Source organism: Cynocephalus volans, chromosome 3 (assembly GCF_027409185.1).
Source record: "Cynocephalus volans isolate mCynVol1 chromosome 3, mCynVol1.pri, whole genome shotgun sequence".
Lineage (NCBI taxonomy): Eukaryota > Metazoa > Chordata > Mammalia > Dermoptera > Cynocephalidae > Cynocephalus > Cynocephalus volans.
Genome location: NC_084462.1, coordinates 174,575,699 through 174,708,679, shown reverse-complemented (window position 1 = coordinate 174,708,679; position 132,981 = coordinate 174,575,699). Strand labels below are relative to the sequence as shown.

The window sequence follows — 132,981 nt, the reverse complement described above, 5'->3', positions numbered from 1 at the left end:
CAGCCCTGACCCCACCCCATGCAGAGCAGTTTCCCTGTTAGATAGCCTCACCACTCCCTGAACTTTATCTCTACCGCACTTACACCCTCTGTAAGTGACTATTCGTATAACGAATTGTTTGTTGTCTTTCCCTTCCGCTTCCCTGTGACACCTGGGGTGCAAGCAGGGACTGGTGTGTGTTCACCCCTGCCAGCACAATGGCTGGTATGCAGCAGGTTCCAATAAGTGCTGATGAAGGAAGTAGGAAGAAGTGAAGGAAAAAAAGGAACAAAGAGAGGGAGAGGGGAGGGAGAGAGAAAGAGACAGAGAGAGAGGAAGGAAGAAGGGAGGGAGGGAAGGAGGGAAAGTCCTGGGAAAATGGAAACACTTCTTACCTTTGGGCAGCCAGGTAGCCAGGTACCCTGTCCTTCCAAATCCACTACCCTCATTTTAGCGCCTGCATCTTGGCTCATCCTTCCCCGCCCCCACCCGGCCACCCTCCCGCCTTCTTTCTTCTGCTTGCCCAGCCCTTGGTTCTTTCAATGTGCAGCTCAGGGTCCCCTCTGTCCCTCCTCCCAAGCATCTGCATGGCTCAAGCAGTCTTCCTGGCATTTGCGGCCCACATTGTCATGGATATGTGTCCCCCTGTCATCTCAATTGAGCATCCCCCCAGCCCCATGAGAAATCTAGGATGGGTATGTAGATATTTCCATCAAATAAGTGAGAAAATGAGTCTCAGAAAAGCTCTATGTCCATGGTCACTCACCAAGAAGAGGTGGAGCTGGGACTCTGTGCAGATCAGTTTGATTCAATAGTCCCCAAACTGGATTGTCCCCAGTGAGACCATGTGACCCTGACAGAAGGGACTCCATCCTCTTTGTTTTGGTGGGAGTGGATTCTTGGGGATGGGGGAGCTAAAAAATAAAAGGGCCTGGATCTGAGAAGGTGGGGCACTAGCAGTCCCCCGTCATGGGTGCTGGTGCTGGAGGATGCAGGGTTCTGACATTGGGGCAATGGCAGATGGAGGGCAGGGCTGTCCTGGAATGACTGGGCTCTAGGGCAGGCCTGCAGCTTCCCAGGAAACTCTCCCGTGGGCAGTGAGTGGGCCTGTCTCCCATGGAACATCTTGGTTAGAGAAGAGATGAGCCCCATTCTCAAGAGAGGAAGGGACTTCCTAGCAAATTAGGACAGCCCTGGACTCCGGATTGAGGCCAGTGTCCCTGCTGTCACAACCTTTCTTCCTGCCTTCTCAGCCCCATCTCCTTCCCACCTCCACTCCCAGCTTCCAACCTGGGCTTGTGACCAAACCAGGGGACTAAGACTAGTTTGGGCCAGGAGAGGCCCAGGAGGGAGGGGAATGGTAGAGGCGGTCTTGGCTTGGGATCAATCCCACAATAAGCCTTTGTCACACAATCTGTGACTGTCTTTAGAGCTGCGCTTCAGCTCAAAGTGCTTAACGTGTATGGGTGTGTGGGTTAACTTTAACCTGCTCCTTAGGGGTGAGTGTCTGAAGTACCAAGATCAGGAATTGAGCTCCACAGGACAGCAAGCCTCAGATATGGCTTTGCTAAATGGGCACAGAGGCTTTGGCTAATCAGCATAGATGTTGCATGTATCTTTTCATTGGTGAAATGAGCAATATGGAAAAAATGTGCTGGCTACCGTGACCTGCACTGCAGGCCCTTCCTCTCTTCATGAGCCAAGGTCAAGAGTCCTGCTGGCCAGTGGCCTAGGCCTTCAGAGGAGCGCCCAGGCCACAGCTCCACTGGGGCCAGTGTCCACCAGATGAACTGAAGACACTGAGTTCTGGAAACCTTGCAATCTCGCCCTCACTTGCGGTTCTGCCCTTACTAGGAGTGTTTCCTTCAGGAAAGGGTTGCACTTGTCTCGGAGTGACCAGGCCTGAAGGATGGCAAATGGTCCTTGCTGCGTGCCTACTATGTTCCCGGAACAGTTCTCCATGCATGTATGGGTGAGTACATTTAAAACTCACCACACCCCTCCCCATTTCACAAGGGCAGAAGTTGAGGCACCAAGTGGGTAAGTCACTTTCCCAAGTCCTCTCTGTGAGGGAGGACATGGCAGAGCTGGGATTTGAACCCAGATTCTGCAGTCTGATTGCAGAACCTGTGCCCCAAACACCATATAGCCTTCTTCTTGCAGCTGAGGAGCTGGAGGCCTGTGGGAAAATGAGCTCTGGACAGCTGAGTTTGGAAGGAAACCTGCAAATGGTCCTCCCCAGCCTCAAACCCCCATGGCTACACGGCTGAGGACCCACTCCACGTCTAGAACAGGCTCTCCAGCTCACCTCCCAGCACACATGCTTGGCCTTGGCTACGTTGAGCTCCTGGACCACACCCAGCACTGTGCTCACCTGCCCTCCCCTCCCCTTAGCCATCGCCCACTGTGTAAACACTACTTAAGTTTTAAGACTCAGGCCTCACCCCTCTACAAAGAGAGTGAGACTGAACAGACCAGCCTGGGGACCACCCTCATTTTCCTGTGTGACCTTGGACAAGTGACTTAACCTCTCTGAACTCAGTTTTTCTCATCTACAAAGTAGGACAATGAAGCTTACGTCATGGTTTGTCACACTTAGGAAAAACACACATTAAGCACTTGACATAGCTTCTGCCACATGACAGGTGCTCAAAAAATGGTGCTTATTTTCAGGAAGTTTTTCTGTCCTTCCCTAGCAGAATTAGACTCTATACTTATGTACACACATTGGACTCTGTAACATCCATGTGCCTGTAGTGAGAAACCCAACTTACTATCTCACCACGGTTGGTCTTTCGTTGTTAGCACTTCTCCCAAGCTGGCATTATCTTACTTCCCTCTGTTCATTTTCTCTCTCCCTCAATGTCACACTTGCTAAGGTGCAGCTTGGAGACCGGGATCTTATCTGTCTTGTTCATCATTGGATTCCAGTGCATAGAAGGCTGCCTGGCACTTGGTAGGCCCTCAATTAAAGTTGGTTGGGGAAATGAATGAACGAATGAATCCATGCTCATGTTCTGCTTTAGTTTTATTCCTCAATGTGTTCCCAGCTCCCAGCACAGTAACTGGCATAGGTATTCAACTGCGAGTGTAGAACAAATCTTACCAATTCTTTATTTTTGCATTTTTAAAATATGGCAATACAACCACACTCTAAATCAGATCAACATGAGTGGAGCTTTCCACACAATTTACTTTTTTTTTTTTTTTTAAAAAGATGACCTGTAAGCGGATCTTAACCCTTGACTTGGTGTTGTCAGCACCACGCTCAGTGAGTGAGCCATGGGCTGGCCCAGAATTTACTACTGATGGACACCGCACCACGATTCTCTTTCTTCATTACTTGCTTGCTCACAACCGGTTTACGTCTTCCTCCCTGGTAGCATAAGAACCACCCAAACTGCCAACCATGGAATCATGAGCTAATTAACAATCGTTGCTTTACATCAATGTACTTGGTTTGTTTGTAGGCGTGTTTGTTACACAGCCACGGCTAACTGATACAACAGGGAAAGGGTTCCCTAATGAAGGGAGGTCTGAGCTAGATCTGGGCAACCAGTAGGAGTTAACCAGAGAAAGACTTAGAGAAGGTGCAGAACTCCAGGTGGAGGAAAGAGCATGTGCAAAAGCCACTTGGCAGGAGGTGGCAAAACAGAGCTTTTATTTTTTAACACTTTATTGCATATCCAGAAAATGCACACATTGGTGAAGTGTCCCATAGTGAATAAATGTAACCAGACCCATATAGGAAACAAAGCATGACCAGCTCCCCAGGGAAAACTTTTATGCTCCTTCCGATTTACCACCTTCCTCCACAGCTAAGCACTGACTTCTGTCTGCATGGATTGTCTGCTCTGGAACTTTTTATCAACAGAATATGCAGCATGCACTCTGTTGTGTCTGGCTTCTTTCACTCCGTATTAGCTCTTGCATGTTGTTCTTTCCTTTCCCTTGATGAATAGGGTTCATTATTTATCCATTCTCCTCTTGATGGACATTTGGGTTGTTCTGGTTATTAAGAATAACATTGCAATGAATACTCTTGAACATATGTATTGAGCAAAGTATGTATATGTTTATGGTCAGTACGAGGATACCTCAAAAAGGTCATGGAAAGATTTATATTATCTTTTAATTCCATTTTTCCATGAACTTTTTGGAAGACCCTCGTATGGAGTAGCAGTGGAATTGCTGGGTCGTGGGGTTGGCACAGAGAGAAGCTCTTTTAAGAAACTGAAAAGAACAGGTGGTTTGAAAGAGAGGTGGGGGCGCATTATTAGGGGAGGGCTCACACCTTGTAGATCCTGGTGGACATGGCAAGTAGCTGATTTTCATGAGAAGTGTGGTGGGAAGCCAGGGTGTGACATGCTGTGATGACATTTTAGATCCCTCTGGGGGTGTGAGGGTGGAGACCATCATGGGGAAAGGAAGCAGGCGGGCAATGATGGAGGAAGTCTAGAGAGAGATGATGGTGGTCAGCCCCAGGATGCCGTGGAAATGGAGAGGTGAGGATGAGCTTCTGGTTATCTAGTACTGCATTAGAGGCTTAACACAGCAGTGTGTTTTCTCTAATGACATTGGGAGTTGCCTGGGCTCTGCTAGGAAGTACTCATTTGGGGTCTCTCATATGGTTACAGTCATGTGGGGTTGGAGTCATCCGAAAGATCAACTAGACTGAAGATGAGCTCTTGTCCAAGATGGCTTTTTGACTTGCCCACCTGGCTCCTGGGCTGCGATGGCTGGAGCAGCTGGGAACTGGTGGGGCATCTCTCTGTTACTCATCAATACTACTCATCCTCTTCCCACCCCACTCTACCATATCAATAGCTAGCTGGGCTTCCTCACAGCATGGCAGTCTCAGATTGGTTAAGTGGAAGCTGCCTTCATGCAGAGCAAGTGTTCTAAGAGACCAGGACAGAAGCTGCAAGGCTTCTTATGACCCATCCTCCAAGTCCCAGAATATCATACTGGCCACATTTTCTTAGTCAAGCATGTCATGAAATCCAGCCCAGATTCAAGGTAAGGGAAATCAGATTCCACCATTTCATGTAAAGAGCAGCCTTCAAATGCAGAGAGGGAAGGTTGATGGAGGCCGTCTTTGGACACCAAGAGCCAAGGATGGGTTTGGGAGATCCTTATCAGATAAAATTGACAAGACTTGCTGGTTTGTATATGTGCTGCCGAAGCAAGCACATGACTTGCTGGTTTGGATAAAGGCTTTTGGATAAAGGCTTTTGCCGTTTCCCCTTTGGAACTGACATATTAAAATCCATTTGAACAGCATGAAACAGACATACTTTTCCTACACAGCCACACTGAGATTTCCTAAGATATGCTGCCATTTGGGGTGCTCAGGAATCAGAAGTGAAAACGCCCCCCAGCATTTCATGCACACAGGAGACCTCCCTGCAAAAGGCAATGGAGAGAGAGTCTTTTTGCTCCTGACCTAGTCTGGAAAACTTGATTCTGGTGATCTTGTATACCTGAGGCCAACAATCGGCTGAAAGTATTTCCCAGTGAATCTCTAACTTGAACTGTATACTGTATAACCTGGACCAGTTAAAGGTCAAAGCCTGCTGATATAGAGCAGAAAGATCAATTTCTGTGCAATATCTGGGCTTGAGTCCTTTTTTGGCTAAGCCATGACTTGTGTATCCTTGGGGATGTTACTGAATTTTTTGTCTTTAGTTTCCTCATCAGTAAAATCAGGATGATAATAGTATCTCCTTCAAAGGGTTGGGGGAGGATTAAATGATACAATAAATAAAAAGCACTTGACACTCTTGGGAAATAGTGAGTTCTTGCTAAATGTTAGTGACACAGTAAGACAAGAGATGCACAATAAAATCATTGGAATTGAATTGCCTATGCAGAGAATGTCAGCTCCAGGGGCTGTCCAGGGATTTTACTTGCAACATGCTTTGGCTTTTAAACCATCCTTCCCAGGATTATCAGCAACAAAGTTTCCTTTAGATTCCAAAATGTTTTTAAAATGGTATATATAAGTGTACTTCAAAAAGTTCATGGAAAGATTTATATTATTTTTTAGTTCAATTTTTCCATGAACTTTTTGAAGTACCTTTGTGTTTCTGCAATACTATTGCAGACACCTCATTTAGGGTGTTTTCTCTCCCTCCACCGTATCTTTTCTCTCCTCACATCTTTACATTGACAATATCTCACACTTCGTTGGGGGAAAAAATTTATCACTTGCTTCATTGGAAAATGTGCACACCTTAAATAGTGTTCTAATGTCTGCCAAAAAAAATTAGCAGAGATGTCTCCGGGGAAGCAGCCTTTGACTATTCAAACCTGGGAAAAATGAAGGGTTTTATTTGTAGAAATTGGGGCATCCAGTGCTGTCTACTTAGGGAAGCAGGATTTTTTTTTTAACCACCCACTGACACCTCCACATACCAAAAAAAAAAAAAAAAAAAAAAATTAATAAAATCTCAGAGACTACATTAATATTTTACATTATAGGTAATCTCTCAAGTTCAGGGGCAGTTTTTCTTATGAATGTGGCTCATTTTGTGCCATAGAAATGATCTGAATTAGGGGGCTGGCTGGTCAGCTCAGTTTGTTAGAGCATAGTGCTGATAACACCAAGGTCCACGGTTCAATTCCTATACCAGCCAGATGCCAAAAAAAAAAAAAAAAAAAAAAAAAAAAAGATAAAAATAAATAAATGATCTGAATTTTATTGAAAAATCTTACTGAAGCATCTCTTCTCCATATGCATATCTTTGATCTCACACAGTCTAGTGAGGTAGGGACACTGGGCCGCATTTTACAGATGACAGAATGGAAGCCCAGAGAGGTTAAGAATTTGCCCGAGGTCACACAGTTCATGAATAGCCAAAGCAGGCCTGGAACCTCTGCTTCGGACCACTAATCACTGTACCACATGTTCGCCATCCTTTTGCTTGAGTCTGGATTCTTTCTGTGTCTCAGCATCTCTCTCTGCACCCAGCCATTGCATCATGTCCCACAGGATTCCTAGAGGAAGGTGGCACCTGGTAGAGAAAGTTTAGCAGGAAAAAACCAGCAGACAGGCTGACCCTCGGCATTCCTAATGCACAGAGGAGACCCTGACTCTGTTCAGGAGCCCAGAGCTCCATGAGTATTAACAGTTACCGCTTGGTGAAGTTTAAATAGAATTTGTCTATTCATGCATGCAACTAACATTTATTGAGCACCTACTATGTGCCTGGCATGGTACTGGGCTCTGATAATTTACAGATGAATTAGAGAGCCCTGCTTGCAAGGGATTCTCAAGCAGTTTGCAGTAAAGTGGGTACGAGAGATACACGAAAGTACTGAAAGCAGAAGCATATGGATGGGAGCTGCAAATTCCTTAGCCAGGTACCAAGTACTTTTGATTCCACTGTCTGAACAGCTGGAGAATCCAGCTGCTCTGGTGTAGGCCACCACTGTCTTGCATCTGTATCACCAAGACCAGCAGGGCCTCCCGACATCCTGCCTCACACTTCTGATCCCTTTCCCACATGGCAACTAAAGGAACAATCCACCTCCTATTTAATCTTCCAAAGGCTCCTCACTGCCCTTACCACAAAGTCCAAAGCCAGGCCACACTACAGAGAGCTGGGCTCCCTCTTCGCAGGTAGATTCTGGGTCTTGGTCACAGTTGGGTCCTAGTGCAGGGCCAGGCCCCAGGTGGGCATTCGATCAATGTTTGCTGAATAAATAAATGAAGCCTGGGTTCTTATACTACAGTGCAGCCTGATGACATCATAATGTAGACCCCTTCCCAGGAGATGGTCTATTTGGAGAATAATAATCATTAGTCAGTCTAGCTAGGATCCACCATAACTTCTCAACTAGATTTAACTTGAAATTCCTAAAGATTTTTATATGCTGATAGCTCTGATTTTAATGGAACTAAGACATTTAGAAAATATTACATAAACATGACAATACATCAGTACATATGACTAATACCAAATCATGAAGTGTCAGTCTGCTCCGTAACATAAACCCTTGTCCGGTCATATTTGGGAGAGATGTGGGTAGCTATGAGTGCCACAGGACAAAGACTGGTTTTGCTTTGCTCTGTGACCTGACCTTGGGCAGGTTACTTAGCACATCTACACACTATCTAAAAATGATCCCTGCCTCCTTGGCCTCACAAAGTCACCGTGAAGACCAGTTGAACACTGGCTGAAGAAGGGCTGTCCCAGTCCTAAAGGGCTGTGCACACATAAGGGACTACGGCTGTGACCAGAGAAGGAGGCATCCTACTGGCAGAAGCCCCATCACTCTCTCCTGGAAGTGGCTGGGAGGGTACAATGAGGTTATCTTTGTTGTCCCTATTCCCTCCCAAAGTGGGTCTGGGATGCCGAGATGCAAACCTCTACGGGGTTTTCTGCCTGAATTCATCAATCCTCATGAGCAGAGGCAGGCAGATCATTAGGCCAGACGTTTTAGGAGTCCTTACGTGGAGAAGGATGTTGGACTCAGCGATCTCTGAGGTTTAGTCTAGGGATTCTCTGCAATTCTATTACTCCTCCTTTTTAAACAATGGCAAGGATTCTAGCACAATTGGGCAACTTCTATAAAATCAACTTCTGGAAACTCCCAAGAAGCCAAGCCTTCGGGCAAAGTACTTTTCCTTCTCCCCAAAAAATGCAAAAGAAAAAGAGTACTGTTAATTCATGCAAGATGCCAAATATCTAATTCCTTTTGGAAGTCGTGCACCCCTCCCTCCCTGCCAAACTCCAGACCTAGGAGGCCATACTCGCCCGGAGGAAGGGACATATTTTCTCTTGGTATTTGCCTGGTTTCCAACAGCATGGCTTTGCCCATTGCAAATATGCAAACATTTTTTGATCATCTCCCCAAAAGTTTACTCAGACCTAGAACATGGCGGTCAACTATTTGTCATTTCAGTCCCCTGCTTTCTGAGTTCAGGACTACAATGAGAGTCATTCATTCATCCATCTGTTAATACTGAGAGCGATCTCTGTGCCAGGCACTGTGCTAAGTCCTCAGATAGAGAAATAAACAAGACAGCCCTTGTTCTCAAGTACTTCACAGTTTATTGGGGAAAACCACCAAGTAAACATAATTGCAATGCAATGTGAAAACAGATGAGCAGGGTTCATGGGATATTATGAGGTTGTACTGAATATTATGGGAATTATACAAGACAGGCACTCGGCTGAGCCAAGGGGTGTTGGAGGAGGTTCTCTTGTGGTGGATGTGATGAAGCAGCAACTAGCTAGATAAAGGTAAATCGCAGGGAGCAGGGGAGGGGTGTTTCAAAGGGAATACACTGAGCAAAGGCCTGGAGGTGACTGGGTACGGTCAGGTCGAACAACAGCTCAGCATGGCTGGATCACAAAGTGTAAAACCAGGATTGACAGGAGAGGACATGGAATAGTGAACAACCACAGATGACTTGTATGCCCACTGAGGAGCTCAGAGACACTGAAGGGGAGAGGGGTGATACTGACACATTAGTTAACAAATATTCAAGTACCTTTTAGAGGCCAGCCTCATACTCAGTTCTTTAGGTTGAGGGTCCAACATCTGGTATACGGTCAGTGCTCAATCAATGCCAATCACGGCCTCTCTGTGCCAGGGAGCTGTTCCTGCCTGGGCAGTGTTCTCCAAATGATGCAGCCTTCCCTTCCCAGGAACAGACATCTCTGTATCATGAAAAATGGCCTATCCCTGCAGCCGACATGCACACCGCACATTGTTGAACACCAGATCCCAGCCACCGCTCATGGTAGAGAGGAAGGCCGATTCTCTTGGCTCTTTGCTCTGTGAAGAAAATGATATTCGGCCCAACTTCACCCAATAGCAATTACAGAAACTAAATCGAAGTGTAAAAAAGGGAGATAGCTATTAGATGAGGCAAAATTAGGTGACACCTGGCTACTACCACCCTGGCTCTGCAGGACACAGAAGCAGACCCTGCTCCCTGGAGTGTGAAATGACCACAGGATTATGAATCGAGGCAGGGAGAAGGCAGCTCCTGCCTCCAGTCCAGGTGGCTGGAGCTCAGGCACCCACGAGCCGCCGATGGGGCCTCCAATCCTGCCTCCACTGACCCCTGGCCCAAACTACTGTCCCGGTGGGAGCTCCTCTTCTCCTTCCGGCCCAGCTCCAAGGTCAGTCCTTAGAGACTGCTGCTGCTCTCCACCCGAGTTCCTTACCCCAAGCTGATTTTCTCCTTTCTGGAGCTCACGGATCTGAAATTATCACCTCCTTGTTCACCGGCTGTACCCACACTTCCTGGAGATGGATGGGCTGAGGGTAGACTCACTGTCCTGCAGGGCCCTCCCTGCCTCGAGGGCACGGGGCTGCTCATCCGTAGGGCCTCCAGGAGTTACTTATTAATTAGTGAGTAGAGGATCCATTCAGGGTTTCCAGTATTCAGTGATGGAATGATGAACACAGGCTTGGTGTTTGAATGCCCAGTAAAGACTCCAGATTTAAAGCCATTTTCTGTGTGGCCTTAGGTGTCCTGGAAAGAGAGCACTAACCCAGGAGCAGGGGCCTGGCACCCTCTGTGCCTAAGTCACTCCTCAGCCTTGGGCAAATTCCAGGGCCTCACTTTTTTGGTTTCTAAATAGGGCAAAGAACTCTGCCTGAGGTACATATGAGTTATGGGCCCCAACAAGATAAGATCCAGGAATTCTCAAGGATTCAAAGAAACAGTGGGGGGGGGGGGGGGGAGAAAAGCCGGAAAGGCCTGTCCTTGGCATTTTCATTAAAGTCCAAGAGACGGTCACTTGGAGACTCAGTGGCCCTGGACCCCACGAGGTGCCTCAGCTCCTAAGAGTTGGGCTGCCTCTCACTCCTCCCCAGAACCTGGGGCCACATATCCGGACAAGAAAATGTTCCCAATATCTAAACCAAGGAAAGAGGCCCTTCTCCCCATTGGCCCCCACTTTGGAGACTCCCCAACTCCATATCCACACTAGTTCACCCCCCGCCCCCCACTCAGGTCCTCGTTAATCCCTTCCCAAGGGGTCCCCAGGGGTCGGGGATGGGCAGAGCTTGAGCCCCAGTGCCTCGGGGGGAGGGGAACGGGGGCTGCCTCTCTAAAGTGAGCGGGGCGGGGGAGGGGGCTGGACAGGGGACCCTCCGGTGAGGAGGTGGGTAGACGACCAAGACAGGCTGGAGGCTCTGGGGCGGAGACGGGAGGGGGCCGGCCTCCTGGACCAGGTACCGGGACCTGCGGGACCCACCCCCCCCCGCCAGTTGCGTCACCAGGCCCATGGCCCCGAGACATCACAATCTGGGGGCAGGACCCCGCGCCTCATCACCGCCCGTTTGTAACGAAACAACCCAACACACACACACCCCTGGGGAAAATGAAACCGGCCTGAGCCCGGCCGCCCGCCCCGCCCCGCCCCTCCCCTCGCCCCCCGGGGCCCCCGCCCCCGGCCGGGGGAGCGAGCGCCCTCCCGGAGCCCCGCGCCCACCCGGAGTCCCGCGCCCGCCCGCTGCCCGCCCGCTGCCCGCCCGCGGCGGGGGCGGCCCCGACCGCGCCGCCGCCCCGCCCGCGCCCCGCCCGCCGCGCTCCAGCTCCGCGGCGCCCTCGCCGGGTGCGTGCCGCTCGCGCGCCCGCCCGCCGCCCGCCAGGCTCCCCGCGCCCGCCGCCCGCGCCCGGCCCCGGCGCCCCGGCCCGCCCGCCCGCGCTTCATGGCTGCGCACGAATGGGACTGGTTCCAACGCGAGGAGCTCATCGGGCAGATCAGCGACATCCGAGTCCAGAACCTGCAAGGTAACGCAGCCCAGCCTCCCGCCCGAGAGGGGCGCCCGATCGGGCGGGGAGCCCCGGGGCCCCGCTGCGACACTTGGCAACTCCGGCAGCGCCGTCCCCGTGCCCCGTCCGGACCTCTCGTTCCTGCCATTTGACTTGGGGAGGGGGGCTGGGGTTGTGGCGGGCCCCCTGGCCAGATTGACGGTGGCCCCGGGGGTTGGGGCGGGGTGGGAGGGCTCCCGTTTTCGTTAGGGGGACTCGCCACCCCGCTCCAGCCACCGCTGCGAGTTTGGAGAACTTTGTATGTGGGCCCTGGGGGGCGGTGGCCAGGTCAGGGATGGGAGAAGTGCGACTGCGTGTGTGCATGTGTGTGTGTGAGAGAGACAGCAAGAACTTCCTAAGTACCTCTGAGGCCAGGGGGATGGAATGGGGGGGTCAGGGGCGCGGGTCGGTGGGCTCAGGCCGGCCCCTCCCTCAGGGAGCTGGGGGCGCGGGACGCTGGAGGAGCGGAGCGTCTGCCTCCAGGTGGCTGAGACCAGCCCTGTCTGACAAGGGCTAGGGGCGGCTCTGCACAGATTGAGTGTTCTCTTTCAAAAGAGTTTATTCAGTGTGGAAACTTAGAAAGCACAAAAATATTTGAGGGAAAAAATCATCCATATCGCCCCCCACCCCCACCCCAATCCCCCTAAAGAGAGCTGCTCTTTGTGGAAGTGTATTTCCAGCCTCTTTTTTTATGTGAGCTTTCCAGAACTGGACAGAGTTCCCCTTCCGGCCTCTTTCCACCCACATTGACCTGTACAGGTAGTTTCTTTAGTCACTTCCCCTGCAAGGCTTGGGTTTCTAGAGATTCCAAGGTTGGGGGTGGCTGGCAGCGAGCTAGAAGGCCGGGGCAGAGAGAGGATGGGGCTGTGTGCCCGCCCTCCATCAGGTGCAGTAAAGTTTAAACTTTACTGCTAGAGGGCAGGGAGCCCCAGTGTCCAGGGTGCAGGCTGGGGGGGGGTGGGGGTGGCTGAGCAGTCAAGCTTAAACATTACAGCCTGATAGAATGTTTCCTGGGAGCCCACGTGGACCTGCTCCACCCCTAGGTTGTGCAAGGACAGAGCAGGCAGAGGTGACCTGAAAAGGAGGGGGGAACCTACTGGGGTGGGCACTGGCACTCAGTTTGCTCTGGGCTCCTCTAATCAATTCTGGCTGTGATTTTTGTCAAAGGAGGAGGATTGGGCTGGAGATATTGAAAATGATCCCTTTCGATGATAAGCCCAGTGCCTGGATCCTGTTGCCTGAGAAGAACTGACATCCAGTTTGGGGGTGGACATTAGTATGGTTTGCTGAGATGGCATCTGGTTTGGGCTGTCAGGGTGTGTGTGTGTGTTTTAGGCAATCACTCGGTGTTTAATAAGCACATACTAACCAATGCTTGGTGCAACAGTTTCTGCATTCCTCCAGGATCAGCTCCCAGTGTAGAGACTGACTGCTGTGAAGGGACGCTCAACAATATGAGCATTTAGTTACGCCTGGAACAGTGGGAGATGACTTCACAGGATGGGGACAATTAGAGATGGGTTCTGAAGGTTGGGTAGGAGTTCACTGAGTGGACACCTCTCCCTTAGCTGCCAGTGAATTGTCTTCAATTTTAGGCAAATGTCAGCTACAGTTTGAGCATCAGTGGGCCTTGTCATTAAACAAAATAAACTTTTGAATGTATGTATATCTATGTATTATATACGTATGTACATATAATGTGCACTAATTGTTGTGTAAGCTCAATAAATTTTTATGTGTGGGTACATCCGTGTCCCAGATCAAGATCTAGAAGATTTCCAGTACTTTAGAGGATTGCCTGTCGTCCTTCCAAGTCAGAACCCCTACCCCCCATACCACCAGGGTAACTACTGTTCTGATCTTTATTCCTGAAGATTAGTTTTGCCTCTAGAACGTGATATAAAATTGAATCGTACAGTATGTACTCTTTTGATCTGGCGTTTTTTGTATGTGTGATTCATCCATGTTCTTGCCTGTATAAGTAGCTCATTTTCGTTGCAGAGTATGATTCCACTGTATGGATGTACCACCATTTGATTGTCTGTTTATCTGTTGAGGGATCTTTGGGTTATCTGCACTTTGGGGCTATCACGAATGAACAAAGCTGCCCCTGTCTTTTGGGGATATTAGCACTGTGGAGTTGCTGAGTCGAGTTTTGTTGCTTTGCTCAGCATTGCTGAGAAGAGGTTGGGAGGAGTTGGAGGCAGGAATTTGTCTTCTCTCGATTTTTCCCTTGGTTACCCTGTCTCTTGACAGGATGCCTAACAGACGTTTTGGTTGGTACTCAGAAAGTCCCAACCAAAGGTCCAAGTCCAGAAGGCGCCCCACGCCAAGTTTAGAGCATCTGCCAAAACCAGCTGGTGAATGTCGGCTGGCCCTGGACGTGTCTCGGTGATCAGCTCTGGGGTCCACCAGCGGGGGTCTTGTGCATCTGAACTCCACATGGGAGATAGTCAGGAGAGGCAGGAGGAGTCCAGGCGGAGGTGTTGTTTTTTTAAGCTATGTGCTTACTTACAGCACAGGTAGTTGCAGTTGTCGTGGTGATGGGAGGTTGGGTACAGTGGGATTTCATGAATCTGTAATCATAGGGATTGAAAAGGATTCCCAGCCTCCATCTGCAGGCAGCAGCTGCCGTCAGGGTCAGGCAGTCCTGATCCTTTTCAGAAAGCTTTGACTTTCTCGCGGCCCTGGGATGGCATGGTTCTAGGTCAGTAATCAGGGATAGCTCTGAGGTTACAGCCTCTGGGACGCTACATTTCAGAGAAGAATGGTTTAGTAATAGATCTTGTATCTTTCTGTATATCTGTATGTTTAAGTTGACTTGGAGCTATGTTGGCTTCTGCTCACTTGCACATCCAAGGCCTTATCTATCACCTTGAACCATGGGATTCTGGAATCCATGCAGATATGGTTGTGATGTCGACAATCATCCCCTGAGGAATGTTGGAATGATGACTTCCTGACCTGTCTTTGGAGGTCAGCTGGGCAGAAAGCATGCCTCTCCCAGGAGGCCCATCACTGAACTTCCTGTATCTGACATGGGCAGATGAAGTTCTCATCGATTCGTTTACACAGATGGCTCATAAATATGTTTGCAGATGAGAGGCTCTCTGGCACAGCATGGTAGTAACTCTGGGCAAAGGCTGTCTGTACCTCCCTCACTGGGTCCCTTGCTAGGAAATGGGGGTAGTCTAAGCTGGTGGCCTTTTTGGAGAGGAGAAAATGGAATTGCAGGATATTGGCAGTTTCTGCCTGGTGACGGCTGCCTCTACTTTCTTGGAGCCACGTGGGGTGGAATTGAGGTTGGAGGCATTCTGTGAACAGGTCTGCGAACAGTTCTCTGCCTGGCTGTGGCTGCAAGGGCTCTGGTGTCCTCCTGATGACAAGGCTACTTTGGCTGCCCCCTTGGCCTCAGGGTCCAGCTCAGTGCTCCACCAGTTCTGGGGTTACTTTACTGTTGGTTAAAAAGGGGTGTTGGGGCAGGATTTAGAAGAGGCTCCTGTTCATGTAGGAAGACTCTACTACCCAAAGAATCCACAGCCCTTCTCTGTTCAGTGTAGCAAACATGTGCCAAGCGTGAACACCTTGCAGACACTGCGGAAGGAGAAGCTGGTTCTTGTCTCTGCTTTTAAAGAACGTGAAGTTGTCATGGGCACCCAGCCAGTCTGGGGCTCGAATTTTCTGATTCTAGTGGTGTGGAGGTCACGTCCATTTTGGGCTGTCTCCTGTCGTTCTGGTGTGTTTTGGGTTTGGTGCTGTAATTCTTGACCTTGTTGTTCCAGAGTAGCTTGGCTTGGATCTGGCACCCGGAGGTGGAGGTGGATTGAGTCAGGTGGGGCTAGGCAGACGTAGGCTTTTCTTGTTGCTGCCCGGGGGAGCTGCGTGGGGAGAGTCCATCATTGCTATCTGGCCCCTGCTGGCTAATGCTCCCTAAATGGCATTCCTACCCTAAGTCAGAATTTGCCCTAGGTCACATGACTTGTTAGTGGAGCTGGGATTTGAACCCAGGGCAGAATAACCCCAGGCATCCTATCGCACCTGCGCTGAGACCCTTGCAACGAGCACACAGGTAAGAGGCTGTTAACCTCATGGCTGGGAGCTGCAAAGGCCTCTTAGGTGAGGGAGTATAGGATCTGGACTTTGAAAGCTGAGCAGAAACTTGCCTCCATAGATTCTACATTGTGCAATGCAGAACAAGAGGGAAGTTGCTGGAGTAGCCCGAAGGCAGACTCAGAGGCAGGACAGTGCCTGCCTCTGGTTAGGGAAGATCGGCGTGGCCCATGTCACCCATTTCCCCCTTTCATTCCCCCGGCTCATGCTTGCTTGGATTCCGTGGTGACCTCTTTACAACCCTAGGCCTTGCTTCACATCCTCCAATCCACCCACCACCCAGCCACCTGCAATGTCCCTGCTAAAGCCTTCAGCAGGTGAGCAAAGGGCAGCAGAGTGGGACGTGGATATCTCCCTGGTCCACCCCAAAATGAATAGTATCATGGGCCACCAATGCCAGGAGGAGCAAAAGCTTGGTTTGCGCTGGCTACAGGATGAAGTCCTGGCCCCTTAGCCTGGTGTGCAAAGCCACCTGCGGACTGGCTCGGGATGCCACACCAGCCTTCTCTCTCATGACTATCCACCACTCTCTGCCCCTAGAGCCCACTCCTCCCAGTTCTTTATCTCACAATCGCTAGACCTTCCGAGCATGGAGCAGTGAGATCAGAGATGACGCATGGTCAGCATTATCCAGCAGCCAGAGAAGGGAAGGCAGAGAAGAGGCCCCCCTCTTGCCCCTTCCCACTGGCTCTTGGAGGGCACAGCAAGTGCACTGGAGGTTTTTGTCTAAACATCAAAAGAAAGTCAAATGCAGAGGTTTCGTGTCCTCAAGAAACTGCCTATTAGGGCACTGCCCTGGGGCTGTGCACTTCAGTTCTGAGGAATGAATCATTGTGCTTTCTTTTTTTCTGGCTGGGGTCAGGCCACAGGCTTTGAGTTAACTCTATTGCAGGCAAAAGGCTGTGTTCTAGTGCGGGCTCCATCCCTAACTCAGGCTGTGGATTTTCCCTGAGGGGCATTTGTGGGTGGGTGCATTGTACAGTTGGGGAAGCCACAGCTGAGACCAGGAGGTTGAAGGGCTGAGCCTGGGTGCTGTCTTTGTTGCTAACTTGCTGTGGGATCCTGAGAAATTTCTTTCCCTTGATATTCCTCAGTTTCCTCATTTGCAAAATGAGAGATTGGATTATCAGGGTCTCGAATCCACTCTCTGGGAAGGTGGTGTAAGGAGTGGCAGGGCTTGGGCTCACCTAAAGCCACCTGTATTGCAGTCTCTGGCACACATGGGTGGGACTCTGGGCTCCGCAAGCACAGCTGGCCACATTCCTGGATTCTCCCCACTGTCAAGTGCAGGGGATGCATTTCCACCAGTGTCCTGTGTAGGAAAGCCTGCAATTCATAAGCTTGGCTACAAAAGTACACGTTGGTAAATGATATGCATTCTTGGTTTGTCCTTGGCTGATCAAACTGGGTAGAGTTAAAGGTGCTCAGGGAGGTTTAGTGACCAGCCCACAATCAGGGCACACAAGGGGGTCCTGACTTATCCATGCAGGTTTGTACCCAGGAACAAGAGTGTTTAGGGACAAGGTGAAAGGGAAGCCCATCTTGCAAATGGTTTGTCAGTAGAGAGAAGGAAGCCCTTGATCCCGTTGGCAGCAGACCTAAGAAGAGGTTTCACCACAGAATCACGCATTAGCAGGCATGGCTCAGGGTCGGCCTTGACCCCACCAGAGCAGCTCAGAGCTGCCTGCGAGCCGCACAGCCTCATGGGAAAGCGGATCATCTGACCAGATCTACCACTCTTTGCCCAAGGGGCCCAGATTTCATGAACTGCCCTCCCTGACCTGTGGAACACTCTGGCATTTAATTTTTGACTGAAACAGCTAAGGCTCTGGGCAAAGTCCCTCTGCCCGAGAAGGCATAGGTCACGCCTGGCCTGCGTCTGAGGGGCAGAGAGAAAAATAAAGTAATTGTCTTTTTAGTGGTTGAACCATTAAAAGTGAACTCCCTGTTCCCATAGAAACCTTTTTTTAATTTCTCCGTTGCTGTGCCTCTTTTTTTTTTTTTTTTTAACAGCAGTAGATTGTGTCAGTCACCAAAGGAATTAGACACAGCATCAAAAATCACAAGTGTGGCTTTAAAGAATCTTTGACAGTTTTTTCCCTTACTAGTCTCTCTCCTTTTTTTTTTACTATGTTTTCTCTATCAGAGTAGGAATTTGCAAACCATGGTCCACAGGCCAAATCCAGCCCACTGTCTATTGTTGTGAATAAAGTTTTATTGGAACATAGCCATGCCCATTTATGTGTATATTGTCTATGGCTGCTTTTGCACTATGCGGGTAAAGTTGTGTAGTTGAGACAGAGAAGTACGCACAAAACCAAAAATATTCACCACCTGGCCCTGTGCAGAAAAAGAGGAAGGCAGAGGAATAAACTGTTAGTAAAATGTTTTTAGCAGAAAGAACAGGGTGTTTGTGTCTCCCTGTGTGTCTGTCGGTGTGTGTGTGTGTTTAATTTGGGTGCCAGCCTGCTCATTTGTTCCATAAATGTTTTATTAACTCAATTGCTCCGACTTGAAACAGTGGCCCAGGATGGAGGCCACCCAGTGCTCCAGACCCAAGGTGTTGGCTCTGAACTACAGCTGCATGCTTCTTGTACTTACCCTCTCGATACTGTTTCAAGAAGAAAGCCTGGACGAGGCCGTGATATCATCCCAACACCTGTGGGACACAGAATCACCCTCCTTTGCACTAGCAGGCCATGTATCTGGGGGTCTGAGGGGGCTGGGATCAGCAGTGCTTGGCCAGCCAGCCTCCCTGCGGAGGAGGAAAAAACCTGTGCTTATGTTTTGCATCAGCAGGTGTGGGGGGCCTCCCATTCAGAATGTGGCAACCTGGAAGGCTTCCTATAGGATGGCAGGGACTGTGTTCTCCAAGCCCAGACTCAGGGCATGTGACAAGTAGGAGATGCTTATGGTGACAACAGCAGGGAATTCTTGTTGTATGTGTCATGGCCCAGCCTTATTTTCAGAAGGTTGACTGTCTGCCTGGGGTACATTCAGTACCTGCTTTGGAAAAGGACTTACCCGCTTAAATCCTTGTCAAATAATAGTCACTGAGTCCTACCAAAATGCTAGGAGCTAGGGATGCAGGGGGAATGGGATGCTCCAGTATTTCCCAGTACAGAGAGGACGTCATGCGGTTGAGGTGAGGGTGTTGAAACTGAGGATGCTCAAGGAGGTTCTGCAGGAGTATGGGGTGGGGGAGGAGAGGCCCAATCCAGTCTTAAGAGTGGGGGCATTGGAGAGGAGGCCAGGGAAAATCTGCGATCACAATGGCAGGGAGTGTGGACCCGTGGGGAGAGTGCAAGGTCAGGGGGAGGCCCAGCAGCTCTTCAGCAGGACTGCAGCCAGGGTTGGGTGGGGGAGTGCAAGCGGTGGGTCCCAGGGGACTCTCACGCAGTTGACATTCACCTTTTTGTGATCTGCTGCTTCTTGGAGATTATAGTCCAGAGCCCCCAAGGGTGAGGAAAAGCCAAGGAGGATTTGGAGAATTTGCAGAAGCCCCAGAGTCATTTCGGTGTCAACCAGCACAAACTTTAGCTCTTGCAGAAGTCGGGGTCTTCCTGGAAGTACCTTTACGGCTCTGGTGACGTCATGACCCACTCCTGCTTCCCTCCCCTGGGGCCCTCCATGCAGCCAGGAACCTTTGCGATATTTATATCCCTCTCCTCTTTTAAACTATTTTTAATCCTCTATGGTATGACATACTTAAAAGGCAGCGTTCTGAGCCCTTCTAGCTGAGAACTGGGGCGGTGGGTGGGGAGGGGGCTTGGAGGTGACTTGCCAAGTTGGTGGTGAAAGAACTCGAACCCTCAGATGGCATCGTCCACTCATCCCCTCCCCTACCTCCCGTGTCCATCTGTCCTGGTCCTGAGTGTCTGTCTCATCCAAGCCTTTCCACGCATACCTGCTTCTGCACACATCCTCCTTGTTCGTTGCCGGGGCCACTGTTTTCCCTGCTTCCAGCGCCCGCATCCCCATTTCAGTCCCGCAACCTGAAGATCTTTCTATCGAGAGTGTCTGTCCTCTGTGAGACACCTCTTTGCCTCCAGGAAGAAGCCCTGCTGTGTGCTCTGTCCCCCACCTGTCCTGCCCATCTCTGTGCCTTTGTCCACAAGGTCCTTCTTGCAGAGAATGACCATGACCGTGCCCAGGACAGCCTCCCTGAATTCCATCTGTGCCCTCCTGGGCAGAATTCGCAGTCTCTGCCTCTGAGCTTCCTGGGACTTCACAGATGCTCTCTGAGCACCCCCCTGAGTAGGGCCCTGAACTGAGTGCATGTATCTTTGTCCTAACACAGAGGAGGTCTCTGACACAGAGTAGGTCTTTAAAACTGCCGAGTTATTGCAAGCTGAACAATGCCCCCGCCCCCAAAATGTGCTCGTCCTAATCCCCAAAACCTGTGAATATGTTTTCTTACTTGGCGAAAGGGATTTGGCAGATGTGATTAAGTGAAGGATCTTGAGATGGGGAGATTATCCTAGATTATCCAAGAGGGCCCAACTAATCACAAGCCTCTTTATGAGATGGAAGCAAGAGGGGTGGAGAGAGAGAGAGAGAGAGATGTGATGATGGAAGCAGAGTTCAGAGTGGTGCCATTGCTGGAAGGGGACATGAGCCAAGAACATAGGTGGCCTCCAGAAGCTGGAAAAGGGAAGGGAATTGATCCTCCCCTAGAGTGTCCAGAAAGAACACAGCCTTGCCCAACACCTCGATTTTAGCCTGTAAAACTCTTTTCAGGTGTCTGACCTCCAGAACTATAAGATAATAAAATTTGTGTTGTTTTAAGTGACCAAGTATGTGGCAATTTGTCACAGCAGCAATAGGAAACTCATACACAAGTGAATAGCAGATAGCAATCAAGCCTTCTCCTCTTTCCCAGAAGAGACACATCTGGGAGATATTTGCACACCTGGGGGTGTGAACGTCAGGTTGGTGGAGACCCAGGGTGGTGGCAAGGAGTGGGGCTGAGAGTGTAGAGACCTGCCTTCTGGTCACAGGGTTGTCACCACCTGGCTGCAGAACCTGGGGAGGCTACTTGACAAAGATCAGGAGAGTAGGATTTGAGGGGACAGGAGAGGAAGCTGACGTGGAAAAGCAGAGACTCTTTACCCAGGAGCCCAAATGAGGTGGTGGTGTCATGTCATCATGGTCCCATCTACGCTCTGTGGTCCTGGCGCAAAAAGGGTGATGTCCTAGCATTGTCTTCTTAGTTGAGCACATGGTCAACCCCGTAACCTTCACTGCTTTAGCCATTGTTATCCCCATGGTAAGTTTATGAAACCAGTAGTGATCACTGATAATGACACTTTCGTTCTTTTCCTATTTCTGCTTATTTTTATAAAACCAGGGTGGAATGCAATCAAATGTTCCAGTAATATCCCAAATATACTATGAAGATGGCGGTGTAGGTGAAAAACCTCCCCTGTGCTTTAGCAGGGCTTCTTCATTGTCAGACTGACTTCGGGAAGTTCTGACCTGAATTACAGAAGATAATTTAGGGTATTGTTGTGGGCATATGTATAATATACAGTACAGGTTGTATAAAAATCAGTCAAGTCAGGAATTGTTTTTATTTGTTATAGGGCATTGATGTTGTGATTATGGGGAGTTGGGGGGGGGGACGACCACAGTGCAGGACACTGTGCCAATTCTTCCGAATAACACTCATGGTGAGCGTTATTATCTACCCCCAAAACTAAGGCCAAGTAAGATTGTCACCAGTGCCAGGTTACTGAGCGAATTAGTGGTAGAACCAGGAATTAAAACTAAGTCTGGGAAGATGAAGTAAGTTAAGGGCAGGGGTAGTAAGAGGGGGGCTGATAGGACTAGAATTTGGGGGGAGGGAGAGACTTGGCCAGCACTAGATCAAGGACCAGCTGGCACTAGAGAGGGCAATTGACCTGGGACCCAGAAAGAAAACTGGAGTCTGGCTAGAGGATGTTGGGCAAGCAGTCAGCCAGCCCTGGTGTTGAGGTTTACTAAAGCAGACTCAGTGACTCAGCTGGTTCTGTTTATAGTCACTTACGTGCCAGTTTCCTTGAACTATAACAAAATAAAGGCTAAATTCTTGACTGACGATTCCTGACTGGTGATTCCCAGGGACAGATCTGAGAAGAGTGGGGCAGGGATCCCATTTTAAGAAGTTGGAGAAATGAAATTCCCATAACCTTGAATTATGGCAGAAGTGACCGGAGGCAGCCTTGGGAACCATCCTGTCATCCTCCTCCTGGATTTTGTCATGGTGATGGCAGATTATAAAGCATAGTCATCTCCAATCTGTCATTTAATTCTTATGGAACCCTCTGAGGTTGGTGTTATATTCCCAGTTTACAGATACAGACACTGAGGTCCAGGGGAGGTCAACAACTTAGCCCTGTCCTGCTGCGAGGGAGCAGCAGATCTCAGGATTCATTCCGCAGTCTGGTATCACAAAGACTTACCCTGGCCCCCAGACTCGCCAGCACTTGCCGGAGGCTGGTCTGCACGAGGCACTGTTCTCCTTTCACATGCATGAGGGGATGCATGGAACCCTCCCTTGGAGAGCTGGTCTGGCCTTTGAGATTGACTCTGATCTGAAACAAAACAAAATGTGATACCTTCCAAATCAAAGTTGAGGCCTTGGGAGCTGAGATTAGGATGTTGCCAGTATTGAATTCTCAGGAGCACTGTGGGCAAGTGCCATGAAATGGCATGTGATGGCTTACCTGTGGGGGACAAAGGTGCCATAATGCCATGGCACAATGTCAGACTAGCAGAGTGGGTGAGGAAGGGAAAAGCTGCAGCAGGAATCAGACAGCTGTTATAATCATGGATTGAGACTCTCCAGGGAGGTGCTGCTACACTTGGATTTATTAGTGATAGCTTGTTTGCCTGGGTAGACCAGAAGCTCCATTGGGTTGGGCATTGGGGCCTGCTCTGTCCACCATTGTGTACTGGGCTCAGTTCCTATTGGTCGAATGCATGAATGTGGAATCAAAGGGAGTATGTAGACCCTGGGGTCTGGCAGAACTGGGTTTGAGCCTCTTTCTAGTATTGCCTGGCTGTGGGTAAGTTGAGCCCTACCATGCCTTTCTGGTGAAAAGGCAGGATGATCCCAACTTCTCCTGGTTGTTAGAACATCCACTGAGGTCACCTGTCTTCAATGTCTTTTTCCCCTTCCCTTGCCTTTTCTCTAAGATGTGTATGAAAAACAGTGGCTCTCCTATTACCCCTTTCCCTGGAGGCTACCACTTGCAAATTTTTTTAGCTGATGATTTTGGTGTTTTCCTTTATGTTTCCAAATAACATGCATGTATTGCTTTGTCTGGATATTTTGGTTTTGATTTCTTACTGTGAAAGGTAAGGATGTGGGTCTCTTTTTTATGTCTTAACCTCACATCTTTCCTGTCTCCCCACTCCCCTAACTTTCCAATATATTTCTATCATAATTTTGGAAAGATCAGTAATTGGGATTTACACTGTTACTACTAGGTCAGTGCTTTTCAGAGCCTAGTTGTGTCGTAAATTATGTTCGCTTTTCCTTTCCTGCTCTAGTTCTTGTTTTCCTTGGAGTTAAAACATTGTCAGCTGTCGTGGCTATTGTTGGTGTATGTGCTTGTTCATTCATCTCCAAACTCTGTTACTATTCTGGATATCCCCTTAAGTTGTTTGGGTACTTTGGGTAGATTCTCTCAGTTCTCTCTTTTTGAGCAAGTCTGGGTCCTCTGGATATTGCCCTCCACACCTGGGGCGTGGCTGGCTGTCATCTGGGCTATCTGTCACCTTTACCTCTAATTCCCCTCACCTCTCTCCTGGGTTGGATCTCCTGTTTTCTGCCTTTTTCTTATGGCTTTATCCCTTGAATAAGGGAGCACACCTATTTTGAGAAAGAGTGTCTGCTGGTAAGTTTTTGCACATGGGAAAATGAATTTATTCTCCCCTAATTCTTGATTGCTACATTAGCAAGGCTTCAAATTCAAGGTGGGAAATTATTTTGCTCCATTGTCCACTAGCTTCTAGGGTTGCGGTTGAGAAGTGTGAATCTATTCACGATCCTTTGCGTGCAGCCTGTTTTGTTCTCTCTGGAAACTTACAGGATCCTCTTTTTGTCCCCACTGCTCTGTGACTTCAAGGTGACCTGTCTTGGTGCTAGTCTCTTTTCATCCATTATGCTGAGCATTTGGTGAGACCTGTCCATCTGGAGACTGTGTCCTTCAGTTCTGGGAAATTTTCTTGGATTATTCCTGCTTTTTGGTTTTCTCTGACCTTCTAGAACTCCTTTTATTTTAATAGCAGTCCTCTTGGATTGATCCTTTAATTTTCTTATCTTTGCTATTTTCTATCCCTTTTGCTTTTTGCTCTGCTTTCTGGAAGATTTCTTCAATTTTATATTCCATATTTTTATCTATCACATTTTTAATTTGCAAGAGCTCTTTCATATTCTTTAGAGAAGCCTATTTTTGTTCATGACCACAGTATCTTCTCTTCCACACTGAGGATGTTAAGGACAGACAGTGACTGTGGGGGGTGAAGCTTTGCAAGGAGACGGCTTTTTCAGTGGACCAGAGCATGGAGCCACATCGCCTGGTGGGAGCCCCAGCTCTGCCACTTCCTTGCTTTGTGACTTTGGACTAGTTACTTAACCTCTCTATTCTTCAGACACCTCTCATAAAATGGGAAAAACAATGACTAATATCTGCCTCAAGAAATGCAGCGATGGCATGGGTAACTGGGGAAAGGACTGAGAGCACACCCGTCTCCCGCTGGGAGTGGTGGACGTGTGCTTCCTCAGCCTCTCTCCCCAGGGACGTGCCTCTCCTTTGTTGGGTCTGTAGTTTTCCTAGTAGAGTTTCTTTCTTTAGCTGTTTTATCATCCTTGGTTGTCTTCTCATAAATAAGAGTGGGGGTCTATAAAGTGTCCTGCAAGCTCTGAGCACATGGGGGGGTTCCTGACTGGAAGCTTCTCTCATGGGTGCCCTGCTGGGCTTATTTTGTGGGAACCTCATGTGAGTATCTTTAGGTCTTTCCTCCTGGGCTGGTCAGACTCCCCATGGAAGGGTCTTATGTTTTCCTGCCTGGAGGGTCAAGACCAGGCTGCCGAGGGTGAGCAGTGTGTGTCTGGGAGCTCTAAGAAGGAAGAGGGCTTGGGGTGGGGGTGGTCCTCTGCATCCAATATGCATAAAGTCACTTAATCTGCCTGTTTTCAGTACAATGTGCACTGAGACCTTCTGTTTTACCCTCTTTAGAAAATAAACTTACACTTGTGTGCCAGCTGGGAGACATGGGGGAGGGGAGACATGGATCCAGCTGGTTCTTTCATTTAATCCTCTTATTGCAACCCTGTACCCCAAACCGGTTTCCAGAGATACTACCTCTACCTTGGCTTTTGGGTCATCTGAGTTGTAAATTGGCTTGGATTTCGTCTTTCCTCACTGCCACTTAGGATGTAGATTTCCGGAGTTTGCAAAATCACTGGTTGATCCTCTTTCCATCTCCCAGAATTTTGTGGCTGTCTCCCTTTCTGTTCTTCCCATCACTGAGGGTTTATTTCCTAAATACATAATGCATACAACAAGCAAAATCCTTTTCTTCTAGGCTTCAGTGGAATTGGGAGATGGACTGAAATTAGAAGCCATGCTGAGTCTGTCCTCTTTTCTGGAAGTCTCTCCCTTCCCTTTCCAAGTATTTCAGAACAGCCAGGTAGGAAGCTGGCAAGTAGCTGCTGCAGTCACCCTAGCTTTGAAAATTTGAGGTCTGATGATGCCGACAGTCAAAATTTCCATTTTGACTGTCTTCCAGGCTGCTGCTGAATACTGGCTACCAGGAGAAATCGGGGGAATTGCAGAGTGGGTGTTGGTCACAACCACTTTGTTCACCTGTGTCTGGGGTCCCAAGGCCTGGGGGTCAGTGACCCAGAGGAGTACAGCTGCAGAGGCAGAGGTTGTCCTTAATGAACTCACCACCAAGGGCCTCCTGGGGCCTCCCGTCACCTATCAGTGGGCTAAAAGCTCCTTCCAGCTTGGCAGGTGGGGTTTTAACTTGACACCTGGCGCTAACCATTGTGCACTTGTTGCTGCTGTTTGAGAGCTGCAGTCTGTGCAGCATGTGTGTGCATCGGCAACTTGGGAAAGAAAAATCAGACTTGCCGAAGGAACTGGTTGTTTGGTTTCTGCATTGTTGGGGTTAGAGCCCTGCCTGCTTTTATAAAACCTTCCTAAGCCCAAAGCCACAGGCTACCTGGGGGAGAATTGGCTGGTGCCAAGCTTTTAAAGTTAAGCTATTCCTGTTGGCAAGATTAAAGGTTATCCTGCATCCATCAGATACTACCAGGCTGACTTTACTTCATCTTCTAGATTTTTGAGTGGGTCAGATTACTCGGAAGGAGGAGCACGATGGAAACACCCTTTGGAGATTGTGGTAAAGAATGAATCAATCCAAGATCCTCTAGCATAGCTGAAATAATGCCTTTTTATTCTGCAGCCCCTATCGAGTAAACATAGTTGATCAATAAGAACAAAACCAGAGAAAGGACAGCCTGCCTGGCCTCTGGCAGAAAGAGAAGTTGTTTGAAACCAGCCCTGGCCTTGAATTTTAGATCCTTCACTTCGTAGTTGCAGAACTTTGGCCAAATTATGTGTCCTTGTGGTGTGTTGGTTTCTTCTCTCTATAATGTGACTTTAGTAATAATTATACCCTCCCAGAGTTGTTTGTAGGATTTAGTGAAGTCATGAATATTAAAAATGCCCAGTACTAGTAAGGGCTTTTTGAATCAACATTGGTTTCTTTCCTTTATTTAAAGTAAAAGAGGAATTTTTTTTGGTATGGTATTCGGTATTTTGGTAGGGGCTCAGCTAAATGAGGGGAATAAATTGGTCACTTAGTCAATATTTTGGGGTTGTGCTGTGTCATGTCAGATTTGGTGTCTACACTCAGGGATCATGTTGTGGAGACCGTATGGCAGTCATTGACAAGCACTAAGTTTTCTGGTCGGAGGCCTGGAATCCTTCAGAGATGGGAGAGATTATTGGGGTTGAGCAATCCAGAAAGGTTTCGTGTAGCAGGATCTTGTGTTGGGTGGGGACTCAAGTAGATGGAGATTGGCAGGGGTGGCCCACCAGATGAGTGAGAAGGTTGGCATGAGCCAAAATGCAGAGGCAATAATATGCTGGAGTGTTCAGGAATGTGACGGGTCCAGCCTGGGTAGGCAAAGGCCTGGGCATGGAGGAGGAGGGAGGCCTCATTAATAATGACTTGACCTTTTGACTCACTTTCCCCTTGCAGCCATTTGACCCTGGGGATATGGCCTAGGTTGGCTAGGGGCCAGCCTTCCTCAACCACTGTTGGTTTTTGGAGTGCAATGGTCTTCTGTGTGTGGGTTGTTCCACATGTGGCAGGTTTTTACATTGTTGATTGAGTTCACAAAATGCCAATCAAAATTTCCCCCAACATTTCCACCTGGGAGTGGTACCAGCCATTTGAGAACTAGCAGGGTGATATGCATACGGAGGGGGAGGCCGTGCTTCTCCAAAAAGCTATCTCCACTCTTGTGCACAACAAGAGCTGTGATAACTACGTGTGCCCCTCACTCAAAAGAGTCTTTGATATGAAACTGCAGCTTTGAGGCTCTTAGAAAATCAATAGTTGATGTAATAGCTGTTCTGTGAATCATGCCCATTGTAACTGAGGACTCTGCAGTTGTGGAAGGATCCAGCAAAGTGACGCAATAATGCATGACCCTTTCGGATTACTCCATGGAAAATTACTTAATGCGTCAGGTGCAGATAGTGCAACTTTTATTTCTATTTTCCAAAATATCACCTGTTTCCAAGTCAAACCAACCAGAGCCCTTCTGGTTCTTGAGTTAACTTTGTGCAACAGCAGCTTCCTACAAATATTTATTGAGTGTCTGCTTGGTTCCAGGCTCTCTCCCAGGCACCAGGGCTGTAGGCATGAGGGAAGCAGACCTAGTCTGTGCTCTGTGGCTGGGAATCAGTCCCCGTGGGCTCATCAGCAGACTATGGGGAGAGTATCAAACTAGGGGACCTGGTACCGGGTGTTGTGGAAGGCCATTCAGAGAAGATTCAGAGAAGGTGGTGTTTTAGGTTGAAATGAAAAGAATAGATGGGAGTCAGCCAGAGGAAGGAGGAGAGGAAAGTTCACCCAGAGGGGACAACTTGCACAGAGGCCGAGGCAGTCTGGAGCACGGCTCATGGACACGTCTCCATCAACTTGAGCTGACAGAGGATGTAGCATTCAAGGTTGTGTCAGCTCTGCAGCATCTAACTTGCTGACCCCTTGTATCCTGCCTGGGTAGAAATGGTCATGTCTTTGGAGTCGGAGGCAGGGGTTCTGGATTTCTTCCGTTCAGTAAAGCAATAGGCTGGGGCTCTGGGCCATTATCAGAGAGAACAAAAGTTCTGTGATTTGTTTCCAACAGGCTCAACTTCCAAGAGGCTCCTAGCCATTGTTTGTATATGTGGTGGCTCTGATGCCAGCCCATGGAGTTGGGGTGACTTTCATTTTACACATCTGTGTGCTGTGAGGTGCAGCAGGGCACTGTGGTTGTGTCCTCTCCTCTCCCCAGACCCATCTCTCCCATTTCCTTTCCCTTTCCTTGTTCATGTCCAAGTCCAGGCAGATCTGTCCCCTAGATGGGAGGTGCTACTTCCTTCAAGCATCATGCTTCTGGGTTGGGGATAATTAAAATGTTGAAAAAGGTGGTGAGGTTGGTGGCAGTATATTCACCATCTACGTGGTCATATTGGCCCTGTTTACTGAATGCCAACTCTGGGCCAAGAGCCCTATTGGGTGTTTTATTTTTCTCATAACTGTATGAGTAGGGGAAGTATCTCCTTTTTTTAGATGTGGAATTGAGGCTCAGGGAGGTCAAGTACAAGGTACACAGTCACACAGCTGGTTAGTGGCAAGATCAGAATTTGGCCTCGGATCTTTCTCACTCAGATACCTGTGCTCTTTCCACTAAGCCACACCAGTCCCACACTGAGCTTGAGTCTGGCTCTGTGAATGACAACACATGGCTCTGGCCCTTTTCGGTCCCCTTTTCTACCTCTTTTTCAGTGTGCACTGTCTATTATGATAGGCACCAGTCACATGGGGCTCTGGAGGACTCGTGTCCAGTCCAGACTGAGATGTGCCGTGAGTATAAAATATGCATGAAATTTGAAGACTTGCTATGAAAAAAGAATGTGAAATATCTCAGTAATCATTAAAAATATTTTTTACATGTTGAAATGATCACACTTTGGAAGAGTAGGTTAAGTAAAAATGTTATTAAAATGTAACGACTAGAACATGTAACATTACATGTGGCTTGCACGGTATTTTGATTCAGTAGGACTAGGTTAGCCTATCATTTCTAAGGACCTTTTAATGTTTCAATTCTCAGACTACAGTGCTTATGTTATGTGCAGTGTTTCTGAGCCCTGAACCCTCTTCTGAATTATTTGCCTTGTGTTTATCCCTGAGCATCTGGTGGGACTCCAAGCCTTGACTCCTGTCTGAACCCTGACTGCATCAGAGGAAGGAAACTCACCTGTTCTCGTGTTACCTGCCACCCTGGGCAAAAGTATTTTACTTTCTGAGTCTCAAATACCCATCTATAAAATGGGGGTGAAGATTACCCTCCTCAGGGGTTGTTAAGATAAAAGGATGTACATAAAGCCCCACACCTAGCAGGGTCTCTACACACATTCTCTCCCTGTCAGCATTCTGTAGCTGACATTTGTCACCCTCATGGCAGATAGCAGTTGTTCTGGGCCTTGTCTCTGCATCGGTGATGTTCATGTCTTTAGCAAAGTCCCTCGGTGATGATATGCTGCAGAGTCAAGTGAGCCGCCCCTGTGATCCTGCTGGTGCCATGTTAGGGAGGATGGTGCTTCTGTGACCTGCGCCCTGGGGGGCAGGGATGTAGCTGGAGGAGGAGGTGAGTTGGAGGCCCAGATTTGACTTTGTACACCTGGTGCAGGGAAATCAGAGGACTCTGAGCAAATGAGTCAAGTATTTGCCTAGAGGCTGCCCTCGGGTGGCCATAAGTACCACTGCACTGGTCCATCTGTTTGGGCCTTGGGTGCCCAGATCTAAAAACTCCAAGGTTAAAGAGTTAAAATGGTGATTGAGGGTGCTGGAGGCGTGCAGTTCTGGCTGGTGGTGGTGATGGGGGCAGTTGTAGAAGAGGGGGCAAAGGCAGAGGGAGGGACAGAAGGGACGCCGCTTCCCTCAAGGAGTGTTGCATCTTAAAACAGAGCCCTCATGTGCTCTGATGAATCACCCAGACAAGCCATCCACGGATTCGAGGGTGAATCCCCGGCCTCCCCGGGCCTCTTTCCTCGTCTTTACTTGCTGGAAACCAATGCCCGCCTCATTAGTAATGCACGTGGAGCCGTTGGCACGGCCCAGCAGTGTAATCCACAGGAGATTATCCACTTGGTTAATCATCTGTGGCAATTACTGTTTTTGTTTTTATATGGTTGTAAAGTCATATAACCACATTTTTGGGCTACCACCCTAACACAGCTGCCACTGTTACTTCTATGTTGTCCCTTCTGGTCTTTTTTCATGTGAGTACATATCATTCACACTTGTATCTGTTTCCCATTTCAGTTCTGCTTTTTGCTTTCCCAGGTAATGTCTTATCTAGTGCCTTCTTCCATGCTGTTGGGGTCTCCCTGTACCCCGTGCTGGGTGAGGCCCCCCCATGCCCTTGGCATTGCATCTCAGCTCTTGCTCCTCCACTGTCACCCTGCTATGGCTTGTCTGGCTCCCTCAACAGGTGTGAGCCTCTGTGGGCAGGATTTGGTCTTAGCCACCTTGTGGGCCTGGCCCAGAGGTGGTCCAGCCAGTGCCCATGGAGGGACACGCTGCCCTGCTGAGCATCCAGGCTGGAGTCTTCTTAACCATCTCCCCAGTGGGAGATGTGAGCCTGCTCCCCAAATAGAGCTGCCTTAATGAGCATCTCGCTCTCTGTAGCCATCCCAATGTGTTGCAGAGGAGGGGCCAGGAGGGGAGATGGTCGGCAAGGGGCAGGTCTGGGACGCTGGGGATTTAAAGGCAGAAACAGTCCAAGTGGGGGTGCGGTGGTGTAGGGTGAAGATCACACAGCTTAGGGCCCACAGCCAGGGCTCGAATCCTGCCTCTGCCTCTTGGTAGCCAGGTCTCTTCAGACCTTGGAACCCCTGTTTGCTCCTCAGTAAAACTGCACCACTGTGAGGAGCACATGGTGTTCCCATTCCGTGAGCGCCTGCCATCTAGCTGGCAACTCCACCAGTGGAGGTCACTTAAAACAGTTCCTCGAGGGAGGGACTGTTCTATGCTCTGTACAACAGTGGTTCTCAAGCTTGAGGGCAGAAGTTCTCAACTCAGGGCAATTTGGCCCCCTGGGGACATTTGGAAATGTCTGGAGACAATTTTGGTTGTCACAACTGCAAGAACGCTATTTGTATCTTGTGGGTAGAGGCCGGGCATGCTGCTTAACATCCTGCAATGACAGGATAGCTCCCCCAGTTGAGGGTGACCCAGCCCATAATGTCCACAGTGCTGAGTTTGAGAAACCCTGCTTTAGGTGCATTGGAATAGCCTGGAGGGCTTGTTAAACCACAGGCGTCTGGGCCCCACTCCCAGAGTTTCTGACTCAGTAGATCTGGGGTGGGGCCTGAGAATTTCCATGTCTAACAGGTGCCCAGGTGAGGCTTCTGAGAACCGCTGTGCAGTGGAACCTCTACAGGATAAGATTCCACACATATAGGAAGAGGCTGATGAATGAACCAAGGGCACGGTCACCACCCTGACTCCTAACTCATGCTCTTTTGAGTGCTGTGGCCATCCTGGGATAGAGGTGCTTTTGTCAAGTCCCCCAGGTTCAAAGAATGTGACTCCCACCAAGTACCTGGAAGCACCATCTCCCCACGGAGGGCTGAGTCCTGGCTCAGGGCCTGCCCTTAGCCCAGCTGCAGCCTCCTGGTCCAGCAGCTTCCAGGAGATGAGATCGGAGTGTCCCTCCCCCTTTTTCTCTTCTCATTGGGGGTTGTGCTTATCACATTCATGGAGGGAGGGATCCCTGGGCTCTGGCCCCAGGTCCTGGGGATGCTTGGACAAGGGGCCAGGAGGGGATGGGAGGAAGCTGCCCAGAGTTCCCAGCTGTCGGGACCTGGTCTCCCTTCTAGAAATGGCTGGGCAGGACCTCAGGATTTGGGTGGGGATGTGTTGAGCACTGACATCAGTTCCTTGGCCTGCCCAGGGACTCCTGGGACACCCCCTTCCTGGGCCCCCTGTATTGACCTTTGTGTCCCTTTGTGCCTGCATGAGTCAGTGTAGGGAGCCGAGATCTGATGAGCCCATGGAGGGCAAGGAAGACACCAGTGTATGGTATGGCTGAGCCTGGTATTGGGTAACAACACTCATGTGGCTAAGCCTTGAATGTTGGATCCTCTTGTGACTTTGCATGAGGGATGTTGTTACTGGAAAAGGGGGGAAATTGTCCTACCTCCCTCAGAATTGGGGTGTGCATTAACTAATGCCTGCCGTGTGGGTAGCCCAGACCTGCCACACAAACCCTCCAGAATCAGCAACCACTGGTTCTAGTCTGCTGAGTAGCCATGCGACGCAGACCAGTCTCGCGGCCCGTGTCTCACCTGGGAAGGAGGTTTGAAGATGGCTGGCCTGCCTTCCTCCCACAGTGGTGGGGAGAGTCTGTTGAAGCCTGGATAATAAATGCCCCTCCCACCACTCCCCACTGTCTACCTTTGCCACTCACCACTTCCAGGCAGCCAACCTTGATTACCTACCCCCTGCTTCCAGCGTCCAGCACTTAGCTCTCTGCTCCCTGCAATGACGGGACAGCTCCCCCAACTGAGGGTGATCCAGCCCAGAATGTCCACAGTGCAGAGATCGAGAAACCCTGCTTTTGGTGCATCAGAATAGCCTGGAGGGCTTGTTAAACCACAGGTGTCTAGACCCCACCCCAGATAGGATGCTGTCCCCTCAGTGTGTGATTCTTTATGGGCAGGGGTCCTCCAGTGTCTCCAGCACCTGGTGCAGTGCCTGGTGCAGGATGGGTGTTTAGCAGATGTTGGAGTGAATGAATGAAGGCCAGGAGCCCTGGTGGGTGGCCCTTGGGGCTGTATGAGGAACCTGGCTCTCTGGGAACACTCACACACCAACTTTCAGAGCATCTCCCCTTCTGATGTGGATCCAGTGGGGGTTGAACGCCAAGGAGTCCAGATTGTTCTCTGGACTCCGGTTTTCCGCATGTGCTCCCTCCTGACTTGGATGAACCTCCTTGGGTTGGGAGAGGGCCATCCCAGCCCATCAGCTCACCCTCCAGCAGATCTTTCTACCTGAATAACGACAAGAGAGGGAGGAAACAGGCTCTTCTTTGTGTTTTGTGACTAATTGGGGGTATAAAACCTGTTCAGGGGGAACGTGGAAGAGAAGAGAGAGCTGCAGGCAGCCACCTGTCAGGAACTGGGTGCTGTCATGGTGGTCAGGTGGGGTGGGGTGGGGCGATCACCGATGTCATGAGAGCTTGGAGAGTCCAGGATCCTGTGACCTTACAGTAGTCTCCTGCAAGTGCTGGCAAGGCTGTGGGGCAACTGGAACACTCATATACCGCTGGTGGAAACGCAGCAGTACAGCTGTTTTGGAAAAGCTTGTCAGTTTCTTATAAAGTGAAACCTGTACTACCATGCAGCCCAGAAATTCTGAGTTATTTACCGGGAGCAATGGAAACATGTCCACACAGAACTCTATGGGTGTACTAGTCCGTTTCCACTGCTTATAACAAAATACTTGGAACTGGGTAATTTATAAATACAATGAAACTTATTGTTTACATTTTCTGAGGCTGGAAAGTCCAAAGTCCATCTGGTGGTGGCAACAGTGACCCAGGGGTCTCACATCACAACATGGTGGAAGCAGAGAGAGAGAGAAAGACAGACTTTCCTCTTCTTTTAAAGCCCTCAGAACCACGCCCCTGACCATCATTATTAATCCACTCACTACTGCATGTTCCTACAATCCAATCACCTCTTCAAGGCTCCACCTTTCAGTTACTGTAACAGGATTTCCCACCCTCCTAACAGTCACAGTGGGGGCTATGTTTCGAATACATAAATCTTGGGGGACACAATTCAAGTTCCAGTGAGTTTTGGGGGGACATAATTCAATCTACTACAATGGGAGTGTGTATGTGTGTGTGTGTGTGTGTGTGTGTGTGTGTGTGTGTGTGTGTGTGTGTGTGTGTGTGTGTGTGTGTATAAATATACGCAGGTTTACTTACAATAGCCAAAAACCTGACATAGTCCGTACATCCCTCAACTGGTGAATGGAGAAGCAGGTTGTGCAGGTCGTGGCATAGCTATACAGTGGAACACTGCTCAGCAACAGGAGGTGAGAGCTACTAATACACGCAACATGGATGAATCTCAAGGACATTATGCTAAATGAAAGAAGCCAGATTCTAAAGGCTCTACAGACAATATGATTCCATTTATATGACATTCTGGAAAAGGCAAAATTATCAGGACAAAAAATAGATTTGTAGTTTCCCCGGGATGGGGAAAGAGGATTGACTACTGCATTAGTCAGGGTTGTCCAGAGAGACAAAAGCAATAGGATATGAATATAAATATATAAGAGAGGTTTTATCAGGGGAATTGGCTCACGCCATTGTGAAACCTGAGTAGTGCCACGATAGGCCGTCTGCAAACTGGGTGCCGTAGTGTGGCTCAGGCCGACTCAAGAAGCCTCAGAACCAGGGGAGCCGATGGTGTGATTCTCAGTCTGAGGCCCAAGGCCTGAGAGCTGGGGGTGTGCCACTGGGGGTGCAGCCTGGAACCCAAAAGCTGAAGAGTTTCAAGTTCTGATGTCCATGGACAGGAAAGCAGAGTGTATCCCAGCTCCAGCAGATAGAGACAGAGATTCACCCTTTTCTCCATTTTTGTTCTCTCTGGGCCTCCAGTGGATTGGATGCTCCCCACCCATGTTGAGGGAGGATCTTTACTACTGAGTCCACTCAGGCCCACGTGCTAGTTTTTTCCAGAAACACCCTCCTCATAGATGTACCCAAAAGACAGCTTTACCAGGTTTCTAGGTATTCTTTAATCCAGTCAAGTTGACACCTAAAATTAACCATCACTACTATAGTGGGGCACGAAGGAACTTTTTGGGGTGATGGAATATTGTATATCTTGAATGTTACACAACCACTAGTTGTGGTTATGTGACTTTATTTGTTATGACACAGAACAGTACACAATAAAAGGTGAAATTTGCTGCATGGAAATTATACCTCAATGCATCTGACTTTAAAAAGAGAGAGGGAGTGGCTGACCAGTTAGCTCAATTGGTGAGCGTGGTATTATAACACCAAGGTCAAGGGTTTGGATCCCTGTACTGACCATTTGCCAAATAAATAAATAAAATATTAATAAAAAAAAGAGAGAGAGAGACACATTTAAACAGGACTGCACAAACATGGCCTAGTTTTGTGACTAATGATGTAAGCAAGCACTTTCCTAACTGATCTTTGAAATCCCTTTCTCATTAAAACCACAGGAACTCCACTGAGCCTCAGGCATAGATTTACTTTGTAAATGAGACTTCAGAGACTTCTTTCAAGCCTAGTAAAGTGAGATCTGCAGAGAGCTGCAGGCAGGAGTCTTACGGCTACCCTCACTCTGGCCCCAGCAGGCACCGAGCCCGAGTCCTCCCTGGGAGCACTCTAGCTGGTATTCCTTTGCTTTCTCCATCTCTAAGAGAATGTGTTCTCGAATCACTGCTGATGGGAAGATAAGATTCAAGAGCACCGGGCCTGGAGTCAGACAGGCCTGGCGTGACTCAGGATCACCCTAGGTTAGGTTTGGCTGTGAGTTACAGAAAACCCCAAATAACAGTGTTGTAAACAGAAATGCATTTCTGCACAGGCAGTCCAAAGCTGGTGTGGCAGCTGTGCACCACAAATCTGCAGGGCTCCAGTCTCCTTCCAGCTTGTTGCACTGCCAACCCCTGGTATAGCTCTTGACCTCATGGTCCAAGATGGCTGTGAGAGCTTCAGCCATCACATTTGTGTTTCAGGCAGCATAACGGAGGAAGGGACAATGAAGAAGGTGAATGCTAGCTTTCTGTTAATGGAAGTTTCAAGAAACTGCCTCATGGCATTTCCGTGTTATTAATGTCCCAGCTGAGTGGGCACCATAAAGAATATCATAAAGAGAGGACACACTCTGGAATCTCCAAGATCCAATCATCCGACCTTATTTGCTCACCAGTCAACTCTATGCTAGGCCCGCATGACAGAGCTACTAGAGTACTGGTATCACCACTAGCTTTGTTCTGTAGCAGGCACTGAGCTCAGTGCCTTTCTGTGCTCTCCAGTGATGCTGTTGTTATCCCAGTTTCAGAGAGGGGGAGCCAGAAGAGAGGATAAGGGACTTGCCCAAGGTCACATAGCCAGTGAGGGGAGGACTGGGGTTTGAGGCCAGATAGCGAGGGTCAGGGCCTGTGCCCCACCTCAGGGTGCCACAGATGCCCACAGCTTTGTGCAGAGACAGAGCTGTGTGTACATCAGGGCAGGACAGCAGGATGGGGTAGGCAGATGGGGTGTACCCATTGGGGATGGTCTAAGTAAGGTTGTGGCGATTCATTCCATTTTCCATCAGAATTGTTGTCTTCAGAATAATTACTGCATCTGGGAGTGTCGTTAGCAGTGAGTTTACAGGGTGATGTGAATCCCAGCATGTGAATCCCAGCTCTGCCACTAGCCAATTGCCTGGCCTCCCTGAGCTTCCATTTTGTTTTTCCCCCGAATCGTGGACCGGACGCCAAGCCTGGTTGAAAGGACTGGACAGACCCGCTTGTGAAGCACTGGCAGCAGCCGCCACAGGCTGGAGGTCAGTGCAGGGACAAGCCCCATAGACATCAGGACCCGCAGTGCCTTTTTCCCTTGGGTCCAGAGCAAGATCCTTGTGCTGCCTCAGAATGGGGCCACTGTGCCCAGATGGTCAGCGTGCTGCCCTCTCTTTAGCGAGGTCCTTGAGACAGGAGGAGGGCTGAGTACCCCTCATGTCACACTTGATTGCTGTCAGTGCCTTTTCTCTGCCACCCCTGCATCCGCAAAAGGGGAGAGGAGTGTTTGCTACATTCAGGAGCCCCTGGATGGCCCCAGGCTGCTGACAGCTGGCTGTCTGGTACGTTCTTTTCACTACGTATATTTCCTAAGTTTTTTATAAACAGTATGTTGAGTTTTTACTAATAACAATCAAAGTTTTTTTAAAAAACAAGTTTGCAGGTTTGTGCCTCGTGCACGGGCAGCATCCAGACATCCTCCCAGCCCTGCCTCCACTCCTGCGCAACCCAGACTCACCCACCAACTAGTTTTCCTTCTCCACTTCAACCTACCAGATGGAAATGGAATTTATTAAAACTCACGAGTCATTTACATGACAAAAGCAGTATTGACTTGCCATGAATCTGCTTTCAGAGTTCATTGCCTGACCAAAGCTGCCCAGGAGGCCTCAATGTGAGCTGGCCGAGGCTGAGCTGCACGCTCTGTGTGGCCTCAGCAGGTCCCCTTCCCTTCCCTGCCCTGGGCCTGTTTTCTCATCCACAAAATGAGCAGGTTGGACTTTGCTGCCTGTTCTGATCGATGGGTCGTGGCTGCCTAGGTAGGGAGGCCAGGTCTGGGCTCAGTGGGAAGGTGTGCTGGGTTCCATTAGCAATGTCTGCCATGGCCCTGGATGGGGAGTGTTTCCCATGAGTGAAGTATTTATTGTCCAAGGACTAGATTATTTCAGAAGGCTCTTTGACAGTCTGTGTATCTGTGAACCACACTCAGGGCCAGCTACATACTTTGTGGAGTTCAGTGCAAATTGAGCATGTGGGGCACTGGCAGGGAGTGGAGAAGTCAGCCTCCCTCCCAGAGCTGGCTGCACCAGCTCCTCAGACAGCAGTGCCTTGGAGCCCAGGACAGGGCTGGAGCCCCACCTCCTGCTTACTGAGCCACCGCTTTTGTATCCACAGATGCCTGAGCCACCAGCCTCCCATCCCCAGACTTCGTGATGCCACACTCCTTCACCAGTGTCCCTCCGCTGCTAGGCCCCCATACCCCCAAGTCCAGCTGTGCTTGTTCACTCAGCTGGGTCCTCATCCACCAGCCCTCAGTCTGGGCTGGCTCTGCCCTCCACCCAGTGATCCCTGTCCGTGAACCCCTCTCTCCCTGCCAAGAGGGTGACTGTTCTCTTACCGAACCGAACCAGGATTTGCTCGCCCGTGTGCGGTAGAGTTAATACACTGACTCCGGGATCGCAGTGATGGAAAAGTAGGTGTTTTATTGCAAAGCACCAAGCAAGAAGGACCAGCAGCTCTTGCTAAAAACCCAAGCTCCCCAATAGCCTGGTAATGAGGTTTATATAGGATAAAATCATGAGTAAGGGTCTTGGTGCATGATCAGCTCATGGGCAGTGCTGATTGGGTGCCAGTCATGCAGTCAACCAGTTACTCTTAGAATCTTCCATTTGGTCTGGAGGCTGTGTTCTGATGGTCAGCGGGTAGTCATGAGTCTCCTTTAGAGATGGTCTTAGTTTCTGGAAAACAATTCAAAGATGTATGATGGTGATGTTATTTATACTCCCCCATCAAAAAGGGGGAATGCGAAATCTTATGACTATAATTATTGTTACATTATACCTGTAGAAACTTTCCAACTTTTGCATGTAACTACTTAAATTTTTTTTTATTTTAACTACAGTCACTGCAATCACTAGCTAATATATTACATACTAACAAAAGGCCAGGGACTCAGGGACTATGGAAGTTTTAATCTAATTTTTGAAAGGCCTGCACGGCTTCTGTTCTAGGGCTTGAATTTTGGCAGCTCCAAGAGGAGGTTGGATTCAGTGATTGTGACCTGTCTGTGCAAGAGCTGGGCAAGGACCCTGGATTGGGCTTTTCAAAACTGCTACCTCCTGGGGGTGGGAGACAGAGTGGGAAGCCCTTCAGAGCTTGACTGTCATGTGGGGCTCACTTGCCTGACCTCCCTCCCTCTTAATGCATGTTTATTGAGCTCCTGCTGAATGCAGGACACTGCTACAGGTGCTGGGGACAGTGTGAGCAGAACAGACCATGGAGCTTCATGTTTCAGGGAGGAGATGAGCCATAAACAAGTATGCAAATAGTCAAAATCCAGATGTTATAAATGCCTGGAGGAAAATAGACAGGTAAAGGGATAGAGAGTGATGGGCGAGGGTGGGGGGAGTGTGGCAGGCAGAATGTTGGCTCTCCAAAGATGTGCACACCCTAGTCCTTGGAACCTGTGAATATGTGACGTTCCATAGCCAGAGGGACTTTGCAGATGTGACGTTGAGGTCTTGAGATTGGCAGTAGCTCTTAGAGTACCCGGGTGGCTCAGTGTAGTCACATGTGTTCTTATGAGAGGGAGGCAGGAGGGAGCTTGAGAAAGACTCGACCAACCAGCCATTGCTGGCTTTGAAGATGGAAGGGGAAGCCAAGGAATGTAGATGGTTCTAGAAGCTGGAAGAGGAAAGCGGATTTTCCCCTAGAATCTCCAGAAGAAATAGAGCCCAGTGAACTTCTGAGCTCCAGAGCTATAAGAAAAGCTTGTGCTGTTTGAAGTCACCATGTTTGTGGTAACTTGTTAGAGCAACGAGCAGAAACTGATACGGGAAGCTATTCGTGGTCCGGGGAAGCCTCTGAGGAGATGCACAGTGAAAAGTGGAAGCTGTGCGAAGATTTGAGTGAAAATCACTTTGGGCAGAGGAAACAGCAAGTGCCAAGGTCCTGAGGCAGAACCACACTTGACTTGTTGTGGGTCACTCTTTCATTGGCCAGCTGTCACCTTAAGTGACTTGGTCTTTTGGTCAACATGAGAGCTCTGACCTTTGTCTCAACAGGCCTCTCCTACCTCGTTTTTGCTCATGTTTTTCCTTTTGTCCTGTGTTCTTTTAGCCCAGAAAATTACTATGCATCCGAAGAGACCTGGTCCAATATCACTTCTTCTGAGAGTCCTCTGCTGACACTGCCCCTATACAGACTCACAGGCTCCCCGCTTGCTGTTCTCAGTGCTTATCACACTCACCCCATTGTGCAACAGTCACTTATGTACACACCTGCTGCCTCTGCTGGGCTGCTCCCCAGGGGGAAAGCTGTCTCTTGTTCACCTCTCTGTCTTTACCCTCCGGCACAATGCCTGGCATGCAGGAAGCGGAACGTTTTTTAAATGAATGATAGCTCTGGCCTCGCAACAGATTGCTCTGAAGTCTCCTGCTTACCTTTTCCAGCTACCAACCTCTTTAATTAGACTGAACTCGCCAGCTTGTGAGCGTTGCAGCCTGAACACATTTTCCCCAGGGGCACTGTCCTTCACCCTATAATCATGACTAGGAATGCATTGAGCTTATCAGAGGGTTTTATCAGTCAGGAGCCAGCAGGAAACTCAGAAGGGTGAGTCCAGAGAGTGTGATAAAGGGGCAGTTTACAGAGGTAGGGGCAGGAGAAGGACCCCCAGCAGAGGTTGTGCAGCACCCAGAGACTCCTAGCAGCAGGGAGCTGTGACCACCTCTTGGCCTGACAGGCAAGAAAAGGGGCACAGTTAGAGGAGCCCCACAAAGCTCCTGGTGAGGAGCCCCCCAAAGCTCCTGGTGAGGAGCCCCCCAGCAGGAGCCATGGGCCCACATGGAGAAATGCAGCCCCAGCCAAAACCACAGCTGGGGAGCAGGCGGCAAGGGTAGGATGCAGGAGGGAAAATAATTAATCTGCCTCCCCTCTGCCCCACATTTTCCTACCAGCACCTCCCATTGGCTGAACCCAACAAGTGGTCAGAGGACAACGGTGCCCAGTGACACAGCCTGCAAAGGATCAGACTCCCAGGACACAGGGCAGGCCAGGAATGATGGGGGATGGATTGGGGGCAGGGGCATGCACGGGGACTTATCCTATTTCTCAATACTGCACTTGAAAATAAGTGTCCTTTTCTGCATGCTATAGACCAAACTTGTACAAGAACAGCCTCCAGGAAGAGGATGGGGAGAGGGAGCTGGAATGGGCACCATGTCTATCTCCAGGGTCTTTCTGCTTCCCCCCACATGCCAGTGGGCATCTGAGCACCACCTGAGCACAAGGCATGGCCCTTGCATCAGTTAAGCATGTGGGCTGCCCCCGGCCCTGCCCCTCCCAGAGGAGTTCTGGGGTTTCGTCTCCTCCATTGTCACTGTCTTCATGTGTAATTCTCCGGTTGTGTTTTCTTGATTAACGCCTGTCTTCCCCACATAAGCAGGGGCTGTGCTTGTTGCTTGTCATTGTAGCCCAGTGCCTGGCACGTAGTAGGTACTTAGCAAATACTTCTAGAAATACGGAGAATCCAGCTCACTCCCCATCCATTTTAGGTTCTTTGGCAGGCAGGCTGTTTGGGGTGAGGAGGGAGCAGAGGGGGGTGCCTGGGCAGGGGGGCACCCTCCAGCCAGACTTCTTGCCTCGTCCTCCTCTTCTTCAGCACCGTCCCCCAGCCAGGCAGCAGGGCTGGCACCTTCCCGGCTGGCATTCGGCATTTGGCAAGCGTCAGCTAGCGTGCTAAGTGAGAGGCTGACGAGGGGGTGGCAGGGACTATTTCCTCTTTTTTCTTCACGCTGCCTCCTTCCTTACCATGAAGAACAACACAGGGCCTGGTTTCTAGAGAGCACAAATTTGTCTGATGGTCCTGAGACCCCTGTGAAGGGGAGGGAGCCTGAACCCTATTCTCAGCCTCTCAGGGAAGCTCAGCCAGGAGATCTGTTGTTGCAACAGATTTATCTTTTCATTTCATAAGCCAGAGAGGGCCACACGGTGGGCAGCAGCCTTCTGAGCTAGACCTGGGGTTTGTGCAGCTCGGTGCTGCCTGCCGGGGTCAGGTGCACAGAGGCCCGTCCAAACCTCTCCTGGCCTTGGGTCCAGAGCGCATGACAGTGAAGACCAGAGCCTGGCAGACTGCCCAGGGGAGCTTCAAAATATATATGTTTATTTGATTTCATTTAAAAACAGATCAGAGAAAGCTTGAAAAATAGGGAGGCAGGAAGGGAGAAAGAGAGGGAGGGAGGGAGAAGGAGGGAGGGGATTTTCAAGCCCATTCACTCTGACATAATTATTGTCATTTTTATGTTTTCATTTGTAACCAACCATCTCCCAAATACATTTATATTTGTTCTTAGGGCCACAAAAGGCTGTGTGCAGAATCGCAGTCTGTTTTCTGTCACTTGCCTACTTCTTTGCCCTGCTACATGGTTGCCACCGTGCGATCACGGTCATGGCTGGTTGGATGTGCTGGTCTTGAATTCGCCGTGTCCTTGGAGGGGCAGGTCCAGGGCCCCCAGGCCCACCGGGTACCCTGTGTTCTCACAGGCCTGTCCTTTCAGGGTTTTATCTTTCCCTCCCTGAGCTGAGCTGTGTTAATCCATGCTGATTTCTCTCCAGCTCCCAGCAAATCCTGCTCTTGGGAAAGCTGGTGTTTTTAGTGGAGGCACAAGTACCATGAAACCCACCCTTCCTCGCCATCAGCCTGAGAATCCAGAGAGCAGGTGAAGTCAGAGGGTCCCCTCTGCGCCCTGAGAACGTGCAAGTGGAGAGCTGTTCTCAGGCTTTTGACCTGAAGCTATTTAAAGTCAAGGGCATTGTCTGATAAGGACAAAAAGGAAAAAAATCAATATGTGAGACAGTAAGGCTTTTACTCATACCTCCCAGAGGCCAAGGAGCCGTGACCCAAAATGCAGGGGGTGGGGATGGGGGGGTCCTTGGAGGGCAGATCTCCTCTCCTTACTGCTGTGTGTTTGTGGTATTGTTATTTTAACCGTTCTAGGAGAGGCGATGAAATCTCTGGAGGCTTTTAAAAATAGCTTAGTTTCTGGTTTTAAAAGTAGTACATGTCCACTCTATAAAATATAGAAAATACCAAAACATATAAAGAAGAAAATAAAAATTATGCCAAACGGCCCCACCCAAAAATGACTACCATGAACATTTTGGTGCATTTTCTTTTTAGGCTTTTTCCCTGTGAAGGTGTTGAGAGTTTTAGCATAAATGGTGTAGAGAGTGTTAAGAGCACGCAGTTGCGTGGAGCTGACTCACTGGGTGATATTGAGCTTGCTAATTAATTCTCTCCACGCCTCAATCCCCTCATCTGTGAAATGGGCCTAAAGTCGTACCTTCCTCACAGGCTTGTAGCAAGGCTACATGAGGTCATGTGAATTCGTGTCAATCCCTAGCACAGTGCCGGGCACACAGTAAGCGCTCAATAAATGCTTGTCATCGCCATTAGCAATTTCAGTTGTCATATATTGCTAGTGGCCATTCAGGTCTTCTCCAGCTTTCCTCCCTTTTTGGTATATCCTCCGTGATGAACCTTGTTTCACATTCATTCTCGTTCCCATTTCTAGTGATCTTTTAGGACAGATATCTAGAGGTAGAAATATTGGGTCATGGGCTGTGGGAGTTTATTTCTGGGTCTCTGGATAATGTGTGGCCAGATTGCTTTTCAGGAGGGTGAGACCGCTTTGAGTTCCCCGTGGAGGTTTGCAGGCCCTGCCTTTCACCAACATTTGGATAGTGTTCATGTTTATTTGCAGTAGTCATAATCCCCAGCCATGCCTGCAAACAGGAGTCTCTGGGGATGAGAGGCAGCTCCTCTGGCCCATGACATTTCCAGGGAGGATGCAGGTATCTGTGTGTGTGCGTGCGTGCGTGCGTGCGTGCGTGCGTGTGTGTGTGTTGGGCACAGGCAGGCTACAGTCCCAGTAATTAGTCAGCTCTAAGAAGGGCAGGAATGGTAGGGGTTGTGGATCTGTGTGGGTGGGAGGAGTCTGTTTACAGAGCCATTACTAGGTTGCTTGGCTCCCATTTAACAGGATCCTGCAACAGGTGGTTTCCTGGATGGTGAGCCAAACCCCGGATAGACAGGAAGCACCATGCCTGTGCTCAGCTTGGGGGTGAATGTTGTCATCAGTAACCAGGGACACTTGCAGCCCCAGTTCCACTCTGGCCAGCAAAAGCCTTTTCCAATGCACTGAGATCAGCTCATACGTCTTCACGTGCCTTATGAAACCCTTATGCACTCAATCTGCCAGTCTCTTTGGCCTGGTCCTTGGCCGAATAGTGAATAAGTGCTCTTTTGGGGAGGAAGAAATTAAGCATTTGACAGAAGAGCTTGGTCAGGTAGGAGCCTAGCAAGTACGTGGGAGGAAATTAATAAGAGTGACAACAACAGTATAACAGGTATTATGTCAGAGTGCTACACTCGTTCCAAGCATGTTTTCATGTAATCTGTAGGACAACCATGTGAGCTACTCGCCCTTAGTAGTCCTAGTTTCCTGTGCTGCTGCCCGTCATAGAACCAGGATCAACTGAGCACTTACTACATGCCAGAGCACTAGGGTGGTGGTTGGAAATACTGAGAACCACAAGCCTGTTCTGATGTTGCATAGCCCACAGCATCAGAAGGAAGAGGTATATGAGTTTCCTATGGCTGCCATAACAACTTACACAAAGTTAGTGCTTTAAAGCAACACAAATGTATTATCTTACCGATGCGGAGGTCAGAAATCTGAGGCACTCTCACTGGGCTAAAAGCAAGGTGCCGGCAGGGCTTTGTTCCTTCTGGAGCCTCCAGGAGAGAATCTGTTTCCTTTTTTTAGCTTGTAGAGGCTGCTTGTATTCCTTGGCTTGTGGCCCCTTCCTCCATCTCCAAAGCCAGTGGCTTCTTATCTTCTGTCTCTAGCTCTGCTTCCATCAACGGTCGCTTCCATCTTCTGGGTCAGATCTCCCTCTGGCTCCCGTTTATAAAGATCCTTGAGATTACATTTAAGGCCCACTCAGAGAATCCAGGGAAATCTCTCCATCTCAAGATCCTTAATCACATCTGCAAAGTCCCTTTTGCCACAGAAAGGTAATATTCACACATTTCAGGGATTGGGGTCTGGACATCTTTGGCGGAGCTTCAAAGTGGGACAGGGTCACAAAGCACTATCAACCAAGGGGTAACAGTAAACTGGGCTGACCCATGGCATCATCGTGAGGGTTAAGCACTATAATCTATTATACTTCAGAGGCTTTGCAGTCTGTAAAGGGCTGTACAGATGTTAGGAAGAAAGAGCCTTGGATTTGAGACAATTTATCTTTAATGCGAGGATTAAGGAGCTTTTCTTTTTTGGAGGTTACATTATGTTGAAGATATAATCCCTGAAAGCCATCCCCCAAAGATTGGAAACTTTGCCTTGAAATTTTATGTGCTTCAGCTGTTGTGTGTCATTCTTCCATGCCTTTAAACTTTTGTTCTGTGGGGGCTACGTGCTAGGATGCTGACTGCCTAGCACGGGTTGGTTGACAAGCTGGCAGCCTTGTGGTCTCTGAGCTAGAGAACCATGGGAGAAAAATGCTATTCTTAGCATTTTTAAAATCAAAGTATAATATAAATACAGTACGTGCACTATTCACAAGGATACGTAGCCCAGTGGGTTTTTTATTTAGTGTAATGTGTATACAATAAAGTGTGCAAAGTGCCCTAACCTTAATTGTGTGGCTTGCTGCATGGGTTTAATGTGTGCACACTTCCAAGTACCCACCCCCCACGGGCAGATGGAGGGCCCCAGTAGTTCTCATCTTGCCCCTTGCCAGTAAATAGCCCCCTCTAGCAGTAACCAATGTTCTGATTCCTATCACCATGCTGAGTGGTGCTTGTTCTGGAACTTTGTATAAATGGAATTATGCAGTATGGATGCTTCTGTGTCTTGGGTTCTTTTGTTTGATAGTATATTTATAAGATTCATTCAGGTTGTGAGGAGTTCATTCTTTTTCATTGCTATGTAGTATTCCTTTGCGTGAGTATACCAGTTTATCTGCTCTCCTATCAATGGACAATTGGATTGTTTCCAGTGTTTGGCTGTTATGAATGGTGCTTGTAAGAACATTCTGGGCATGTCTTTTGGTGAACATGAGCAATCACTTTTGGCTTATACTCTAGGGTGGAATTACCAAATCAAATAGTTGACATGTTTTATTTTTGTGGATGCTACCAGTTTTACAGTGGTACCAACTTATACTCCTGCCAGCAATGCACTGAGATGAGTTGATACATCTTCATGTGCCTTATGAGACCCTTATGCACTCGATCTGCCAGTCTCTTTGGCCTTTCTTTGGCTGCCCAGCAGAGCCTTATGCTGCAGCTGCCCTGGTTTCATTTGTGCAAACACACCTGCTCTCCCTTGACACTGGGCTTTTGCAGCTACTGTTCCCTCGGCCTAGAACACTGTTCTCTCTGCAGCCTCACCTTCTCACTGGCTAATTCCTTCTCTTTTAGGCTTCCCTTAGGCGTCTCTCTTTCCGAAGTCTCCTCTGATCCCCAAACTGGATTCGGTGCCTTCCTTGGGCTCCTTAGGCCCCTGACCAGCCGGATCATAGCTGTTGCCACTCTGGGTTGCAGCTGCCCACGTGAGCCCTCTAAGAGCAGGTACCTTGTGTGAGTAAGGCCCCTGCCTTAGAATATTGGGCTTCTAGGGGGGACACTGCTGTGGTGGTATAGAAACCATATAGTATTTAGAGGTAGAAGGCCTGGGTTTTCTTCCAGCTCCTGCTGTTCTGTAATTGTGACATCTTAGACAAGTCACTCTACTTTCCTGAAGTCTGTTTTCTCTGATGCAAATGGGTATAACACCTGCCCTAAGTCCCAGAGTCATTGAAAGGTGCCACAAACCAATGGATAGGAAGCCCTTTGTGAACTGGGAGGTAGTGCTTCATTGTGCGCGGAGAGATGTGATGTGCAGTAATCGTTTGTGCTCTGACTGAGAGGTGGAAAGGGAAAATGCAGAGAGATGCCGAGGAGTGGCTCCATCCTCCAGAAACACAGGCACATGTGGAGTCCCAAGCTGCATGATCCCAAGAAAGACCCAAAATCCAGGGCTTCTCCAGATACCAAGTGTTGTCTGAGCTTTATGGAAGTCTTACGAAGCTAAACCACCGAAGCAGCAGTTGAAAAGTCATCCCTGGCCCAGCAGCACCAGTATTACCTGGGAACTTGTTGGAATTGCAGATTCTCAGGCTCTAGCCCAGACTACCTCATCAGAAACTCAGGGTGTGTGGCCCAGCAATCTGAGTGTTAAGGCTCTCTGCTGCACTGGAGGAAGGGGGACACTCTCAGACCCTTCTTCCTCCCTTTTTGAGCCAGTGACAAAGATGGATCCAGCTGCTGCCTGCTGACAGCATCCAGCTCCCCAGAGACACCTGGGCCTCGTGTCTGTGCCGAGAAGAGTGGACAGATTGAGGCAGGCCTGCAGTATCTGGCTGTCTGGTTTGGGTGATGCACGCAGCTGCATGTAGGCTGACCATGGGGCTGGGTTAGGAGGTGGCGGGGACACTTCTATGAGAGGGTTTGTGCTCAGAGAGGGCTGGTGTGGGTGGAGAGGTTTCATTTGTGTAGGCATAGACTTCGATGTTCAAATGTATAGGATTTCCCTGGTTTGCAGTCAGCCACCAGAACAACCTTTCCCCTCCTCTGCAGCTTCTCTACAGAGGCCCTCTTGGGTGACGGAAGCAAAATGCAGTAGCCCCAGGGGAACGATGTGGCCTGGGAGGCAGCTAAATATGGGCACTGGCCTTTTTGGTTTGTTCATTCTCCCTTCCAAATCACCTTTCACAGTGAGGGTCCTCCTGTCTGCAAAGTCATGTGCAGGCTTTCTGTGGGCTGATGTGGTGAGCAGAGGCTGGCAAACACAGACAGTGATGAGACCCTAATGATCCCTAAATGGTTTGTAGTGAGACACAGGTCTCTCTTTGGGGCCTCTGACCTTGCTGTTCTCTCTGTCTAGTGGAAGGGGAGCCCTCTCTCAACAGATTCTGTCCTTGTGTATTTAACCACTATTAATTTTAGTATTTTTTTTTTTTTTTTTTTTGGAAAAGCAACATTTTAATTTTGGGCATAATTTTTTTTTTAACTGAGCTGAAATTCACATAACCTAAAATTCACCATTGTAAAGTGTGCCATTCAGTGCCATTTGGTACCTTCACTGTGTGCAGCCATCACCACTGCCTAGTTCCAAAATGTTTTCATCTCCCCCAAGGTAGACCCCATACACATTAAGCAGTCAATCCCCATTTCTCCTGCACCAACCTCCGGAAATCACTAATCTGCTTCCTGTCTCTATGGATTTACTTATTCTGGATATTTCGCTTCAGTGGAATTAATGATATGTGGCCTTTTGTGTTTGGCTTCTTTCACTTAGCCTGATGGTTCGAGGTTCATCCATGATGTAGTGTGTATCAGCACTTCATTCTTTTCGTGCTGAGTATATTCCATTGTATGGGTGTTACATCTCCCCTCTCCATTCTCCCACCTCACTGTCTAGGACTTACTATTTTGAAGTAAATTCCAGGCATTGCACTATTGCATCCATAAGTATTTTAGTGTGTTTCTAAAAAAAGATAATATATGACCATAATATATGATCACATCCAAAATGATTAACAATAATTTCTTAATATCAAATTGTTAGAAGAAGTTTTTCAGAGAGACTGCTTCACCTTTGCAAGGCCGAGAGATTCCTGCATCAAAAGGTTTTCTACTGGTGCCAGCAGTTTCACGCTGACGGAGAGCATCCTGGGCACTTCCTGGGAAAGCACCTGTATGTCCTTTAAAACTTAGCTCAGGCCAGTGTCACCTCTTCCGGGAGCCTTCTTTGATTGTCCCCAAGACTAGGTGGAGAGCTTACCTCAACCACAGGTGGTAGCTCGGGGCTTATTTGTCTGTAGACTGTGAGCTCCTGGAGGGCAGGGTTGGTGCATTTTCATCTTATCCTTCCCTGTGTCTAGCACAGTGCTGGGCACAGAGTTAGTGCCCAGGGTCTGTTGAATAAACAAGTAATCACTCATTGATTGATAATTCTGGCATTGGACAAGACGCGTCTGGCCCTGACCGCTAACCTGATCCTCCGTGCTTTGCCTTCATCTCCCCCACTTCATTTTTCAGTTTCCTTTTTCTCTTCTCAATTAGCCTACTCTCCTCTAAGCACCACCCCACAGCTGCTATACCAGTGTCTGAAATTTTCTATTGGAAAGATCAGAAGGAAATAAGTGAGTTTTCCACCAAATAGAGTTTGGATCATCAAGAGATACACTTGGGTTTTCTGGAAACTATGTGACTTGGAACGGCTCAGTCCCAGTGACCCACCCAAGTGGGGTGCTCTTCCTTGAATTGATTCAAAGGGGTCATGGGCGGGATGTGAACTTGCTCCTAAATCTTCCTCCCTAGGATGCTGAAATCACCAGAATGCACATTAATCAGAAATCTGACACTGAAGCTTGATTCTTCTTTGGCTTGGCCTGGGGTCCTGTCTGTAAGATTCCCATGGTGGCATGTGTCAGGGGGATGGTTTCTGGGCACTTGGCTCCATTGTATTCTGAAAGCACTTTGAGACGGTCTGTCCAAAAGCCCAGCCTCTGGCTAAGGCCTTGCCTTAATGGAGGGTCCCAGCAGCAGGGGCCACTGCCACACGACAGACCCCTCTCTCTTTATGTGTCCACATTCATGGCCCCAGAAAGCACCAGTTCAGGATCCCCAGGATAGATTCTCTTATCCACTTCCACCTGCCAGGAGAGGATGACTAAACTGATCCTCCAAAACTTTTTCTTAGAGCTACTGTATTTGTCAATCTCTATTAATTAAAATAACAAGTGTTATTATGGAATATTAAAAGCATTCACCAAAGTAGAGAGAATAGGGCAGTGACCCCCCATAGATAGAACTACAGCCACTCTCGTTGGCAATCCCCCTCCCCTACCTTCTCCAATTATTCTGAAGCAAATTGCAGACATTATATTACTTTTTTCCACAAATTTTTTAGCATGGAATTCTGAAAGAGAAACTTTTTAAACATAACTACCACATTATCATGCCTGAAAAACAAAACACAGATCCTTGAATACCATCCAATACCACCCATGTTCAAATTTCCCCAATTGTCCCATGAATGGTTTTAGTTTTGCTTTTTGATGTTGTTTTGTTCAAGTCAGGATCCAAACAAGGGCCGCACGTTGCATATGGTTGCTCTGTCTTGTCTCTTAATTGGAGGCACTTTAACGGGGAGGTTTGGGGATTCTTCAAGAATTTAGAAGGATAGGAGCCCACCCCCACCCCGCCAGCTCCTGCCCCAGCATGAGCTCAGGGGACTCTCCTGCAATGTCTCACTCTGCTCCTGTCCATCCTTGACCTCACAACAAGCATCTTCTTATCCCTGCATTGCTTTCATTCTGTCCAGAACATTCCACAGGTGTTCATGGTGCTGAGCTAGACACAGGGATATAGAAGTGTGCCTCACTGAAAACATACATAAGAAGCACCCTATGTCTGCCAGAGTCTGTGCTTGCCTCTGTGTGCATGTGTGTGATCACATACATCTGCTGTTCCCTGTGTGTCCTGGGCCTTTACGCAAGTGTCACCTTTTCAGGGAGGCCTTCCCTAGCCACATGATTTAAATCAGGGTTTCTCGACCTCAGCACTATGGATGTTTTGGACAGGATAATTCTATTGTGGGACTGTCCTGTGCATTGAAGGGTTTACAGTAGTGTCCCTGGCCTCCACCCACTAGCTGCCAGTAGTGCCCCCTGCCCCAATTGTAACAACCAAAAATGTCTGCGGGAATCGCCAAATGTTCCCTGGGGGCAAAATCATCGTCCCAGGTTGAATATTACCGATTTCAACTGTAACCACCACTCCCCCACCCCACCCTCCACCCCAATCTAACTTCCCTGCTTTGTTTTTCTCTGAGTGCTTATCCCCAGGTAACAGGCAATACATTGGAAAGATTTATCCAATTGATTCTTGGCCTCTTCATGCCAGACTGCAAGTGCCAGGACTCTGGGACTTTTGTCTGCTTCCTCTGTAAGATACCCATCTTTCATGTGTCCCCAGGGCCTAGACCATTGTTTGGCACACAGTAGGGGTCAGTAAACATTTGTGGAGGGGCCCAGCTACTATCTTATGATAATACCGCTAGACACACACAAGAATAGGAAGGTGGTCAGGTCTCCCCTTCAAGGAGCACCCCTGCAGGGTTAGAGAGGTTCTTAAGGGGCAGCATGCTAATGTGACCAGCTCCTTGTGCCTCAGAAGATGTCTCCCTCCTAGCCTGTGGCCAAGCCAGCTGCCCAGGAACTTGACAGGAAGGGACACACAGCATCTGCTACTGGGCAGAGAGGCAGGCAGCTCCCAAGGGGCATTTGCTACCTGATCACAGACTACATGATGACAGCTAGTCACTGGCCTGCAACCCCTATGCTTGGGCAGGGGTGGCATTAAAAATATTGACTGACTTGCCACATAGCCCTGGAAAGTTTGTAAGGTGTGGTTAGTGCAGTATGAGGTCTGATGGGGAAGGAAGAGAGAAAACAGGTATTTCTAAGCAAAGCAATTGAAAGAGAAACCAGGGAAGGGAGAGAGGAACACAGGTGTGTAGAGATCTGATGGCTAAACATTATCAGGAGAAAGCAAGTGGGAGCAAAAAACCTGTCAGAGGGAAGGGACTGGATGGAAAACGTGGGGAAGAAAAATTATAGTACTTGGGAAATACAGAAAGTGTGATTAAGCATGGCAGGAAGGGGCCGAGCCTGTGGCGCGCTCGGGAGAGTGTGGCACTGGGAGCGCAGCGACACTCCCGCCGCGGGTTCGGATCCTATATAGGGATGGCCAGTGCACTCACTGGCTGAGTGCCGGTCACGAAAAAGACAAAAAAAAAAAAAAAAAAGCATGGCGGGAAGCTGACAGATAAGCCAGAGACCAGATAATGAAAACGGGAAGATAAAACGGTAAAACTCTTTCTTGCCTTTCTTTGCTGTGAACTAGCACAGAGAAACAGAAGATAACTCCCAAACCACGTGGGTGCAGCATCTGTTCCCTGTTTAACAGCCGAAGGCGGAGATGGGTTTAGAATTGGACAGCTGCGTTGAGAGCAACCCAGGCTTGACTGGCTAGGAGATGGGGCTGGTGGCAGGTCTCTGAGTGAGATTCGTGAGGGTCATGTGCAGTCATTTTATATATAGGACTGCCCTGGCAGACGGTGAGCCCTCAGGAGATTGTAGCTGTTACTATTACTATTGACCTAAGGCGTGTGGTCAGAGTGGAGAGGTCAGGTAGGTAAGGGCAGAAGACACTATTCATAGAACCGTAGATCAGAGACACCCTCACACTTACCCACCCTTCCTTCTACATCTCCCCCATGGCAGGTTAAGATAGCCACAGTTATTAAATTCCCCAGAGGCAGCTGTGAGCTCTAGAGGGTGCAGAATAAGTTTGTGATCATTATGGATCCCTCGCAAACACTGATGAGCCTTTGGGGCCTTTCCTGAACGTGGCTCATTGTGTTGAGAGTATTATTTATTTAGGGGTGAGTCGACCTCAGATTGGGGTGTCAGCCCCTATCAGATGATAGAAGCTGGCCACGGGCAGCTCCTAGTTATAAGTAAATTATAGTCTCATAAATGCCTCTGCCTCCTCTTCTTCCCTAATAATCACATGGCCTGACACCTCATGTGGGATCCTCGGGGCAAGGGCGGATAACAGGCGAGCTCCCCAGATGTGCAGCCTCTGGCAGAGTGGGAATGGGGGATGCACTGAGTCCCCCAGGACTGGCCTCTGGGGGCAGGAATCTCCTCTGAGCCCAGACTCTCCTCCCTGACGCCTTTGAGCTTCTGAACATCCTCTGGGGCTTTTCACTTGCTGGTCCCTCCTTCTGGAATGCTCTTCCCACCACACTTTGCAGGGCTGACTCCTCCTCACGCTCCAGAGTATATTCCTTTAGAGTATGCTAGATTGGGGGGTGAGGAAAAGCGGGTGGCTCTGTGGATACATACATGTGCTTGCAGAAGTCTGACATTTCTATAAGGAATCACATGAACCACTGCTAAATTGTTTGGGGGAGGGGAACTGGCTGGCTGGAGAGAGGGATGGGAGGGAGGCATCACTGTGTTTCTTTTTTATTAAACTTTTTGAATTTTGAACCATGTGACTGTTTATCTGTCCAAAAATGACATTAAAATAAATGAACAAAGGAGGATTTTCAATCCCTTGACCCCAGCATTTTCTCTTTGGAGTCCTTATGAACAACTTTAAATGACAGTATTCGTCAGTCTGAGTGTGGTCTTCCTTCCCTCCCCCTGGACTATGGAATCAATGCAGCAGGGGCCATGTCTGCCCTGTTCTTTAGTACCTAGCACAGGGCTTGGCAAATAGCCGGACCTGACTGTTTGGTAAATGAAGGAGAATGAACGAACTCAGGACGTGCGGTTGGTGTGTTACAGTATTGAACATGAATCTGTATCCATCAAATTTCAAACGTCAGACGTTGCCCCAGACATCACAATTGTCCAATCAGTTCACTTCCTAAATACCTGTAATCCCTGCCCCCTGGCACAGAGCCTGGCACATGGTAGGTGCACAGGAGAGATCTGTTGAGTGTGTAGATGAATGGCTGACTTCATCTCTGGGCATTCTGGAGCTCCACCCCGCAATCTCACTCTGTTCCCACTGAGGTTTGTGGCTTGTCTGTTACAGCAGCAAGCATTACTCTAACACCCTCTCAGCCTCTCCCCAGAGCATGCTCCCTACCCCATCTCCCTTTCTGTCTCTCCAGCCGACATCCTCCTGCCAGGCTCCCCTTCCAGCTCAGTGTCTCCTTTTCTTCAAAGCCCACTCCAGTCCCATTCTTCCTTCCTGCATTTTGCTGCCAGTAGCCTGAGGACCTTGCTCTACCCAGGGGCAATCCCTGTTGTACACACTAGCATTTTTCTTTCTTGCCACACTTTTCTCCATTCAAATGTTTATATTTTTCTCTAAGACAGGATGTATGCCTATCAACAGAAGAAGGAGTAAATTGGGTAACAGTCACACAATGTAATAATACATAGCAATAAAAAAGATAAGAATGCTGATATACATGATAACATGAATGAATCCTGAAAACGTTAATGGAACAAAAAGGACAGACACAAAGAACTACATACTGTGTGATTCCATGTATATGAAATTCAAGAACGGGCACATTGAATCTATGGTGCAAGAAGTCAAAATAGTGCAAAGACTGGAAAGGGGCAGAGAGAATTTTCTGGGTGGTGCCAGTGTTCTCTATTCTTGATGTGGGTGGTAGTTAAACAGATATATGCAAAGGTTAAAATTCATTGAGCCTTTACACTTAACCTCTGCATATTCTACTGTACTAAATTATGCCTCAGTTGGGGCAAATAAAAGACCGGCTTATACTCTGCATGCTGCTCTGTTCCCTGACACTTTTACTTTAAACATACTGCCATTAGGTAGATCTGCCTTGTACTTTTAATGGCTATAGAGTATTCTGTTGCACAGATGTCATTTGTATCTTCCAACCAACTTTGTCTCCCATGAGAAAATCCTTCTGAAATGATGTACGAGGAGATGGGGACACTCAGGATCTTTGGCGTTGTCTGTGCCTCTCAGGAAAGTGGTCTCTGCAGGCAGGCCAGGAGAACATAGCTGCTGGTCTGGGACTGAATTTTTCAGAGTTATTCAGTTCATCAGGAATAATTAATAAAAATAAGTCAGGTTTCATCAAAGTTAAAAATTCTTGTGCTTCAAAGGACACCATCAAGAAAGTGCAAAGACAACCCACAGACTGGGAGAAAATATTTGCAAACCATGTATCTGATAACAGACTAGCATCTAGAATGTATAAATTACTTTTGCAACTGAAAAAGACAAACAACTTGATTTTAAAATGGACAAAGGATTTGAGTAGACATTTCTCCAAAGAAGATCTACAAATGGCCAATAGGCACATGAAATGATGCTCAACATAATTATTCATTAGGGAAATGAAATAGAAACTATAACGATAGACTACTTCACATGCACTAGAATGGCTAAAATAAAAATGACAGACAATTATAACTGTTGGCAAGGATGTGGAAAAATTAGAACCCTAATATGTTGTGGGAGGGAATGTAAAATAGTGCAGCTCCTACAGAAAACAGTCTGGCAGTTCCTCAAAATGTCAAACATACAATTATCATGCAATCTGTCAATTCCACTCCTAGGTATATACCCACGAAAAATGAAAACATACATCCACACAATTGTACATGAATGCTCACAGCAGCATAGCAGAATTATTCATAATAGCCAATAAGTGGAAACCACCCAATGACCATCAACTGATGAATGAATAAATAAAATGTAGTATATCCATACATTAGAATATTATTCAGCAATAAAAAGGAATGAAGTACTGATACATGCTATGACAGAGATGAACCTTGAAAACCTGCTGAGTGAAGACAGCCAGTCACAAAAGCCACCAACTGCATGATTCCATTTATATTGAAACGTCCCAAAACCATGGTAACAGAAAGTGTACCAGTGTTTGCCTAGGGCTGGGGAGCGGGAGATGGAGAATGGGGAATGACTGCTGATAGGTATAAGATATCTTTTTGATGGAAGTGTTCTAAAATTAGATTATGGTTATGGTTATGTAACTTTGCATATACTAGGAACCGCTGAACTATGTACTTTAAATATTGCATTATATGGTATGTGATTTATATCTCAAAAAAATGAGTGAGGCACTTGGAAGATATAATGGGAAATAAATTATTTTTAATTGAAATACCTTAAAAACATGGCACATCATGGCAAGAGAGTCCCCCCTCAGTGCTTGAGTCCCAGGCTTGGCTCTTCCCCTCCCTGGATGTTTGACCCTGGCCAAGTCATCACACCTCCTTGGTTTCTGTTTTCTTATTCATAAAATGGAAACATACGTTACGGCAAGGCTAGCTGCTGTAACAGATGAGCCTCCCAATCGCCATGGTTTAACACAGAAGTTCATTTCCCACTCATGCAAAGTCCACCGAAGGGGCATGCAGGCAGGAAGGGGGGCAGAGCATGTGGGAGGTGGATGGGCTGGCCCGGAAGTGACGCACATCTCTTCCGCTCCATTCCATTGGCCAGGACGTGCTCACATGACCCCCACCTAGAGGCAGAGGGCCAGGGGATGCTGTCTCCTCCCATGAACGTCTCCGCACTGTAGAGGGGGAGCGTGAGCCTTTGGTGGGAAGGCAGCTGGATCTACCGCAGACAGATGTGAGGCTTGGGGATCCAGGAGGGAAACTGCAGGGGTTCAGGCTGGTAGAGCCTGGAGGCCACAATCAAGAGGTGATATTATTATGCAGTGTGATCCTGAGTACAAGCCATTTGAAGACTCGGAAAGCAAGATATTGACACAAAGCATCATGACCTTTATCAGAAGTCAGGAATTAGGGTAAAGCCCTCTCAGCTCCAAGTTGGGTCAGGCCACCTGACCACCTCTCAGTAGATCTACCAACCAAGGGGAAGCATAATTTTACATGAACAGCTTTAAACTTCCGAATCAAAGTATCTGCTACTCCCATTTGATTCTGGTCTAAAGCTGAGGACCAGGTGTGGGTGTCCCATGCAAGGCTCTGGTGTCTCACATCGACGGTGGCTTCTGCAGTGGCCTGCACATGGGAGATGCCTGGTTTCATCAGATGACTGGTCATTGCCTGCAGCTGCCAAGAGGACTGTATTGTGGAGCTGTTGCTATAGAGAAAATCTGATTACATTCAAAGTCAGGCTTATTAAATCAGAATTTTCTTTTTCCTCAAGGCTGGAGAATGTCACAGGGAGGCCCTTCCTCTTTCTGCCTGCTTCAGGCTTATGGAAGGTAAATGTTCAACAAGGCTCTGTCTGAGCATGAAAAGAATGCCTTGTTCCGTCTGATCCCAGCCAGCTGCTTGGAATATGATTCACCAGGAAGCGAAAATGAGAAATTGATATGGTTGGGGCAGTTGCAAATGATTGCACACAGAAGTTCTGATTCACAGATAGTGCTTTTTTCCTTCCTTTTGCTGTACTCACATGTGTGCAAGTTATACCTGTGCATAATAGAGTTCTCCAGAGAAACAACCAACAGGATGTGTATACATAGAGAGAGATTTATTTTAAGGAACTGGCTTACACAATTGTGGAGGCTTGGTAAGTCCAGAATCTGTAGGGTAGGTCAGCAGGCTAAAGACCCAAGGAAGATCCATGGCTCAAGTCTGAAGGCCACCTGCTAGCAAAATTCTGTCTTGCTCAGAGGAGGTCAGTCTTTGTTCTATTAAAGCCTTAAATGATTGGATGGGGCTCACACATTATGGAGGGCAATCTGCATTACTGTAAGTCTATTGATTTAGACATTAATCTCATCTAAAAAAAATGCCTTCACAGAAACATCTAGAATAATGTTTGACTAAATCTCTGGGTACCATGGCTTAGTCAAGTTGACCCATTGCACTGTTATTCTAAACTCGCTCACAGAGGTGGTGGCTTCCCTGGGATGTGCATGGACACTGGGGATTCTGGATATGAATCTTTCCCCTTGGGTTTTCTAGGAGTGTGACTTTAACCTCTCTCAGCCTCTGTGGCCTTGTAAAAATACAAGCACCTCTGTGTACCAAGCAGGGGGGATTTGTGATTCTCCCCACACTTAAGGACAGGACATTTTAAGGGACTGACACAGGATCGTACAGCTGCTGAGTGGACAAGTGGGGCCCGGAATCCAGGTCTGGCCCCGCTGAGGTCACAAGGCTCGAGTGAGGATTTGTGCAGGTGCGTTGACTACCGAGTTGGGAATGGTGGTGTTTAATCTGGACTCGGAATGTGAGGTTGTGATGGTGGTGGTGACAACGATGCTGACAGCCAATGCTTACTGGGCGTTTGCTGTGCCAGCTGTTTGTCTAAGCTCTTCAGTGGCCCTAACTCATTTAATTCTCACGACAACTCATGAGGTGGGCGCTGCTATTACGCCCATTTTCCTGGGAATTGAGGCACAACTTATATGACACGCTCAAGATCTCCTTCCTTCTCCCACCTCATTTCTTGTGGCTGCTCTGGGCTCTGCAAAGCCTGTCTCACTGCCTTCCAACTTAAATATCCAGTTATTCTAAATATGTGTTCATATTCCAAGTATATTTTAGGGCTTCATGCTGAAATTCTGCACTGAGGTGAAGTGGGCAGATATTTTCCCCTCCTTTTGCTGGGCCACTCCAGAGCCCTTTTTCTGGATGGATGTGGCTGCTTCCATTCTCTTACCAGTATCTGGATCATTCTAGGTACCCGGCTCCTGTGAGCCACATGCCCACTGGGCAGTTGGTTTGGCCACCTCAGACCAAGCCCGGGAGTAGCAGTCACTGCATGGTGGTTAAGAGCTTGATGCTGTGACCCAGCACTGGTTTTGCTTGCACCTCCCAGGAGAACAAGCTGTGTGACCTTGGGCTTGTTACCTGACTCCCTAAGCCCAACCTCCTTATCCAGATAATGGGGAAAAGAGTAGCCCCTACCTTGAACTTACCAAGATTGGGTAAGATTGGGTCTCTAAAGCCCTTAGCACAGTGCCTGCCTGGCACATAACAAGCATGCAAAAAATGACAATCTATTTTTATTAGGCATTTAGTAAATGCCACGTGGATCTCTCTTGGTCGACTCTGCTTGTTCTAGATTATTTTTCAGGTCGTTGCTTGCTCAACCGTCCTCTGGTCACTGGAAATGTATTTATTTTACTTGTCTTTTGTGCAGGGAGGTGGGGTTGGTCTTCTGCTGAGTAGAACAGCTGGTGAAAAGTTAAGTTTTCAGTAGCCAGGCCAAAAACTGGGTTAACCACAGGGCAGGTACAGGGCTCTGACTTAAAGAGAGTCCCCTGGAGCCAGGCTCTGAAAATGGCTTTAATGCTTTTGAACAGGCGATGACATTTGGTTGCAGGCTTCCCACGCGATGTGGGGAGATGTGGAGAGTTCAGATTGATTTGCCAGGACATTTGGGAACACAGACGTGGACCCTGGCCCGGCCCCAGTGCCTGTCATCCAGGCTTTTGATGCCGGCTCTCCTGAGCCCAGACCCAAGCCGCAGCTTGGAAGAGAACTTCCCAGGAAAGGCATCTGGGAGAGGGCGCTGCTCACAGGTTGTCAGGACTCGTTCCTTCTCAGGGTGAGGTTGATGGATGCTTGAGGAGTCCAGGGCAGCAACAAGCCGGTGATGACTTCCAGGTTCTTGCTGAGGGCAGGAACGTGCTGTGGGGATCCTTGCATCGTCTGGGACACACATACCCTCATGGGCAGAGCGGAGGAGTCAGTGTACCTGCAGCAGCTTAGGATGGCCAGGCTTGGAGGAGCCACCCTGCCCAAAAGTGACTGTGTTCCTCTGGGTGCCACTGCAAAGACATACAGCCCCCAACACCTGGTAACTCTCACACTGTTGAGAGTGAAAGGGGATGCTGTTAGTTACAGTGGATCCTTATAATTCCCAGATTCCATATTTGTGAATTCATCTGCTCTCTAACACTTATTTGTAGCTCCAAAATGCTCATGATGCTTTCGTAGTCACTTGTCACGCACAAAGTGGCAGAAAATGTGAGTAGCTTTTTGCGTGTGTTCCCAGTTCGGGTGAAATGAGGCAGAGATGCTCTGCCTTCTTGTTTCAGCTCTAACACCGTAAATAGGGATTTTTTTCACAGCCTCATTAGTGCCACGTTTTTTGCATCTGTTTGCTCTTTATTGGTGATTTTGTCATTTAAAATGGCCCCCAAGCAATCGTGGTAAAGTCACAAAAGCTGTGATGTGCCTTATGGAAAAAATACGTGTGTTACAGAAGCTTCAGGAACGTGTTACAGTGCTGTTGGCCATGAGCTCAGTATTAATGAATCAATGATATGTTTTAAGTAGTGTCTTTAAACAGAAACACACATCAAACAAGGTTATGTATTGATCAGTTGACAAAAATGTTGTGAGCAGAGATTCGCAGGAACCTAACCCTATGTTTCCATAGGAGCAATGGTTCAATATTTGCTAACATGGCATTTATGAGGACTTTATAGAACATAACTAGCATGAGAGATGACAATCAATTGTATTACACTTGACGATGCGATAAACTGGTCAAGTAGCTACTCAAGACCAGACTCAAAATTGCTTCCTCCAGGAAGCTCCCATGATCACGCCAGCCTCTAGCGATTTTTTCTCCACCTCAACTTGCCCCACAATATGTACTGTGTTTACCATTGATTTGATACGTGACATAGACTGCAAGATATTAGTCACTTTTCTTATGTGTTTCTCTCATTGTGTGATAATAGCATGAGTTCCTTGAGGCTGGGAATGTGTCTAAGATAATGTCTCTACTCATAGTAGATAATATAATAAGTGTACGATTCTTTCAACAAACATTTTGTTCATTGATTTGATTTGTTCATTGGATCCATTCTTTTAGTGAACAAATAAATGCAGGATTGACTGACTGAATGAATGAATCGTGTGCTCGCTGACCATCTGCTGTGTGCGAGGTACTCACTGGAGGCAGTCAGGCTGTGATGATGGGGAAGTCTTTACCATGCAGAGGTAGAGGCATGGGTGCTGCAGTGGAGGGAAGCAGAGAGGAGGCACCTCCCCTGTCTTGGGGAGGGCAGGGCAGCTATCAGGGGAATTTGACAGGTAGGTGGAGAAGGGCAGGGAGGGCATGCCAGGCAGCATGGACGTTGTATGCAAAGGCCTGAGGTGCGGGCAAGCAGGCACGGTGGAGAGCTACAGAGTGTGCAGCAGCCAAGGGGAAAGCAGTGCAGGGTGGAAGGGGTGAGAAGGGTGAGAGGGAGGACCGTGCGGCTGGCACGTGGGTGGGGGCCCCAGGGGCCATGTGTTTGCATGCTGAGGAGTGCAGAGTCGTGGAGAGCCTTTGAGGGGGCTAAGCACTCAATAGTATTGAGTTTGGATGTCATGCTTTTGTGCTTAATTAACTCAACAGCAGATGCATGTAGTTGGGAACAGGTATGGGCCCTGTGCTGGCCAGTGGGAGGACTCAGAGGAATCAGCCACCACCTAGTCCTGCGGGAACTCACAGCTGGGGCTGGGGGGAGCAGGTGAGACATGCACAGTAAACTCTTTTCCCAGCCCCCCAGCTAGTCATAAAAACAGGATTCCCTAACAGATCAAGATCGCGTTTTTCTGGCCTGCTCCCAGCAGCTCTATGGGAACGACAGCCTGTCTCATTTCCTCCCAAATGTTTCTTGAATCCTCATGAGGGGCCTGGCTAGAGGTGGGGTGGGGGTGTCCTCACGTGTCCTTGTGAAGTGTGGGCTCTGGCACCCACCAGGTCTGTGTGGGCGCATTTCCTCCTCTGCTCTGGCACCTGAGGGTCAAGCCTGGTGTGGGGGAGCCAGTGGCCAGCCAGGGCCAGCCAGTGCCAGCCAGTGCCAGAGCTCTCCAGCTTTGTTGTGTGTCACAACCAAACATTCATGTGTGCACCTCGCTCCATTCCTGCTGACTCTGGGTGACAGGAGTCATTGTCTGTGCCGTCGACACTGGGAGCTGGCTCCCTCTGCTATCCCAGCCCTGTTGGCTGGCCCAGCCTCCACGTCCAGCAGCAACTCCCTGAATTACACACACACACACACACACACACACACACACACACACGCACACACACCATGCACATGATACATACACCCTCCTACACACATACACACCACACCACACATACACACACCCCCATCCTCCGCACGTGACACATACATACCACACAAATACTGCAAACACAGACACGCATACACACACCACACACACACCACATGTACACATATCCACACACACCAAACATACATACACCCTCACACACACCACACACGTACCACACACACATTTATATACATACTACACACATACAAGCACCACACACATCACACGCCCCCACAGACACACACGTCACACACATACCCACACACATGTACACCCCCCCACACACAGCACATATGCTGCTCACACAGCCCTGCACACAGGAGATGCACCCTGCTCCCTGGGGCTGCAGAGGTGACCCCCCACGTGCTCCCTGTCTCCTCAGAGGTGTTTCTACCAGTGCCCTCCTTTTTGGCTCTTGCCCTCTTTACTCAGACCCTGTGGCCCAAGGACGCAGGCCTCAGGCTCAGGGCTGGGCCAGAGGAGGTCCTGGCCCACACTTGCCGATGCCAGCCACCTGGCACCCGCTGTGCTTTCGGCCACCCCTTCCCTCCGTGTCTAGCTCTTTGGGGGATCCAGTGAACCACATTAACTTTCTTTGCCTCTTTGGGGTGAATGATGCCCAAAGCCGCTTAGCCCCCCCACCTCCTGTGTACAGCCAGTGGCCTTTCCCACCAGCGCTTCAGATGGGGCGGACCTTGGCTGGTGTAAACAGTCTGTAAAGACAGACGAGGCAGGGGACTTCCTTGAAGAACTAGCAAAGAGTGGAGAGAATTCCACAGCTCTTGGGGCCACGTGATTATTAAAGTGCAAAGAGGAGCTACCACTGAGGTGAGCCAGTGACACCGTGACCTTGTACGTCTGACTGATTCTTACCACGGTACCTCTGCACCCGGGCCCAGGTCTGGCTGCAGTTGTTCTACAGGTGAGAAGAGTGAATCTCAGAATCTGTTAGTGTGTTAGGGCTGCTGTGACAAAGTACTCCCGACTGGGCAGCTTAAAAAACAACAGAAATGTATTTTCTCACAGTTCTGGAGGCTGCAAGTCCAAGATCAAGGTGTCAGCAGGGTTGGTTTTTCCTGAGGGCCATGTTCCAGGCCCCTCTCCTTGGCCTGTACCTGGCCGTCTTCTCACTGTGTCTACACCTTGTCTTCCCTCCGTATGTGTCTGTGTCTTAATCTCTTCGTATGAGGACATCGGTTTATGGGGTAGGGCCCACCTTAACTTGATTGCCTTTGTAAAGACCTGACCTCTAAACGCAGTAGCATTCTGAGGAACTGGGAGTTAGGGCTTCAACATATTAATTGGGGTGGGGAGTGAAAAGAAAAAGCCCCAGCCGGAGTGCAAAAGAAACACACCAGGAGACAGGGACTCAACCAAAGTGCATTAGGCAGGCAAAATGAACAAGTGGGCTGCCCTCTTGGAGGTGGCAGCAGCAGCAGGGAGAGTCAGGCTGGGCCTTTTATACCCAGTGAGGCTGAGCTGGACTGTTCCTACTGGCTGAGGAGGAAGGGGAGGGAAGCGAGCGGGGTTTAAGGCGAGTTGGGGTTTTTCTATAGGTGGAGAAATCCGCGCGTGGGAAGGGGATGTGGTGGTGAGGAAGAAGGGGAGGGGTTTTTTTGTGATTCTCAGAAAACGTGCTGTTCTAGGGACCTGAAACTCTCCGCAGCCATTTTGGGTCTTCCTCCTGCCTGCCTGCTGCCGTCTTAGACATCAGCTAAAACATAATTGCCTAACAGGGGGAGAGGATGCAGTTCAGCCCATAACAGAGAGGTTGAGCAGTTTGCACTGACCACACAGCTGGGTGGTGGAACTAAGAGAGGAACCGACCTCTGCCGACTCCAAAGGGCATGCCGGCTGGGGCAGCCGTCCAGCGGCAGTCATCTTGGAGGGTCTGTCTCGTTGGCCCTTTGCTCCTTTGGGGGTGGTTGGGGTGGGAGGAGTGATGGGAAAGGGTGGAGAAGATCTGAGCCTTCCCATCCCTGCAGATGCCGTTACGTGCTTAAGCCCAGGAGGACCCCGAGTTCCAGTCAGGACGACCAGTAGAGTCAGGAGAACCAGTAGCGTCAGGCAGACTCTTCTTTCTCTCGCATGTACCCAAAGATAGCTGTTGAACACGGGAGAGATGTGGGGGTCAGATCTAGTCCCGAAACTTCCTATCAGCATGGCTTTGGACACCTGCCCCAAACCTTGTATTTTCACTGGTGAGATGGAAACTAGAATGCCTGTCTGTTAGAATGCTTGGTGGCAAGTGACAGAAACCTAACTGGAAGTAACCTAAGCACAGAGGGGAATAAATCTGCTGTGGATTTGAAGGAAGAGATGCCGAGCAGGCCGCTGGCTGTTTGGGGATGCTGCTGAGCCCGGGAGCGAAGGAAGCAGGGACCTGAGCATCGCCGACTCCTGTGTTCCTCTCTCCTCTCTGCTCCCCTCTGTATTTTGTCTGATTCTTTTATTCTCGAGAGTGACTTTCTCCACCAAGTGGGAAATGTGGCTACCATTAGCACCCACGTTCAAATTTCATGGCTTCAGTCATGGGAGACAGTCCTGGGCCAAATGCTCCCAGAGAAGAAGCTCATTGGCTCAGCTTGGGACGAGTGTCCTCTAAGCCAATCTGACTGTCACCAGGAGGGGTGGGGTACTGAAATGTGGCAGGGTCACGGCCTAGAATGTACAGTCATATTAGAACACGGTAGCTCAGCACCCCTGCTAGCCCCGTGGCAGGGCAGCCAGGATGCAGTCTCTACAAAGGGAGTTTGAATATGCGTCGTGTAAGAATTAAACAAGGTGATGGTCGTGAGCCCTTTTAGTCAACTGCCTGCCTAAAATGGCTCCTGAACATCTCCTTGTTTAATTCAAATCTGTTATTTGTAGGGGGGGGGCACAGTATAAAGAGGGAAAATGAATAGAGGTAGTCACAAATAGTTTCTCATCTAGAGCAGGCACTCCGCTGTTGTTTAGTTGGATGAACAGAATATGAATGAATTGTCAGTTTTGCTCTTGCCTTTACCTTTGGTTTACTTCTTCAGCTCTAACTAGTGTAAATTTCAACCCAGGATGAAAGATCACTGTGGAGCTACACAACCACGCCAGTTGTGGGGCTCTTTTTATCTGCCCATAATCCTGCACTCACTGGGTCAACTGTCGAGCTAGGGCTGGATCTGGAGCTCACAGATCCCTCGAGCCCATTGTCCAGGCTGGGTCACAAACCCTTCAAATGCCAGGCTGGGTCCCCAGACCCCTCACACGCCAGGCTGGGTCCCCAGACCCCTTACACACAGGTCTATGAGCTAGGTACTGACAAACAGCTCCTTGGAAGCTGTAGGTTGGAAAGCATGGCTGTGTGGGGCGGCAGCCACCTGAGGCAGATGCCAGCCAACGTGGGTGCAGGTACACAAACTCCACCCACACACAACCTGCCCACAAAGAATGTGCTGCACCACCCCTAACCTGCCTTGAGGCAAGGGGGCCTGATTAAATTATTCTATTTTCCCAACAATCACGCATTCTGATTTAATGGATCTATATGAATAATGGCCTCATTGTGTATTTGGAACCCTTTAGGTGGCATTCAAGGCTCTCTCACCAAAGCGCCCCTCCCTCTCCTACTAGTTCATGTCCCACTTCTCCCTGCCAAGGTTCTTGGGCTTAAGTCTCAGAACATACCATTCATTATTAGATGCCCTCCCAGCCTTGCCTCTCTGCTGTTCCCTCTGCATAGAATGCCCTCTCTCTTCTCTTTTCCTATCTGCTAACATCCTACTGGGCCTTCAGTTCCACCCCCAACCCTGGCAGTGCCTGAGGCCAGTGGTTTCTCCTGCCTTCCCCAGTTTCCTGTGTCTGTTTTCCCAGCAAAGTGTGAACTAGGACCCCATATTTGGCAAATTCCCTTCCACACCAGCACAGACGCACGTTATGCATCCAGTGCATTGTTAAGCCTTGTTTTTAAATGAATGAATTTAGGGACCTCTAGCCAGGAGCCACCTGGTCTTCCTTCTGGTCATTTAAGTGTCTCATACAGTTCCACGCTGAGTGGATATTGGAGAGATGGTTGTGAAGAGCACATGCTCAGCCAGCACATGGCGAATGCCCTCCCGTGGGCCTGACAGCAGGTGGATGTATGCTAGGAGGCCAGCTCTTTCCCACAGAGCAAAATGTGTCAAAACGTGTTCATACAGAGGGTGTTAGAGAGTATTTTCTAAGTGTTAAGTACTACCATTATCTGTTGAGTCACAAGCCCCGCTGGGTGCAAGTTCCTCTGCCAAGATTCATTGTTGCTGACAAAACAGAGAGTTCCAGACATTGAATATTCATGAGCCTGATCAGCTTGCCCTCTTTTGTGAAAAGAATGGGTTTAAAATGATGTGGGGAGGCTGTGAAGTCCTTCCTAACTGGGTGCCAAGGAGTGGGTGGCAGAGAACTCAGTAGGAGGGTGCCTTTGGGAAGGAACGTTGGGGGGCATTGTTTCCCGTATACCCATTCACATACCCACCATATATCCTGGTAGTTAAGAACCCAGGCTCAAATTACAGATCTGCCCACTTCTAGCTGTGTGACTGTAGGCCAGTTACTTAACCTCTCTGTGCCTGTTTCCTCATTTGAAAAATGGGGATAAGAATAGTATCTGCCTTACAGGGTTAAAATAATTGGGATTAAAGGAATTAATTTAGGTAAAGTGCTTAAAAGAGTACTATCAGTTCTGCTATTACATATGTGCTCTTAAAAATCACCATACTAATGAATAAAAGAAAACAAGGCTAGGGGCACGGCACTCAAAAACTTCATCAGTGACACGTTAAAAAAAAGATGAGAACCTAATAAAAACAATAGCACAGTTTTGCACCTTCTGAGTGGTTAAGAATATATAAATACTGCAATGGATATGCACTTTACCTTGAGAAGAGCCTGAAGCTTGCTTGTGGAAGTGGCCGTGGGAAGGGGTGTGGCTTGTGAGTGACTGTGAAGTGGTAGAAGGAGGGCGATTCCAAATCAGATGGAAAGTTGTGTATTAGTTTCCTGTGGCTGCTGTAACAAAGTGCACCAGACTGGGTGCCTTTGAGGCGGGACAGAGTGGCGACATGCCCCAGGAAGGCTGTTCATAAATATTCAGACAGGATTGACCAGGCGGGATGCACGCACCCCTGACCTTCTCCATCCCCTCTGTCCCACGTGCAAATTCCTAATGGATCCCTTCTGCCCCTCCTGTCCCGCCTAGTGCACAGGTTCTGGCTGATCCAGTCTGAATATTTAGGAGCAGCCTCCCTGGGATGTGTCCCTACTCTGTCCTGCCTCACCTTTAACAACAGACATGTGTTTGCTCACAGTTCTGGAGGCTGGAAGTCTGAGATCAAGGTGCAGCGGCAGGTTGGTTTCCTCCGAGGCCTCTCTCCTTGGCTCACAGGTGGCCGCCCTCTTGCTGCCTCTTCACCTGGTTGTCCCTCAGAGTACACACACCCCCGGTGTCTCTTTTTTTTGGGGGGGGGGGCAGCTGGCCGGTACAGAGATTGAACCCTGGACCATGGTGTTATCAGCACCACGTTGTAACCAAGTGAGCTAACCGGCCAGCAGGCCTCTCCCCCAGCCCCCACTGCACCATGTCTCTGTGTGTCCAAATTTCCTCTTCTTAAAAGAACATCAGTCAGATTGGATAAGGGCCCATCCTAAAGGCCTCCTTTAAACTTAATCACTTCTTCAAAGGCCCTGTCTCCAAACACAGTCACATTCTCAGGTACCTCGAGTTAGGACTTTAACATCTAGATTGGGGGTGGGGTGGGGCACACACAATTCAGCCCATGACAGGCTGTAGCATTAGATGTGGATGGGCATGGCTCTTAATGCACATGGTGGACCAATGTAACTGGTAGATGTTTGAGATATGTGTGCATGAATATAGGGTGTGTGTGTGTGTGTGTGTGTGTGTGTGTGTGTGTGGTGCTCCTACATGGCTCCATTCAGCTCCAGTCAGATGCACCTAATGTTACTCAGGGGTGAAACTGTCAAATGCCACATTTATGTCTGCTAAAATTTTTCCCTAATGCATCACTTGCATTGGAACCAATTTGTGTTTTCTAACAAGCGTTGTAGCAGAACTGACTGCACCTGCTGCATAGTGATGCTGTACACTGCTAGTCTTTGGGCACGGCTGTGCTCCTGGTTCATGCTGGGTCTGTCCTGACCATGTCGTCCTCACAGCTGCGCTGTGAGTGAGAAAGGACAGCTGTGATCAACATCCTCATTGCATAAACAGGGGACAAAGGCCCAGAATTGAGACTTGCCTGACATTGGTGCTGACAGGAGGGGACCCCGGGCCATTTCCATCTTGATAGCAGTTCTTGAATCTGCCCCATATGTGAGATTCAGCCCACAGTGGGATGTTAACACGCAGATTCCCAGCTTCTACAATTGGCACTTTTGGATTCTGTCAATCAGGGTCTGGGCCTAGGAAGCTGTATTAATGAGCATCCCAAATTGTTCTTATGACATGACCAATTATGTTAGGTGACATTGTCCTGCATCTTCCTGCATGTAGGTGAAACTTGACCCATATTTGTAATTGTGATGATTAAAATATATAAAATGGCTTTTTCCGTGTGAATGTGACCTCCTTCCGAAGGGCAGACTGTCTCACCCCCAGGCTGACTCCGGGGAAGTAATGTGGACTGTGTGCAAAATGCTTAAGCGTGGGGTTGAATCCTGTGCTCTTGCTCCCTAGCTGTGAGACCTTGGGCAAGTCACAACCTGGAGAGTAAGTGCTGTGGGTCCCATTTTACAGATGTGTTAACTGAGGCACCCGTGAGATCATATCTGGAAAACACTCCACTTAGTGCAGCATAAGCTCTCTTCCTCCGTCCCCTTGTCCTTTCCAGTTTGGGTGGCTGTCGGGGTGTGGTCACAGTGGGCATGAAGCTTGAGAAGGTTTGTGTCAGAGCAGTTGTCTGGAGTTAGCTAAGCTGCCAAGGTTGGGGAAACAGCTTCCACACAAGACCACCCTCGATTTTGGCACCAACTATGAGTTCGGGAGGTTCCTAAAACCACCCTCAGCCTCAGTAATTCCATTAGAAAGACTCACAGAACTTACTGAAAGCTGTTATACTTATGGTTATGGTTTGTTACAGGGAAAGTCTACAGAATAAAATCAGCCAAAGCAAAAGACACATAGGGCAGAGACAGAGCGGGTTCCAAACGCCAAGAAATGTCCCCTCACAATGGAGTAAGGATTACCCTCCCGGCATTGGTGTGTTAATAGGCACAGAGGATTGTTAACTAGGGAAGTTCACGTGAGTTGTTATTGGGTCCTCACTGCAGGTTGATTGGGGCCTCTCGCATGATTGATTGACTGACTGCTCATGTGGTTGAACTCAGTCTCCAGGTTGCCTAATACTGCGGGAGCCAGAGCCTCTACCCTAAATCACATAGTTGGTCTTTCTGGCATGACCAGTCCCTGCCCTAAGACTGTCAGGTGCGGCCAGCCCCACACTAAGATCCAGTGTGGTCAGCCACCATCAAGAGAGAGCTCTTATCAGATATGATCTAGATCACCTCCCCATGGGCGAGGCTAGATTCTTCAATCCTCAGAAGTGGTGGCGGAACCGGCTTTGACTGATCTGGTGAACGTGAAGGTGATCATTCAGGCGCAGGGCTGGGACTGTCCGATCTCCATCCACTGCTGTGCGGCAGGTTCTCAGCATTTTGTAAACCCCAGCTCTCATTTCACTCTCATGACAACCCCACGGTGCGGTGGACTGTTGATTTCCCCACTTTACGGATGGGGCTGGGGAGGAGAAGCAGCTTGCCCACCACCACAGAGCTGTGAGTGGTGCAGGCCAGGCAGCCCGGCTCCCGGATGCCTGTTGTTGACCCCTTACTTGCTTGGATGCTTTGGTTTTTCAACTTTTTAAAGACATTTATTAGTGGCTGCCCTACTTCACATGGCCTGCTCAGCACCCCTGGTGTTCCTTTGGTAATTTCCGGCCCCTTGGAGAAGGAAGGACCACCCTGAGTCCACCGGTCTTGGGGCAGCCAGACTTAGTAAGTGCTGGAAGGAAGAGGCGCAAAAGCCATAAAGCAGCCTCGAGGGAAGTTATTTCTCAATCAAGTCGGGCTTTGCCTCGCTAATCCTTCTCCTCTGCAGGGACCAAGGGCAGAAAACTCTTCTCTGCGTGAAGAAACCCAAGGCCTGGGTCCAGCCCTTGAACCCAAGTTTAGAATCTAAGCCTGCAGCTATGAGAATAAGCAAAAGGAAAGACATGTGTGTCAGAAAATCACCAGGCCCGGAAGAGTTCCAACTGCTCCTTATGAAAGAAGCGATTAAACAATGGGCTGGTCACCAACAAAGGCCCAGCAGTTCTCTCTGTGACACTGCTCCCTGCAAGAATTAGAGCGAAGCTGCCTACAACATTTAGATGACCTTTTTCCCAGGTGTGATCCTGAGCACTGAATTCCCTTACCTCTCTGAGCCTCAATTTCCTCATTCGTCAGATAGCGATAAGAACACCTGTCTATCTCACAAGTGCCCAGCACAGTGCACAGAACTTACTCAGTAAACACAGGTTCCTAGTCTTCACACTCACTGGTGTTAGGTGACCTTTGCGACTTGGATGCCAAGTCCTTGTTCTACAGTAAAGGAATTCTGTTTATAAAATTGAAGACATTCAGAATTGGACAAGGGGTGAAGAAGTGTGTTTTAAAGAGTGCAAAGACCACTTGACTAGGAGAAGGGTCCCTTTTACAACATCTCTGATTGTATAGGGTTGGCCAGTGAGCATATGGGAGTCACATCACAGCCACAACCCATCCACAAAACAAATGTCAAATGCAGAGGCACAAAGCTTGCTCGGAACGCAAGGTGACGCATGGGGGTTTTATCGTCATCATCTAAGAACTAAGAAGGTGAACATTGTCTTCGGCCCTTTGGCACCACCCCCAACACACACACACATGAGATCATTGAGTGCAGACACCAAATGCATGTCCCATACCATAGGGGAAATAAAAAGTGCACTCAGGAAGTCTAGAGGTTAGAGGAGGTGATGCTTGGTTGCAGGTGGTCCCTGAAGCAGATTTCCTGTACTGTTTTTAAGAACCAGCCCTTTCCTAATGCCTTTTCAAGATCTCCTAGTCTCTGCCACCTTTTCAGTGCCTGTCCTTTCCATTCCACCCCCTCCACCTGCTAATCGCCCTCCCACCAAACATGTGGCTCATCATCTTGAGGCTTTTGTCCAATCCCCAAACAATATACAGTCTTTACGAGCCCTTGCTCATGCCCTAATCTCCTGCATTCATTCATTCTTTGCACCCTGATGTTAGAGATGGGCTTCCTGACTTAACAGGGTGACTTCCCACAGAACTAATCTGCAGGGTTTCAGAACCTGGGTAACAGCTCACTGGCTCTTCAGGATGTATAATTGTTTCTCATTTCACACCTTTGACTCAGCAGCCAATGTTGACTGAAGTTGCATGGCTTTTTGTGCAGAACGTAGATGTCATGGGGAATGTAAAGGAAGAAGACAGCACAGAGAGAGCCTGTTGCCTGGAATTTGTCTGCTGAGCTATCTTATCTGGAATTATTTACCTCTGGCTTCATGAGAGAAGAGAGGTGAAAAAGTTTTGCAGATTATAAAGCGCTACAGCAATGCAGGGGCCCACAGGTGTACGTAAAAATGCTTATCACTGAAGTATTTGTAGCAGCACGAGAAAGTTGGAACCAGCCTAAATATTCAACAATAGGGACACGGTTGAGTAATCATTTCATTCACCATCACAAATGGTGCGTTTATAACAAGAACACGTCTGTCGTATCAGCTAGGACTGTGTTCGGCTGCAAGTAACAAAACCCTGATGAACAGTGGCTTCATCAAAGAGGATTTATTTATCACATACAATAGAAAGCCCAGAAATAGGCAGCTTGGGTCAGTTCTGGCCTCATGGAGGAACCAGCTACTTCTACTTACAGTTGAATCATTCTCAGCAGTGTCGTTCTGTTTTCCAACTTCCAGGAAGGAAGGCTCCTGGAAGGCTCCACTCCAGGAAGGCAGATGGTTAAAGGAAAAGGGGAAGAGGCACACGCCGGTGTTCTTGAATTCCTGGAAACCCCACCCCTTGACTTGCACTTCACTTCATTGGCCAGTCTTTGTCCCACAGCTCCCTCTTGCTGCAGGGAGGATGGGAATTGCTCATTTTTAAACTAGGGAGATGGCTGGCTCAAACTTGGGATTCTGTGAGTTGGTCCACCCCATGAGCTACCCAACAACTGTGTCTACCCTTGTTCCCATACACAGACCTGATTCACCTCTTCCCAAGGAAGAAAGCTATACAGTTTCATTCTGTTACTGCAGCCAATGCTCAAAGTCCAGGATCACAGAGGACTGTGCCAGTTTCCCCAGCAGGTGTCAATGGGTCTGGTCCCTTGTGCTTACAAAGTAAAAGACAAGTCACCTGCCTGCCCAGCACAGCCAATGCTCAGTGATGAACAAGGAGCAATATTAATAGCAACAACAGCAAGTACCATTCAGAGGAGGTGAGAAAAGTACCGGGAAGACAACCAGCAGCGCCAGCCATGCAGAGTACCACATTGCTCACACAATAGCGTCACAGTAGTGTTAAACAAGCAAGCAAAAGTACAGGAACTCAGAAGGAAGAATGGAAGGGGATAAGTTGTCTTAGAATAATTTAGTCCATGTGGCTTTTTCCTTTCTGTTGTATTTTCTAATTTTTTTCTGTTGTAGATATCTGTTAATTTTACAGAATTCTTTTGTCAGATATTACACTTGTAAATATTTCCCCCTAATGATATTGAGGACAAAAAAAAAAAAAAAATCAGGAATATTGTACTGTGCATGGAACTGAGTATATAGTAATTATTTTTTTAAATACAACTTAAAATTTCTATCAAATATATGTACATGGTTGAAAAATAAAATGTACAGGCAAGCTGATAATAAAAAGCAGTTGTCCCCAACTTCTGGCTTGTTCACACAGGGATACACTTTTATAGTTTTTAGACTTTGGAGGCAAGATTCTGCCCTTGCGGCTATTGGGGAACAACTGACTACAATATTTGAAATTGCTGATAACACAACCACTGAAAGCATGCACGCATCTGCAAAGGGGCCCCCCCAGGTGGCAGGCAGTGTTGCAGGAGGCGGTGGCCTTATGTGGAAGGACTTGGAATGGTTCTGCTGATGGTTTCCATCCTGGTTTACTGGCAAGTCTGTGAGTGGAGCTGGTGAGTGACATTTGGTGTCCCGGTCATGGGCGAGGTTAGTGGGCAGTACTGTGTAATGGTAAGGGTGAGAGTGTTGTGGCGAGGCCTGGGTGGGAACCCTGGCTCTGTCACTCACTACCACCTTCTCTCCTGACTTCTCCCTGCCTTCGTTAGCACAGCTGTAAAATGGGGATCAGAAGTGTTCAAATTTTTGTTATTGTTTTAAACATTCATTGGTTTATTTATATTCCCTAATTCTTCTTGCCCTAATTTTGGCATTTAGTACTTTTTAAAAAGAATTTATTTTAGTTGTGTTTTCAAAATTTCAGAATACAATGATTTTTTGTTTTTTAAACTGTTTGTTTGAATCAGGGGCCATACATTATAACAGGTTGGTGTGTCTCTTCAGCCTCTCTTATTCTGTATGTTTCTCTTCTCTCTCTCTCTCTTTTTATTTTTTTTCACTTGCAGTTTGCTTGTTGAAGAAATTAGTTAGAATGGTTTTAATTGTAAGCAACAGAAATCTGTTAGGATGCTTTTAAATTGTAAGCAACAAAGACCCATGAGAGCACAATTAAGCTAAAAAGTTGAATTTACTTTAAGAGTACTGGGGCCCCAATGAACCCAAGGACAAGGGTATAGTGGGGCTTCAGGAATAGGCCAGGACAGGACTCTCCTCTGCATGCTCTCTCCCTCTACCTCTCCTTCTCTCCTCATCTCTCGTCTCTGTGTCTCTCTCTCTTACTTCCTCATTAGTATTTTTGCTCTCCAGTCCACATGGCAGCAAATGGCCTCCATACCACCTCCTTCATTCCAGGGACCAGTCAGATGGCTGCCGGAATCAGAGTTTCATTCTGAATTCCTAAGGAAGGGACTTGGACTTAACTCTGATCCAGTGACTATATTGTTGGTTTTCAAGGTCACACTGCCCTTACCATGTGGCTCAGCAACAAGGTAGGAGCATCCCCATACAACAGGGTGCTCTGTAGGCCACTCAGGAGTGCACGTTCTAGTGATATTACCTGCCTCATAGGGTGGCTGGGTCAGAGAAAAGGATGAGGTAGGCACGGTGCAGGGCACAGAGGGAGCCCAAAACACATGGCAACAAAGAGCAGACAGCTCTTTGGAGTCAGGGAGGTTACCTCATGCACCACATGGTGCCATGTGGCTCGGTGCCTCTTCTCTCCCTGAGGGGCAGTCAGGCTCAGCACCACAATTGGCCATTCAGTTAAGCCAAGTGCCAAGATGCCCGAGCCTTGGCCAGGCGCAGCACTTGGCCACTGTGTGCATGTAGTGCTCGTTTGCACTGGGGCTTATCCTCTTGGAACCTGAACCTAGGCACAGAAAATGCTGGCCTGCAAGAAATCCCTTCATGGCAACTCAGTGCCCTGAGCAGCACCATGCAGGGACTTTGATTCCAGGCCATATGCCTACTGGTGTAGCCATAGTGACCCGTCCATCCAGGCATGGGTGATCAGAAGCCCCTTTGTGCCAGCACACTGCAGAGCTGGGCACCATACTGATTTCTGAGTGTCTTCATCCAGGCTTTCCTGGTGAGTCCTGAGTTGTGCCTGGGATTGTCACTTTCGTTGACCGCCTGAGCAGTACTGTGATCAGCAGCTGTCTGAGTTCAAAGGTCAGGTATAAACACAGACAAGACCTAGATTTTGTTCCTAGAATCACATTGGTGAGGTTAGATTGATAGATTAATGGCCAAGTTTGTGGCTGAGAAGGGATTGATCCAAGCTCTATCAGAATTTACAGGAAGAGATGTTTTAAAATGTATATTTTATTGTTATGCAGATATAGTAAGTCCAACCACTCAAGAGATCAGGAGATGACTGCCATTGAAAAGATAGTTTGTTACTCACAGTTACCAAGAGGAGGGGGCATGCCTCACCACACCATGCCACGCCATGCCATGCCACAGCATCCCATGCAGGACCATTCACAGTCACACCAGGGCTGGTGGGGAGGCAGCAGGAGTAAGGGGAAAGCCTGGGCAGGAGCCTTTATTATGGTTTTCACAGGAAGGAGTGGAAGAGGCAGGTAAGCCAGTTTAGGATTGGCTAGTTTGCATAATTTCAGCAAGCTCTGGGGCATAGGGGCTGTCCATCATTGCCATGTACCTGGCCCTTGGGTAATTAGGTTGGGGGAATATCATCCCAGAGTGTAAGAACTCTATAGAGGAAGGGGAGTGGTTAGCTCTGGATTAGTTGGTTTGTATATGAAAGGCAGGCTCCCAGGTGAGTTGTTTGCTATCTTTAGGAATTAGTTAACATTAGGAGGGGCAGTCTCTCCAGGATCAGCAAGGTCTCAGATGTCAAAGCATCAGAAAATAGAGAAAATACAAAGTGTAGTTAATGTAAGGCAATATCATCATGGGAATGGTAGTTTGGGAGGCAAGTGCAAAGAGTAGACTGGTGGATGGGTTTTCCATTCATCCATTCTTCCATCCATCTACCCACCCATTTGTCCACCCATCTGTCCATGCATTCATCCACCCACCCCATGCATCTGTGCAACAAGCATCTGTACTTATACACCAAGCACTGGGAGGGGGCGAGGTACAATGATGTATAAGACACTGTGTTTGCTTACAGATTCACTCGTTTATGTGTTCATTTGTTTATTTGTTATACCCTACATTCTTGGTCAAAAATATTTCAGGTGGCCTACCTGACCCATAAAACAAAGCAAAAAATATACTAAAGAAAAGAATCTATCAAGGAATATTTTCATGAAAATTTAAGTTCAAGGAATGTTAATATCCAGATATGTGGGCCACAGTCTCACTCATGTGCTAAAGTTGACTTCAAGTTCAATGATGAATTTCCTGACTGCAACTTGAAAAGGGAAATACAGCTGGTTATAAGATTCCTGTTGCCCCAAAAGGGAAAACCTGAATATTTGCAGCAGCCACTGCCCCTTTGTAAGAATCTGTTCAAGAATCTGTTAGTGACATGTCCCTTCTTTTAGTGCACTAGTGTGTTTTCATCTACATAAATGTGCAGATTCATTTCTGAGTAAAAATTTCCACCTCACAAACCTGCAACAAAGAATAGTTTTCATAGCATATGTGGAGGGAAGAACTGTAGCAGTCTTTCAAGGAAAGTCACAAAACCTTCTTCCAGCTTACCTGAGTTTTCTGCAGGCTGAAAAACATTTATAAAATCTTCCACATTGGAATCATCTGACGTAGAGTATTTCTGTGTGTTTTAAGTTTTTCTCTGAAATGTTAAGATTTGAAGGAACCGAAAATGTTTGACCAGAGATGAGAAGAGTCACGGGTCACCCAAAACCAGGCTGCCAATATCTCAAAGCTTGTCTTGTGGAAAAGGGGAAGGCCCAGTGGGTACAACTAGGACCACAGCTGGGGGCTGGAGGATGACCGGTTTCAGTTTGCTATCTGGGAGCTGGGCCACCAGAGCTGCCCAATGGCAGAACAGGCTACCTGGAGAGATTTCGAGCACCTCGTCTGGGAGGCAGTCAGCAGACTCTGGAATGATGACCGTGTTGGATGAAAAGCTGCCCTCAGTAACCTCATTCAAGGGCCTCGCCACTGAGAAAACTGGGTTGCCAAGTGATCTCTTGAACAGAATAATTCTGGGTCCCTTGCGGTGCTAAGAAAAGGGGGGAGAAGATTATTCTCCTTGAACAAAATTTGATCTACTGATTTTTTTTTTTTTAACCTGTTTCCATTTAAACTTTACAAAAGGAGAAGAAATCAAGGACAAGTGTTTGGGCTCGTTTTTCTTCTCTGTGCTCCTGTGAATTCTTCAAACCAGGTGATAATTTTAGCAGGAGAGGAATGGGTGGCAGGACTTGATTTGTAAAAGGCCGATTGTTGAAGAAGGAAAACCAAGTCAAGAATTATTTAAAAATCTGATCGCCCAAATATGATTTTTCGCACTAGTTTTGGTGATGGGAGGAGAAAATCCAAGTAGGTTTCTCTGACTCAGAAGTTCCAAACAGTCAGTTTTTCTGCTTCCCTATTTCCCACACACCTGCCCTCAAAACACACACAACCTCTACCCATCCGTGCCACCACTTCTGTTTGATTTTTTATAACAGTGAACAAACCCCTCTTCCTGAAGCCTGAAACTGAATTTTAAAAGTTGGGCCATGAGCACTGTGGTCACCAGAAAGATACAGAATTCCTGCTGCATCTGGCAGTGGAGCTCAGAGAGTCCACAGCAGGGCTTGGCAAACTATGGCCCCCTGCCTGATCTTATAAATAAAGTTTTATTTATAAGATCAGGCAGCCATGTCCATTTATACGTCTTAGCTGCCTGAGCACCATGATGATAGAGTAGGCTAGTTGTGACAGAGACCATGTGGCCTGCAAAGTCTGAAACATTTACTGTCTGACCTTCGACAGAAGAAATTTGCCAACCCTTGGCCTAGAGCAGTCGTTCTCAGCCCTGGCTCAGTATCAACCGCCTGGTAAAACTGTCTGACCTTCAACAGAAGAAATTTGCCAACCCTTGGCCTAGAGCAGTCATTCTCAGCCCTGGCTCAGTATCAACCGCCTGGTGAGCTTTAAAAATACAGATGCCTGGGCCCCCACCCCTTGGATTCAGATTCAATTAGTCTGGAGTAGAGCTCAGGTATCTCTGTTTTTTAAAGTTTCCCCAGGTGGCTGTCATGTGCAGCCAGGGTTGAGAATCACAGCTCTAGTCTAAGTGGGTTTGTTAAGATGACAGAACTGGAACTTGTGATCTATATAGTTTCTCCCCAGTGACCTAGTGACCTGTGTCAACTTTGACCTGTGTCACAATGCAGTCCTTAGGGTTCGAACTATTGGGGCTGTGGCATAAAGGGAGACATTGTAATGATAAAAATCCCTCCAGTAATCCTGGTGACTAAATTTCCCCGAAAAGGTTGCAGGTGGTTCACATTACGGTGAGGGGTATGTGTGTGTGTGCATGAGAGAGCACGTGTGTATGGGCGCCCGTGAGCATGCACAGGTATGTAAATTTGGATGTTTTGTGTGTGTAGATAACTTTTGTTTGTTTTCCAACAAGTGCATTTCCAAAAGGCACCTGTGGTGTGTGAAGCATCGATACTTGTCATGTTGGCACAGCTCAGTCCACTGGCTCTGGCTTAGGCAGCCTCTCCTCTCTTGTGCTAATTAACATGAAATGTTAGTGACACTTCCAGCTCCAGGAGAATTTGACACCTCTTGCCTTTCCCTGAAAGTTTCCAGTCTTTACCTCTCCTGCTCAGGGTAGGAATTTAAATTCATGCTGGTGTCACTTTTTGTTGGCAGGTGAAAGTTGCAAATGGGAATTTCAGGGTTTGTTTTGCTGTTTACATTTAAGGGAAGTATCAACCTCCTTGCCTTTCAGTGACAGTCTTTGTCACCCATGTGGATCCGACTGCCTCCTGCCTGTCCCAGCTGCCATCCCCTTGAGGCCTGCTCTCCTGGACACACTATCTGTCTACTGGCTAGAGTAACCAGCTTGTGCCAGTTTGCCTAGGACTTTCCCATTTTTAGCCCTTATGGTCCCAAGACAAAGGAACCCTCTTAGTCCCAAGCAAACCAGGGCGGTTGATTTCCCTAACAGTAGAGAATCTCAAAGCAGATTGGTTTTTGCATACACATAAGAAACACTGACGTTTGAAGCTTTTATTAAAAACAGCTATGCTTTACAATGCAAATCAAGGTCACTTGTATGAGGTTGTGTGTTTTTCATCTGCTTTTTAAAAATAGCTGAACATAAGAGGTTGAGCTGATTCTCCCTGTTAGGCCTGTCAAGCTCTGCTTATAAGGGACAACACACTGCTAGGTCAGCCTTTATTCTGCAGTTGAGCTAAACATCACTCTGTATTTCCAAAGGAGGATTCTTCAAGGGGTCTGTCCCTAAATAAGCTTAGTTTAAGTGAAGTTAGACCAACGTCTTTATTGCAGGACTTATCAGAGCCTTTAATGTCCTGATCATAAATATCCATGAGAGGGGACAGAGTAGGAAATATGTCCCAAACTTATTGGATCCCACTTTTGAGAGGCATTTTAGAACAAGGAGAATATGGTTTGGAAAACACTGCTTTAGAAGTTACTCAAGTTAGTATTCAGAAGCCAGAATACTTTCACAAAAGCACTGGTATAGAGAAAAAGAAAATCACTGCAATTTGTGATTCTCAACAGAGAGTTCAGCCCCCCAGGGATCACGGTGTTAGGGGCCTAGAAGGTGAGTCGTCACGGAATGTGAAGAGAAGATAGTTTGTCTTCTTCTGTCTTTCCTTCCTTCGTTGGTTCCTTCCTTCCTTCCTTTCTTCTTTCTTTTCTTCCCTGTCTCCCTCCCTCCCTCCTTCCATTCTTTCTTCTCAAACTTGGCAAAGGAAGCCCATGAGGACAACGTCCATGCCTCCTTAGTCATGGTTGAATGTTGTCATCAATGTCTGCTAGCTGGATGGGTGTGGGAATGATTCCTACAATAACACTTAAATCCCCGTGTCCATTTCAGCTGGATGCTTTAGGGCAGTCTGCCTGGTTTGGTCCTGTCCCCCTGACCTGCCCATCTGGGTGCATGTTAAAATCCCTTTTCCTAAGCTTGGGATTTTATGGCTGGCTGGCGTCATCTGTCGTAAATCAAGGTGGGCTGAGGGTTAGTACTGAGGTTAGACAGAATCACTCACAGGAAAAACTAGAGCAGGTTTATTTTTTTATTTTAGTTACAGGCACCAGCCCTATATATATATATAGCTTAAAACTTAATTTGGTATGTAATTGGGACTAGCTCTTTGGAGCCCTGGGTTATGTGCTTTGGAGCAGCTGAGAAGCAGGGGCGCGGAGGGGCAGGATATGGTATGTTAATTGGTGGCCTCTGGGACCTGTGAGAGAATTGGATTTAAGTCCCCAGTCAGAATGAACTTGGCAGTTTTATTTGGGTCTCTGCGGGCACATGTCAGGGAGACCACCAGCTTGTGCCAGCTTGAGCAGTTTAGTCACTCTTTGCCCTGATGTCCATCGGTGCCTCCTGGGCCTGTGCAAGGGGCAGAGGAGAGAAGGTGGCAGAGAAGTGGGAGCGGGTACATGGGCCTGTCAGGCCGCACCAGCCTCCCGCTGGCCGCATGCTTATCTGTAGTAGTTGCACAGTGCTCGGCCTGTGGTCCCAGGGAGGGTTTTGCATTTCATTACCAAAGTCTCGATAAAAGGGACTTGGGTCAGAGCAAACACTGGAGGAGGAAAAACAAAGGAAATTAAACGCAAAATCACTGCTGGTGAAAACCACATGGAGGCCTTGACTTTAATACCACCAGAGCCGATGGGGGGAAGTGGCCCCCAGGAGTCGGAACCAAGGGACATTGGCCTGGTATTCCTGCAACCTGGCCCCTCTCCTGTTTAAAAAGAAATTGCCATTTAATTTGTTTCTGAGTTTTATTTCTCAAGTGAACCAGCATGGGGCCATGTAATGAGGTTGTGATTCTGGGAGGTGCTGAAAGATGGGGAAAGGAGCGAAACCACCAAGTGGGGGCTCGTGCTGGAGTGGCGGTGGGCTCCCTGGGAGGCAGTGCACTGAGGGCCGGAGGGGCAGGCAGGCGCCACTCGGGGACTGGCTTCTCTGTGCACTGTCCGTGGGGCAGTCCAATCCATGGTGTGGTCTGGTGGCGGTCACGTTGGCCAGATCGCCTTGCTGTGGCCCAAGAGAGAGAAGCTGTTTCTCCATCCGGTTTAAAGATCTACGGGGCCAGCCTGAGCCGATGGAGTGAGTTGCATAGCTGACGTAAGCAAGGAGGACCTTGCAGTGCAAGGAATCTGAGCCATGGAGAAAAAGAAGGATATTTGTTCAAGGAGGAGAATGGGTTTCCCAGGCAGTGGGGGAAGTCAGCTCAGACCAAGGATGGGGAAGCAGAGATGTTCCTCGACTTATGCTGGGGTAACATCCTGGTAAACCCATTGTAAGTTGAAAAGATTGTAAGTCAAAAATGCATTTAATACACTTAACCTACTGGACATCATTGCTTAGCCTGGCCTACTTTAAATGTACTCAGAAAACTTACATCAGCCTGCAGGTGGGCAGAATCATGTAACACAAAGCCAATTTTATAATAGTGTTGAATATCTCAGATAATTTATTGAATACTGCACTGAAAGTGAAAAACAGAATGGTTGTATGGGCACTCGAAGCATGGTTTCTACTGAATGTGTATGGTTTTTGCACCATTGTAAAGTTGAAAAATCAAGTCGAACTGTCATAAGTCGGACCATCTGTATAGGTAAGCATCTCAGGAGGCTGCTTATAAGGTTGGGCAAGAGATTTCAGGACCAGGAAGCATCAGAGGAAGCCCAGAGATTGTCATCACTGAGAGCTGTGGCTGTCCCCTGGGGCTTGAGACAGCTCTCTTCACGGGAAACAATACTTGGAACGATACAAGCCAGGGTCATGCCCCTTGCACAAAAGGAGTAGAGGTTGAAAAGAGGTCTGGCACTGTTGGTGACAGGGAGAACCCACCAGCCACAGCCAGGGTAGCCACTCCCTCCCTGCCAGATCTCACACACACACACACACACACACACACACACACACACACACACACACACACACACACACACACGGGGTCTGGGCGGATCTACCTTCACACACACACACACACACACACACACACACACACACACACACACACACACACACACACACACACACACACAAACACACACACGGGGTCTGGGCGGATCTACCTTCCCTGCTGCCCGAGCACTGACTGAACTGCGAGGAGCCAGACTGGCTTCTTCCAGTTCCAGCCTCCGTGGCTGCCAGGTCGATGTGCAGAAAGGAGTTTGGCTCCATGAGGGTTGCTAAAGGAAAGCGGTGTGTCAGTGCTGTGTCCGTGTCCGTGAGATGCCATAAATTGTGAGAATGGATGGGTCTGTTTACTGAGCCCCTTCTGTGCGCCCGGCATGCAGCAGCTTCATGTCTTCAGGAGGAGCGTTGTCACTGTCCTACGCAACAGAAACTCAGCTCCTGGAAAGTACAGTAACTTGTCCAAGATGAGCAGTAGTAATAGCAGTTGCATTTATTAAGCACCTAGGATGTGCCTGGCCCTGTGCTAAGGTCTTTGAATGCTTTAGCCCTGGAAGGCCTCACCATAACTGTCCCTTCCCTCTTTCTCTTTGTCACCTGCTGGTACACGCTCCCCAGCTGCCCGATGCCCTGAAGAATAACTACAGTCCAGCATCCATTGCCCACACCACAATGAAGCCCTCAGTGGGGTGGTAAGGACAGTTCTAAAGAGTTTGATTCTAACAACCTGTGATCCCCATTGTACAGATGGGGAAACTGAGGCCCTGGGGCAGAACTGACTTTGTCCAAAGTCACTCAGAGGAGATTGTGGGCAGAGCCCTCTAGTTTGCAGAAGCTCTTCTCTGCATTCCATGGGAGGGAAGAGTGAGATAGGAGCAACTTGGGGTGATCACACTGGCTCCCCTGAGTCTTTCTCACTCTTGGCACTGCTGACATTCGGGACTGGATCATTCTATGTGGTGGGAGCTGTCCTATGCATTGTAGGATGCAGAGCAGCACCCCAGGCCTGCTGGATGCCAGTAGCCCCTCCCCTCATCATGACAATCAAAAATGTCCCCAGACATTGACAAATATCTCCCAGGAGCAGTCACCCTTGTTTAGGACCACTGGCTGAGAGCTGGGCCTTGAGGAATTCCAAACTGTATGGGCTGTTCCTGGCATGAGGAGTGGGGTGAGGGAGCTGGTAGGCCTGAGCACTTCCTAGAGGTGGGTTGGGACTCTGAGACCAGCAGCCTGGCTGAGGAGCATACACCCCCAGGCATCTGTGAGAGCAAACCAGAAAGAAACTGTGAGCTTGGGAGGTGCCTGGGCAGGGCAGCCCACAGCCAGGACGGCCTGGGGTTAAATCCTGGTGTTTCATCGAGTGGCCCCAGGCCTGATGCTCCCTGTGCCTCAGTTTGCTTATCTGTAAAATGGGGACAATGCTAGGCCAGCTCTATGGGGATGTTGTGAGGCTTATAAAAGAGGTAATTTGTTGCCTAGGAAGTGGTGGCCACTGCTGGGAGGCTCCAGCTGCTTTTGAGGCCCTCACAGCACTGGTTGGTGGGACAGGCTCACAGATTTGTGTCTTTCCTCTACAGCAGCTTTAGGGGCAGGAGGAAAGAGGGCTTTTGGTCCCCCAAATGGCGCTGCAGCTCACCCAGGAGCCTTTGTCCTGGTGGCAGGTTCGGGGGTGCTGCCTAGGGTCTGCACCTGCCCCGCCTGGTGCCCCTGAGCCTCCTTCACAGCCGTGCGTGTGTGCAGGTGGCTTGGGAACTAAGTGTAGACAGATGAGGCACAGCTTCCCCCCTCTGTGTCCCTCCTGCCACCCAGGCAGCGTCTCTGTAGCTGGAAACAGAGCTCCCAGCTGACCCGTTTGGATGGACGTTAAAGAATAAGTCTCCCCTGTGGAAATTCTGACCTGTGGTTCTCCTCGGCCAAAACCCCTCTCAGGAGGATCAGACTCCTCCCACCTGTGTGCATTCGGTGACGGAAGCCATTCCAGAGGCACCCATTATGAGGAGGAGCCCTGCAGACAAAGAAAGACAGGAAATGACTTTTCTTGCCAGGTGCCAGCAAGCCATACCCCACGCGATGTGTCACTTAATCGTTTTAAGTGACGATCACACCTGGGAGCCTTATTCCCGTCTTACTGTCTGTGGTGGAGCCCGCGTATCCGGCTCCAGAGTGCCCGTCTTTTTCCTGCACCAGGTGGATGTGCCCATTGTCTCTCTCTACTCTGCCCCCAGATGACACAGAAATTGTGCCAATCATCTCCTCCTGTTATGACCCAGGTCCTCAAACTGTGTGCTGTTGTCAGCTACTGAGCTGGTTAAATGCAAATTCCCAGGCCTCAACCCCAGGGAGAGTGAGTCAGCAGGTCTCGGATGGAATTCAGGATTAGCATTAACTGTCACCCCAGAGTCTCCTGATGTTGGTGATCCGCGGGCCACACTTTTGAGATCATGGGTCATGTACTAATAACATTGAAATTGTATGCATCAGTATCTGTGTGAGCCAGCTCCGTGTGTGTGTGTGTGTGTGTGTGTGTGTGTGTGTGTGTGTGTGTGTGTGTGTGTGTGTTTTCTCTGGGCATAATGAAATTTCGAGAGATTTTAGATATTTTCCTCTTTGCTTTTCTGCATTTTTAAAATTTTAATAATGAGCATAATTCATTTTATAAGCAGAGAAAGCCATCAAGCCTTTCTCCTGGGCAGGGAAGAGCAGAAATGTTACAGAGGAGCTAGTACACAGGAAATGGGTTTAAGGGAATTGTGGGCATAAGGACGAAAGGCCGCACAGTATAAATGAATCTATTTTAACTCCCAGTCCCAGTGTCCCTCTCTCTGTGGCTCCCAACTCCTGAGCTGGCCACTGGAGAAGGGAGGAATGTCCCACCTCCCATTTTCAAATGGTCTGTTCTTGGCAGAGCCAGAGCTAGGTCACGCCTTGGAATTTGGGCAGAAGGCTGGGCCTCCCTCCTTTCTGCTGCAGCCCCTGGAGTCCCGGGCCCGAAAAGCTCCTCCTCTGCAACCCTCGGGTACCCTGGCCCCTGGCCAGCCAGGCAGAGCTGGGATGGCAACTTTACAGCACTGTTACTGCTCTATTGTTGCCCAGTAAATCCACACCGGGCCCCACGAACGCTCCGGAGAAGGCCAGACCCTTCCAGAGAAATGGCTTCCTACACCTTTACAACGTGATAGGAAAAAAGGGCCCGTTGGATTTATGGAAACTATATAAAGTTTATGGAGTCTTGGCAGACCAGAACTAGAAAAGGCCTGCAGGATGGGGGTGGGTATTTTGAAATGGAGAAAGCTATGAAAAAGCAGTGGACCTTTGTGTCAAGACACCAGACAAAATCCCAAGTCAAGGCGTGCTGTGTGACTGTGGGGGCCGGGGAAATGGCTTTGAGGGAGTAGCTCCATGCCATTCCTGTGAGGGAGGCATGGCTACCCTCATTCTGGAGAAGAGAGACTGAGGCAAAGGTGTTTTGAGCATTGTGAACTTGCCCCAGGTTGCACGGCTCACGGTGCGTGGCACTGAGGTGGGTGTTCTGGGGCTGGCTCGAGTTCTTGCAGCCTCTCTTTCCTGTGTATTGGGCGACGTGTCCCAGTTTTAGGTCCAGAACATGTGGTCTCCATACCCTATTTCAGCCTGGTGCTCATCTGCTCTTTGTGATTTAGTCCCAGGGTCCCCTGGTGTCCTTCATTCAAGAGCATACCCCTCCCATGGATCAGCTTTGCAGGCAAAACCAACTTGTGCTCAGGTTCACCCGCAGGCCTTGGCTGGAGCAGAAGGGAAGCTGCCCTGAGGCTGGCTCAGAATCAGGGCAGGGCCAGAACACAGTGTCTTTGCCTTCAGGAGCCCCTTCCTGTCCCACTTCTGCCTCAGGATCCTCGCAGGGCCCTGGAGGGTACCCCCTGGGGTCTGAAGTCACCTCCCCCAATTCTGTCAGCCTTGGCATTTCTAATTCATTCCTCCTTGCATGTATGCTTTGTGGCATCCATGTTTTCTCTCTCCTGCTTGGCTGTGAAGCCTTGGACTACAGATTCCACGATGCTTAGTTCTTCATCTCTGATTTTGCCCACAGAGTCTGGCATAGCTCCTAGTGTGTAGTAATTACTGCATAAATACCAGCTGGGAAGATGGATGGATGGAGGGAGGGATAGATGGATGGACAGATGGACTGGATGGATGGATAGATGGATGGGTAGATGAGGCCCATGTAAACCAACAGACACCCACCTCCTCACTTATACCCTTGAGTGCAATTAGACTGGCAGCCTAACCCAGGTTCTCTCAGGCTTTTAGTAAATGCACTTCTGTTTCAGGGGGTATACTTTACTCTCTCTGAAGCCATATGGGGAAACCAGCCTGTTTGAATGTGTGTGTAAATAATTTACAGTCTCCATAAACTTGTTTAAAGGCAGGTGGGGGTGAAAGTATAAACTGGGGCAGCCTTTTGGGAGGGCAGTTTGGAAGTAGCTATTAAAATTTTAAATGAGCCTACCACTAAGACCCAGCAGTTGCACTTTTAGTTGTCAAGCGTAAGAAGTGCATTCGTACATTTGCGCACAAAGAACCATGTAGCAGGATGCTCGTATGAGGGCTCTCGTGACAGTGAAAAACTGAAAGTAGACCTAGTTTCCACCAGTAGGGCACGGTGACTAACCTGTGGGACACCCGTGCTGTGAAGACCACTGCAGCCTCAAAGAGGATGAGGTAGGTAGATGTGTAGTTGCAGAGGTGGAAAGGTCTCCAATGGGGCTTGGGCAGGATGCTGTCCGAGCTTCCAGAACTCTGAGATTCTGTGACTCACCAGTCTGAGCCAAAGCACCCTCTTCCTACCTCATTTCTATCAACTTCTTTTCCTTTCTCCCTCCCTCCCTCTCCATGAAACACAATTTACTGGAATTAGATCTTTAATTCTTATCCAGTGACCTTCCCTTACAGAAGAGGAGGAAAAATGAGAGAAAAGCAGTTATGTGCATAATTACTGTCTGCCGGCTCTTCAATTAAAAAGATTGAAAACACAATATTAAAATTTGATTTATGGGTGCCACTATCTACCTAATAATGAGGCCAAGAGGAAAAAGTACCATAGTCGTTACAGAAAATCGTAGCCTTTTTTCTCCCCCAGGAGATAAATTGGCTCTCATTTTCTTATTGCTAAAGAAATGGGAAATGGTTTTGGGTATATGTGATATGTTCTTCCAATACATGGAAATCCAGAACTTAGTAATTTAGGAGTCGTCCTGCTCAAATGTTTCAAGGAAGCTTCCTGAGAGGCATAGCAGCCAGGGAGGCTGCTTGCTGCGATCCACCAGCACCCAGACCAGACGCTGGCGCCATGACCCAGAGAGGCCACGCACTCCAGGTCCTTGAGGCACCCAAGACAGCTAAGGCTACAGAGCTCAGGCATGAGTGGAAAAGCACAGAATCCAGAGTCCCAACTTGGCTGCTTATTAACTATTTTCCTCAGTTTCTTCATGTGTAAAACAGAAATGATAACCTTACCAAGTGTGTGACTTTGAGCAAGTTACAACATCTCCCTGTGCCCCGGTTTTCCCATCTGAAGGTTATAATAGTACCTGCCTCAGAAGGTTGTAGGAAGGATTAAATTAGTTAATGCATGTGAAGTGCCCAGGTCAGTACCTGCAACCAAGCAAGTGCATGGTTGATTTTGTTGAATCACTGTTATTGCTATTGAAGACACATTTGTTGTTAACTGGAAGGGCTGGAATTCAAACTCAGGCCTTCTATTTCCAGGGTGCTGGCTGATGTGAGGTGGACAGACCTGTGGGGAGAGGGTAGCTCTGCTCTCTCCCACTGATGCCCTGGGCAGGTTTCTGCAACCTCTCTGAGCACCATTTTGTCATCTGTAAAGTAATAGTTTCTACTTTGCAGGGGGTGTTGTACGATTTAAAGATTAATGGAAACAAACTGGTGCTTGGTGGATGGCAGTAACCTTGACAATGAAAGATCTTTGCTAAGAAGTCTGTTTGGGTAATGCTGTCCCCAGGGAAAAGGGACCTGGTCCTGGTTTATGTCATTCAGAACTCTCTCTTCCTGAAGGGCACAGTCTTCCCTGGCTCTGAAAATCATAGCTACAAAGAAGAAGAAATTAGCAGCCATTGGTGCCCAGGGCTGTGTCGAGCTTGTTAAGCAGGGTTCCAGGCATCCTTATAGCAGATCAGACGAGAGGGTAGAAGACTAGCCCAAGCCCGCAAAGCTGGGAGGTGACGGGGCTAAGTGGCAGACCCAGGGCCGTCAGATTCTTTCCACCACACTGAGCCATTCTAAAGCCCCCTCCCTATTTCTCATCATTGACCTCACCCTACTATGTCTCTCCTCTAACCCAGCTCCTCAGACCACTACCTCCATCACTACCATTGGGCGGCTAAGCAGTGTGATTGGCTTGTGGGTTTAATTTGTATTTTCCCACCAGAGTCAAATGTCTAGACGCTCATATGCGGTTGTGTAGAACATTTTGTTCTGTGTGTCTGAGTTCATGGGTTAGACAGATGCTTGGGAGTCGGGCTGGGGAAAATGGGTTCTGGGTGCCACATAAGCCCCTGCTGACCCCTTCTGGAAAGGGCTCTGTTCTTACGTAGGACCCTCCAGAGCTCTGTCTGCCACCCACCTGGAATCTCTCCTTGGGAAGGAGAGGGAGGGATTTTGCACGATCCTCCACCCCTCACCCCAGCCCACCCCACCTCATCCCTGTTCTTGGTGTCTCTTTGCTTTCAGTTGAGAGGGAAAATGTGCAGAAGAGGACCTTTACTCGATGGATAAATCTGCATCTAGAAAAGGTGAGTGGAGCACTTGGGTTTTCATTACGTGTTATGTTCATCTATGTGAGTTCACGGTTCTGTAGGGCGGTGAGGGTAAGTGGTGGCTCTGTGTTCTCTGGGTTAGTGTTGTTCATTCACTTAAACATCTGTGAGCACCTTCTCACTGCTGGGTACCAAGCTCTGTGTTGGGAACACAGACAGGGTTCTGCCCCCTTGGGGTTATCAGTATTGTTGGGGGAAGGAGAGGTTCTATCTTTAAGTGGGAATCCATGAGCAAATGTGGGAAGACAGTCATTGTCGAACAACCCCAACATTTCCATAGGTAGGAAGGCTTCCCCTCGGGCCCCAAACATCTTGATTTCCAGTACAGGACTCTGGTAAGAGCCATTTATAGGTATTTGGATTGATTTATGCAAGAACCGTGGATGTATTTTAACCAAACCAGATCCCCTTGTTGATCACATAATGTTGCTGTTGATGAATAATATTCCTGCCCCTTTTGACGCACTTCGCTCTGCATCATGATCTTCCTTAGTGCAACACATGTGTCATGTCTCCTTGAATCCCCAGGACAACCCAAATTCCTCCCTCCTCCCCCCCGGCCCCTGATAGAATGAGGAATCAGAAGCACTGAGACATCCCATGGCTTCCCTGAAGTCCTTCTGTGGCATCTCCTGGGTATTCAACATAGTGGGCCTTCTCTACCACTGTGTCTTTTTCCTTACATTCTTTGGCCAGGCTGTTTTGAGTTGCATTTTGTCTGCAAGCCTCTCATGCACACATCATGAAACAAAAGCAGCCAAACCAGCTCCCCCGTGAAGGAGATGGCAGGAAGAGTGCAGAGGAGAGGTAGGGATGAGGGAGAGAGGGAGGCTGCAGGCAGAAATCCAGCCCCGCCTTCCCCACCAGGTTGGCCCCAAGACTGTGAGCACCCCACACTGCTGGGGGCTGGAGCAGCGTATTTCTTCCCTTCTAAGAAAGCTGGTGCATCGGTTCACCCCGCTTTCTTCTTAAGCCCCACTCTCTGGTTCTGCAGCTGTACCCAGAGGTTGTCTAGTTTCTTTTTGAAGCTAGTAGCACCCTGCTTTAGCAGGCTTAGGTATGTCCATTTTCTTCTCTCCTCTCCTCTTAAAAGGTATACAAGAAACTGTTGACTGCCTTTATGGCTAACAAAAAAGAAAGTTCTTAGAGGAAATCATTGAAATGATTAGAAAGCAGAGAAAATACATGTGGCTTTTAGGAAGCAGAGCTCTTGAGCGATTTTCTAATTCACATAGTTTACCTTTAGGCCTAGGATATTTCCCGACCAGGCACTTGACCCCCCTGCCTCTGTTCCCCACCTGTAGAATGGGTGACACAATGCCACCATGTAACCCAGGAGCACCCAGAACTGTTGAGGTGAAAGACTATATATCACCTATGAGGCATTATAAATCATTTGCCTGGGGTTTGGACTATTGGTGCATTTTCAGCAGTGCTCATAAAGTGAAGTGTTATTTTTGGGTAAAAAAGGAAAACTAGTCCCCAAACCTGAGTTCACTGAACTCCTAAATTAATACCTGATGTGTGTCAAGGTAGCTGGAAATTCCTGCTAGGGGACGGAGTATAGCCATGGAATATTTCTTTTACTTTTTCTTTTTTTTTTTTTAATTAAAAAAATAAATACAGAAAAGTACAGAGGGTCATATAGCAAATACCCATGCACTCACTCACCACCCAAAATGAACCTCTGCTAGCATTTATCATATCAAGGATTTTCTCCTTGGCCAAGCTCCTGCCCTTTTTTCAGGGCAGGTGGGTAGCGCCTACTCTGAGGATAAATCAGATAGCACCTGAAACTGATGCCTAATAAACAGAGCAAAATTAACAGCCATGTTTCCAACCTTGAGACTTTCAAGAACAACCTTTCATGTAAAGGAAACCCAGGAACTCCTTGGTGAATTGGGCTTAACTGCAATTTGAAGGCTGTCAGAAATATTTACTGAGTCTGTGGCTTCTGGAAAAATTCCCTAATTTACCGAAGGAGTTAGATCATGAAGAAAGCCCTGGGGGTGCTGTTTATTCGGCCATACCAATCTCATGAAGCCCGTGGAACGTTCTGGGCCAGAGGAGTGTTTTCCCTGGCGCAGTTTCAGTCCTCCTCCTGCCATCTCGCAGCCTGGACCCCAGCCAAGGCCCTTTCAATGCCACTGCTGCTGCTGAAGCTCTTACAGGAACTGTCAATGGGAATTATTCTTCAGGTTTAACTCAGAAGTAAGGTTTGGCCACAGTCAGGGCTGGTAACTGGAAATTTTGTTAGTCCATTTATCAGGGGCGTTTTGTTCAGGCCTGGCATTTTCTGCCTCACATTAACAGGAAAAACATTTCCGTAAGAGCCTCGGTAACCCGATGCCGTCATGCTCAGCGTGGAATGTACCCCAGGAGCTGAGGGAGTTTGCTAAGAAAATAATTTGCCTTTTGGTTCAAAGTCATGGCTGCCCTTGAAGCGAAGGCTTTATCTGTGCACCTGTGGGTGGAATCGCCTGTACTTTGACTAACTGAGGGTAAGGGGACTCATATAAAGGGGAAGGAAATGCCACCTTCCTTAATAAAAAATAAAACACAGACCTTCCAAGGCTGCCACGGGAAGGAGGCTTGCCCAGAGGAAAAGGGTGGCTGACCACAGTTCCATTGTGTTTCCAAGATTTTCCTTACCCTTGGGTCTCTGGCTGGTTATGGCTGCCACCGCCCCATGGGCCCCAGGGGCACCACACCCCATTAATCCTGTCTCCTGTGTGAGCGCCCAGCCTCCCATGGCACCAGTAGCAGACAAAGCACTCAGGCTAACTTCTCTAACCTTGCCAAAGTCCCCAGTACCAAAAGGTAAAGGGGAGATTCATGCTGGGCTGAGAGCTTATTAAGAATGCAGGTTTCTGGACGCTGCTCCCTGAGATTCTGTTGTGGTGAGTCCTAACTATGCTGTGTTAACGGAGTTATGATTGAATTTGTGTAGTCAACAGAAACCTTTCTTCAAGCAAAGCCTTACCTGGAACCCTAAGTACAGGCCAGTAAGAGCTAAGCTCTCTGAATGAAGGGGGTGTGGGTGCAGTGGGGTCAGCCTCCTCTTTCACCCCCTCCCCTGCAGGGTGCCCTGAAACTGCTCTGCATAAGCCTGGGGTTCCAGGGAACACAGTTTGCAAATCCCTGCACTGGAGCATCTGACCCACAAATTTAACCTGCCCCACAGATTCCAGGCCATGACCACACAGTGTCAGTTCACCTGGACAGCAGATCCTCTAAGTCTAGGCCCAGAGAGGAAAGTCGCGGGGGCTTCCAACTCTTTCCTACCCAGGCCCCCCTCCACACACCAGATCCCATTTAGGGAATTGCCTTTTCCCCCAGGGAGGGGGAAGTGGTGTGGTGAACTGGGGCTGGGGCTGCCACATTTACTGACCAAGGGAACCTAGGAAGAGAAGCGAGTGGGGCAGAGAGGGGATGATTCAAGAGCTAATCACTAGCAGCCAGCTAAGGGCATCTCCCTTCCACTTACAGCCTCAAGGCATACCCCCAGGTGAATGCCTTACTATGGAGGGCATCCCGAGGCTCTGCAGGAAGGTTGCCACTGCACCACAAGCTGGTGGGTTTCATCAAGGAAGGCAGGTGCTGTACCAGGCACTTTCCCCACGTGGTCTCATTTCATTCCAGCCCCAGCTCTTGGGGGGGAGGGTCAGATTCCTAACCTGACCTTGCAGACAAGGACATTCAGGCCGAAGGAGGTTGAGCAACATGCCTAAGGCCACGTCCCTGTTGAGGGGAGAACTTGGATTTGAACTCAGGCGTATCTAAGCCCTCCCTTCTTATTGGAGTGTGTGAAAGGCGCACAGTGTTGCTTTATCTCAGGAAGCCTGGATTTTGTGGGAGTGGCATTCAGCCAATTAATTTTTTTGTACAACTTTAACTAGTTTGGTTTGTTATAAGGAGCTTGTATTACTTTTGTAGCTAAATATGTAAATATACAAAAAGACATACATATAAATAAACCTCTCAACCTTTGAGTTCCTAACAAACCTGCAAGCATGGGGTGAGGAAAGGATCCAACCATCCAGCCACTCAGCAGGCCAGCTGTGTGTCCATCCACCCTCCTCTGCCTCCCAGCTAAGTTGCATACACCAGCCACCTTCCTGGCATCCCCTGCCACGAGTCCCACCACTTCCAGACTTGGATTAAATATTGACGAAATGAGGATGGGCACCTCGGGGTGCATGTGTGGAGACCAGAGCGACGTTGGACGTGGAAGGACCCTGCCAACATCCGGACTGAGGCCCACAGTGTTACTGACCCAGGGTCGTGTGGATCTGGGTGCAATTGCGCTCAGCCAGTGTGTCCTAATGCAGGAAAAAGGCTTGTACCAAAGAGCTAACTCAACCAAACACTGGGACCATCACTCAGCCTCTTTGAGCCTCAGTTTCCCCAAACCTGAAGTGAAAGGCTTGCAGCATGTAATTTCATGTAAGCCCCAATAGAATTATTTTATACTACAGAAGGCTGTAATGGAGACATGCATTTCTTTCTACCCTAAAGCAGAAGCATGGATTGACCTACTCTTGGGGTCTGAGATCTCAGGTTAAAAGGGTCTCCACGGATCACTTATTTGACCAGCCTTTGTTGCTGAATGTTCTCCACAGCTCTCCTGTCAACTGGCAGTGCACCTGCTTCCTGGGTCTCACCTCCAGGGTGACGGGTCTGTGACCTCTGTGGATGAGCGTTTCCACCTATAGACAGATTTGGATGTTTGAAAGTTTTCTCTTGAGCTGAAACGTGAATCTCTGAAATAGTGTTATGGATTACACAGGTCACTAATCAGCCACATTCTTTCCTCCTCTTCCATAGTGCAACCCGCCTCTAGAAGTGAAAGATCTGTTCGTTGATATACAAGATGGCAAAATCCTAATGGCTTTGTTAGAAGTCCTGTCTGGGCGAAATCTGGTATGTATGTCATCACAGGAGGGTCAGGAAGAAATAAGAAACAAAGGAAAACACTGCTGAAGGTTTCTTTTCAATTCAGATATATGTGTAAGTGCACATATCTGGAGGTACATAAATCCTTTAACAAGAGTCTTTGAAGGGTGGCATTTCTTTATCAGTGACTATAATCGTGTGTAACTAAGCAGTATCTTTTTTAGAAGCAAATCTATTTTACTAAATAAATAAATGCCCAGTGTTTTCAGTGAGCCCGGGAAGGCTAAAAATTAGAAATAGACATAGTTTAGCTAACCAGTTATTATGTTAAGTAGAATAATAGCTAAGAATGGAAAGATTGAAGAGAAAGGCCTCTTACCAACCAAATTCTGTTACCCACCTTGAGGCTAAAACTAGAACTGCTGGCTTCTAGAACATTCTTTATAAGTATGACTGAAGTTGAATCGAACCAGCTGATGCTGACGTTCATTCCATTTTGGACGTTAGCCTCATCTGTCCACGTTGCATATATCTGCTGTGAGCAGATTGGTCCTTTTTCTCCTCTTCAAGAGCGGGTTTTCTAGACCTTGGCACTGTTGACATTTTGGGTGGAGAGCTGTCCTGTGCATTGCAGGATGTTTAGTATCTAACCACTGAATGCCAGTAGCACCCCCAGTTGTGACAAACAAAAATGTCCCAGACATTGTCACGTGTTTCCTGAGAGAGCAAACTGATCCCGCCCAAAATGCCAGTAGTGCCAAGGTTGAGAAACCGTGTTCTAGAGTCAGTGTTTGATTTGGCCTTGGTGACCTAGTAGTACAAAGGTGTGGCCATGGGGTCATGACAATGCCAAACTGCAGCTCAGCCAGTGCGGGCCTCTCCGGGTCTGTTTCTAACCCTAAGTTTAAAGTCAAGAGCTCCTACATCTGTTCTCAGATGTGATGTAGCTGGGGTCTTCTCACACCCCTTAACCCTTCCCACCTTTGCTTTCCCAATAGCAAAATGGGAGATGCCCACTAGCCACACTTGGAGAGGGCTGTGCAAAGTTACATAATGAATCCTAATAAAGGGCAGACCCACTGCAGCAAAAATAGTATTTGGTTTCTCAGCAGGTCCTGCACTGACCCAGCAACACGGTTTCCAGAAGTCTTCCTTAAAAGATGTATTCTGGTCCCTGGTTCTGTGCTCCCAGCAACACAGGTTTCCCATTTTGTGGCCAGAACACTGCCATGTCGTTGATGGGCCTCCACTGGGAGTCTTTGATTCTGGAGCCCGGCCAGGAACAGGCCTCCACTTCCCTTTAGCTTGGCCTGGCTGTTCACACCTGGTAGAATAGACACCCCCCACCCCCCTAGGAGAACAGATGAGTTTCCTTTCGGGATCAGTGGACTCTGATGGAACTCCAGCATACAAGACTAATGTTGTCAGAGGTTTAGCTTTTGCAGGCATCTTTCTCTCTCTGTCTCTTACTTTTTTTTTGCTTTTTGTTTTGACATGGGATAGCTGTCCACAAACCTCTTGGCCAGAAAACAGAAACATCTGCTGCCACTGGGGAGGGACTGTGCTGAATGATTTAGCATCTGAGTGGCGATGCTGATGGCTAGTGTTCCCTGCCCAAACAAAAGCCTCGCTTCAGTGAGGAGAACATGTTACTGAAAGTCTCTGGGGAAGGGAAGAGTCGGATGAGCCAGGAGCTGGGTCATAGAGAAAAATTTGACAAATGTGTCCCATGTTAACCCACTTCGATTCCCTGCAGTCACCAACTGCAGTGCGTTAAGTCCCAGGTACTATAAATAAGTGCAGTCTTAAAGGGCCTGATGTGACAGTTGCATGTCCTGAGACACACGTGCGCAGGTTTGGAGGCAGTCCAGGTGGGTTTTAGCCGTGAGTCCCTCACTTTCTTTTGAAGTTCATGTGAACAAAGGTAAAAAAGAAGAGCGTACCCAGCAGCACCCTCAGGTATTTCGAAATGCCTGTGTTGGTTTAACTTGCTTGTTTTGTTCTGTTTTATAGCTGCACGAATACAAATCCTCATCTCATCGTATTTTTCGGTTGAACAACATAGCGAAAGCACTTAAGTTTTTGGAAGATAGCAATGTAAGTGTTTGAAACTCATCTTGTTAACACAGGTTTCTCCTGCTGTGGAAAAGGTGTAATCTGAAGTTTAGTGGTCATGAGAGAAGTGTGTAAAAGGGTCTCAGCTAAAATGGTCAAATTAAACCAAGCTTCAGTGTTAATGGAAATCACTCAGATAATCTCTCAGTTGGGGATACGGTCCCTGACTCCCTGCCCACCCCGTCCGTATTCACAGGTATAAAACTGTAATGGACGTTCAATCACAGATAGGATGGAGCAGCTGACTGGCTCTCAGACCTTCAGAATTTAGTTGATGTTTTCTTTTTCCATTCCTTTGAATAGGAGTACAGTGACATGTCAGAGTGTAAAACTCTCTCTTGGAACTTAGAGTGTGGGAGACACAAAGGGGAAAAGGGGGTTAAATGATCCAGGGAAAAAATTACAAAATTCTCCCTTCCTTGATGTAACTTTCTAGCTCAAATGATCTTTTTCTCTGTTTGGAACTCTTTTTCATGTCCTTCAGAAATGAGACAGGGTGACCCCAGAGGGGTGAAATTCCAAAGCACCCCTTCCATTAAGTTTAACTAGTTAATCTGTGTAAAGACCCCCTCAGCTTGCCTGACACATCAGCACACGCAGGAAAGCTTCATCATAAGGTGTGATTCATTTGGGATTCTTCATGGTAAACAACCTTGGCTGATTTAAGCAGAAAAGGAATTTGTTGAAAGGATGCCATGTAACTCACAGAATGACTTGATAGACTGGGGAATCAGGGACAGAACCCAGGGGTGCAAGGCACCAGGACCACCTCAAGTCCCCCTGGAGGGTCAGTGTGGGCACGACCCCCTGCCCTGCCATCACAGCCTCTGGGCAGCTCCCACTACAGCCTCAGGAAGGAACTCTGTACTGTGTCATCTTCTCGGCATCACATGTCCAAATTCAAAGGTCTGGGTAGGACTGTGTGGCTACCAAGCCTGGGTCCTCACACACATCCCAGGTGCGAAGGGAGACAGGACAGCACTTGCCTTCTAAAGAGGGAGTGAACTCTGCCTCCCAATAGCCATACATTGGGGAAAGTCTCAGATGTGGCAGGGAGGTTCAGACAGTGGCAGCCAAAAAGCACGTCACAGTAGCCAAGAGGGGGAAACAACCCAAATGTTCATCAATGGATGAATGGATCAACAAATGTGGTATATCCATACAGTGGAATATTACTCAGCCATAAAAAAGAATGAAGCTCTGGTACATGCTACAACATGGATGAACCTAGAAAACATTAAGCTGAGTGAAATAAGCCAGTCACAAAGGACTCTTATTGTATGATTCCATTCGCATGAAATGTCCAGCACAGGGAAATCTCTGTCAATAGAAAGTAGGTTAGTCATTGCTTAGGGCTGAAGGAAGACAGGGGGATTAGGATGACAGCTAAAGGGTATCGTGTTTCTTTTAGAGGTAATGAAAATATTTATCATTGGCTGCAGTAATGCTTGCACATGTCTGTGAATACACTAAAAACCATTGAATTGTGCACTTTAAAGGGGTGAATTAAATGGAATATGAATTATGTGTCAATAAAGCTACTTAAAAAGAAAGCCCATCCCATATTTATTAAATGTCTCCCTTTCTGTAGAGTCAGTTACGCCATCAGCCCCTGCTCTAATATGGACCAGCGCAGGTCCTGGAGCACACCTGCCTCGGTTTCCAATCCTGGCTTCCCCACTCATTTCCAGGAACCATGGGAAAGTTACTTGGACTCTCTGAGCCTCAGTTTCTACATCTGTAAAGTAGAGGTGATAAAAACAAAACTACCTGAGAGAGTTGTTGAGGATTGAACATACCGGTCCAGGTAGAGTGCAGCTGATTGCCAGCACTGAGGGCTCCAGTAGCCCCAGCCTTCACTGTGACACCCCACTCGAGTGACTGTCGTGTCTGACGCCCACCTGCTCCTGGAGTTAGCATTAGGTATGGCTCTTCTTAGCAGGGCATACCCCGAATTCCAGGGTGTCACTGTTTTTGTTATAATGCGAGGCCTTGGAACAACCCCTAGGCCCCTTGCCGTTCTTCCTTCCACCTTATCAACCTCTAAATAGTCTCCCACTCTACCAGCTGCCCCTGCTGATGTTGTGTTGGCAAAACTCACCTACTGGATTCGTCAGAACTACCCAGATAGGTTGTAGGTTTGCTTCCAGCAGTCATTTGAGGTACATTCACCAAGTGTCTTCTGTGGGCCTGGGCCATGCTCAGCACTGGGGATAGACAGGTGCATTAGAAACTCCCTCATGACTTCAAGGTGTTTAGGGTCAGGCGGAAGAGACCTCATGTGGACAAATGTGCTGCAGGGCACACCAAGGGCATGAAAAGGAGCCATGATCCTGCAGAGGTGAAAACAAACAGCTAGTCTGGGGCAGCCGGGGTGCGAGGGCATTTCTGAGAGGGGGACCAGCCTCTGCACAGGTATGGCAAGGACAGAGTGCATAGCTAAGGCTTGGAAGGCCTGGCCTTCTGTGATCCATCTGTAAATATTTCCCAAACAGCAATAGCTGCCTTACAGCACAAGAGAACCTGCAAGACTCCTGTGCTCTGCCTTTATTTTTTATTTAAAAATCTGGAAATATTGCAAATGTGGATATATTATGTCAGCTCAGTGCCCCATTTGGCGCCATTTGTCAGGCATGTAGGACAGGTGAATGGCCCTTTGGGAAGGTGAGTGAGACTGGTGGAAGTAGGCATTTCAGATGCAATCTCTGACCCATCCCCAGAATCCACAAAACAGTCAGTGGGCTCTTGCTGGTTCCTTCCTGTCCCACTGTCCTAGCTTGAGGAAGAATGGGCCACAGTGGTCCTGCTGAGCCAAAGCAGTGCTTGGAACTAGGTGATCGAGGCTGAGCAGTGGCCAGGTCCTGCGTGCTCCAGGATCCAGATGCCGTTGGGTGCTGTGGCCAGCCCGTGTGCTCCGCTCTCCCCACAACTGTACGTCCCAGAGCATAGTGTGCACTCCCTCGTCAGAGACGGGCTGCCCCACGGGACAAACTCTGTGACCTCCTGCAAGTCCTTCAACCTCTCCAAGCCTCAGCTTCCTCATCTACGAAATATGTGTATTGTGAGCATTAAAGGGACTAGCCTGTGAAGACCACTGGGCAGGTAGTCAGTGCTTCACAGGGGAAGCCGTTATCACTCCCCAGGCCCCTGTGCTACCGCCCTAGATGTGCCAGCCCAGAGGGGGAGAAGCAATATTCCCATAAGCCAGCTGGTCCCTTGTTCTCCATCTGGCAAAACCAGTTGAGTTAGGAGGAAGAGAAGGAGGACTTTGTCCCTGAAGCTCTTGACTGAAGTCTGGCTGTTAAATTGTTTATTTACCACCAAAAACAAAACAGTGGTGGGGCACCCAGGGCAAGGAACACTTGCTCCGTGGGACTTTGGACCACCTGCAACCACTACCTTCCCTCGGCCGGGTTCTCTGGGCCTTGTGGCCAGGAGAGTGCTTGGTTCTCCAAGCGGCCTTCCCAAGAGCCAGCTGCTCCCTGCTGAGCCCTGCCTGCCCACGCTGGAGAGGTACACCCATGTATTCATGCCATCCCCACAGGGCAGCTCTGTCACTTTCTCACTTTGAAATCTCGGCTCAGAGGGCCACAGCTGTCAGTTGCCATTTGGGCTTCCCCCAGATGGGAGTGCAGGCCAGGAATGATCGCATTGACTAACTGCTTTGATTCCTCTGGACTGGAATGTGTTCTGTAAGCTACAAAAACAGAGGGAGCTGTCAGAGGCAGAGGTTAAGGAGACAAGCAGGCCAAATTTCACAAGTGACTCATCACATAGGACGTGTGCTCGTGATGAATGTGGATGGACTATTGGCCCTGAATTTGATCAGCTGTGCTATACACAATATTGACAACTTCTTTCCTGGCCTCCAACCTGCCAGTGATGAGCCTGTGTTGTCTGAATTCGTTTCTTGGCACCAGTCAGCAAGACAGACTTCAGCCAGGGGACTCAGAAGTCTACCTCGATTAGATAACTGATTGGTGTGGTCAGAAGCCCTTGACAAACTGATAGGATCAGAGACCATGAAAAGAAAAGCCATGAGGGGATGGGAGAGAAGAAAGAGGTGTAGGAAAAAGAAAAGTTTTGATATGAGACTCGCTCTTTATTTTTTCTCTCCGGAGTCTCCCAGGCAGATTCTTGCGGTGTGGATTTGAAAATACATCTTGACTTACTTTATTTCTCCTCTCTTCCCCTGAAGAATGGTTTTTACTTTTGTAAAGGATCGTTAAAAAAGAAGAAAATGTTTTAGAAACTGATGTGGCCTGCGAAGCCTTATATATTTACTCTCATCTGGCTCTTTCCAGAGAGGTCTGCAGAGCCCTGACCTATGTACTTAGATTGTTTGCAGAATAAAATGATGCTCAGACCTGATCTTGCATCAGAATCACTTGGAGAGCCTGTTAAAATCAGATCACCCTTTTAAAAGCAGATCACTGGGCCCCACCCCCAGAGTTCCCAATTCAGTAGGCTAGGGGGTAATTTGCATTTCTAAAAAGTTCCCAGGTGGTGCTAATGCTTCTGGTCCAGGTGCCACACTTGGCCTTGGGGATTTACTAAGACATCATTCTGTGGTCAGAACATAGTTAAATATAAGGGTTTCTACAATAGGCACATTTTAACCAATCAGTAGGATATTTGTAATGCTGCAGAAACTCTGGGCATAAACCATATGCCAGCACACTGTTTCTAATCATCAGTGGACTTGTCCGTTTTCAGTTCAGTATTGCTGATGTTGGTGCTCTGTGTTTGTCCCAAGGACATGCTAAATCCGGGGGTTTGATGGTGCTAGTGTAGCAAGCAGACAGACCTATTGAGCATTTACCATTTCTCCTTGGAAAAGGATGACTGAAACCTTACCAGCTGTGTGACCCTGGGCATGTTATATTTAACCTCTCTGCATGTCCTCACCTGAACTCTAGGGATAGGAGAAGTACCTACATTATAGAGTTGTTGTGAAGGTAAACTGAGTTCATTCTTCCGAGGAGCTTAGGATAGTGTGTGCACGTGGTAAGTAATATATATGTGTCTGTTAAATGCACTTTTGCATGCTGGGTGACCCTGAGAGTGGCCTTGGGCAGCGCAGGCAGAACTAGAGTAACAGACTCCTGAGATGTCAGAAAATAACACACGCCAGCCTCCGCAGAAACCCGCCTTTATGCTCATAAGTTGCTTCTCTCCAGGTAAAACTGGTTAGCATCGACGCAGCAGAAATAGCAGATGGCAACCCCTCTTTGGTTCTTGGGCTGATATGGAACATAATCCTCTTCTTCCAGGTAAAATGATTTCCTTTTCGTAACACACAGTAACTATCCTGAGTCTGCTTAGCGCCAGCAGAACAGTGGGGCCAAATCAAGGGAGACAGTGAGATTAAGTTTCTGGCAGATTCTGACTCTTCTATTTACTGAAAAAGAACTGAAGGAATCTGGTTACTGAAATGTCTGAGTCCCTGTGATTTGAAAAGTGGTGTGAGCTCTGTTGTCTAGAAGAGAAATATCCATCCTTTTAGGACTTGAAGAGTTACATTACATACCTACTTTGAAAAATAATTTTGTTCTAAAGTGTCACAAGGACTGGGGAAATACTTCCAGACCAAAATTGGACTTGATAGAGTTACTTTCCTAAAATTACCCAAGTGCTCAGCAGAGACGATTAAAGAGACTGTACGAAAGATGCCCTAGGAAGGGGAACATGTGACAGGTGAGCACTTATTATCCCATCCTTTGCAACTTTAGCCTCTGTTTCGAAATGCAGATTTTATAAATAAAGGACTGAATCTGGGGTTGGAGTAAGAAGGTAGCATTTTAAGTTGTTCACAAGTTCATTTCCCTGAATAGGAGGGGTGAGCTGAAATCTCATCTTCTAAAATCCACCCTCTTTTGAAACAAAAAAATCATGGTTCATTATTTAATTACCCTCCAAAGAGTAAAATGGTTTGCACAGGGATGATTTGCTGAGGCTTTTGGCTAAACCCTTGCATTTCAGAAAGGAACAAGCACAAACAAGGTTTGGAAACTACAGATCCCATTCTGGGTGAGACTTGAACTTAAAAAAATAAAAGGTTTCTCTCTGAGCCTCAGTTTCCACATCTGTGAAATGGGAGTAGTGATTATACTATGTGGTGAGCATCAAGAGAAACAGTATGTGAAAGCCTTTTGTTAGCTGTACAGTGTTATATACCGGCTTTAGTTACTGATGTTCGTGATTAAACTTCCTGCGAAATGCTGGAAACATCTTGAGAATGTGTTCAGTGAAGGCCTTAAATCCATCCCAGACCTTCATTCATTCATTTAGTAAATGTCTGTTGAGTTTCTCCATGGTTCCAGGCACTGGACACACAAGGCCCTGCCCTCATGACCCTTTAATCACAGACAAGTCAATCCCATATTATAGAGATCTATGGTGGAGGCCACAATCAAGGGATGAGCAGGATGTCATAAGAGCTCCAGGCAGGGGCAACTATGTCAGATGGGGGAGGGGAGTGAAGAAAACTTCCTGGAGGAAGTGACACAGAGCTGGGTTTTGCAGGATAAGCAGGATTGTGCTAAACCAGTGCTTGTCAAACATACTGTGTATATGAATTGCCCGGGGGTGTTGTTGAAATGCAGATTATGATTCTGTAGGTCAGGGGCAGATCCTGGGGTTTTGCATTTCTCACAAGTGACTCCATGATGTTTGCTGAATGATGGAGGAAAGGGACATTGAGGCAGGAGGACCAACATGAGCAGAGGCAGCAGGGCTTGAAAGAGCATGATGCACTCTGGGAGTGGGTGATGAGAAGAAAGGAGTAGGTGGAGCTGGGTCAGTAAGACCTTGTGTGCCGTGGTGACCAGAGCGGGACAGACTCCAGGCGGAGACGATCTTCCTCGTAGAGTGTAACTGCATGCACTACAAGCTGCATGAACTGTCCAGGCCGTCACGGGTACTGCCATCAGAAAGGAGTTTCTCCCAGTCCTGCATGAACTGTGACCTCCAGTCAGTGTTATGTGGCCACAAGTCACACAAGAGTACGTGCTGGGAGCGTCGGTCTATCTCTGGGGTCTGAAATGCCATTTTCCTTCCAGATTAAGGAGCTCACAGGCAACCTCAGCAGAAACTCTCCATCTTCCAGTCTGTCACCCGGCTCAGGGGGCACAGATTCAGACTCTTCCTTCCCACCCACGCCCACCGCAGAGAGGAGCGTGGCAATATCAGTGAAAGACCAGAGGAAGGCCATCAAGACCCTGTTGGCATGGGTGCAGAGGAAAACAAGGAAGTAAGCCGCAGCCCCCGCCCCCACCACCCTGTTTAACAAGCTGTTTTTGGACATAGGGAGGAGTGTCCCTTCCCGTGGGTGGGCAGAGGACAGGGGAATTAGCATTTATTAAGGTGCCAGTTGTGTGCCTGTTGCTTCATATAAACTGTTAGAACAGGGAACACAGCATTTTTCAGTTTTTGCACACACAAAATGAATTCTGCAGAATGTTTGGTTTGCAGAAAGCTGATGAGATTTGAATACAACTCAAGGGGGTTTCGTAATGTTAACCCCCCAAATGGGCATGTCTCTTGCATTCTAATAATGTGCATATTTATTATTAAGCTTCAGGGTATCTTTTAGAGTCAGCACCTACTTTTAAAATAATAATAATAATAAAGGCTGTAACATACTTGAGGTTAGGTGTGGCCTTCCCAAAATTAAGACAGGTGAACTGGAGCAAAGTTCCAGTCCATAGTTTGACATCGTGCCAGCAGCAGAGGGATTTCAGCAGTTTTATATCAGGCCTTCACTAGCAGCTGGCCGACAGCCTCTGGGCCACGGGCAGGGCTGCCAGGCCTGTGTGGTGGAAGCCACACCAACCCAGCTCCACAGCTCCAGCTCCACTACACAATGGCCAGATTGTGGTGAATCACCTACCTCGCCAAGCCTCATCTGCATAAGGGTGACTTGTCATCCACTGCCTTTCAGGATAGTCAGGATGAAATGAAATAAAATCCATGAAAGCACCTTTCACAGCACCAGCACATAGTAAGCACTTAACATGTGTTGGTTCCCTTCTCCCCAGTACATGGAAATAAAAGATGGGAGAGAGATTAGATGATCTTTGGAGTTTTGATTGAGGGATTGAGCATGACAGATGAGAGTTAGCTAATGCAAACAATTACTAAATGTTGTCTAAAAATAAATGAACTGAAAGGCAGTCCATTGCCGGGGATTAGGGTTGAGGAGAGGCTGGGACTGCACAGGAAAGAAGTGTCTTGGGGATGGAATAGTTCTGTATCTCCATTGCAGTGGTGGCTGCATGAATCTGTTCTTGTGATAAAATGTTATAGTACTATACACGACCCCATGAATGTGAGCACATGTGAAAACTGGTGAAATTTCAAATGTGGGACATAATTTAATTAATAATTATGTTGGACCCATGTCAGTGTCCTGGTTTTGATGATATCTTCTGGTACTGCAAAATGCTATCACTGGAGGAAGCTGGGGGAGGAGTGTAACAGGGACTGTCTGCACTGTGTTTGCAACGTCTATAGATCTTAAATGATTTCTAAATAAAAAAGGTGTGGTTATTTATTTATTTATTTATTTATTTATAACAGAGTTTAGTAACCACAGTTGAGAGACTGATGGGGTCTCAGGGGATGGATTCTAAAGGAAATTAGTGCCTGGCAGGATTATCTCTTTGTCTCTCACTTTTAAAATTATAATTTTCTTTATATTAATAATGATAGTAGCTGCCACTTACTGAGTGGTTTTCCCGTGCTACCTTGTTGCACATTAGGTTGACTATATGACATGGCTGTTCTTATGGGACCAACCCAATCCTTCCCCACAATAGCCCCAGCAAGGTCACTGTGTGATGATCCCTGTTTTACAACTAGGAGTTTGAGGCTCAGAGAGGGCATGTGACTTGCCCAAGGCCACAGAGCTAGAAGCACAGAGGGGTAGGTGAGGTACAAACTCAGCTCTTTCTGGCTCTGTTTTTGTTGCACAACATATCCTTGTGTACTACCTTTTCAATATCACTGATCAAATGAACGGTGCATACAGTTGCTCATTTATGTGGGAATTTGGGAACACAGGGTCCTATTTTGCCTCTTGGTGTAACGTATACTCTCCTATTCCGTTTGTCTGGAAATGGAAATGTGAACGGTTCAGGGCAGCTCTCCCGCTGCTCAGGCACCAGGGCGTCTTTGCCTGGCGAGGCTGCTGCGTGCTGGCCTCCTGCCTTTGAATGCATTTACTGACCAGCGTTGGGACTGCCACTCTCTTTTCCTACAGGTATGGCGTGGCGGTGCAGGACTTTGCGGGCAGCTGGAGAAGTGGGCTGGCTTTCCTGGCTGTGATCAAGGCCATTGACCCCAGTCTGGTGGACATGAAGCAGGCCCTGGAAGACTCAACACGAGAAAATCTAGAGAAGGCTTTCAGCATTGCACAGGATGCCCTGCACATCCCCAGGCTCCTGGAGCCAGAAGGTAGCAGTGGTTCTCGCTTGCTCTCTCTTTCTAATCATTTTTATTACAAATGTACTATCTGCTGTTCTATGTAAAAATTTTGGAAAATACAGAAAAATCTAATGAAGAAATTTTTCTATCTCCTATATTTCTACCATTCAGATCATATGTTTCCACTATTTTTCTATGCATTGAATTATAGTATTTTATGTAATTGGTATCATTCAGCATATGTATAATTTTGTATCTTACTTTTTTTAATTTAACAATATAATATAAGTATTTTACATATTGCTATAATGTCCTCATTGTATATTTTTACTGGTTGCACAATAGTCCATCTAGTGAACGTACTAAAATAGCTTTTCCACTACTGATGGACACTGAAGTTGTTTCGGAAGTATTCGGTTTTATATTTAACACTGCAGTGGACATCTTCCTGAACAAAGCTCAGCATGCATCTCAGATGATTCCCTTAAGGACCAGGTCCCACCAGCAGAATGACAGAGTAGGAGAGTACACACCTCTTTAAGGCGTTTGGTTGTTGCTGGCACACTGCTTTCCACATGAGCTAGGTTCATTTAGGACTCCCTGTAGTAGTGGGTAGGGTGCCTGGTTGGCCATACTTGCTGATGGAGCCAGCAGTGAGCTTGCTGCTCACAGAGGAAGGGACTAAAATAGCAGGGAAGAATGGACAGAATTGGGAATTAAGGGACCCTGGATTCTACGTCCCAGCTCCTCCATTCATCAGCCAGCTATGAGACTCAGTGAGATGATTTGCCGTCTCTAAACCTAAATTTCCTCAAGTGGAAAATAAAGAGAAAAAACCCTCAATGATCTGTGGAGTCCTTCACCATCAAGCATCCTGTGATCCTATTGAAAAATCGTGTGTTTATGTGTCCTGCTAACTCCCACATCTCTCTTAACAGACATCATGGTTGACACGCCAGACGAGCAGTCTATCGTGACTTATGTGGCACAGTTTCTAGAACGTTTTCCCGAGCTGGAAGCCGTATGTTTGTTTTCTTACCTTTAATTCAGAAACTGTACTGTTCCATTTGCTGATCATCATATGAAGCTGGGACTTGGGACTGTTCTGTTCTGTGTGACTAGCAATAACAATCAAAAATTGATTTCAAGTTCCTTGAGCCCTGCCTTGACATACTGTAATTTCAAAATTACAGTAGTTCCCCCTTATCTGCAGGGCATGCATTCCAAGACTGAAAGGCAGATAGTACCAAACCCTATATATGCTATGTGTTTTCTTATACATACATTTTTGTGATAAAGTTTAATTTATAAATTAGGCACAGTAAGAGATTCACGACAATAACTAATAATAACATAGAACAATTATAAGAGTATGCTATAATAAAAGTAAAATAAGGATAAAATAAGCGTGAGATTTCATCACGCTATGCAGAACAATGTGTAATTTAAAACTTATGAATTGTGTATTTCTGGAAATTTCCATTTAATATTATCAGACCACCATTGATTGTGGATAACTAAAACCGCAGAAAGTGAAACCATGGATAAGGAGGGATTACTGTATATATAACATGTATTTAGTTTAAAAGTAGGATGGGATGTTACACCTCTTGTAAACATCTTCCCATACCAAACTTCATTAAGATTATAAAATATGCTTGCTTATAATATGGATAGTCAACTTGATTTTTTAGATATCTGAAGAAACATTGTAGTTGTCTACCAGATTTTATCAGTGTTAAAAATTATAAAAGACAGTGATTGTTCAAAAGTCCATCATTATATTTTCAGGATCCCAGATTACACTTGGTGACAGACTTTTTTGGAGCAGAATCAGACCTTTTAGAAGTTGTAATGGCTCTGTTGAACCCCTCCCCACCTATGCACAACCCTGAGATAATAATAATTACAACCACAGCAGCCTTTGGTTGAATCCGTTAGTAATTTACTGAATACCCAGTGCTGGCTGAGGGGACTCGGCAAGAAACTAGATGGATGACCTTGTGTAGCTTTGTTCTAATGGGGAAACAGTTAACATGTCAGCAAAAACATAATTTCAGGTAGTTATAAATACTAGACAGAAAAAATAAATAAGCATAAAGAGTTAAAGAATGCTGGTGGGGGAGGGGGACTGCTTTTTCAGCTGGAGGCTGGTCAGGTACCATGCCTGTGCATCTCTGAGCTGACTGCCATGCTGACAATCTTGTATGGCTCAGTATCATAATACTCTTTACAGATGAGAATAAAGATGCTCAAAGAGGCTGAAACACCTCTGCACGGTCACACAGCCACCAAGTATAGAGGTGGGCTTAGACCCCACATCTCTATGGTTCTACAGTTCAGGTTCTTTGTCCCTTACAACAGACAGCTGAAACAGAGACCTTATTTTGTTCAAAAGAGCCAGACAGGGTCCTCCATGCTGCGGCTTTTATTCTGGTCCCATACTGTGTGTGTGTGTGTGTGTGTGTGTGTGTGTGTGTGTGTGTGTGTGTGTGTGTGTGTGTTGCCTGGCTATCCCTGCACCATAGAACACTTCCTAGGGTGCCTTGCAAGTAGGAATTACTGGGCTGGAATGCCACTTGGAGCTGTGTGGCCCTGGGCTGGCTACTTAAGCTCTCTGATACACATCTATATTAGATGTCTTCCATAAAATGGAAATGTTACTCACATGTCAGGATTGTGTGAAGAATAAGCAGATACATGAAGTACCTAGTACTGTGCCTGGCACAACAATTTATGTTCAGCAAATAGTAATGATTTGGTCAACAGGTACAAAGCTACAGTTAGACAGGAGGAATAAGTTCTGCAGTTCTATTGCACAGCAAGGTGACTATAGTTAATAATAAGGTATTGTATATTTCAAAATAGCTAGAAGATTTTAAATGTTCTCGTCACAAAGAAATGATAAATATTTGAGGTGATGGATATGCTAATTGCCCTGATTTGCTCATTCCACGTGTACACATGTACTGAAACATCACATTGTACTCCATAAATATATAGTTATTAATTGTCATTTAAAAATTTTAAAAACAAAATAAATGAAATAAAATAAAAAGAACGTAGCCTGCCAACACTGTGATTTTAGTCCAGTGAGACATCATATCAGTAAGATAATAAATTTGTGTTGTTTTAAGCAAGAAAAAAAAAAATAGTGGTGACTGTTGTTATGTTGCAGTTCAATTTTCCTGGCCCATTACTAAATTCTGAAACACTGGTAGGCATCAGAGCTTTCATTAGCCCTGAGCAATCTGTAGGTGGAGTTTGACATTTGTGTGAGTCAAGGCCACAGCCAGGATTCCACAAGTCTGATACTTGGATCTCCCCAGTGCTGGGAAAAGAGGTTGAACAAGAAACGATACCTAGAGAAAGTCATCCTGGTTCACAGAACATGGGTGTCTCACAGCAGAAGAGTCCATTTACTTCCCCAGGGGAATACAGATGACAATTCTCAGCTTATCCAGACACCCAGTGAACGGCTCCCTACCAATCCAGCTGAGTTCATTTCAATAAACATTTGTTGAGCCCTGGCCTTGTACAGACATTGTGCCTAGCTATACAGCCCAGCACATGGTTTCTTTTGGAAAATGTACCTTATGCATTGAAAAGAATGTCTTATGCAGTCAAAGAACTGGCATTCTTTAATATGCCGTTACTATGTTAACAGGCTGTTCTGATATCCTATTTACATACTGGGTTTTTTTTTTTCTATTTTTTCTATCAATTAGTGCAAGAGAGAAATGCTTGAAAATCTCCAACTATGATTGTAGATTTGTTTATTTCTCCTCTTAGTTCTGTCAGTTTTTGCTTTACGTATATTAATGAAAAAGTACATAGGCATTTAGAATTGTATCTTCCTGATGGTGATTTTATTTTTATGAAGTTTCTGTCTGTCTTGAAGTGTTCTTTGTTTAATATGAATATAGTCACAGCAGTTTTCTTATGATTAGTGTTTGAATGATAAATCTTTTTCCATCTTTTTCTTTCCAATGTATGTTTATTTCTATTTAAATTATTTCTCTTGCAAACAGTATACAGTTGGATCTTATTTCTTGTCCATTCTGACAAGCTCTGTCATTTAATTAGCATGGCTTTTGTTCATTTATATGTATTTAATCTAGAATATTGATTATTGTTTTCCATTGGTCCACTCTGTTCTATGTTTCTTTGTCCTTCCTTGCTTACTTTTTATTTTTAATTGTTCAAGTATTTTTTAGTATCCATTTATCTCCTTTTTTGGCTTTGTAGACACATATCCTTGTTTTTTTGTTTTGGTAGTTGTTCCAGGGATTAAAATACTCATCTTAAACTTACCTCAGCCTACCTTAAATTAATATTATTACCACTTCAAGTACAATGAATATTTTATACACAGCAATATAATTCTGCTCACCTCCTCCATTTCTGTGTGCTATTATTCTCATTTACTTTACTTTTACATGTTTTAATCCCCAATATTTTGTAATTATTTTTTCTTTAAATAGTCAATAGGCTTTTAAAGAAAACTTTTAGTCTTTTTTATTGACTATAAGTTTTTTTTTTTGTTTTTTTTTTTTGTCGTTTTTTCGTGACCGGCACTCAGCCAGTGAGTGCACCGGTCATTCCTATATGGGATCCGAACCCGCGGCGGGAGCGTCACCGCGCTCCCAGCGCAGCACTCTACCGAGTGCGCCACAGGCTCAGCCCTTGACTATAAGTTTTTTATTTCACATGCCTTTTCTTCCCTCCTTCAGATCCAGGCTTCTATCCGTGATCATTTTTCTTCAGCCTGAAGAACTACCTTTGCATTGATTGTGATGTAGATTAAATAGTTATTCTGGAGCCTTTGTTTGCTAATTTTCATCCTGGCTCCTAAACGTATCTACTTCTAGTGACTGTTGCTTCTCTTGATTATGGGTTTCATTCTCCTTTCTTCATGTCTTGAAATTTTTTATTTTATGCCCAACCTGGTATATAAAAGAGCAGTAGAGATTGAGGTAGATGACATTTTTCCCTCAGAGAATGTAGTCCTTTCCCAAACAAGCGCCTAAGATGAGCTGATCATTTAGATTGTATTAGGAATTGATAGGAGCTACGTTACAGTTTTATTTAATTTCAGCTCTCTGGTTTCAATATTTTGAAGATGAGGTCAATCCACTCTCTCCACCACTGCATTGGTAGCCCTGCAATACCACAAAGATTATTCTCTGCTTTTCAGCCCTGCTACCAGCTGTCTCTAGTACAGCAAAAATCCCCGTGTGGGATAATTAGCATATGACAAGAATTGGTTTTGTGTTTGTAGCCCTTCTAGATTCGGTCTCTGACATCAGCCCACACAGTAGAGATTTGGCTGATCTTGCCTTATCTCAGGTGGATTAGTGCTTCTACGTGTCCGTACCTAGACTAGGCCCCAAGTACAAAGTAGCTGACAATCTCTGCTCACTTAAGAAGGGCCAGTCCTTCTCTAAGTTTAGCTCATCGAGATTTCGTTGCACCCATAGCTTTTTAAAAACATAGTATTTTAGATTTTTATGTATCTGGTTCTTTCACATTCCATCAGGAACATAGTCTTTTGTAACCATTTATATCTTAATCAGAATACTTTGTTTTAGTCTTGATGTAGCTTTTTTTGTGTTAGTTTGTGTTTTGAGAGGGGGATATAGGTTGTACTTACACACTCTTCTTATTTCATGTTGTCTTGTGTTTCTTTGCAGGAAGATTTTGTGGATTCAGATAAAGAAGTCCCTATTGAATCCACCGTTGTCCGCATCAAAGAAACCCCTTCTGAACAGGAGAGCAAAGTCTTCATTCTAACTGAAAACGGGGAGCGTGCCTACACCCTTAACCATGAAACCAGCCACCCGCCACCCTCCAAAGTCTTTGTCTGTGACAAACCCGAGAGTGTGAAGGAATTCTGCCTGGGTGGCATTTCCAGCCATGCTCTGTCAGACAGCAACACCGAGTTCATGCATGAGATCATTGACCAGGTTCTCCAAGGGAGCCCAGAGAAGACCAGCAGTGTCAGTGAGCCATCTCCAGAATCTTCCATTTTAGCATCCAGAAAGGACAGCCGGAGGTCCAACTCTATGCCAATCAAGAAAACTGTCCACTTTGAGACTGACACCTACAAGGATGCTTCCTGTAATAATGACACTTTCTGCAGTCAAGACCTTGGCTTTGAAGGGAGCCCAAGAGTAGCAAAGGAGTTATCAAAGCAAGAGGGACCTGTCTTGGCAGCTGAGGTTGCTGAGGAAAAGAAACCAAAACAGGAAGCCTCCAAGATCCTGGAAGTAGCCTCTGACAAGATCCCCGGTGACGTTTCTTTGGCAGATGGCATGACCAGTAATACTCAGTCTGCTCAGAGTTCTTCCTCCTGGAATGGCGCCTTAGCGAGTACAGCCAGCCACGGTGAAAGAAGTCGTTTTCCTTCATCCCCTGGAGAAAATACTGTTATGGCCGATTCCTTGGAGATCAAGGTGAAGTTGCTGACTGTAGAAGCTATGGATAAAGAAGACTATTTTGAAGGCATACCATTAAAAGCCTCGAAATTTAACAGCGACCTAGTAGATTTTGCTTCCACCAGCCAGGCTTTCAATGAAGTTCCTTTGCCGCAAGAGCAAAAACCTGCTGAGGATGAGAATTATGCTGAAAAAGTAGGTAAAAGGAGAGCTAAATCTGCCCAGAAAAAGAGAGATTCTTCTGAGCCCCAAGTTAAGTCTGATGAATACGAACCTCACAAGGGCTCTGGACAAGAAGCTCGAGGCTGTTCTTTGGCTCCAGAAGAGACACCAGTGGATAAAAAGCCAGAGGTGTATGAAAAGGCCAAGAGGAAGTCCACCCGACATCGGGGTGAGGAAGAGGGGGAAGCCGAAGTCCTCCAGGGGGTTGGTGGAGAACTCCCTTCCAACCCCCCAAGCAGCAGTGTCAGCTTGGAGACCCTTGGGAGTCACAGTGAGGAAGGCCTGGATTTTAAGCCTTCTCCACCCCTCTCAAAGATTTCTGTCATTCCCCACGACCTTTTCTATTACCCACATTATGAGGTGCCCCTCGCTGCAGTTTTGGAGGCTTACGTGGAAGGCTTGGAGGATTTGAAAAATGAAGAAATGGACCTCGAAGAACCAGAGAGTTATGTGCATGACCTGGGCTCCAGGGTGGAGGAGGCTGATGGCTCTCAGGGCAGCTGCAGCTCCTCGGTGCCAGGCGAGGGCCTCCCAAGTGCCAGCGACCAGGGGCCATGTCTCAACAGGGGTGCCACGCCAGCCTCAGAACCCACACCTCCACCCCACGATGAGGACCGCCAGCAAAGGGAGCCTGAAGACAGTGACCTTCTGGAAAGCCATCAGGTACTCAGTTGTGGGGTTTGGGAATCCTGGGCCCTGGCTGGGAAATTCGGCACATCTCTGAAGCTCACCTTCTTCCTCCACAAAATAGGGATGAGAAGGATTCCCTCACAGGCATTGCAGGGTGCAAACTTCAAAAAGGTACCCACGTGAGGCTCGGGCAAGTGCAGGGGTAGCGCCCTGAGGGAGCATGTGCAGAAATTTTGCACGCTGGGAACCTCCCTGTCTTCACCCCAGTCCTTGTCATACCCACTGGGCTGCCCTGAGGATCAAGTGAGATCATGTGTGAGGGTCCAGCAGCGTAGTAGCAGTAATGATTTTAAGCATAGTAATCGCAGCTCACATGTAGCATGTTCTTAGTAAATGGTAGCCCCTGTCTCCCACAGCAACTGGGGAAAAACAAAGCGACACCTCACTTTTGACTCCAGCCTTGATTTTTAAAGGCGCTTTGCCCGTTTGGCACCAATCTTTGGTTCCTGTGGTTTGACATGGGTGTGTAAACAGGAAGGGGAAACACACACTTCTGGGCTTGAGCAGCTGGACACACACTTACCTGCTACTTGTGTTTCCACTTTATCTGGCCCAACAGGTCAAGAGAGGCCACCAGAGTGAGCAGTGAGTGGTATGTGGGGCCCTGGCCTGATGGCAGGGACCTTCTGCAGGCACCTTTTTAATAAGAGCTCCCCACTGCAGCACTGGGAATCCAGGAGGTGGATACAGTGCAGACCAGGCATCCAGGGTGGGACCCCCAAGAGGGGAGTGGCCTGGGCTCGGCCCCTCAGCAAGCTCACCTGCTTCCTTAGTCCAACACTATGGAAAGCAGTCTGACGGCACGTGCCAGTGAGGACAAAGTAAAGAGGAAGATTCTGTCTTCAGTGTTGAATGCCAGAGAGCCTGAGCCCCCCAGTAACTGTACTGTGAGAGAATGTGACATCAGGCATGAGAGATGGGCCCAGCAGAGGGATTCAGGGGTTCTACAGAGGCAGACTCCCCACCCAGATGCAGAAAGGCTGCATGTGCAGGGGGCTTCAAGCTGGGGAGGTTGTTCTGGGGGAGGATGCTCCCCAAGTGCTGTAAACAGATGGGAACGTGACCAGCTGTCCCAGGTCACAGTGGTTCTACCTCCGTCCCATTCACTGTTGCTTCCCCAGGCTCTCTCCAGCCTCTCCTCCCCAGTTCAGCCCCCTTCTCAGCTCAAAGAGGGACAACCCTAAAACACAAGTCTCATTACTCCTCGACTCCTGTCTCCAGGATAAAGTCCGAATTCCTTAGCATGACCTTCCAGACTCTTCCCTCTACAACCTGCCTGCCCACCCCTCTCTGTCTCCCTCTCTTCCCCCCACTGCCACCAGCCAAGCCAGACACCCAGAAACCCCACGTTCTCTTCTGATTCTGGGTTCGATTGGGCAGGTCCCACTATCTGGTACCTGCTTCCCCAGCCATCACTTGGCAAGCAGTTATTCACCCTTCAAAGCCCAATGCAAGTGGCACCTCATCCCAGGAGTGTCCCCAGCTGCTCCCCAGGCAGAGCCCTCGCCCCTCACCTGTAGCCACCACATTTTCAATGGTTCTCTCCTCAAGTGCTTATCCGGTTTCCATGGGTTTTGTTTTTCTCTTCCAGCACAGAGTGGGCATTTGTGTATTAATCTTTGTACCCTAGAGAGAAGAACAGTAACTGGTGGGTCCTGCCACTGCAGGGGACAAAGGTGTATTAAGTGGCGTTTTGGGGGTGGGGGTGTGAGGCAAATGTAAAGTAAGTGAAACATCCAGTCAGTGACAAAGCTCAGAGCCAAGGCTGAGGGAGGGGCCCAAAGGGACGTCCATCTGTCCGGTGATGCTGGGAGGAATGAGAAAGCCTTGCACCCTTGGAGGGCTACAGGGAAGAGGGGAATTTGAGTAGCTTGAAGAGACACTTACACGATTGTAGATAGGCCAGAAGTGGTAGCTTGGTTCTGTTCAGTTTGCCAACCCCAGACAGCGGGGAGCAGGTGCTCAGAGCACTGCAGGGGAACAGAGTTGTCAGGTGTAGAGGGCAACCATGGCAGGACTGACGGCCACTGGGCACACCAGCCAGCTCCATGCTCAGCATGTGTTGGAGGGATGGAGAAGGGGCTGGGTAGTTCCTCAGGTGCCAGGGAGGGTACCTGCTGTATTAGTCCATTTTCTGTTGCTTATAGCAGAGTATCTGAAACTGGGGAATATACAAGAAAAGAGATTTATATTCTTGCAGTGTTGGAGGCTGGGAAGCCCAAGGTCGGGGAGGTGGGGCACATCTGGTGAGGAACTTCTTGGTGGGGACTCTCTGAAGAGTCCCATGGTGACTCTGGATGTCACATAACGAGGACAGCTGAGCAAGAGCTTTTCTATGTACTCACTCGCTCTCCTTATAAAATGGCCAGTCTACTCTCTGATAACAAATTAAACCATTAACCCATTACTCCATGAGTGGATCAGTCCATCCACAAGGGCATGGTCCTCGAGATCCAATCACCTCTTTAAAGGCCCCATCTTGCAAATACCACATCAGGGACTAAGTTCCCACATGAGCTTTGAGGGGGACAAACGTTCAGCCTGTAGCACCTGCTGCCTCCCCTTCTGCCCCCAGGGAAGGAACCCTGTCCCTGCCTCCCCACCCCTCCCACCTGCCATCTGCTGGCCTCTCCAAAGCTAGCTCTGCCCTGCAGGAAAATCTAGCAGAGATAGAAATGTCCTGCAGTGAGATCAGGCCTTGGTGTCCCCACATTATGGGAGGGGGGTACAACTGGGGCACAATCTCCCAGTTGTTATGGGTCAAAAATCTCCTTTAGGACAAAGGAAAAAGGACTGAGTGTGTGGAGGGCAGAGAGCTGAGTTGCATCTCTGCCGGCTGTGTTACTTAAAAGGACTAATTAGCGGCCCCAGTCCTCTCTCCCGGCCTGTTGCACGTGGCCTATGGAAACACAGACGTGGCAGCTCATTCCTGTGCACTTTCCTTCCAGTAACTGCCAAGAGCAGCGCGAGCGCCTGCATGTGCCCAGAACACAGACACATGACTCGGGGTGTGGTTGAAAGCGTGCTGGGTTGGCATGGTGGAACTGGGAGATCTAGGCTTGAAGCCTGTCTTACCCTGGATCTCACTTGGGCAGATGGCTTCTTTACCTGAGCCTTGTGTTCCTCGGCACGGTGTCAGAGTGGTGGTGACACTGTCTGTGTCACCCGGCTCTGAGCTGCCGCTGCTGGCTCTCACCTGTCCAAGGAGCATTTGCCAACAGCTCCTGACTGCAGCCTGGACTCAGTCCCTGTGGTGAGTATCGGGAGGGGGAAGCCCATCTGATGGGGAGCCCAGGACGACAGGTGAGGTCTGCGAGTCTTGCCTCCTGAAGGCAAGGAGATGTGGGATGGAGCAATTCTCTGATCCCTGGCCATCCTTTAAAAAAAAGAAAGAAAAGAAAAATGTTTCCTAACTAAAGGGACTAGAAAATGGCAAGTTTTTCTTGTTCTAGTCTGTAAAAAAAGTCCTGTTCCCATTTCACCTTTCAGAAAAGGTAGCATTTGCCCAGGATGAGGGAAGGAATACTGTCATGTCAAATTGCTGAGAGCTTTTTTAATTTCTGAATGGAGCTTTGTTCTCCTGCGGCAGACGGGCCTGGCTGCTGCGAGCCTCTTATTCTGACACCCGCTGAGCAGGTTCTTCCAGCCCCTAAATGAATTCTTGAGAGGTGGCTTCAACAATTCCCACGCTTCTGGATTTCACTGGGGAGCCTTGCTGCTGGGTTTCAGACGCCTGATGTGGACGGTGCTCAGAGAATCTTCCTCACCAAATAAATGCTAGAGATGTCACACCTTTGGCCAAAGGCACAATGAAGATGTCATCCCACAAACAAGGCATTCGGCCATGTGTGTACCTCTCCAAACTCACGGGCCACCTTTGTGCCCCTTAGTCCACCTGGCTTCCAAGATTTCTTCGTCTGCTTGAGTGGATGATGGCCGTGTGAAGGGTTCAACCATGGCCCACTGGAAGGGACATCCTTTATAGGAAACCTTGTGGTTTAGTGGGAAGAGGTCATTATTGTACTCATTTGACAGACAGTGAAACTGAGGCTCAAAGAGTTAATTAAAGTCACTCATTCAAGGTCAGATCTTACTAACTCTAAAACCCTTTTATATTCCATCAATTTGTAGCATTTGAATTCTGCACAGGGAGCAGGCATTGGGATGGGCTTCTTTCCCATGCAGAGTGTGCTGGAAGAAACCCATGAGAGAGGCAGAATTGGAGGGGTCGCCCTGGCTGGGCTGTGTGGAACACCGCTAGGTGATATCACCTACGTTACATCTCTGCATGAAATGCTGACTGGTATCTGTTGGTTTTGTCTTCCAGTCCCAGGAATCCCCAAACTCAGAGAACGTAGCAAACCCTTTCGAAAAAAAGATAACAGAAGAATCAATCAGCAGTAAAAAAAAGGAGAAAAAGAAACATGTGGACCACGTAGAAAGTTCATTATTTATAGCACCTGGAACTGTTCGATCCTCAGATGACCTTGAAGATGACGCTGGTGACCACAAAGTTCCTTCCAGGTATTTTATGATCTTTTCACCCTAGAGATGGAGCCAGGGAGGTGCGCTCTGAGCCCATTCCATTTTTAGTTTCTGATGTGATGGGGGGCGCAGGGACGGGACTGGACAGCACAGGAAATACAGATTCATACAAAATCCTCATTCTCCACCCCTGGGTTCCCCGCCACCCCCGACCCCACCATCACCAGACCTGCTCATAAGGAGCAAAACTGGAGGAATATGCAACTCGCCTTCTCTCACTCTGTGTACCTGTGGGTGGAAACTAGCGGTGAACAGCAAAGTGGCTGAGCCATCGGTAGGCGTGGGGTGCAAAGGAATAGACCTGGAGACCCTGGCGGCTGCCCCAGGCCCCACATACGTGCAGCTGGGCCAGGTAGACACCAGACTTGGCTGTTTCTAAGCAGCTTCCTGACTTCAAGCACATGCCGCCAGGGGACCTTTGATCCCTGTCGCATGGAAGCTGGACGTTACATGAGTATTATGGTTTACCCCGCAAGTTTGGTTTCAAGGAAGTAAGGATAGTTGATTGATCCTGGGGAGGGAAGGAGCAGGGAGGATAAGGATCTACAGTAAGCTTGTAGGACACATCTGCTGTGTCACTCCAAGGCCACCGGATGAGCCGGATTTGTCCCAGGGGAAATATGTCACTGTTGAACGTTAGAAGACCCTGGTCTTTCCCCATCACTCATCATCACAACAGTCCCCGTCTGCCAAGCCCGCCGTGTTCAGGCACCTCACACGCCTTTCCTCATTCACTCTCACTGTCACCCCCACAGGCACGGAGGTGGGCTTGTGCCTCATTGTGGCAGTCAAGGAAGATCGGGCCATGTAACTTCCCTAACACCTCCCAGCTTAGGAAGTGGCAGAGCTGGGGTCTGAGACGCAGACACGTCTGACTCTGTGATCCACATCCCTTTCGTGCCCTTGTTGCCTGTGGTGGTTTGAGTGATACTAGCTGCAAAGGAAAATGACTGAGACAGGCATGTGGGGAGTAAGTGGGGAGAAGCTCATGCAGAGGGACAGAGGAGGAGCTGGCACATGCCCAGGTTCCTGTCTCTCCTCTACTTTGCTTCTGTGCCTGTGCTGTGGGGAAACAGAGGCAGGGGTGAGTGAGACACAGCAGAGGGCTGCTGCCAGCTTTGCCCATGATTCCCAGAGTCCCTGTCCCTGCTCCTGGACGTGACTGCCCAGCAGATGTCTATGTTCTTAGCATGCATCCGGCCCTGTGTAAGTGCAGAACACTTGTAGGCAAATGGCCAGGGCTGTCATCTATCTACCTCACTACAACTTGCGGAGGAGTCACTGGTCATTTGCCAGACCTCTCAGTTTCTCCCCCAGTGGGTCCAGCCTCAAACCATTTTTGAGCAGCCTCCCTCTGATGGAATCGGCTAGGTCTGAGGACTTCAGAGGAGGGAGAGCAAGGTCAGCCAAAGAGGTGACACAGGCAGAGCTCCGTCCTCCAAGGAGATGAGATGTCACCATCTGTTCTCCTACAACTGGGTGGGACACAAGAGGTGCTAGGCAAGTGGGGATTTCACGTTTTGGACCTCAGAGGCAGGTAGAGAGGGCAGCCTGGGGGCTGAGATGTCATTTGAGCTGAGCATTGAGGGGTAAATGGATTTGGATCGGGGAGAGGGAGCAGGAAGGCATGCCAAGCAGAAGCAACAGCCTGAGCAGATAGCTGGCGCCTCGCGGACTCCTCAGCAAATACTTGTGGAATGTAAGGGGGTGGGAGGAGAAACAAGGGGACTGTTGGGGGACAGCAGGCATCTTGGATGTGTGCTGCATCAAGCAGTGCGGGTAAAGCCAGGGCCAGTGAAGAGAGACCAAGAGGGATGGGCGGGGAAAAGGAAACAGTTATTTCCATGTACACGGAATGAGGCCAGGTAGGCTTTGCCGTGCAGAGGTTTCACGCTGATCTCTTTGCACAGAGCAGGCAGCAGTTACCTTCTCTGCTCCTTCTTCCCGGCTTACCTCAGGCACAGTGTGGCAAAGCTGTAATGATGACGAAACATTTTAGCCCAGGTGAAAGCTGCATCCCAAATGTAAGCAGGTAGTGTTGAGGTGTGCTCATTACCGGGAAGGAATGAGGACCCTGGTCCCCTCTTGTGTGCCAGGCCATTTCATCTGCTCACTCCAGTGTAGGAGCAGCCACCCGCCTCTCCCTTCTTATACATCCATGAAAACTGAGCTACAGGGCTGTCAGCACCTGACCCAAAGTTATTGAAAGGGACTGAGCTCCAGGTACCTCTCTGCCCAAGCACAGGATGTTTTTCTGGCCATCCCTCAATATGGTCATCCCATGTAGCTTCCCTTTGGTCTAGGCAGAGGGGCCTTTTGTTCCAGAGCCTGCAGGACCCCACATGGTCTCTGTCTCCCTAACCTCATCTATCCACCCTTGCACCAGGCACTCTGGCCTTAGTTGAGTTCTTTGAATGTTCTGCCCACCCCACCTCCCACCTTAAGCTCCTTCAACTTCGAGGATTTTTCCCTCTGCCTAGAACACTGTCCCTTGCCTGTCTCCTGACCCACTCCTCCTCAGCCTTTAGGTCTCAGCTTCACAACCACTTCCTCCAAGCAGCCTTCCTGGATTTCTCCTGGCTATTTTTGATACCTTTTATATGTTCTTCTACATATAGAACTCTTTACAGCACTTATCAAAACTAATTTATATAATCATTTGTGTAAGGATATATTTACCATCTCTCTCCCTCCTGAATGCAGGGACTGTGTATATAGAGTTCATCAGCATAACCCGAGCATTTAGCACAGCACTGGCTTGCAGTAGGCATTCAATTAAAATTCTTTGGTTAGATAGATAAATGAATGAATGTGTTCCCTCAGTCTGCTGTTGGCTCCTGGAGAGCAGGAGACAGGATGTCAGCACCTTCCTAGCCCAATTCCCGACGCACAGTAGGCTCTTGATAAATGTTTGCAGAAAGGCTGATGTTCAGGTTTCAAACCCACTATAACTCTCATACTGATTATACCACAAAAACCACCTAAAAGAAAGCATGCTGCAAAAAAGCAGGGAGGGGAAGAGTGAGAGTTTCCCCCTAACGGGTATGCACTTTTTTATTAGAAAACATTACAGACACAGGGGGGAAAGGGTGCCTCTGCAATCTGCAGATATTACAGTGTGGGGTCACCTCTCTTATGGGACACTGCTGGGTCCCAGGCACCAGGGTCTCTTGTCTTTGTAGATGCATTTTGTTTGCTACATTTCTGTGCTGTGATACCAGCCAGGAAAAATTAGCACAGTTTTGGGATTGAGAACAAGAACTGAAGTTTCCCTAAGCCTAGCCCAGCCCCTGGCACACAGTAAGTGCTATGTGTACCCAATGCAAGGGAAGAGCTTGGAGAGGTTTTTCAGGACAACACTGGGCAGGAATATGAAGGCTGCCAACAATGAACTCCCTAAAAATAAACTCTTGGGTCAAATGCCTTTTTCCTGGACCCCAGGATGCCACATGGTAGGCTTCCCCGGAGGAGGCTGAGATGACAGTCTCTGTGCCAGGTGCATCAATACCCAACACCTAGTTCTCCTGTTGAGCCACAAGACAGGGCCAATTTTGCCTCTGGTATACTATGATCCCCACCAGCTCCATGATGTAGGTGGGGTGGGAAGGATGATGTTTTACAAATGAGGAAAACTGGCCAGACATGTAAGGACTTGGCACACTCCAATCAAAGTGGGCACATGGGATAAATTTCCCACTTCTGTGCCTGGGTCTGAAGTCACCACTCGCCTATATCCACATATGGAAGACTCAGGATGGGGGTGACCATACAACCAAGCCATGAGGAGCTCCAGGTGGCACCAATTCAAAATGTGTGTTTGTTTTTCAGGACTAGTCACAGTGACTCCAGCATTTACATTCGACGACATGCTAATAGGTCTTTGGAATCGGTTAGTATATCAATTTCTTCTTCGTCCATACAGCCTCCACTAATCAATTCCTTTCCATCCTTCCTCCTCCCCAGCCCAGAGCTTTGAAATTACTGACATGCAACAGCTTTACTTTTGGATAGAAGACAAGCACATTGAAACCTTGTCATTAAGCACAGTCCAAATCGATGTCCGGTTTGGGCAATAAGGGACGTAAATAAAGTGATGATTTTAAAGCCCGAAGGCCTCTTTGTTATACAAACGCATCCAAGGCACCGCCACCCCCGCACACACACCCAGAAATATCATGTTCAAAGATAGCGGTGCAACATAAGTAGAAGGTCTGCTCTGCGTTCACACATGCTTAGCCCCAGATGTGTTGGGACCCAAAACAGCTGTGGTCTGCGGCACATTCTGATTTAGGTTATAGTTGGTGGGCCTCTCCCATTCACCAGTGGGGGGTTCAGGGGAGGAGGGAATGTATGTTGTTTAACAGTTTGATTTTGGAACTAGATGTTTGCAATATTGAGAAAAGCATGGCATGCTCGGCTTTGTGTGTTTAAAATCATTTTATTTTCTGTTTCAGAGATTTCATCTTTACTAATTGGGTTGCGGGGGTTTTGTTTATAAATTTCACTGTAGGAACATTTTAGCTATGTTCAATTGAGGAACGCAGCAGATCTGGATGACAGAAGAAACCGAATGCTAACCAGGTTGGTGGCTTTGCATACTTCAAGTATTGTGGGGTTTTAAAAAAAGTTTTTTTTGAATTATGCAGCCTACCTTAGGGGGGTGGTTATTCTCCAGCTGTGTTTTGTTGATAATAACAGTATTAGTAACTTGGGATAATGTGAGAAAATACCCGTTCCAGAGAAGATGACTGTAAATTCAGTATGAGTGGGAAGGGAAAGTAGATATTAATTTAACATTGATGGGGAGGGCATGGTTCAGAAAATGACTCAGTTTAAAGACAGGTCTGCGTTATGAGCTACAGCTGCATTTAAATAAGGTAGTGGTGTAAGATAGTGATCACGGGTGGAGCCAGGCAGGAGGAGAGGTAGTGATCTTGTGACGCCGTGTGTGTCCCACCGTGCTGTAGCACCTGACAACTCTGTTCGTTCTGTTGTCACTGCAGGTACAATACTCAGAAGCTCACTGAGCTGATTTTACAGTTTTATGGCATCAGAGCAGACATGAAGAGGGAGAGCAAGCGTGCCAGGATGCCTATGAAAGTATTTCTTACAGTTGAAGAGCTAGACTGTCTAGTCTAATGTTGCTGATTTGCTGTAAAACTGCCCATTTAGAACATAGGAAACAAGAAAAATCTCTCAAACTCTGACAATTCTGAGATGTCCCCATCCCTGTCAAAGTCATGGATCACTCAATTGTATTGATTTTGTTTTCTTTTTTGGCCATGGATTTGAATTGGCTTGGGAGGATTTAGATTACTGGAATAGAAAGCCACTGTCTGAATAGTGCCCAACACCCCAGAGTGTAGACCTTACAACTCCACCCCTGTGGCTCCTAAAAAAGAAGGAAGACAAGCTTCCGCCTACCATAAAATGAAAATATGAACTCAAGTTTTCAATTAAGCTGGACATGCTCATAGGAAAATAATACTTTTAGTTTTTATGAGATAGAGACGTTGAAAGTGGAACCTGCAAAGCTGAGAAGTGCAGGTGTGTTTTCCACGTGTTCCACATGGAGCATTTATTACCTTTGTAGAAAAAACAAAATATCCTGTAGTTTACATTGTCGCTGTAGTTTTAAGAAAAAAAAAAAAATTCTGTCACTTGACTGTTGTCTGTGTATGAATCACTGTTGGTAGATGGCAGCAAATGTTTAATTCTGTCCCACCTCGCTCTATCAGGAGATAGTTCAGGGACACGTGGTTTTAGCTTCTCATAATCTCTATCACACGGTCAGAAATGGCCCTAAGAGGCTTTCACTCTTGGCTTCTCTACATGCAGCTTCAAGCAGAGGCCCCTGACCCAGCGCCCCCAGTCAGTTCATGGCCCCTCACCCTTTCCTGTGTGGAAATTTGGAGATATGGTTGGTTCCCACCATCCAGCACCCTTCTGGGCTTCCTGTTATCCACCAGGCAAAAGCAAAATGTCATTTTAACACTGCCTCCTATAAAATAAAAAGAAAATGATAAATCTGATCCAAATCAAATCTAGTAGTTATTTTAAAGGTAGTGTTCCAAAGCCAAAAACAAAACTTGGTGGTGGGGGGAGGGGGCGGTCTTTGTTTATTTGTTTCTGATGGCCGTTTGGAAATTATCTGTTATCAGGAATTCTCCATTTCTTTAGATAATTTACAAAGTCCCCTTCATTACTAACAAACATCAGAGATCATCAGTATCTAACTCCACATCATGATGAACTCTCTGAGGGCACTGAGACCTGGCTCAGGTGCCAGCGGTGTCACAAAGTAATTGTGTGGCTTCAGGCAAGTCACTCTGCCTTGGAGTCTCAGTATGCCCATCTGTGGAATGGGGCTAACAGCTCCTCCTGCCTAGTGTTGAGGAAATGAACTGAGTATATGTGAAAGCTCAGAGGGCAGCCTGCAGTGTGCCCTTCTGCCTGAGGTCTGCACACACAATGGAGGGCCTCCCTGAGCCCCTCACTGGGAAGCCGTCAGGCCTTCAGGCAGGCAGGGAGGTTGGAGAGTGGGGCCGTGGAGCACCGGGCGTGGCCTGTTCTCCTGGGGACTGGCTTGTAACTGCCTTGCCTCTGTCTTTCCATCTGTAGGAGGGCCAACAACTCTGGGGAAGCCCTGTCGCCAGGGAGCCACAGCCCGCAGAGCGACTCCCTGACACAGCTGGTACAGCAGCCGGACACGATGTACTTCATCCTCTTCCTCTGGCTCCTGGTGTACTGCCTGCTACTCTTCCCACAGCTGGACATCAACAGACTCTGAGGCGTGCGTCTGGATAGTAAAAAAGACAGGACCCTGACCAGGGTGGGGTTCTTTTTATTTGTTTCTTTTTGGTTCTGGGTAGGGCACTTCTGCAGACAGTTGAGGACCTCCCAGGCAACTGAGACCACCCCTCCCCGACTGTTGTTTTGTTTTTTCATGTTTTCTTGTTCTTCCATAAGACCTGAGCATGCTTTTCTCTTGGGCTATGTACCCAAATCTCAGGTGTGCTGCTGGATTCTCAGGTAGGGTTTTGTCCTTGCGTGCCTTGCTTGGTCAGATGGGGAGTATCATTATGAATGTTCAGCCAAAACCTGGATCTTAGCCCATCCCACCTGCAGGCTTTTAAAGGTCCTGGATGAACTGGACTTACCTCCCAGAGGATGGTCTGCCTGATGAGAAAGAGGGCAGGTGCCCCAGGCCCAGCCCCTTCTGGCAAGAAAACTGCCACGTTTTCCTCCAAAAGTGGGTGTGTGCATGAAGGCGCTGGGGATCCACGCATCCGTTGCAGCCTGGCAATCGGCCACATTTGCTGGGGGAATCTGAGTGGCATGAAGTGGCCGGATCTGGGCAAGCACATCTGTGGAATGGCAGAATCCAGGGAAAGAGGCGAAGGCTCTGTTGTGAGCTGCAGCACGCTCTTTTTCACCCTAGATTTTTTGGGGGGATGGTGGGATACATTTTAAATTCACATCTGCATTGATTGGATTGAGGTAGGGCTGTGGTTTTTAAACCTTTTCCACCAATGGATCCCCCCTGTCAAATGAAACCTAAGAAGGGCCAGTCTAGAAATACATATGTTAAAAGTAGAGCTCTGGCTGACCCCTCCCACTGTGCCTCTGGCCACTCTCTGCCTTCAGTGACCCAAGGAGAGGTGCAGAAGTGGCTGGGCACAGAATAAGCTTGCACTGATGTTGGAGCTGGAAAGGCTGCAGCAGAATGCTTTCATGCACACCTGCTTTAGAATGCAAGTCCTGGCACAGCATCCTTTGTGGTTGGTCATAATGGGTTTCTTGAAAAGGCTTTTTGGAAAGCACCCGGGGCACAGACCAGACCAGGTGGCTTGTGACAGGAGAGAAAGTTGTCTCTCCCACCCTTTCATCCTCCTCAGCCCTGGGCTTCCTTCAGTCTTTCTCCTGCCAAGATGCCAAGACTCAGGTCATTGGAGACTCTGTGTATTGGTTCCGCCTGCCCTTGTCTTCCCCCTCGAAAAGCATGTTAGGCAACCCTTATAAAATTGTAAACTATCAGTCAGAAGTGGGGCTCAGGGAGCATCTCGTCTAACTGAGCCCAGAGAGGCAGGGCGGGTTGACCAAGGTCACACAACCAACCAGGAACAGGCTTGCAATGAGCACACAGGCCACCTGATGCCCAGTCCAGAGCTGTTGCCTCTTGTAGGAGACTTCCACTGGGCACACAAATGTCCTGAGAAAAGGATTAAATGACTAGATTAAAATGAAACCAAAATTTTAGACCAACTATCAACCTTTGTTTTGTTCTCATGTCTTTCCCACAAGGAAGTTTAACCCACCTTCAGGCTTGCCTTGTATTCCTCCTGAAATACCCTTGACAGCTACAACAGCTTGTCATTTGACATACCAGCATTGTTCTTACTCCAGGAATCACGGGTCTTTCTTAGCAAACCAAGGACTTGCTTATGTCAAGCAGTGGGTTTCACGTTTACAGAATTCCAGCATGGCCAGGAGAAATTACGTAGCACACTGGAGTCAATGACAACCAAAATCTGGCCTCTAAACCATTGTGATTACAGTCTGCCTCACCTCCCTGAAAGAATGTCAGCCTTCTAAGTTGACAGCTATTGGGAGGTTGGAGTGATTCCATCTTGAAAGCCAAGAGTCACATGGAAAATGAGCTAATTAGTGAGCTCCCTGGCATCACTGAAAGCTCAAAGGTACAGATAATAAAGATTATGTGTGTGATATTTTATAACCCTGAGCACCATGCAGTCCTTGCCTAAATTAAATGCTTGAAGAGCCAGGGAAAAGCTGACCCCAGTGTGAATCATTTCACTTAACGGGTCGAGACCTTGTTCGGAAAAACCTCTGCAGGCTTCTCTCTCACCTATTGCAACTTGTAATATTGTTTAAAACATCTACTGGCAATATGCCTAAAAGTCATTTGGTTTAGGCTGGCAGCAAACCGATTTTTTTAAAAAGGCAAAAAAAAATCTCATTTGAGTATAGGCTTATGGAAGAAGCTGGATATTGAAGACTGCAGGACAAACCACCCCATTGCTTGTAATTTTTTTAATTAAAAAAAAATGAAGGCTTTTAAGCAGAACTAGAAGTCCCCTAAGTCATGCTCACTAAAAGTAACCACTTTCAACTCTTTTAGCTGTTTCTCCTAATATTTGTCTTTGCATTTCTACAGAACATGCTTACACTTTATTTTTTAATTTAGAAACATCTACTGACTTGCGGTTATGGTAGATGAGGATTTCGCTGTTACTCATACCTGACTTTGTTTTCCCAGTACAGTTAGATCACATTGTTTCATACATCTCTACTTAGTGTTGATATTACCTTGCGCATATAAGGCCTCTTTTCCCCTGAGCCAAGTAGTATACTATGCTTACATGTCCTTTCTTTTCAAATTTTCTCCCTCGATATGATATTATTATTATTATGACTATTATTATTATTATTATTATTTTGTGTGTGTGTGTGTGTGTGGCACATTCTTTAGTGACTTCCTGAGAAAGGGCACATGGGAAGTAAATATTGTTGTAAATATTTTGAGATTTTTGCATGACTTAAAATGTCTTTCTCCTGCCTTTGCCCAAGTGTGGTTGAGCACAGAATTGCAGGTGGAAAAGAACACCCTCCCCCACCCTTCCCCCAAGCATGGTTGTAGAGGTTTCTGAAACCATTCTGATTCCCACGCCTTTATATATGTGACTTGGGTTTTTTTCCACTCCCTGAACATTTACGATGTCTTTATTCTTGGTGTTCTGAACCATCATGATGGTGTTGTAGCCTTGGTATTATACTTTTTACTGGGCCCTCATGGGAAATGTCTTAAATTTTCTTGTTATTATGCACATTTTTTCTTTCTGGACCACCTATTGTTCCAGTGTTGGACCTCCTCCCAGGCTGATTCTCTAATATTTTTATCTTTTCTATTTCTCATCTCTTTGGCTTTTTTGATCTGCTTTGGGGAAGATTTATTCAGTTTTATCTTCCCAATATGATGTTTTATTTAATTTTTAATTTCCAAAATGTTTTGTTGTTGTTCTCCTGTTTTTGTTTTATACTGTCCAGTTCTTGATTCATGGATGCAGATCTTATCTCTCTGTGGATGCTAATGATAGTGTTCTTTTCTGCTTCTTGTATTTCATTTGTTTTCTCCAAGTTCCCTTTCTCTTGATTGGTTTCAGTCTCTGTCTTTAATGTTACAGGTTCTTCTCAAATATCTGGTGATCCTGTGGATCTGTTCATGTTTAAGAGTGATGCATCAGAAAGCTGATTGGAAGCTCTGTGTGTCAACTGGTGGGCTTTTCTCTAGGTTCTCCAGGTGGGCACCTGAATTCATCACTGAAAAACCCTACATATCAGTATTTGCAAGTTTTTTCTCTGGGGCCCATTCTTTTTCTTTAGACATATTTCTACTACTCTCCCACCTGGTAAAGAGGGACATACACAGGGCTGCTACTAGCCTATGCAGTGCTCTTGTGTAATTTCAAAAAGTGTCCCCTCTGGGCAAAAGCCACCCATGAGCACTTGGCTTGACTAGCAGAGGACACCATTTGCCCCTTCATCCAGGCAGATGCAGCCTTCAGCTGGAGCAAGGCTTGAAGAACAGAACAAAGGCTGGACTTTTAACTCCCAACAACCCCCTTAGCCACGTGTCTTTGTGCAATGCACAAGCTGTGAAGCTGTATCCAGATACCCAAGTGTACACCTGAGTGCACGAGCTCTGACCACTGAGCAGGAAGTCTTGTCACCCGTGAGTATTTAGACTCTCTTTAAATTGGCCCTGCCATTGCTGTGCCTGGTTCCTGGGCTGGAGCTTCTCTAATGTCTTCATGGAGTAGGAGCAGAGTTGCATGGGACAGGCAGGGGGCCTGAGAGTCACAAGTGCTCTTGTCTTACACCCCACGTCTCACCCCCACCTTTCCCATTCCAATTCCCAAGCTTTTCCTGGATGCCACAGCATGTCTCTGCTGACTGCTCAGTGGCCTCCTCTCTGCAGGCATGTGGCATTAGGCTTCCTCCACCCTTCCCATATCTTCATCAGTTCTGCTCCTGCCTCAAATGGGTTGGTATCTCTTGCCCACTGTTGTCTCCTCTCCACCCCTTTGTCTTCATGGTTGTACAATGTACATTCCTTTGCTCTTCCTATTTTCATGGGGTTTCATGAGGGAAGAAACGAGCCCATGTGTTCAGTATACCATCTTGATCGATAGATCCCATTTGAGTTTCCTCACTGGTTTGTTAGGTGTCTTGCTGCTCTGTTGACTTGTCTACGAACCTGCTCTGAGTCTAGCGGGGGCTGTAGCAAATTCCATCCTGTCGAGCATGGTCTTCTTAGTCACTTTTTACAATGCCATGCCAAGTACAGGAGAGGGTTAAATAGCATGGGCAAGCTCTCCATAAGTGCCATGATTAACATAGTTATTTATTCTCCTTCTTCCCCCTAGTTTTGCCCCTTACCCCAGTAAACTATCTTAGATCTCCTACCTTCCCACGAGATCCAGTCTATGTGGTCATGTGGTTTCTAGGTTTTCTTTGCCACCTCCAATTCATTTAAGAAACAGGTAGCCCACACTGGCCAACAAACAAACAGAGTGGGTTCTCTATTGGCTGGTGTTTGGAACTTGGCCAACATTTCCTTGTAGAAGTTTGTGTCATGCCATGGTTGGCCATCAAAGGGTTGTTGGGCACCACCTGATCAAACCTGACTTTTTGGGGAGATATGCTCCCACCAGGGCTCAGAACCAGGAAGTACACCCTCGCCATCCCAAGAACAGCCACCCAGAACATGTGCTTCTCCATTTCTCGGGTTCAGCATAGTTCCCCTAACCTTCTTCCCCATATAGTGCTTGTCTGCTCCTTGTAAGGGTAGGATGCTGAAAAGGCAGACGCGTTTGGGGCTGCTGCATGGTGGATCTCCATAAGTCACAGATTGTTCAACAGCCTTAAGGATCGTGGAAGGGCCCAGCACTTTATTTCAGAGATGAGAAACTGAAGCTCGGAAAGGGGAAATGACTCGTTGCACTGCTAGTTAGTGACCTCAGGATGTCCCTCTTCATTCCCAATGAAGTTTTCTACAAAACTACAGCCTCCAGGTGCTGAAGTTAACCTTTACCCCTCTCATCCCCAAAGATGCAGAACATCATGGAGCTAATCTCTCCAACAATAGTCAGAGTAAACAAGTAGAGAAGGTGTCTCACTGAATGTCAAAATTAATCATAGCTCTTTGGTAAGGAACTATTTTTCTGTGGTTATGTCATTGGAGTGCAGTCGTATGACATGACCTCTTTCACACGAGCTCAGTTTTTCATAAATCTCTGGAAGAGCTACAGAAGGCCCACTGGAGTTTTGAGAAATCCTTCTCCTTTTTTTTTTTTTTGCTTGGAGACACATTCCTCAGGTATCTACTGAACTGCCCACCTGTACAGCTTTGTGCTCTGAAGTCCCAGAAATAGGCTGTGTTGGAGCTTTAAGTCAACGTGGCTTCTCAGAACCTTCTCAGTGATGTTCTTGCCAGGAAACAAGAGAACATGAAGCTCTGCAAGGCCCAGATGTGCTATTTGTCTTTCCTTGACATTGCATAATCTCTGCTGACACTGCATTCAGGGGCGATTTAACATCTTGGACCTGCAGTTACTGTCTAAAGTCACCACCAAGTAGTAGATTGTTGTTCTGATCCATCTAGCTGGTAAGGGGGCTGCTCTAATGACAAGGTCCTGGACCTGGGTTAGGTCGGTGAAGACTGAGAGCTGGTGTTTTCATGCTTTGCCGCAAATTGCTACAGAGTTTTTTCCTTAACAATTAGCCAATGTGGGAGAACCAGAAATGAGACGTGAGAGCCTCTTTGCCAGACACAGAGCTCGGCAGATCCTATTGCCTCTGCCTCTCATCAGGCACTTACTTCCTTGAGGAACAACAGTCAGCAGCTCACGGGAGTGAGCCCAATCCATGAGAAAGGTGGACTGTGCACAAGTTGGCCCCTGCATCTTCCACCTCCATCATTTGCAGATGCCCATGTCTCCAGACTCCATGTGAACACCCAGCCCTCCTCATTCTGATTTTTAAGAGCCCCACAGTGACCTTCAGGCCTTGTCATTTTTCCACCATTGTGCATGAGACAGGGCTTCGGGTTAGCTTGGTTGGGTATGGGGCAAAGGCCTGGAGACTCGGAGCTCTTGGTTCTTCAGCAGTTGGCAGAAGTTATCAGAGTTCCTAAGCAGACTCTTCTGGAATTGCCAGGCCCCACAGTGCTGGGAAGACTGACTTATTTGTGTTTAGAACTTGTTCTGAGAACCCCGATGAAAACACAGCAGGCAAGCACTTTTGCCCAGCCAGCACTGTAGCAGCCATATGCAAGAAAGCATCCTTGTCTATGGGAAAAAGACAACCAGTATTTTGTGCTGTTTGACCAACTTGTTTTTAGATGTACACATGACTCACCAATCTCTGGCCCCAATCCTACTGCTAACTTGTTTAAATCTCTAACATGCAGTTGTCAAACCTACCTTCATTTAGCAGGGGTCCCTTCAAATGAACCCTTTTTGTTTTTGTTTTTTAATTACTCCTTTCCTCCTTCCTTAGAAGGTACTGTGGAATAGGGAAAGAGGGCAGGCGTAGGAGTCTGCCAGATCTAGGTTCGAGTTCCAGCTCTGTCTATCTGGGTGATCTTGGGCAAATTAACTTCTCTGAGCTTCTGTGCAGTGTAGACACTCAGCAAATATTTGTTGAATGAACAATACCTTCCTTACACGTTTCTTATGAAATTGTGCAATGCTCAGCAGCCTCTTGTTCTCCACCTCCCTCTCTCGAAGCATTGAATATACCTTTCTTCTGAACATTCCATTTACCATAGCTTCCAACCTGCATTCAATCCACCACCTTCTTGCCAGCTACCCTGTCTAAATCTAACTCATGCCTTTGCAAGAGGAAATTTAGGCAATTGTATGCTCATTAACTCACTTGACCCTTACAACAATCGTGGGAGGTATTTATTTCAGAGAGGAAACTAAAGCACAGGATGGAAGCATAACAAGGTCATAGCATAGTACTAGTAAGTAGCAGAAACAGGAACATAGAATTCTTATTTTGAAGTGTTGATTTTCACTCTAAACAATTACCTAGAAAATAAAGTTATGCCCTAATGAGATTCTGATTCTTAGTGACTTTGGCATACCTGGCAAGTTGTGGGTGAAATTCCCAGAGTTGGGAAGGCGGCAAAGTTTACTAGTCACATTGCAGTCCCCTGCCTTGCATTCTTCTCCCCCTTTCCCAAGTTTATGCACATTTTGACTCCCAACCCCATAACAAAACTGCTTAAATCTCTCCTTCACACTCACATAGAAATGACTGAGGAAGCCCTAAGTTCGAGTTTCAGCCTATTAGTTGCAGATTTGTGACCAAAATGACTGCCTTTAAAGGTCCTTTTGTTGTAAAATCTTAGTGACTAACATGGGAGATAGTTCTTCAGTGACTTCAGTTGATTTCACATCTTGACAGCTATTTATCTCTCACCTCCAAAGCTTGCTTTTCAGAGTAGGAAATGAGGCTTTCTCCTTCAAAAGTAAACTAGAGGAGACCTGGGCAGAGCATAATTGAAATTGGGGGATGGAGACTATGAATTACTTGGATGAAGTCCTAATTGGTGGTCTCTGAGATAGCGATCGTTATTTTTCCTTTAAGTTTAAAAGTTGTAATTTCTGCACTGGTACAAAAAATGAAATAGACAAATAGCATTTGATAGGTTTATCCATTTGTAATAGCTACTACTTTTAATCCCACCAAAAGTCAATAGGAGCATATTCTCTGCAAGACCACGCTGTGAGAAAGGATAGCCACAAAAAGCCTGTATTCCTAAATGTGGTGCAAGGATTGAAACACATTTTTAAAGGAAACTCTGGGAGTGCCTGTAATCTGGAGAGTTGAGAGTGAACAGAGTAGGACAACACTGGCCTGGGTATCAGGTACCCACACCCTAGCTCTGGCTTACCTGCAGACACTGAATAGTTCATTTACCTCTCTGGGTTGGAAGTTGGAAGACCTCTTTTAAAGAGGTCTTCCTTCCCAGGTTTACAAATCCAAAGGTTAGCAAGTTAGTTTTTTGAGTTTTGTTTATCTCAATAAGTGGCCTATTTGCTTGTAATATATGCACTTCTGTATATACCAAAGCTTAGGCATTGCTTCTTGGCTTTAGTGTCTGAGAAAGGTGCCTTTGGGAAGAGTTTGGTAGAACAGAATGTACTCTGTTAAAGGTTCGGGATGAAAGTGTGGGGTAGAACCTAGGAGATGTGCTTCCTAGGGCTCCCAGAACTAAATTGGTCTCTTTATATTAAGTCAGCATCTGAAGCAGTTCCCCAGGGGCATTTCTTTTAAATTTGAAAATTCAGCTGCAGGAATAAATAGCTTTAAAAGACTGGACCTACCCACCCCTCCCATCTTTTTCCCCTTCCCTTAGCAGTGACTCAGAATAAATAGGCAGAGAAATTCTGCTCAGAATCAGAGCTGTTTGCATTCCAACATTGGATCGCTTAAGCCAAAGAATGTCCCTGGGGTGGGAGTGGTCCCTGGGGGGAAAGGGGGTGTGGTGAAGATGACACTTGCCCTTGGCCCCTGAAATTGCACAAGATGCTGCCTGCATCACTTGCATTGGTGCTGATAATATCAGCCGAAGACAAAGAGTAAATACAGAAAAATCGTCGTTCCCCACTGTATATTGTTGGGACAAACTACTAAACCTGGAGACAGGAGATTGTTCAGAGCATATTGTATTGGATGTTGATAAGTGTTTTGTTTTTTGAGGTATCTGATGTATTTAGCAGGTTTAATATTTCTTCAGTGTAATGGTAGGACTTAATTGACTATGTCTGAAAATTTTTACTGAGAGCTCTAGAACTATTGAGGAAAGGAAGTGAAATGTTATTTTGTAGTACAAGGATTATTTTGTCTATTTAGTATATACATAGCTATAGCTTTGTAAAAATGGATCTTTGTAAAAAATACCGTATGAATGTGCACTCTTATTTATTGATTATTGTAAATGAAGATATAAATGGCTATTTGCATAATTTATACCTGTGGGAAATTAACTGGAGTATTTGTTATTTGACTGTTTTCTATTAAGGAATATGAGGCTTGGTGCTATGATGAATGATCTTGTAAAATTACATGTATTCTTAAGATAAATTTTGAATACAAGTTTCTCAAACTGACCATCTCATTGATAACACTTATTTCCATTCCCCTGTCTGCTCTGCTGCTGTGCTGATTGGGGCTTGGGAATCTCTAGCGGGTTTTGGAGTCCCGGGTCCCTAGTGCACTATGAGGCCATTCCCATGGGCATCCTGCGGAGCCCCCATGCCGATCTCTCCATCATCACTCCCACCCCAGGGTGGGCTTCTTTCTCCTCATCCTGCTGTCTTTATGTTTTTAATCATTTGAATATAGATGCCAGAAGTCTCCTTACAACCTCCCTTGATGTTGTGCAGAGCCTGCTCCCTGCTTTAATGGAGAAAAGGAGAAAACACAAGTAGAAAACACATCAAACTATCTGGCCACATTACTGAGAGAGAGAGTGAGAGAGAAACATGATAGCAAAATAAATCCCGTGCTTAGATTGCCAGAGCCTGTAACCAGCTGGGTGTAATCATGCTTCAACTTGGCAGCATTGAGTCTTATGGTAGACAGGGTGGTTATGCCATAA

At 47.6% G+C, this 132,981-nt stretch overlaps 1 protein-coding gene and 1 long non-coding RNA gene across 2 annotated transcripts; one reads left to right on the top strand and one right to left on the bottom strand.

Annotated features, from left to right (window-relative positions):
- Positions 1-11,644: 11,644 nt before the first annotated feature.
- Positions 11,645-123,112, top strand: CLMN (calmin). Its single transcript, XM_063088589.1, has 13 exons — positions 11,645-11,740; positions 87,869-87,930; positions 92,782-92,877; positions 94,864-94,947; positions 100,146-100,238; positions 102,027-102,217; positions 104,228-104,421; positions 105,330-105,412; positions 110,085-111,713; positions 116,068-116,264; positions 120,114-120,174; positions 120,796-120,866; positions 122,907-123,112. Exons 1-13 carry the CDS (start codon positions 11,659-11,661, stop codon positions 123,073-123,075), a joined length of 3,012 nt encoding a protein of 1,003 aa, XP_062944659.1. The 5' UTR covers positions 11,645-11,658; the 3' UTR covers positions 123,076-123,112.
- LOC134371584 (uncharacterized) lies at positions 81,311-83,345 on the bottom strand. The gene is made up of 3 exons (XR_010022865.1): positions 83,272-83,345; positions 83,040-83,147; positions 81,311-81,580 (listed from the first exon to the last, which is right to left on the bottom strand). It is a non-coding gene; the product is annotated as an uncharacterized LOC134371584 (long non-coding RNA).
- Positions 123,113-132,981: the final 9,869 nt, after the last annotated feature.

Coding starts and splice junctions, on each gene's coding strand:
- CLMN (XM_063088589.1), top strand. CDS start 11,659: ATGGCTGCGCACGAATGGGACTGGTTCCAACGCGAGGAGCTCATCGGG. Junction 94,948..100,145: donor AGTTTTTGGAAGATAGCAAT/GTAAGTGTTTGA, acceptor GCTTCTCTCCAG/GTAAAACTGGTTAGCATCGA. Junction 120,175..120,795: donor CTAATAGGTCTTTGGAATCG/GTTAGTATATCA, acceptor ATTTCACTGTAG/GAACATTTTAGCTATGTTCA.